Raw genomic sequence first — 144179 nt, 5'->3', positions numbered from 1 at the left:
GGGATCTTTTTGTAAAGCGGACCTATTATGCTTTTTTCCCTCCTGAATTTCTGTCAAATATATACTGAGGTGGATGCATATAAGAAACATGGCTAAAATTTCAAAACACGAGGTTAGTGTATGTACATGTAATCCTGGTCACTTTATAATTCAGGCTCTAAACACTCAGTTTCTGACACTTCTTCTGTTTGCGATAGGCAGCCAATCAGAAGAAAGATGACTTAAAGGGAGAACGGCCATAAAATGGCTCATTTCAGACAGAAAGAATTGGAGGGCTGCATCAAGGCCCAGTCTGAGAAAAAATGTGAATTATTTTGAACTATCATGCAAAGCAACTCTAGCAAAGTAAAACATAAAAATACTGAACTAGAAATTAGCATAATAGGTCCCCTTTAAAATATATAAGTGCTATGTAAGGATCTGCTGCAGACTATAGATTGTACATATCCTATAAGTACAGTAGAACACATTGGCCTGTTAACTGTAACGGCCTAATGAAGAGAACCAGCTGGTTGAAAAATAATGAAATATATGTCTTCCATAAAACATTTACAATTATAAACATCATTTTGGGCATAAAATTACCTTTGGTTTGTCTGTGCTTCTGTACTGTCAAGTACTCGCTGCACATAAAGAGAATCCACCAAAAAACAAACTCATTTTGATATATTATCATTACAATGTCTGGTTGTTCAATTTAGGAACATGAAATCCCTGCGCACTTTAATGTATTTATGAAATTCATTTTGAAATATGGCAAATGGGAAATAATATACAATGTTCAATAGTATGACTGGAAACCAGACCACACAGATTTATTAAACATCTCTTGATCAGAAACAAAGATTTCTGCTTTTCAGTGGATTCTCACTTAAAAAAAAAAGTTTAAGAAATGATGCGCAATTTTTTTTAATACCATATGTCAAACTCTTGCATGTACTATGTCTAAGGATTGCACGTGTGTACTATTACAGTTCTTTACAGTATATAACATTTAACATTCTAGTATAAAATATAATCATAGGCCTGTCAATAGATTTTTTTTATATACATTCGGGGTAAAATGTAGGCTGGATCTTGTATGAAAGCAACATTTAAATACAGTCAAACACTGAGTTTCTGCTGCTGGTTGACGCGCTGACAGGTTAACTGGTTGTGTCTACACAGCAAAATATTCTCCTTTCTCTGAGTTAAAGTCAGCTTCAATTTAAGCTGACAAAAAACCCCAAAACAAAAACAACAAATGCACAAGCGCACAGAAATGTCTCTACTGGCATTCTGTCCACATCTAACGCAGGTTTGTTTAGATGTTTTACTGGAGATTTAAAAGAAAAAAGAAAGAAAGAAAAATCTGTGCATCAGGACACAGACTCAGTCATGAAGCAATTAAAAAAAAAAAATCTGCTGAAGGTACATTACATCATCACTGTCAGTGTCATGTCAGTTATAAGCTGTAAATTTAACTTGTAGAAGCAGAAAATATTTCATTTGATGAAGCATTGGTAAATAATATGGCATTTTCTCCCAAGACAATTAACTCAACTTTTCAACAATAAAAAGAACAGCTGTGGCTGCTGTTTAGATATACTTTGACATACATGTAAATATATATATATATGTGTATATGTAGTATATATATTTGTGCTTTTTCCTGCACAAAGCTGAGTGTATGCTGACAACACTGGGAAGCGGCTATTGTCTAAGAGTTTGAGAACTCTAATCACTCATCTATCAGGTCTCCTAACAAATCATCACTGACACAAATTAAACTGATGTCAATTGCTTTGACTAAAGTATTTGTCTTTATCTCCAAGGTGCCAATCAGTACCACGTATTGTAGCTAAACCGTAACTAATTTATGCTCAAAGCGTCCTTTGGCATGTTTGCTGTGACACACTGGGTTATTGTATAAATGAGCCATCAATCGCTTGCAACGCATCATTTGTCAAGGAGCAGGGTTCACTAACCTTAACCAAGTAGTCTTTAGTGCCTAAACCTAACCAGTGAGTGGATCTGAGAGCATAAACCGAGGTAAAAAAAAACAAAAACAAAGAATAAAACACACAGCTATGAATGGGGTACAAATCAGGGTCTCTTGGCAGTCAAGCCAGTAAAATGTGCCATCATCACCTCTACATCCTCACTAGGCCTTTGCACTCCTGTTAAAAGTTGCTGTTACGCCTCAGCAGCCAATGTAGCGCAGCTATAGTGCCAAAGCACCAACACTAAAGGATATCTTGTGCTTAATGGGAAGATCCAGGAAGCACCTGACAAAGCTGCATTGTATGTGTTCAGATAGGAATACTATAATCTATATCCATCTGCTAACGTGAAAGCGATGCTTGTTTCAAGTAACAGAACTAATTACCAACTCTTAAGCAGTAGCCGCTGTCCAGCTTGTGAGTCTTCCTGAATATGTGATTCCACCATCGCATGATTAGGGATATGTATACGCTGTATGTCTGGTTGTGGTGGTGATATTCCATTAGTATCTCTGCTGTTTTCTGGACTGAAAATTTAAAATGGCATTAAACTGTTTTACAGCATTGCTGCAAGTGAGCGCGCAATGCACAGAATGCATTGGGAAATTTAATTTCACAAGCTCACTATACAGTGGCAAAAATCAGCAGTTGCTCAGAGAAAAAACAAGTGATGTGTGTGGGCAGTCTTTGCTGCCATCATCAGATCTCTGATTAGGCCTAATAGTTTTGAATTCATTGCAATGTGACAAGCAGTTTAACTTGCTTAGTGGATGTTTTGAGATTTGTAGGTTGTTGCATTGCTTCTCTTCTGGGACTCTTAGCTGTTCGGGGGAGACGTCTGTTCTGATCTGGGATACGATTCTGGGACAGAAAACAAACACGTGAAAATATAGTTAATATCAGCTGCAAGCATATCGATCATACCATGGTTGGGATTATGGATATTACTGTTAAAACACTTGTAGAATACAACAGGAGAGCATCTCTTGTTGTATTTTAACCCCATTTTGTGTCCCACTTTATATCAATAACAAAAACACCAAACATCAGTGCTTTTTATAAATTTTCTTCACAAAGGTCAGATGCCTGTAGACCTGCCTGTTGCTGTGCTGGGTCCATGCTGCCACTGAAACCACCATCACGTCTCTCTCTCTTTCTTGACAGTGACATCTCCACTCCCACTCCCTGCTCCGGCTCCAGCTGCTCCTGCTGCTGTTCCACTTCCAGGCCCTGATGAAGCTGCAGCTCCAGGACCAGTACTGGCTCCAGATGTAGGAGCTGATGCAGGAGCTGAAGCAGACCCTGCTCCGCTCGATCCTGAACTGGCAGCACCATTTCCCAAAATGGTGGTTATCTCCCCCTGCATGAAGGCCCATGGGGGACTGTTGGGAGAGGTATCCAATGGACAGCGCTCTCCGCTGGGGCAGTACACTTCCCCATCACCATGCCTACTCTGGATATACCCTCTTGTGCACGGGAAGCAGAACCTATATTTGGCGGAGGAAGAGTATTACAGTGGACATAATTATTTTGGACGCTAACAACTGCAGGATATATATTTATAACCAGTTTAACAAATACGTGCTTTTGTATGCAAGACATATTTAAATACCTAACCTGGCTAAAAGCTAAAAACAAACAATGTTATAGGATATTTATATAACAATAAATAAATGACAAACATACAAACCTGTGGCCTGGCACTGATGGACATTGAACAAAGTGGGTGTCTTCCAGTCTCTCATGACACAAGGTGCAGGACAGACTGTTTCCAGCCGAATGGCTGTTATTGGCAGATGCAGATGCCAGCTCAGAGGCACCACTGTGGGGTAACGCGGCAGCGGCAGTAGCTGCCTCCGCTGAGGTGCTGGATCCTAGGGGCTCTCCTCCTGACCTTGCAGTTAGGGGGCGTGACTGCCTGGCTGGAGATGATGCAGGTTTAGGACTAGTCTGGCTTACACCTCCAGCCATGGAGAACGATGAAGAAGCCAAGCTTGTACTCTTGCTGGTACTGCTGCCAGCCACAACTGTGTGGGTCTGCGTCTTGGGCTGGTTCTGGGAGGAACTCAGCTCTCGCTCCAGCTCTGGCGCGATAAAAGGGGTGATCCCCATGCTTATTCCCAGCTGTCTGCGGCTCATCTCTGCCAGCACAGGGGCAGGGAAAATCATAGGGCTGCTCATAGGGGCTGTCCGGGCCGTCAGACCCGCGGGCATCCCTGCAAGTATCCCAGGGGGAATACCGGGAATACCTGCAATACTCTGAGTCACTAGATTAGGAGGGATGGCTGCGCTAATCATGGATCTCCGGCTGCCACTGGGGCTCTGACGGTTAACTTCTTGAGGCGGCTGCCCGTCACGATGCAGCCCGTTTGGCGGTACACGAATAGTTGAAGCGGTAATTTCTCCTCTTCCTCCCCTCTCGAAACGGTCCCCGTGCGGCCTGCCTCCGTCTGCCGCCACCTCTCCCCGGGCTGATGTGCCGTGTTTATTGGGAGAGGGACCAGGTGACCTCACGTTACCGTCCTGCATGCCGTGAGTTCGCTTCAACTGGCGGGCGCTTGCGATCAGGAATTCAATCTGGTTGGCTCCCTCGTAGTTCACGCATCCACGGCAGACCACCTCGCTGAAGTCCCACACCACGGTCCATGGCATCTTTGGCAGGTCGCACAGGTAGCACCACTGGCGCCTGGAGGAGGAAGGGGACGACATGGCTGGCCGAGCTAACCTGAGCGTGTTCAGCGAACCTCCTAACGTGCTAGCACAGGTTAGCTGCGTTAACCTACTTAGCGTGGACAGGTGCACGCCCTCTTTGCTACTGACTTCGTCCCCTAACGGACCTCACACAGCTTTAAAATAATGTTACGCATTCTACATATATGAAATTAGCTCAAATACTTTGGTTGTTTGCAACTAATTTTGATATATTTGTTGTGTTTACCGACTTCGGCCTACTCTTCCCCGCTGTCAACGGCTTCCCAGACTGGCTCTGGAACGTTACGTAACCACGTGAGGTGAATTGTGGGTATTTGAGTTTGCTTACTCGCCGAAGTCAATAGAGGGCTTCATCGTGGAACTACAGTGAGAACTGGCACGGAAGTGAAATACTTAAAGGTCACGGTTCAGTTTTTGTCAACACGTGTGCCTCCCACACAAGCCATGCGATTGGAGACAGAAACTTTTAATTTCAGAAATTTGATCGTATTTTAAAATAAAAAAATGCCGAAAGACATATCCTCATCGAGCGAAGATGAAGCGGACACCACTGGTGTGGAATCGGCGCCCAAACCGACAGAATCCGGTAAGTTAACACGCAGACGTTGCACGAAGTTGGTGTAATAATGGAGGTGATATGCTAGTAGTTACTTACGTTAGAGCAGATTCATTAAGGCTTAGAAGTAGCCAGAGGACGGCAAACGGTATAGGAGGCTAGCGGTAACGATTGTGTTTACATTAAATATGTGGTTTAGATAAAGCAACAGAAGAAAGTTAATATCCACACTAAAACGTGTTCCAGTTTCTGTGCTTCTGACTCGATGGTTTTGTTTTTTAATCCACAGATAAGACTACAAGGTACCAGTGTCCTCCTGACTTTGTCTCTTTCTGCCATGAGCCTTGCAGCAGCACTCTCGCACAAAACCTCAAGAAGAACAAGAATGAGTTATGGCTCATTAAAGCTCCTGCCAGCTTTGATCCCAAATGGTGGGTACAGTCTGCCTTTACCTTTATCCCACACAGCAAACATTTTTTTTCTAACATAATAACAATTTTTTAGCCTTTTTTCTTTTTTGCAATGGTGATTTGTTTTAGTTTTTTTGTCCTTCCTCTCCACGCAATCATATAAACAGTTTAAACCACAAACAAGTTTCAGATGCAAATGCCACAGTAATAATACTTTCATAAAGAAGCCAAAAGCTGAAGATCTCTCTGATATCATCAGTAAACATTCACACAGACATCAGCCCTCGCATATCTCCGGTTACTGAAGCGAAATCTCCCAGATATCCTCTGAGGTTTTGGTTAAATTGAAACGATGGAGTCACTGCTCACCCCATCTCATTCTGGAATTCAGTTTAAGATTACAAATCTTATTTGTTTACAGCTCCCAGGTCTCTCTGAACCATTGGCAAACTTCTCTTATATGTCTGAATATCATGTCTTAAACAAAAAGTGTCAGAACCTTTAAAGATGCTCCTCTACGGTTGTAGAATCAGTTACCACTTGACATAAAAAAGAGCGATTAGTGTGTCTGCTTATTGTTGAACGCCTCTTAATTCTGTATCATATGTGTTCACTTTTTGTTTTGTTTGTTTTTTTACCGTAATAATTTGCCTGTGTGTGTGTAGTTGTAGATACTGTGTGCAGCACTTTGGTCAGTGAATGCTGAGATTAAATCTACTTAGGTAATTTCCAAAAGGAGTACACCTCTAGTCTCATTTTTGTTGCCGTGTTGCACAGTTTCCACAGTGGAACTTTGAGTTAACTGCATTTAACAGCAACAACCTCTCCGTGGCATTTGTTAAAAACTAGTCATGCAGTCGTCAGGTCATTGAAATGACTGTAAAATCTGTTAGTATCTTTTTAAAATCTACAAATGGTAACTGACCCATTATGACAAGTATCGCTAAGGTGAGTAAAGGTGTTGGTTGCTGGTAATGAATTCAACATCCCATTGTGAGAATTATGTTGCTTTTGTACTAAAATTACATTAAATATCAAGTAACAAAGTAACAGCATGAGGGTGTAAGCAGAAACAGTATGTTTAAACTTTTAAGTGATGCATACTTACCTTTTCTCATTCCATCCAGCTTCAGTGGCATCAAGGTGCCCCTCTCTGGTCTCCAGACCCTGAAGGTTCCTACTGCTGCTCAAGCTGGAGCCAAGACTGGGAGCAGGCAGCAGATCTATAGCATCCTGGCATCCAACCACAGTACCTCAGAACTCCGCCTGCTCACCAGTGACAAGAAGCCGTCAAATGGCATGGTTGTTGGTCCTGCTTTTTCAGGCTTGCTTAATGTGTGCGAGACCTACGGAGACAGCAGCAACAATCAGGCCCCTCAGGTCATCCCCGCTGCTCCAGCCCCCTCCATACCGCCTGGACTCAAACAGCGATTCCAGCCTTTTGGCAGCAAGACCCCCACTCTTACCTGCGTGGCAGAGAATGAGTTGGATGGAGTGGCCTTTGGGCCCTCTTCCACAACTCTCCGACCTCTGGTAGTCAAGCGATTCATAGAAGAAGCAGGTCAAGAAGAAGAAGATGAGGAAGAGGAAGGGAGGAAAAAGAAGAAAAAGAAGGAAAAACGGATAAAAAAAGAGCGACTAGAGGAAGTGGTGAATGTGAAAGAGGAACCTGTAGATGAATTTCGGGAAGAAGTAATGATGGAGCTCCCCTTCCAGGAGGGTGATTATTCTGTGGAGAAGAGGAAGAAGAAGAAGAAAAAGAAGGACAGAGAGCGAGAGGAGGTGGAGGAGGGACTGGAGCCCAGTGTCAAAGTCAAGGTGGAAGAGGTGCCTGTGAAATGTGAACCCATGGACACATTCTTTGGTGAAGAAGTGGAGGTCTCAGGAAAGAAGAAGAAGAAGAAAAAGAAACTCAGAAGTGATGGTGACTAGTCTGGTGTCATTTTGGAGTTTTTTAGTTTTGTTTGTTTCCTTTTGACCATGTGAGCACGTCAGAGACAGTTTACTGCTTAATTACTTCGCTATTGTTGTTGCCAAGACGTTGGCATGGTGTTGCTCAACAAAAGGGCACGTTGTGAATACAATGAGTAGTGAGGTGAATTATAAAGACGATTCACTCTAGCATCTTTAAGACAAATGTTCATTTCAGTTTGGCCAGATGGAGACAGATTCACACACAATGTGTGCAGCTGGAGGCATCAGCGACTACAAAACTGATAAGAGTGCACATGATAATGGTGTCAGGAACCACAACAGATTTGAGCAATGCCACAGCATCTCATTAGATTTAGCATTTGTTTTAGTGTTTTTGTAAACAGTGTGAGTCCAGTACTGGAGACCTTTTTTGTTTCATGAAAACAAATGTCATGAAGTCCAAAAGCGATTAAAGGAAATTAAAAATGAGAAAAACTTGTTTTGTTTTTGTCCTGCTGTTGGCAAACGCAAGTTACCAGCAACATTTTCCTCTTGTGCCTTTTCAGAGCAGTGACTTCATCTACAAGGAATGAAAGTTGAATTTGTGTGTGAACTCCACACTGTGGATTTGAAATTGTGCAACAGTTTGACTGTACCCAGTTTACAGAGGTGTAGTTTTGTAATGATGTTCGTGATGTCAGGCAAAAAAATCCAAACCATCTGTTCTGTGAAATATGATTTTTATGAATGATCTTCCAGTTTTTTCAGATGGCCCAAAGACTAACATGAAATAAAATGGTTTAGTTTAATAAGCCTTGTGTTCTTTTTTTTCTTCAAATTGGCAGATTTTTTATTCGCATGTAATAATATGGTTATAGAAAATGTGATTTCTCGACACATGAACTGCGGTTATTCAGGTAAATTTTCGTGCTCATAAGAAGTTGCGACAGGGAGAGGGCGCCACAGTCCAGCTAGTTGTCTGCGTGGAACGGCTGCCTGCAGCCTTTGAACAACCCCTGAGCTTCTAACCTACATGCTACTATTTCTTTTAACTAATTTAACACAGATCTGCTGTAGCCGTCTGAATGCACAAAGAGGCGATTCATAATTTTTGACATTTTCTGATGGCAGCGACTCTTCAGAGCTCTGTGACACTCAGGTGAAAAACCTCAGTCCATGCTCTGCATCCTCCCCTCCTCCTCCCTCTCCTCTGCCTGCTCTGCACCGGAGTATGGTCCTGTTTCTTAATGAGCTCAGGCACCTCTGGTGCTATCACACTCACCATCTGTAGTAACCCCCTGCACATGCTGCAAGCCTTATTGATCCACCCTCATGATGCATTAACATTTTTTAGCCTTTTCAAAAGGCCTGTCAAACTCGAAATGCTAAACACCATGCTAGAGGTGTAAAATGTAGCCTTAACACAACAAGGAACATTTTTTGCGTTCTTTCTACTGAGTGTATTTGACATGACTTGGCATCAAGTCATCTATTTTTATTTTTATTTTTTTGGTGTAGCAGGCAGTCATTAAAGCCGAGAGCCACAGATGTCAGATGCTGGCTAAAATGTTTTTCTGAGAGTCGCAGATAATGCCAGATTTCTGTGTATCCTCACAGGTATGTCGAATGTGTGTGCGAGCTCCTGCGCCTCAGACCTTTCAGGCTTGAGTGCCTGAGTGCATATGGCTGTGTTGCTGAGAGAGGGTGTGTGCAGCTGTCTGAGCTTAAGGTCAATGAAACGAAAAATAATTTTTACTGTGTTGGCTAAAATATACAAAATTCATTCGTGCTTTCTTGTATCTTGAGCACTTACCTTTTAAACTAAGAGAAAAAAAACATTTGTTTCCATATATGATCTCCTATTGTTTATAGTATAAAATAAAAATGTGTAAAGACCAGACGCGATAAATTAAAAAAAGAAAAAGCACTGTCTTTCAGAAAATCCAAATATATACAAACCAATGGCAAGTGTCGATTGCTATCCCTGAGTCCAGCAGCCGGCTAAAATCCAAGCCAAGTCGATATTTCCCAAAATGCTTGTCTTTAAGAAATTTTGCCTCGGGATTGTAAGATGTCTGTTGTTATTTTTACACACTTGATTTGGAGCCCTGCTTCAAGTGACTATTAAAGAAACCTTGGCCTTAAGATGTGCTCAGAATTGTGGTAAAAGCTATTTTAGACTTGTGATATTTGCATGATCTGTTCCAGTTTAACAGTTTTAACATTTCTGTGTTTGTTCAAGGCAACCAGCATACTGCACCAAACGGGTGTTTTGTCTGACGTTTGTTAGCCACTACTGATTGTGACTGATTTCTAGAGCTAACCTGAGTCTTCCAGATGACTCTTCATTTTTGGAATTTTTATCCCTACGCAAAAATGGCCAAACAGTTGGAGCTGTGTAAACGGTAAATAAAACCAGAAAGAAATGATTTGTAAATTATTAAAGCCTATAATTAACAGAAAAAAAGCACAGGGAAGCGTATACTAAATGCAAAGTTTTATTTAATTCCAGCTACGCATTTCAATTTGCCTCAATTCTTCTACTTACATCTAGTCAACTACGGGAACTGAGATCATTTGCTGTAGTTTTGAGACTAAATGTTTTCCTATCCTGTCTTGAGATACCATTTCAAATTCTCAATAGTTTTCGACTGATTTTGGCATATTTTTTTCCCTATTACTCAAAATATTTTAAATAGGGGGCAGACCACTCTTTTATTACAGAGATGTGGTCTTGTAATCTGCTCAGAATCTGGTTTGGTAATATTTTGCTGAAAGAAACAAGAAGAAAACATTATCTGGGTGGGAACGCATGTTACACCAAAACCTGTTTATGGTGTTCAGCAGTAGTGATGGGTCGGTCGCGAACGAAATGGCTCTTAGAGCTAGAACATTTTATGTGGAGTGAATAAATGAAGCGCCTTGAGGCGACTTTTGTTGTGATTTGGCGCTATATAAATAAATTGAATTGAATTGAATTGAATAAATAAAAGTATATTTACGGTGGCCCCTACAGACAAAGCACATACAAACTTCAAATCACGTACAAACTCTGAAGCACGTACAAACTCCAAAACACATAAAAACACGTAAAAACTCAGAAGCACATAAAAACTCCAGGATGCTGGGCGCAGTGTTGAGCTTTTGTTACCTAGTGGCTACACAAGCCAGCAAGTACCAACGACCGGATTTGGTGTGTGGTAATAACAGGTAAATTAACTGTTTTTTAAAATTATTTGACTACATATGAATGCTTGTGTATAAATACACAAACAATACACATATGGTTTCATGCTTTCAATTGTGTAATTTAGGTGATCTAGGTAGCTCTGTTTTGGAAGTTCAGTTCATCCTAGAAATGTGTTTTGGAGTTTGTATTTGCTTTTTGGAGTTTGTACATGTTTTGTCTCTAGGGGCCACCGCATATATTTATATATAAACATATATAAATAAAACCACTTTTTTTTTTACATTAGTAATTCCTTTTGTGCATAATTTTATAATATTGTTAATAAATTAATTAAAGCAACAAAACAACCTGAAGAGCCGGTTCGGAGCCGAAAGAGCCGGCTCTTTTTAGTGAGCCGAACCAAAAGAGCCGGTTCTCTAAAAAGAGCCGGAAATCCCATCACTATTCAGCAGTGATGTAGCTGTGCATGTGTACGAATCCACACTCACCATGTGCTGATAAAAAGTTTGATGATCTCTCTCCTCTGTAGACTTTACAGGTTGTTGCCAAAGATTTGAAATTTTGATTCGTCAGAGAATGTGATTTCACTCTCTTGAATTTCAAAATAAAATACCTCAGCTATAGTTTGTCATTTGAGGCCAGGTTTGCACACACACACACACACACACACACACACACACACACACACACACACACACACACACACACACACACACACACACACACACACACACACACACACACACAAAAATAAAACAAATAAAAAAATCCTCCTATTCTGTATCTATGCTCAGTCTTTTCAGCCAACCTCCAACTTATTTAGTAGCAACAAGCCCACAAGTTATTATTCACATTCTTCCCAAACCTTCCACCTATTTAGCCCCGTAGTTAAATTGTAACTACCAGCTTGATTGCACAAGCATATATGTGGTTTTGTTTATGCGTTATTTAAGTGTTCAGTTATACATATGTGAGGCAAAGAAAAATATCCTGGCTTCAGCTGCTTTTGAATTGAAACATAAAACAGTGGTTGGTGATGACATCGGGGAGCATTAACGCATTAGCAAGCTTTATATTTCTACCCCCCTGTATGCTTTCATGAATCATTAAGGAAACAGCTAAAGGCGTGATCTCTGACCCTTTCTGACGTGCATCTTTTTAATACTGCTGAGGAACAGGTTTTTATAAACAGTCATCTCCCAGGAACTATGTAATAGCTTTTATGGTGCATGTGAAGCACTACACAGGCTGATTCAAGGAAGCTGGTTTCAAGGTAGAATACCATTTATGTATCTTGTTATGCTTTTTATAATGTTTTTTTCTGAATCTTTCATCCTGGTTGCGTCATAAGAAATCTGTGTGTGTGTCTGTGCACGTACCAGTGTGGTCAAGACAAAGCGTTATAGTCTCACCTAATTTCCATTATATGTAGAGTTCACTATCTGTGATATTTTATGTGAAATACACAGGCAGATGAAGTCTAAGAGTTGAAATCTCCATGATATTCACTCTTACAGTCATTACTGGCCTTCCCCGAGTGTTATGCTGCACACAGGAACTGTCACTGGGCATCATTTATACCATCTACACTACATTTGTTTCCAAGGAAGGAAAAAATAATTGGGTTCCTTTCAGAGAAACGGGTTCGTAGATTCATATTGATACACCTGCTGGGATGCGAGTAATGGTTTCTGCTTCCTTGACAACCTCACTTCTCTGAAAGAATACAGTTATATTCTGTGTCCTGCACGTCTGAATGCTTTCGCCAGTTTTAAGCAGTGAAAAGCAGCACAACATATTTGCTAATTGCTCACACAAATGAAGGATTAGAAAGGAGATTTTGACTACGGGTGTAGTTCCTCTGGACCCGAGTCATCCTTTTAAAACATGCCCTGAATTAGATGACGAGTGTAGCAGGAGAGGTGGTGGGAGACATTTCAGCCAGATTATGTAAGGTGAATCATTGTGGCCCTGCACCAGACCTGCCCCAGCAGTGTGTAAACCAACAGGGAAACTTCTCTTTGTAAACTGGAAGCAAACACACCAAGACATGTTGTTGTTTTTGTTTGTTTGTTTGTTTTTACCCAGCTTTCATGCAGATAGATGAAAAAAGTTAGGGTTTTTTTACACTTTAAATGTATTCATGTGCATACATTTTCAGTCACATAGAAGTTAGAGGTAGATGAACCTACTATGTGGATCAGCAATATCTTACTTTATCTTATCTTAAAGGCACACTGTATAAAATCTCACCACTAGGTGTCAGTAGATCACAGATTGCGGTCAACTGAATCCAGTTTTCTTCTCTCTACCAGTTCAAGTGCGCAATCCTATCTGTGGTGGCTGTTGCAGGACAAACAACTCTGGCCACAGTTCACCTGCAGTGTTTTAGGCTGCCAGTCCGCTGTTTACCACACTGTTTGTCCACGTCTGTTTGCTCTGGAGGAGCCTGCGAAACTTGGCGATGAGACTTCTGTCCAATAACAGTGATGCTGATGTTGAGTATATCCTGTTAGCCAGCAGTAGTGAAACTTTATTTAGTGAATAAACTCATCCAATGTGATGATATAATCAAGCTGTTAATCAGCATTATGTTAGCTTATAAGCAGCTGTTGCTGTTGTTTAGCCGGCTTGTTGTCAGCTGTGAGAGTTGCATTCTGCTGACAGTAAATAATTGTGACAAAATCTGGAATTAATAAGCTTGTTTATGCATACTTTGTTCTTTTCTGACTTTTTAAAAACACGATTTACAACCTGAATAGGTGATAAAGCGATAGATCTTTCAGCCCAATTCTACTTTTTCTGCATAATCCATCATACAAAATGTAATCAAATGGAAAACTCTCTTTTTAAAACTTGTTTTATTAGTTTTAATCTTTTAACTTTATGCATCAAGCAAAGATTTAATTATATGCAACATTCTCTGACTGGAAGAAATTTGTTTAAGATTTAAACCTATTTTCTGCACATTCCAGCACATAAAATAAAATATTTTTTTGTGTTTACACTCAGTCTTTCAAATAGATGCAAGTAAAACACAGCAGAAAATAAATAAAAACAAAGACTAGCGGTCCTGTTGCTCTATTTTCACCTGTAAAGCAGGAGTGGGGTAGGCGGAGGTTTACCCTGGTGCAGGTGTGCCGCGGTCAGTTGAAGAATCCGCGAGTTTCTCTGTGAATTTCACATTAGGTCATAGCGCACTCGGTGCTTGCTCGGAAGTTTAGGGTTTTTTTTCGCTGTAAAAAGAAGTTTTCTTCCCACGCACAACAGACACTAATGTTTTTGTCACTTTTTATGGAATCAAACTCAAAGTAAGGTCAGTACTTCCACGCTTTAAACACTGCACGCTCATACTCTCTCCCGCACTCGATATATGATCCATTGTTGATCTGCACACAGCTGTTGCCACTAACGGTGCACTTGCTTATGTCACTGTCATGAGACATTCTCGCAAAAAAATCACGGTTTTAGTAACGCAGCATTCCTACGGGAAAGTAACTAATTACCGTTTTTGCAACAGTAATCCCTTACTTTACTCGTTACTTGAAAAAAGTAATCGGATTACAGTAACGCGTTACAAGTAACACGTTACTGCCCATCTCTGATATTTAATGTATCTAAGTGCTTCTTTATACTTGTGTCAAATAGTTATCATGTACAGCTACACATCTGAGACAAAGATAAACATCCTGGGCTCTGTTGCTTCTGAGGTGAAACATAAAACTGTGGTTATGCATTCTGGGAATAATCTTGGGCAGCATTAACATATGAGCAAGGTTTATATTTCTATCCTCTTGTATGCCTTCATGACTCATTAAGGAAACTACTAAAGGCTTTATTTCTGACCCTTTATGGCCTGTAATCATTATACTGGATGCATCCTTCGGAGATAAAGAGTAGAACAACAACACAGAACTGCAGGTGAAGTGATGTTACTTCTCTCAGGGGAAGCTTTCGACTGAGTAGTTAACTGTTGATTAGAGGTCTGAAGCACATCTAAATGGTACGCAGCCATCAAGGCTAAAATTGGTTTAAATCTGGTTCAAATGTAAATGTTTAGCATGTGTAAAATAAGTACACAAATGCAAACATTTATGCATGTTTGTTTGTTTTTTTCCAGCATTTTTTAGTTATGAAATTGTTGCAGTTGTGATTAGTAAGCCACACAACCTCCACTGCAAGTCATAAATTGGTATTAATGGATGGCTTGTTTTACTCCGGTAACTTGACAGTCTGAACCAGGCATGTCCAAACCATTCTATATGGAGGGTCACGTGCAGCCCACTCTGATCTTAAGTGGGCTGAATGAGTGAAACCCCACTTTCTTTCAGTGTAACAATGTCTTAATATAAGATAAAGAACTACAATTTCAACAGCACATCTTAGTTTTTCTACATGATAAATGTGTAGAATTACAGAAAACATCTGGTAGCTCGCTGCCCAGTCTATCCCACATTTATAAAACATAACATTTTTGTTGATTGATGAAACTTTTTTCTGTTTTTTAACCAAAATTTCTTTAGTAGAGAGTGAAAAACAGGAACTTTTCTGTCATTTGATTGTTTATCCACTGCTTAACTACTTTGGTGTAATGTCATTGTAATGTTAGGTCATAGCAGGAAAATCTATAAAACTCGTGAAAATACAGTTAAAAAATACAGTTTTCCAAAGCTGTCCACTTGGCCGGATTGGAGTCTTTGCCAGGACAATTCTAGCGCCTGCACCTTATGTTTGACACCCTGAATCATAACCATTGCTATAATCTGCTTTGACTGCCTACAGTGGTAAGTAGTGTCGCCTCACAGCAAGAAGGGCCTTCTAGTAGCAGTTCTGTCACCTTGGCAGCCATCTATCTAAATAAATGGCTATAACAGTATTTTATGGGGTCAGTGGGACATAAAAACCAGTCAAATCCAAAATTTTGCCCCCCTAAAATGCTTGTACTTCTACTATGCATGGCCAGAGATTCACTGTTTTGTAATTGCAACATTATTATAGGCTCTGAGGTATTAACAGCACCTCTGCAGCCAATAAAAACCAAACAACAGTAACAAAAAAAAGTACACTCACCTACATCCTTACTATGATAACAAGTAGAGAGACAGCACTGCCGCTGGCTACACATCAGCACAACAACATGGCTGGACACATGTTTCTGCTGTCGACTGGTTCTTTGGGCGCAGAGCTGGGACAGCTATCCTGCCATCTTAGTGTTTCAGACTTTTACATTATTTCATTTATTTATTTAAAATTTTAGATTCTTTGCTATGTCTCTTCTTTATTTATCTGTGGTTTGATGATCTGGCCATCTGAGGTGTATGCAGAGGTGAAGAGCAGTTGGCCTTTCTCTTTTCTTCAAAATTCAGACGTAACGACAACTTTTCACCCTTTACTCTTTCACCATGTCTCAACTTTGCTGACATGGCTTTTCAACAAACCTTTTTACTAAGTGGGATATGATTAAACAATGGTTCTCATTATTTAATAACTGTGAGGACAGTTAGATGTGCAGCTTCAACAGTCTTTGCATTTTTTTTATGTTTTATTTTATTATTTTTTGAGATGTTAGGGACGTAAAAAGAGAAACTAAAAGAGGGGCGGGGTTCTTGATGTTCTTGTTGCGATGTCCATGGTGGGATTCAGCCTGTATCTTAGCAACCCTGCCTCAATGTGTTCACCTGCTTGAATGCACCACTGTCCCTGCTCAGCTTAGCAGCTGAGGGGTCAAGAGGTCAGAGCTCAGGCAGTGAGGCAGGTTCGACTTGTGCTGGAGTAGGACAGACTGACATTTCACCACCAAAACAAACAAACAAAAAAACTTTTTTTAAAAAACCCAAAAGAAAAACACATGTAGTACTATGTGTGAACATCTGGTTATATGGTGCCATTTAGCTATGTGCGTGATGAGCACATCTGTGACATCTGCATTATTGTTCTACATACCTGCTTGTTAACTTTGTATCCTATATCCACTAGAGGGCAGATGACGGCCTAATTATCCCTGAAAACTGAAAGTCTTGCTTGTGAAGACAACATAAACGAATACTAATCATGTAATACAAACGGTTACGGGCCATAGGGATTCCTTTTCTGTGAACTGGACCGATCAATGGCCTTACCAGCACAAGACTCTGAGCGCATGGGAATATACAGTATTGAGTATTGATGAGGAGGAATATAACTTTGGAAAGTTCTTCTAGAAAAAAATAAGCACTCATGTCTCTGCTTTGAAGACGACAAACTCTGACACCTTCTGATCCTGACAGTCAGGAAGAACATTTGAAAAAAACCTCACCTCACTTCTGTGTCAGTGGAAGTGGAAGGTTACAGGGGTTAAACGTGAGCTGATGCAGTGAGGCGTCTTCAGTTCCAGTGAGTCACTGTAACCTCCATCTACAGACAGTAATCTTACACCTGCCTGTGCCTCTACTGTATTGCATTATACCATCTAAAGGTAATAGAATGATGCAATATATCACTGTGTGCAATACTAATTGTGTGTTCCTGCTGTCTGAGCTCAGTACAGGTCCTGAGGTGTGTGTGTGTGAGTGTGAGTGTGTAGCTGGGTGTTAGGCTGCGGTGCTGTCTGCGATGGAGGAGGAGGAGGATGAATAATAAATGCAGTCTGAAGTTTGGATCCAACGTGTTCAGACTACTGAGCAGAGTAGAGGCCCTTCTACTGCCCAGCCGTGGCGATGCCAATGATAAGATTGTTGGGGGGGTTGGGTTGAGGTTTTTTTTTTTTCTTTGGGGGGGGGGGGTAATGAATTGAATTGGAGGACCAATTCTCGCCTGCTCTCCCCTCCCTCTGCAGTGATCTCTCTCTCCCTCTCGCTCCCGCTCCTCTCATGCTTTCTTTTTCAACCAGCGCGCCTCGCTTGAGCCAGCCTGCGGCAATGTGAGCGTTGCCATGGTAACGAGGACCTGCCAAGGACCATGGCGATGGAGAGAGAGAGAGGGAGAGCGAGAAAGGAGGGGTGCAGCTCGTCAATGTCTTAGAGTCCCCCGTCCCTCCCCCACCCAAACATGCGCACACAAACACACACTCACGCACAAAGAGAGGCACACACACACTCTTCAGGCATGCTGCTGAAAGCACAAATATCACAAAGGAAATCTGTGGCAGGGAAACTGAAACACGGTTTTCAATTTTCATCTATCTATCTATCTATCTATCTATCTATCTATCTATCTATCTATCTATCTATCTATCTATCTATCTATCTATCTATCATTCCTTTACATGACTTCACTGGTTTCATTTTCTTCCCATATTTTTTTAATTAAAAAATAAAGGATACAATCTACAGTAAGAGAATACTGAGTTGTTGTTTTTTTTTAACTATCCACTTTTCTACTATTTCTGTTTTCTGCCGTTTGTGTGTGTGCTTACGTGCATGTGTGCATGCAGCTCTGGCTCATTTCCAGCTCCAACCCTCTAATAAGCCCCTCTGCTGAAACTGAAAGGGTGACATGGATCAATAACTGGATATATGAAGCTCTTCTGCACAAACTGACATGGAAATGGCAATCCTTTTCTTGTACCTCTATTTTCTCACAGACAATGGTGGGAGTTGTTGTGCCGGTTGATTGTGTAGTGTGTACTGCGCGTTTGTGTGACACTGCGGTGCAGCTTTGAAAAGGCTGCGGCAGCCGTCGACAGACGACAGTCCTCACCGCACCAACAACTTGATTGCATACTAATGTTTTGGTATGACGCATCTCTCTTTCTCTTCCTCCCTCCTAATCAACTTCTCTCCCTGTTTTCCACTTCCAGGCAGCTCTCCCCCTCCTCATCTCAATTATTTTCATACGTCTCCCTCTTTCTTTCTTCCCTTCCTTCTTTCTTCCAACCCTCCTGCTCTTCACATTGTGTGGCAGTGATATGGCACTGAGCTGCTGCTGGTACAACCCACCCACCACCTCTGCAATGAAATATAGGAATTCAACCAGATGGGACATAAAGATATAAAGGCGCTGAACACAGCAGCAGTATGCATTTTACAGGCAGAACCTTTACCAGGGCTGGAGCTAACAATTATTTTCATAATTCATCAGTAGTTTACATTTCAGTTGAGTCTTTCAGCCATAACACAGTAAAGAGTCCCTATGCTGTGCTCCCACAACCCAGGGTGTCTTCTCTAACAGTTTCAGGTTTCAGCAATCTAACACGTTAATGTTGCAGATATTTACAGTGACGCAGTGTAAAACAGAGAGAGAGGCTGCAAATCTTCACATCAGGTCAGTGTTTGGCAGTCAGGAAAATTGACTGAACAATTAAAAGTGATGCTGATGGTGAAAGCATCGCTCGCTCTGAGCCGTTTAATCTTCTGTAGTTAAAGAAAGAGCGAAGACAGCAAAAGGAAGGGTTGTTAAGCCTTGTGAGAACTAAGAAGCTTGTTCCTCAGTATGAGGACATTGGCGATCATATTTTGGTGCTCAGTGAATGTTGAACGTTTGCTTTTCTGAGGGAGAGATTAGCTGTTATGGATTTTAGGATTTGAAGCTCCATTGCCTTTTCTTTCTTTCTCTTTCGCTGCTGTGAAAACCTTTAAAAGAACAAACTGAGATAAAAAAAAAAGACAACATGATGTTTTTGCGCAAACAATCTCTGCCTCTTCTAATGGGGGTAGTTTTCTTCTGACTTAATCATCTCAGACCTCTGACAGCAAAGTCAAATGTTAGACCAGTGAACGCTCTGCAAGACAGCGTGATAGGCTGCACACAGAATCTGTTGCTAGGCTCACTGTGAACAAACCAGTCAAGTCTGACATATGTTTTCAAAGCAGCCCTCTTAGCAGCTTGCAGCAGTTGCCATGGAAACCCCAATGCCATTTCCCCCCATTGTTTGGACCGCTCGATATCCTGAAAGCTTTTTCAGAGTCCTGGTATATTAAAACCTGGAAGCCCAACAGTAAGGGTTGGTTTTGTTAGTATGCATGTGTGAATATTTGTAAAAAAAATTATGTGTGTAGTTTTGTGTAAATGCGGAAGTATTTGTGGTTGTGGCTGCCTGTAAGTGTGTGTGTGAGACTGTGAGCAGGGTCATCTTCAGTCAGAAGCACCGATAAAAGAAGACGTCCTCTGCTTGACCTTCACGGGACACGCAGACATGGACTGCTCTCTGTTAACAAAGCCGAGGTGTGCTCAGGTTGAGAATCACAGATATGAAATATTTTAAAAAGTTATTGTCAGAGGAGCGCTTTTATTCTCAAAATTTAATCATATTAAACTCTACCATGAAAATGTTTCCCTTATGATTCAGATTAGATTAGAGATGCATAAAACTCTGCTGATGCTTTATGCATTATAAGCTGCTCTGCCTTTACATTTGAGTGTGGTTAATGTCATCGTGGCGCTGAGCTTGAATAATTACTGAACTTTCTATTAATAAAACTATAATAAATACTCCCATTTGATGTTTCCATGTGAACAGCTTTTTAACGATAAAAAATGTTGCTTTGGGCAGTTTGTGCAAAGCAAATTCAATTATTTCTGTCGTGAATTGGTGACGCTCTTCTTCACAGACGTCGCTTTTCCAAACAGGCAGCTCCCAAAAGAAGATTTAATATAGAATCAAATATATTAAAAATAGAATTACCTTAAAGAAAAACTGCTGGAAAGTAATTTATATCAACAGTGCAAATCAATTACCGTGTCTAACTTCTTGAAGTAAACAATTATTGTCAGTATTGCGTCATGGGTAGCTCCTCATCAACCAGACAGAGACCTCATTCTTTCTGCTTTTTCCCAAAGACCAGGACTACAGGTGAGGTTTAGATACAGATCGACCGCTAAATGAATGGATTTGCCTTCAGGCTTTGGTCAGGAATCCAATACAGCAGCCTCACTATCGCTGACGCTGCAATAATATGACTGCAGATCTTTCTTGCTCTGACTAATTAACAAGACAAAACACATTAACTCTTTTTTAAGAGAAATTCTCTCCAGTCCCCTACCATTTTCCTACTGCTTATCTTGCAAACTTATCTTGCAAACAATCATCAACACACAACAGTGAATCCAGAAAAACAACAGAGATGTAGCAACAGCTTTCAACAAAGTGTATCTCAAATAACTGTATATATATATATATATATATATATATATATATATATATATATATATATATATATAAAAACACCCAGCACGCCCATGCGGGCGGTTTATCCTTCAAGCTCGGGTCCTCTACCAGAGGCCTGGGAGCTTGAGGGTCCTGCGCAGTATCTTAGCTGTTCCCAGGACTGCGCTCTTCTGGACAGAGATCTCCGATGTTATTCCCGGGATCTGCTGGAGCCACTCGCCTAGCTTGAGAGTCACCGCACCTAGTGCTCCGATTACCACGGGGACCACCGTTACCTTCACCCTCCACATCCTCTCGAGCTCTTCTCTGAGCCCTTGGTATTTCTCCAGCTTCTCGTGTTCCTTCTTCCTGATATTGCTGTCATTCGGAACCGCTACATCGATCACTACGGCCGTCTTCTTCTGTTTGTCTACCACCACTATGTCCGGTTGGTTAGCCACCACCATTTTGTCCGTCTGTATCTGGAAGTCCCACAGGATCTTAGCTCGGTCATTCTCCACCACCCTTGGGGGCATCTCCCATTTTGACCTCAGGACTTCCAGGTTATACTCGGCACAGATGTTCCTGTACACTATGCCGGCCACTTGGTTATGGCGTTCCATGTATGCCTTGCCTGCTAGCATCTTGCACCCTGCTGTTATGTGCTGGATAGTCTCTGGGGCATCTTTACACAGCCTGCACCTGGGGTCTTGCCTGGTGTGATAGACCCCAGCCTCTATGGATCTTGTGCTCAGAGCTTGTTCTTGTGCTGCCATGATTAGTGCCTCTGTGCTGTCTTTCAGTCCAGCTTTGTCCAGCCACTGGTAGGATTTCTGGATATCAGCCACCTCCTCTATCTGCCGGTGGTACATACCGTGCAGGGGCCTGTCCTTCCATGATGGTTCCTCGTCTCCCTCCTCTTTCTTGGGTTTCTGCTGCCTGAGGTATTCACTGAGCACTCGGTCAGTTGGGGCCATCTTCCCAATGTATTCTTGGATGTTCGTTGTCTCATCCTGGACTGTGGTGCTGACACTCACCAGTCCCCGGCCCCCTTCCTTCCGCTTAGCGTACAGCCTCAGGGTGCTGGACTTGGGGTGAAACCCTCCATGCATGGTAAGGAGCTTTCTTGTCTTTATGTCAGTGGCTTCTATCTCCTCCTTTGGCCAGCCTATTACCCCAGCAGGGTACCTGATCACGGGCAGGGCGTACGTGTTGATGGCCCGGATCTTGTTCTTACCATTCAGCTGACTCCTCAGGACTTGCCTGACCCTCTGCAGGTACTTGGTGGTTGCAGCTTTTCTAGCGGCCTCTTCATGGTTCCCATTTGCCTGCGGGATCCCCAGGTACTTGTAACTGTCCTCTATGTCTGCAATGTTGCCTTCTGGTAGTTCAATCCCCTCAGTTCTGACTACCTTCCCTCTCTTTGTTACCATCCGACTACACTTCTCCAGTCCGAACGACATTCCAATGTCATTGCTGTATAGCCTGGTAGTGTGGATCAGTGAATCGATGTCTCGTTCACTCTTGGCATACAGCTTGATGTCATCCATGTACAGGAGGTGGCTGACAACTGCTCCGTTCCGTAGTCGGTATCCGTAGCCAGTCTTGTTAATGATCTCACTGAGGGGGTTCAGGCCTATGCAGAACAGCAGTGGGGACAGAGCATCTCCTTGGTAGATCCCGCACTTGATGGTGACTTGTGCTATGGGCTTGGAGTTGGCCTCTAGTGTTGTACGCCACATCCCCATTGAGTTCCTGATGAAGGCTCTTAGGGTCCCATTGATCTTGTACAATTCTAGGCATTCCAGTATCCAGCTGTGGGGCATTGAGTCATAGGCCTTCTTGTAATCAATCCAGGCAGTGCACAGGTTGGTCAGTCTGGTCTTGCAGTCTCGGCTGATTGTTCTGTCTACCAGTAGCTGGTGTTTTGCGCCTCTGGTATTCTTGCCAATTCCTTTCTGTGTCCCGCTCATGTATTGACCCATGTGCCTGTTCATCTTAGCCGATATGATGCCTGACAGGAGCTTCCATGTAGTACTGAGGCAGGTTATTGGTCGGTAGTTGGAGGGGACCGGTCCCTTCTTGGGGTCCTTGGGGATCAGGACCGTCCGGCCTTCAGTTAGCCATTCCGGGTGTCTCTCGTTAACTAGCAGCTGGTTCAGGGAGGTCGCTGTGGTCTGCCCTCAGATCCTCTAGCCACTGAGCATTGCCGTTATGGGTTGCATCCTTCTCCCATATGCTCTTCCAGTATTGCTCCGTCTCCAGCCTTGGTGGTGCTGTTCTCTTATTGTTCCCTTGCCACTGAGAGTACACCTTTGCTGCTTCTGTGGAGAACAGCTGGTTTATTCTCCTGCCTTCTATCTCTCTGGTGTACCTCCTCAAGCGGCTGGCCAAGGCTGTGAGTCTTTACTTGGCAGTTTCCAAGGCCTCAGGTATGGACAGCTTGCTGTATTTCTTAGGCACCTTATTTGTCGCACCTTTCTGCAACTCCGTTAGTTGGCTAACCTCCCTCCGTGCTACTTTGATCTTGCCCTCTAGCCTCTAGCCACTTTGCAATCGTGCGAACTGTGTATAGAGAGCGACAGCACTGATCTGTGAGTGATGATAATTTGTGCACCAATTCCTCTGACATCGTCTTATTAATCGTTAGCTTACTATGCAAACATGACAAGTGAAATCTCCCGCAGCAAGCTTAAACATGTGAGAGATTGATCGCGCAGAGAATCGCTGAGCTTATGTGAGTGCGTGTGTAAAAGCATTTCAGTTCTGCTGAGCCAAATAAGACAGGTCGGGGTGAAGAAGTGACAGCCAAAGAAAAGCTTACCACAAAACGGAGAAGTTATGACAAATCAGACTATAAGGCAAAAAGAAAGTGCAGCTTTATGGTTTCATGGACAAAAGAATTTCTGTGGCTGCAATATGATGAGCTAAATAACCAGGGCTGCAGGGCTGCACATAAGTGGTCCGCAGGTGCGCATTCGCTGTCAAAATAAAAAACACGCACAAGGGTTAGGGTTAAATTTAAAAACTGTACTTTTGAGTTAAAATATATATTTATAATTTTAATAAATGACAAATTAAAAATGCATGAACATTTTTTGTATCGAAAAAATATCGAACCGTGACACCAAAGTATCGAACTGAACCGAACCGAACCGTGAATTTTGTGTATCGTTGCACCCCTAATATATATATATATATATATATATATATATATATATATATATATATATATCTCAGAAAGAAAATTTCACAAAATTAGAAATCCAATACTTGTAACAAGGACTTCATTCATGAGGCACATGCTCGTCACATTTTAAGATCCCCCTTTTTCCTTTTCACTACAAAACTACATACAGGACGTTTGCCACATTTCAAAATAAAACTCCCATGACAGGATTGAGTTTATTTTTCACAATACCAGAGTTATAAAAGTTTGGGATCTACGTTTTTAAACATTTTTCCGTTTGTATTCAGAATTAGCTTTAGTGGGAAAAATAAAAATAAAAAGTATATGCTTTTCCTAAAACATAATTTAAATTATTTTTTTAGTGATTTCATTTCACATGTAGTTGTAGAATTTATTATAGCTCAAAATAAAGTCTTTCTTCTGCACTCAGCCATTTCTATCTAATGCCAGTATCTATTGTCCTCCAACTGGCAGCTGTGTAAGAACTCTGTTGATCAAAGGTATCAGCGTGGGACCCATCCAATCCGTGTTGCTAAAAGTGATCTTACTTCTTGTTGTACAAGTGACTAATTTTCACTGGCATCCAATCCTCTCTCGTCCTACGCTGGTGGATCCAGAAATCAGTTTGCCACAGACTTAAATTTCACATTTGTATTAATAATTAAATTACTAATTGCGAGTGAGCAGCAGGTGTCAAGTATTGCAGAAACAAGTTTGGACAAAACCAATCAACATTTTTTCAGTTTGAGATTTCAATGTAAATTTTGGTTAAATATTTGTTAAACAAATCTCGACTGTGTTATTTAAGCTTCTGGTTATCAAATTATGGTCAAGGTTTGATTACATAGGTCTGCAAAAAAATAGTTTTTTTCAGCTGTGTGGGATATTTGATTGGTAAATTTGATGCTTTTTAGGGTGCTGAATCCAAATTGATCTCCATTTTCCTCCATCACATACAGTTGTTGTTGTTTTTTTGCAAAACATGAGGAGTTTATATTTAAAAAAGCACAACAGTGATGAAAACAAAAATATTTTATTACAATTATTTATGCATAATGTTTCTGAGATTCCTTACCTTTTGCGATGAACAAAATAAAGCTGTTGGGACATGATCATCTGAGCTCCTCACACCGCCAAACCCACCTCCCCCTCCTAATGACCCCCATCAATTCATCGCATTTTCTTTTTGTATTTCTCTTGAGTCTCACTCTTAGACATATTAAATTTATGTAAGAAATCATTATTGGATATGGTTCTTTGACTCAAGTATAGTTTACCAGATTTCAGTTTAAAAATGGAAATTGCAAGAAAACCTGATGAGATGGAGTTTTTAAAAATATTTTCCTGGTTTCAGTGAGTAAAAATCCCTAAGAAACAGTCAAAAAATCCTATGCAGTTTTTTGGTTGCAGACCTGTGTTATAAGCCTTTGCACATCAAAATAAACAATGGTAACTATACTTCATTTAATTTGCCTTACTGACAATTTAAACCTTCCATTACAGGTAGACACTTAAAACAAAACTTTAGTTGAGGCTGTAGTGATGGCGAGGTGATGATTTCCTCATTGAGGATTCTTCTTCTTCTTGGGTCGTAACAGTTTACTGGGCAGTAAAGGTGCCATGTGTTTTTGCAGTCTGGGCCTTTACTCATTCATCTCTTCATGACTTACATCATCTTTCCAGAGAGCCTTGTGTGTGTAGGCCCTCATTTAAACTTAGGTCAGAGTTCAGGCTGCTGGATAAGAGATGAATTGGATGTCGGAGACGAGCTGCTGCTCGCTCCGAAGTCCTGCTGGGCAGCCATCTGCACGCGGGAGAAGGCAGACGAACCATTCTGATCAGACTCTTCAAGACTGGGAGTTTGGTAAAGTAGGACTGCCCATTTGAAACTGTTACGACAGCAAAAGTGGATTAACGTGTCATTCTCCTCATGTAGTCTTACTGTACCAATGAATTTCAGACAATTGAAAGTTAAGTCAGCCTTTTAGCTCTGGAGTGTTGAGGGGTCCACTTTGTTCTGTCTGTGTTTTCTTGTTGAATTGTTGTTTGTTTTTAGTTGATGTGCAGCAGTTTTGGTAAAGACTCGGTGATATTGTGCACTTTAAGATCTAAAACAATATTTCTTGTGATTTTCTTATTGTGGAAACCAAATATTATTCTGCCGGGGAGAGGAATTGCTCTCCTTTAAGTTGCTGATCTGCTTTATTCTCCATTAGTTAGCATCCTCCTTTATGTTATGATTAAATATTCATGATTGAGTACTTTAATCATTGAATTGGCCATTACTTAATCCACTGTACACACTTGTTTACTTTTGTTCAGGCTGCAACAATCAATATTTTAAAGTTAACAATGGCTCAAATAACTATGTGTCATGTGAAAGGTGTTGTTTGTTGGCTCAAATACAAGCAATTATTGCCTGAGTGCCCTTAGATGTGGGTAAGCTAAGAGCGCATCAGTCTGACTGATGAGCTCCACTATGATGTGATGTCTGCAGTCCAACCCTGCAAGGTTTTGTGGTTCAGGTTACGTTAGATAGCTTAAAAGCGATGCTTTGCCTTGTAAAACAAAGCGTTTTTGTGGGCTGGATATGACAGATGAAATGCAAACCCTCATTTTCCTGCAAATCTGCAGTGTGACAATCAAACACTAAAACCTCACTGCTCAGCGCACACTGTTAAATGTACTGCAGCATTTTATTTTTACAATATGTCAGTATAACACTGTAACATACAGCATGTTAAAACATAGCTTTTTTTTTTATTGTACTCCAAAAGGTCTAGTCAGTTTTGCGATGTAAAATACAGCAAGAGCTGGATAATAAGTTACTCGCAATTTGACAATAAACATTTTGCAGTGTAACATCAAGCATAGGAAAAAACCATGACATTTAAAATTTTGCTCTAAAATTTCACAACTTCTTCATAAAAAGCCAGATTGTGGCGTTAGTAGCAAAGAAATGTTTTATCAGTCTGGTGGTCAGGATCCCCATAATGACCCCAGACATAAAGATAAAAAAATGAAATATACGAACGCATCTTAATCATCTATTAAAACTAAAAGCACTCAAGAATCAATAGTGAATATGAGTTTTTCCTGAAAAATAAACCCTTTCACTATAATTTATCTCACTAATGATAAATCTATATTCCCAACATCCTGAGTACAATAGAAAGATACATGCATCAAGGGAAAAAGTGCAATAAATTCCTCTAATGTGAGAAAAAAGGAGACTCAGTGAGACTTGCAGAACCATGACACTGTACAGTTACCAGCTCGCTTTTACTACATTACAAAATGAGCAATGTGAAATGAAAGTCTGAGGTATACCAACTTCACACACTTATAATATAAAAATCCTGCTGTTCACAGTCCTCCAAAAGGGGACTGTGCTCTATATGTTATATAACTCACAGAAATAGGTCAGTGCAATAGTAATGGAGTTGCTTCCATAGTGTTGTTCCCCCTCTCCCGTTGTGTCGAGTTTCAACATGACATAATGTGATATAATTTTAAAATATGTTTCCGTTAAAATTTAATATGGTTGACTTTAATAACAGATTCTGTTGTCAGACACGTGGCAGTGAATTATTGTACTGACAGTTTACTCCGACTGAACCTTTCCTGTTTTCAGACAGTCTGTTGCTCCATAAGCTGACTTATGTAAAGGAGATTTAGCTGGCACTGAGTGTGTTGCATAAATAGTCCCTTTGTATTCCAAATGTCCATCCAGAAAACTGCCTCCACTTTCACAGAGCAAAGTACATCCACTTCACCCCTAACCTCAGCAACAAGTGACTCAGTCTGAATTTACATGATTTCATTTTCCTTGAGCCCAATGTCCATGTTCCAGGACTCTGCAAGGGGTATTTTTACCAGACAGAAGCTCAAAACGAGACAAAGGAGGCACTGGAAGTCTTAAGATTAAGATTAAAGAAGTGGGCTGTAATAAACATCGGACACAGAGGTAAAGACAGCATTGATTGCATGCACAAGCTGCCAAAAAGCAGTTTGTGTGTTTCATTTGGGGGCTCAAATGCAAAGGCTGTGGTAAAATAATAAAGGAGAGTTTGGAAAAAATAGAAAATAGTAAACTTGCTCATCTATTTCTGCTCTCCATTGTGATTGCTGCAGCAACAGGCTGTGCTGGCTAGTTAAACGTAGAAATGCACATTCAAGACAGTTTTTAATTGTGGTTAAGAATGAGGTGACTGAAACCATGACAACTGTACAAGAAACTCACTTAAAGCTATAACAATACAAGCATTATTTGTTGTCTTATAAATATTGACACTTACTGATATGTTTCTCCAGTTGCACTGACTTCTTACATCTTGGCATCCTATATAAGGTCACCTGCCTCTGTTTAGGATGTAACTAGGTGTGATCATAGAGTGTATATAAAGAATAAACCTACCCAACATGACATTTGTCCAACACTGTGTGGATTATTCTGGAGCCACCTGCAGCATATTTGGACAAGAAGATGGAGAGTGAATACTGGGTAGCTCGGTTAGGAATCTGCACCCAGACTATAAGCTTAGCTGCCACACAGAGATAGATACCCCCTAATTAGTGCTAAGTACAAATAGCACTGTTGGTTAGCACTGTTGCCTCACAGCAAGAAGGTCCTGAGTTCAGTTCTTTCTGTGTGGAGCATGCTCTCCCTGTGTTTGCATGGGTTCTCTCTGGGTACTCCAGCTTCCTCCCACAGTCCAAAGACATGCAGTTAGTGGGGATAGTTTAATTGAAAACTCTAAATGGCCAGTAGGTGTGAATGTGGGAGTGAATTTGAGGACAAATGGCTGTCTGTGTCTATGTGTTAGCCCTGTGACAGACTGGCGGCCTGTCCAGGGTGAACCCTGTCTCTCACCCTAAGACAGCTGGGATAGGCTTCAGCAGAAGTGAATGGATGAAGGGGCAAATAAAAGGGAATTTCCCTCACCAAAACTGCAGCACAACCTTCTTGGATGGTCTGCTAGTACAATGAACCATGCAATGATTTCAGGCGTGCACTACCTCCACCAAAACTAACTAACCCAAATTTTTTTGGGTGGCATTTTCTCTAAGCCTTGGGGAACATAGCACCTAAGTTGGCGTAGCATTGGACTTTGACCTTTCTTGTTTTTTTCAAGGTCAAGATCTTATTGTGTGATATGTCACATAAAAAGGCACAGATGTCCCATGATGACGCAAAGATGCCATAACAGGCTGACGTTCTCTGAGGGCTCGTGTTTAGCCACTGCGTTCTACAGTTTTTTCCTTAAGGTGGAAAGTTTAACACTGCTGAATAACTTTGATTTTTTTGCTGTTTAAATATATCCTATAGATAGATTTTTATTTCTTGTTCTAACATCAATGATTTTTCCAATGAAATCTGCTTCATTGCATTTTGGATTGAAACCTTGGGATCTCATCCGTCTGACTGGAGGAATAAAGAAAGCTTCATTTCATCCTCTTTATTTCCGAGCACTTAGCCTGATCAGATTATCATTCAGTTATTAAATGACCCGCAACAGTAATAACTTAAAAGCAGAGCAGAGGAATGCAAAGACTGAAGGTTAGTTCAAGTTCACCAATCCGCTAAGTCTGTCTTGAATCTCACTTAGTCCTGACATTTATTTTTTTCCGACTGCTGTCTTCCAATGTCTCTTGTTCAAATGAGGAAAGAGGAAGGGATGGAGAAAAGCAGGGATGGAAAGCCCGAGGCAAAGAAGACTGAAGGGAGGAAACAAGTAAAAGGGGTTAAGGAGTGAGGCTACACTGAAACAGATAGAAAAGGCAAGGAAAGGCTGGAGTAGGAGTGTTTATGTATTTTTAAAGGTGGAGAAAAGCAAAAGCCTTTTATGGAGAGTAGTAGGCAGAACCCTGAAGTCGTGTCAGCGTTTGCTTCAGCTGCCTCAATCATCTTTAGTTATCACTGACTCATTCATCAGCTTCTTGATTACCAGCTGACTAATAATAATCAAACAATGTCTCAAAGTAGAAATAATACATGTCTCAGATATTAATTCATATTTAAAACTGCCTTTCACCACAGCCCTGATCATATCGAGGTATTTGGCATCCCAATTTTAACGTCAAACTTCTCACTGTTGCTTTTCTGATACACTCTCAAGCCGTGTTATCAGTCTCCTCCCTGTGCGCTGTGCTCTCTGGCACACATACAGACTTTTCCCTAAGATAATGTTCATGTATTGTCATATAGAGGCTCAGATTCTTAGAAAGAATGTCCAAACAGCAAATATTTTGCTGCTATATATAAACCTTATAAGTCATTGAGGACTTATGTTTGTCATTCCCTATTTTAATGCATTTTATTGGGACCGATGTGATGGGTTTTGACAGAATATTCACCAACGATTTACATTTTTACAAGATTACAAGAACATACAGCTCTCTTTGTTAAAATTTGATTTGGCGTGTGACTCAGTTATGCAGTAGTGACCACTGGGTCGGTAAAGAGATGTTACCTGTAACGGACAGACAGGTAAATGATCATGCGTGATACCTGCAGATCATAAAATAAAGCAAAAACAACCACGAGAGAACGAAGGAGCTTACATTGTGTGTTTTTGTTGCTCCGCTGTGACTGTAATGTGTAGCAGCCTCAGGCAGTCAGAGCAGCCTGATGTGGTTTCAGCGCTCTCTGGCTCACTTCCATACATCACGGAAAGTCTAATGTCTCCCGACAGGGTTCGCGTGATGGTTTGGGGGTCTCAAAGACAGGTGGATAGTCGAACCCGCTGGGCAGAGCCAAACGTGTCAAGAGGCTGCTACACTGTGATTAAAAATGACTCTGTAAGATACCTGCAGGCGGCTCTTCTGGTTTCCAGAGGAATACTTTGGCCAAAAAAACAGGAGTGTCTTTGTTTTTCACAGATTTGATCACAGTCTTGTAATTAATGAATGTCACATGTGGGTACACTAATGAAGTATGGCTTTATTGCTTATATTTTCATACATGATATTGGTAAGTCTAACCCTCCTAAAGTCTTTTCCTGCACCATCTAAGAGAAGGAATTTCCTGTTTGGCTTCCTTACAGATATTCCCACCCCCTGCGTGGCATGTATTTTAATACAAAGGTGGCGTATTAGTGACGTAATAGTGGGAATTAGGAGCCACCAACGTTAAACTGTTATGGTCTTGGTCACGACCAAAGCACCATTTTGGACCTTTGAAGAACTGTCTTGTTTTCAGAGTGCAGTCTGAGTGCAGAGGGCTGCTGGCTTCTCATAAACTGTGGAAAGACTAATGTGTCCTTGTGGGTTTGTGTGATTTGCAGGGCCGGGAGGCGAGGGAACGTTATTACAGTAAAAATAGAACAACAACGGCAGTAATAAGCTCTGTTTCTATGCATGTCTTCAAACTTCAAAAAATAGAGTCAAATTTGGACTATGGCTGTATTATGTTGCAACACTGGATGTGTTACATTTTTCTGATTGGAACAACCAAATGTGTAACACGTGTATTATGTCTGTGTTAAAACAACAGCACAATCCTGTAAATGTAGCCAACACTTGACAACACTCTGTATATCCAGTCAGGTCTTTTGCACGGTAGACACACAACAGATAAAAAAAACTTATTTTAATCCTGCTCCTTTAAAAAATAATGCAAATAAAATAATGCAATAGCCTTTATCAGTTAATTATACAATACGCTGCATTACATATACTTAATGTAATACACGCATGTTAAGCCATGCTTTTCTGTCTGTGCTGTAAGAGCTTTGTTGGCATGACTGCATGTTTCACACATCCTATTAGAGGAGAGCTTACACTGTCTAACCCTGCTCAAGATTTCACTATTTTTACTTCCAAGCATTGCTGCCGAATCTATTCTTGATCCCTCATAATGCAAAAAGATAAATTGTATATTTCTACCCAAAAAATTGCTAAAATCCAGTAAAAAAAATCACCTTTTGGCAATTAATTTCTCTAATCATGCCATTTTAATGGGGTAATGCAATAAAAATGAGCATAACTGTTAGCCAGGCGGTGGCTCTTTGACTACTCTTGTACTTAGCTGCACTTGCAGGCTCACAAATTTAGCCTTAATTACATATTTCTTTCATTGCATGTCTTGGTCTTTCTCTGAAATGAGCTAAATATAAATCTGAAAACATGCATTGCCTGAATAGCATTTAATGTTTAATAATTAGTTTGAGGTGAAAACCTTTAAGGTGACTATTTCCCAGCAACATATAATTTCTTATTCATTTCCTAATAAAGTAATGAAGACATGTCGCCTTTTATAATCTATCCATTTGTTTATTCATTTTTATTTATTTCTTTGGTTTATTGTCATTTATAAAGTGTAAATCTGTATTATGGAACATAAACTGCGTAAAGGCCCACCACTCTAAAAATGCCGCCTCTCTCTCACACGCATCGACACCGTCTCTCGCTGCTGCCTCCTAAAGATGCTCACACAAATTTAGACTCCATTGCTGATTCCTCTTTGTCATCTTCCTCATGCATACTTGCGAACACACTGTTCACACTTTTTGTTATGTTTAGAAGATTACCCAAAGATTCTGCCTATATCCTCATTATGCTAATCTGTCCTCGTCAGCCCACGCAGCAGCTCTGGATGCTTCTGTGCTTCAGCCGCAGCTCAACACAATTTCTTAGTCTTATTCAAATCAGAGTTCACCCTGCACAGCTGCTCCGGAGGATTTGGTGAATTCAGGTCAAAGTAAAACAAAAATCTGCATGCTGGAAAGAGTGGGCTGAAAACATGCCCTGACCTGACACTTGCAGAGCTAATGGAATAAAGCATTAGCTCACTGTGTTGGAACATAATAACAAATATATATCATGCTGCACTTTCCTAAACGTTCCTCGTAATAGTCTCTTTAATTATACTGCAGGCCTATATAGTAGCAAAACGACTTTGGCACCATGGATAGCTTGAAATGCTGGGATATGATTCCTGCTGGCTGAGTTGTGGAGCTTTTTGATGAAAACAGCTGCCTGCTACAGCTGGAAATGAGCACTAAGACGTTCTGCAGAGCTGACGGGAAGTGCAGCATCAGGTGATAATTCTCTGCAAACCTTTTAGATGCCACATGCAATCCTTTATTATACTGCAAACGGAGATTAGAGCAATGTAGAGCATTAACAGCCGTCCAGATGTGTCTTACCTTCAACGCAACAAGTTCCATTTGCTTGCCTGAAAATGTTCCAAGGAGAAATAAATCCAAGAAGAAAAGAAGTAGAGCAGTAAAATAGTGCTTTATGTACTAAAAGAAGAGGCAGAGAGCATTTGGGCAAATTGCATTTTTATGTTGTTCACAAATGAAAAAAATAAACACCAGGGAGAGAAGGGAGCAGGACTTCTTTGCGTTCTGGTTCTGCCGCCACCCACAGCAACATCGGCTAGACACATCAAGCACTGCGTAGGTTTCCCTTTTGTGCCGTAGAAAAATGTATTTATTAAAGCATCGACTCCAGAACAAAAACAAAAGAAAACGAACAACAGCTGCAGGATTGCAGAACATATTAGGTACCATAAAATTGATAAAGCAATCACTGTACATACTACAGTGTTCTTTTTTTTAAGTCACAGCTTTTGTAATGCAGTTATGGTTGATGTAAATATTTTTTACACATATTATACATTCAATAAAACTGAAATATGTTTGAGAAAGAAATGTACATCTGAATTATAGCACTTATGATGGTGCTGTAGGAAAATAATATGGATTAAAGATGGTGACGAGCAATTTAAATTGATAAGCACTCTTTTTAACACAAAACTATAAATATATATTAATATCATTAGTGCAACAAGTTGAATTACTTATGTTAGACATATGTTAGGTGTGTGTGTGTGAGGTCACTTGAAACACTTGATGAAGGCAGGAGAATGTGTTGTTCGGCTTACAGCTGCTGTAAGATTAGTTGCTTTTAGATGAAAGAGCAGACGGACTATCAGCTCATTTTCACTCCTAAATATTCTCCTTATGGTTCAGTGACTTTATGTGAGACAAATCTGCTGTATGTGGTTAAGATACTTTCATAATGCGAGATTTGAAGCTTTCCGTGTAAGTACAAAGCATTTTAGGTTCCAAAATTATTCAAGTTAATTTAAAATGAAGTCAGATTAGAAATCATATCTTTAATTATTAAACTTTTTATTACACTCTAAATTTCATATAAAATAGGTTGTATCAAAAACCTGCAAAGGGACTGCGCTGTTGTCTTCTTTATATCACTTAAAGGGTTTCCTTTCAAAAAGGTAAATGCTGATTTTTTAAATCTGTTATCTCTGAATCTGCTGGTAGTTGATATATTTTCATTTCTTATCAAAAGAAGAAAAAATTCTATAGTGAAACACATCCCAAGGAAGGAAAAGTGAGAAGATAAAATTTGAGAGCACTGACAGATGAATCATTTCATGTTTCTGCTCCATCTTCAGCATTTCATTCGGGGGCGAAGCACATACACTGCCTCAAAGCCGCAATTTAGATTTAAGGTGATATTATTAAAGATCCAATAATGCCCGCAATTTTACCTACTGAATTACATTTTTCAGATCTGTTTTTTAATTTGCTTCATCCCCTCGAATTAAATATAGCCCTATGGAATGAAACCCTTTGAGCCAACCTCCCTCCTCACTGTGGATCCAGTTAAACGGTGTTGCTCAGAATGTGAATTGCAAAGGATTAAGTGATTGTGTATCTTTTAGATTCAAAACATCTGCTGCTTAGTTTGGCAAAGGCTCACATGCCCTCAGACTGGGATGGAAAGCAGGCAGCTGGAGGGAGTGGTGATTATTATTTGGTTGTTTGCTGTAATTTATTTTTAAGGTAGACAGTCATTGCTTCTCTGTAGGAACAGTGGTGCGGTCATCTCCATCTTCACCATGAAAAAGTAGAAGATTATAGGTTTAGTCCAAAAACCTTCTTTTCCCTAACCTGTGCTAATAAAAACAAAAATGCTGTATATTCACCCCCTTTAGGAACCATGGAAACTCTTTGGGATCGATTGCCTTACTTATTTATAACAGCTACTAAAAGTTAACAGTTTCAGTGGGGTGTGGATATGTCACAGCTTAATGCCTATGGTTGTATGTAAACATGGTCAGGTCAGGGAGAAAGAGCACAGAGAGGCATCCAGTACCGAATCCAACACTATAAATAATTTGCTGTAATACTCTAAATATTTGCATGGCCCTTTATGCCTTCCTGAATTGTGAAACTAAAGGATGCATCTGTGGGTTGTTTTTTTTATTAATGCTGTGAAGATGCACTGCCAGCACCGGGGCAGTGTAGTGTGATTCTGCTTGTTGCTTACTTTGGTTTAGTTCAGATATCTACATCTGCAGATGGACAACTTAGACATTTGGCACAGACCTACTTACAAAATGTGATCATATGAACCTCCATCTAATCCTCAGAGATAAGGCAAAAACAAAAAACAAGAGCTGCAACCCAAGGCTCGTAAAAGCTGAGCATTGTTGCAGAAATATACACTCCATGAGGAAAGAAATGTTGCAGTAAGCGAGCACATGCGATTTATCTTCATCCCTACTTCCACCAAACCTCACTGGAACAAGTTGGACATTCCTGTGAAAACTCCTTTGGGGTTCAGTGGGATCTATTCTTAGAGTTCAGATGAATGAGGGAGCGTGTAAAGCAGTGAAAGGAACACATGAAGAAGGAGGAAAATCAATATGCAGCTTCTAAGAGGAAAGGTGAGCTAATAGCAATCGTAGGTGCTTTGTTAAAACTGACAAAGATGGATGGCAAGCTAGCACTGGCTACAATTAGATAAAGAGTTACAATTAAGAATCAGAGGAATTTCCTGGGAAAGATGCTTCATTTCATAGTTTATTAAATTACTTTTAAGGTCTGTGGTGGTATTTAAACTCTGGATTTTCAACTTATTTATAATTGCTTGACTGGTTGACAGAAAATCGCAGCTGCATGAACAACACCTGAGCAGCCTCATTTCAATGAAGTCGGTGATCTATGTGTTAGCACCAGGCTTAGTTTATTAACCTAGCTTCATCGCAAGGTCCTCTATAGAAAAGCAGGGCAGTGGTGACTGAAACACTGAAAAATGACATGACATATAAAAGCAACTACACTTCCAGTTTGGATTAGTTTAAAAATGTCTTTCATAATAATGTTGTTTATGTATTATGTGGCTAAAATAATCGTCAGAAGACATTTCTCAAGCTTTCAAATGAAATGCTTAACTGACAGCATGAAGTTTCAACAGAAACGAGTTTTTAACTGTATATTTTAATGCAGGTTGTAGCAGTGATGTGAGGGGATTTATTGCTTTCTTTGTCTTTATTCTTCTACAGAGCTGTGACTTTGAAAATGTACTGTCTCTGCAGAGGAAGAACCAAGCTTTAATCACTCCCTGCACAATGCACAGGACCTTGGAAAAATGAAACTACTATATATATTTATAAACCATGTGTTCCTAGCTATACACAGGTAGAGAGTTTGCATTCATCTTCTTACACAAAATTATCCTTTAACCTCTCTCAAGCCACTAATCCACTTACCTTCTGTCTCCTCAAAGCACTCTGTGGTTCTGACACAACCTACAGCACCTTTGGGAGCTGATCTAAGGCACAGTGTAATTCATCTTAAAACTGGAGTACATCCCAGTGGTCAATTTTCAAGCCATTGTACAGATGAGGAGAAAGGACGAGAACACATTCAAAGTAACTGTCAGAAAGATGTTGTTTTGTTTCTAAAAGCATCTGAGTGAATATGTTTTGTCACAAAAATGTTTATTGGAGGAAGAAGTGCCCTGGAGCCAGAAATAATCCTTTCTGTTAAGTAAGAGAAGCCAAACAGTGGAGGCTATTTCGTGTTAACTAAGAAGCCAAATGCCACCTTTTATTGATATATTGTCAATATATTATAAATGACAACAGCATGGAAAGATATTGGGGGTGGTAACTATTTGAATCAACATTTAGCTCATTGAGCCATAATCAAACAAGTTTTGCTTTGAAGTAAAAGCAAAAACCTTACCTGATTAAAATTTGGCCTCTTCCACTAGTATGAGATTATTATCCTGAGAGCTGGCACCATTTGCATTGCTGCATTCAAAAGTCCCAACAGCAAGGCAAAGCATCCCTGTATATACTGTCTTGGGTTCATATGTTGGATTTTCATGCTGCTGTTCAGCACAAAAAAATAGACTTGTGTGAGTATTTGTTCTTAATGGCTCAACAAGGTTTCACTGCAAAATGCCAAAGGGTTGTTCAGTGACAGTGGTAATTCAATTCAAACCCCAATCACAGAGGCCTAGAGACCAGTTAACATGGGGAAAATGTATATCTGCTAATGGGTTGGCAAAGCGATGAAGGGCCCAAGACTGACAGGCACACTACAAATCAGTGAAACCTGGTATTCTCCCCCAAGACCCTTGAAGTCTGCAGACCAAATGCGCTTGGTTGTCCCAAGGTCCAGATTAATACACAGAAGAGACCGGGCCATGACTGCTCCTAAATTATGGAACACATTGCCCCTGCATATGAGGATCTTTCCAACACTGGATACTTTTAAAACCCGTCTAAAGACCCACTTTTATTCTCTGGCCTTTAAATCAAAATGTGTCTGTTACTATTGTTCTTTCTGTGATTCTATTTTCTCTTAATTTACATTCTATGTTATTTGATAAGTCTTCTGATTTGACTATTTTATTGCAGAGTACTTTGGTCAACAGTTGTTGTTTTTAAAAGTGCTATATAAATAAACTTGAAATAAACTTAAACTTGAAACAGTTAATTAGTCTTTTTTTTTAAATGAAAATAATGAACCTATCACCATAAAATAATGTTTACTTAACAGGTACTTTTAGCTCCTAGTTGACACTGAGCGGTACAGATGTAAGACGATGGGGTGGTTAAAATCAAAGTCTGGGTCTCAAACCAGAAAAGAGGGACAGCTGGAAATTAAACTCATAGTGAATTCAGAATTAAAGATGCTGCTTGCCTCTCCAAGTGTAACCAAGTGTTGGTTAGCGCACTTCATTTCTAAGAGACAATAATGTGTTTGTGGTTTTTGGTTTAGCCAACATGAAATCTCTACAGGCAGACCATCTGTACATATACCGACCTGCTGACAGACCAAACACACCTGGATCAGGCCAACCCCACCTCCCCATACCCACACTCCTAACACTGAACCTGCCACCCTGATATCTGAAGAAGCAGGTCGGTTCTCGCATGTCTGATTACAGGATGCCTGCTGGGAAATGTATTTTTTCCTACATACTATTTATCTTGTAATAATAATACATTATCATTATAACCCAAATAAAACCCAAATGAAAAGAGCATTTTGAAGAAGTGCGTATTGCTCTGGACAGAGAGCTATGTTAGTTGGCTATACTTTGAAAATTAATATGCAAGAGAGTATTTAAGTTATATTTGTCAATACTTTATATTATAAATCAAATGTTTAAGCACATTTACATACAAAAAGCATTTGCATGTGGTGTATCAATGTAAAATAAATAAAGAACACTATCATTAAAACTATTAATTTTTGAAACAATGGCTTCCACTTTGGGGGCACAAAGTGATATATTATTTTCCTGGGCCCTAAATCCCTGGATCCACCCCTGCTGGTAATCACTGTAAAATAAATTGCTCATGCCCCGTTCATTTAGGCTTTAAATCTGATCATTGACACCCCGTCACCTGCTGGTTGCTAGGGAAATTCATGTATTCCAAGACTGACTTGTAAGTGGTTCGTAATGTGAAAGATGGTAGTTGGAAACAGGTTGCAAATACGGATACGATACTGCACCAGAACCTCCTAGCAGTTGCTTTGGTTGCTGGCAGGTTGCTGCGGTCACCAGAGGTTCGCATGGAAGTTGTCTGCAAACAACAGCAAACTACTCATCAAGTGGTAGTGAAACATTGTAATGTGTGATGAAAACCAGAAATAGAGATTTTTCAAAGTAAAGGTTTCAGCCTTTGAAAACGGTTCGTTCCAGCAATAAGGCTTTTACTTTGAAAGCAAACCATCACCATTTCTGGTGTGCGACTCAATTTTTCAAGTTTCACTGCAGGCATACTGCAGGTATTTGCAGGCAAGTCAGCGTCTTTCATACAAACTACAAGCAAACGTGGCACTCAGTCTGCCCGCAACCAAAAGAATCACATTACGGTTTTTCCTGCACGCTGTTTGTGACCAGTTATACCTGGTGACAGGGAGGTGGTGTCTAGGTCTCTGTGACTGATGCTTTTGTCAGTAAGTTCAGTTTGAACTGATTTGTCGGAGAGCCTGGCACGCATATTTGTGATATTTGGTCATAATAGTCAGAAATAATGTTATAATATAGTGATCAATTTGGTTGAGTTGCATCATTTAGAATTAATTAAGTCAAATGTATTTTTTATATGTCACATCCTGCGCAGGAAATGCCGTTAAGAAGATGCTGTTAGCTGTACAGACAGTTAAGTCATGTACTTCTAAAGGAGTTTTGACTTGTTTGTATCTACAGCTTCATTTTAGAGCCACATCAGGTCAGGTCGAGTTCTATAGTAGTGCAACAGTGTGATTGGACCCTAAAGTTAATAGTTTAAACCCTGAATATCGGTTGTAATTTTTTATATGACCGGTAAATCACTGTACTTGAGGTATAGTTTCTGAAATGTGCCCTATTATTTTGAGCCTGTGACTGAACTTTTTTGCCAACCCCACTGTTTTTCAGCGTTTCCACGTTTGAGGTTAAAGTCTACCAATAAAGTAGTTGCTGCTCCAACAGCACTTCTAGCTTCATAAACAACAAAAAAAGTAAAGTTTCACATAGCATTTATAGTGCAAAGTGTAGCGATGAACATCTCAGTGGTTAGATCTTAATACTGAATGTATTATGTAAGAATTGACTGTAAAAAGTCACTTTTACCCATTTTTTCCATATTGTATTTTTAGCTGCCCGGAAAGCCCGTATATGTTCTTGTTTGTGGCGACCTAACCCATCAGGAACAAAATGGCATGACCTTCTCGCTGGAAGCCGGAGGAACTTCTTTAGTGGCGTATGGAGAAAGGTGTGTGGGAGGAGAGTGACAAGAGGTTGGTCAGACCATGCTGTGAATTGTTTGTGACTCCATTTCCCAGGAGGCTTTGCAACAACAGCTCAAAAAGCCACTAGCCACTTAGCCGATGGCATGGAGAGGGCTGAGACGATTTGGCCAGAGGTCACAGGAGCTGACATGGTGGATGCGGGGGTGCAGGTGTTTGTTGATCGGATGACTCTGGTGCACAGGAGGATTGTGGGTAGATGGATATGTCAGAGAGTTGAAGCTCACCCCTTCTTGATTGTGATGCCTGTCGTAGGGAGGATGGTGATGTGTGGAAGTGGATCGAACCCTGATTTTCTTTCGTTCTTGACCCTCTCTAACACTTTGACACAACTACATCGAGCCCTCCGAGTGTTTGAATGGAAGCACATCACCAGCTTTAACTGTTGAAACTTACCTCGACTGCATTATCCAAAGTACCTTTCTCGGCACTGACTTTACAAATAAACGTGTGAGGGCTTACTCCTTAAGACTAAAGATGTTAATTTGCTTCAATGGTTTATTTTACCCATAACCATGTACAAATAAACAAAACCTTTACAGCTTTGTATGGTCACACATTTAGCATTCATTGGTCCATAAGCACTCCTCACGGCGACATGAAAACACTTAGTAGACACCGGCTGACTTCTAGCGTCGGTGTCTGAACGTTGCACTGACGTCACAAATGTACCATCCATTCTAACAGTTTCATTGCAAATAAAAATAGTCACATGCAATGACTGAAAAAAATTACATTACCTCATGTCACATAGAAAGTAAGCGAAAAGTTCCATCATTTAGAAATAAGTACTCTTCAGAGATTTGTCTCTCTTTTTTTCTTTTTTTTCCCTTTTTTTTTAAGTCCTAGACATTCTTTCAACAGCGTTGTTGGTCTCATTTGGGTTGTAAACATTAGTTACAGTGCTGAGCTCCTTTCAGCTCAAGCTCTCAAGAGAATTGGTCAATCAATACTATCAATCAACTGATGGAGAGGAATTAGTCAGTAGTCAATCAAACAAGGACTTTATCAGAGGAGGACATGATCGTCTTTGGGCTCAGTTAGGGGCAACAGGACACCAGTGAGAGACTGGAGAACAGACTAAACAGTAGATCTATATAAGACACCCTGAGAATCACAACTACATCTCTTTCATCTGTCATCCCTTCTTCCTATCCTCTCTCTTCCTCTATCTCTTCTTCTACGGAGCGATCATAGTCAGGTGGGCGTGGCCTCATCAGTTGAGAAAGATGGCTGGTTGGTAGGTTGTTTTGTTGTGGCGGAAGCCGGTTGCCATGCAACTGGCTCCTCTGTGGTTGGCATGGAGACAGGTTAAGGTGGATTCTGACCTGGTAAGGTAGTATGCAGCACGTACAGTAGTATGAACAGTAGAAATGTAATATGCAGTTCTGGGGAAAACAAACTAAATTTCATTAAATGACGCTGAAGAAATTAAACAGAACAAGTCCACCTCAGGCTGATTAACGGGTCAGTTCATCCAAGCTATCCAAGAAATAGTTTCTTACTTAGAGGTACAGTTCTTCTCAAAATCAAATTGACATTTTGGGCCATAGAGTTATTTATCCATCTCGATTTATTTGGTGTAAGCTGCCCAATTTTGGAGATACCAGCTTTTCGGTGTAATAAAACTATGCGGGACCCGGGCTGTGGTGATCAAGGAACCAAAAAACATGATTGGATGACACCACAGCAGTAACTACTGAAGCCTGTTTAAGTTGCTGATTTATTTATTTTTGTAAGGCTGGGTTATCATCTCAACATTTCAAGTTATGTACCTCAAAATTTCAATGTTATAAATCCAAATTTGTACTTGTCGAGTGCTATTTTCTTAGAGTTTGAAAAGATTACTAAAAAACAAACAAAAAATTATCTTTATTATCTTTGATGTAATTTTTATTTCGCTTCTATGGAACTATATCTGCCACTTAAAGGAAACATGTAGCTAACCATCATCACAGCTCAGCTGTCTTGTCACAGGTAGATGCACGTTTCCTTCCACAGTTAGCAGGTGTAGTTTGGCAGAGAGAAAATACTTTCTACATAAAATTATTCACAAGGAGTTTCTTATATAACAGAGAAGGGCATTGCTGTTATTTGGTAAATGTAGCCTATCTCCTTCATTATTATTTAAGAGAAATCTGACTTCTGTACAGCTAAAATCTCCCAAACTGTTCAAGTCACATTCAAATTTTTTTAGATGGTTAGACAGCACCTGTCTTTTTGACTCACGTGGTGTTTTGACTTATCAGTCCCAGAAACTACAGCAAAGCTGTTTGCAGCGAGGGCTGTGGTTTCCTCAGAAATATATGCACACAAATGTGAATTAAATTTACATATGCATTTTTAATGCTGTGAGCACCACCACGGACTTAACTCCATTCACCTCCAGCGTTTTGGAGCATAAATTATTGACAGATATTGCACTTGTTGGGAAAACATTAAATATGGGTGAACTGATCCTTTAAAAGTCAAACAACCTGAGGGACACTTGCCTTGATTTAAGGAGCGCTTAGTAATAATCTCAAAGGTGAAAACACCTCGAATGAACGAAAGCAAGCGTATTTATCCCCAGATCTGTCAGCATGTAACAGTAGATTGTGACAGTAGTATGTTATCAATGGAGAACATCACATGGGGCTGACGTGGTGTGCAGCAAAGGATGGCGCAGGGGGAAGGCGGTAGTGGTGGACAGTGATTGGTTGATTTGGTTGGTCAGGTGACTGAAGGGGTTATGGACAGTCGAGTTGAGTCAGATCACATGATGAGGGTTTGCAGCTATAACGTCAGGAGGTTCCATCAGGAAGTATGGAAGCCTGACAAGTTTTAGCTTTTGGTGGACACTGGACACAACACCCACCCCGAACCCCCCCCTCACAGACCCAACAATCGCACACACACACACATCCACGCAGACGCACGCAGATTCGCACGTGTGAGCAGACAGACACGCAAGATACAAGCACATGTGCACCATATTTTGCATAGACACACAAATAAACACAGGTTCGTTAACTAACACACATTCACGACACACGCTGCTCACACACACCCTCGCGCGCGCACCTCGATTCGCCCAAACACACATTCGGTCCCCACCCTCAGACTTGCGATGTGTTACTGTGATGATGCAGAGTGTGGTGGAAGGTGAAGAATAAGACAACGGAAGACAGGTGATGCTAAAATGAACATTTATAATGACTGCTGTTGCTGTCGCAAAATAAGAATCCTTAAAAAAAGACCTCATATATATTAGCACTAGATTGCCCACTTCACTGGTAATCCACAAGTCAAGAAACACAACTCACTAGGTTTTTTTCTCTTTACAAACACAATGCTACAATTACATTAAATATTCAGTAATCTTTAAGTCAGTTAATGAATGTTGTTAAAAGCAACCACTAAATACTAAAAATAAAAACAAAACAATTATAATATTAATTCACCTTTTTCCAGTCGTTCCCTTTTTCTCGTTGTGTTGTTATTTATTAATAGTATAATAATAGTCTGAGAAATAAATAGCTCATGTGGTGTTCTCAAGGCAATGGGGCAGGCAGCATAAATCAAGAGTGGAGCTCAGAGCAATGCAATGAAATGGTGGAGTCTAATCTCACACAGTCACTTTAATAGTTTCAACATGTCTTTGATGTGGAGGCGAAATATGGAGATATGATACAAGTTTGGTTCTGCAGGCAGCGGAGTGGTTGAGCGGCACCTGCAGAGGTTAATCATCTCTAAACTATCCTTCTATGTTATGTAAACTAGGACTGTATTGCACAAAAGTTAGCAGCTCATCTTCCTCATTTTGTAGCCCGGGAGAAGCTTAATTTCTTCTTCTTTTGTTTTTCAATTTTCCGCCTCCGCCTCCCTGTTTTTGTTTTTCTTTCTCCGACTTGGAGGAGCTGAGTCGAGCCGTCTTCCACGATGATATGTCTCTAACATGACCAAGCGTTTTCAATCACTATGGCTTGATGATTAAAAAGATACTAGTGCCACTACAACTCACTGTTAAGAAACATCAACAAATGTACAAAAGCAAGCCTACGTTGAGAATGGCTCGGACTATTTCTCAAGATTAGTATTATTATTTGATGAGCACACTTATCTAAAAAGTTGGCTAGCCGACATGAACGCTAAACAGCGAATACAGTAGGTAAATCAACACTAATAACAACAGCACAGGTTAACACAGTAGAACTAGCATAGCCGATTATACAGGCAGACCTAAGTATCGGATACAGAGGATGAAAAGTGTTACGATCGTCTACCGCGTCCACTAGTTTCTCTTTATGCTGCCCGCCCCTTTCTGCTCAACACTTCTCTCTTTACACCTCGGCAAAAAATCTGACAAAAATATTTACAATGAGAGAGAAAAAAAATGAAATTGTGGAGAAACAATTGTTTAGTGTTTTATCCTTTTTTTGTTTGTCTGCATTTTTTAAAATATTTTTTTCTTCCTTTCATATGTTTTTTTTTGTTCTTTTTTGACTTATAGCTCCGAGAACTGTCCCCAATGGTGAGCAACAAACAAACAAACAAAAAAATCCAATCATATCAGCTAGCATTGCACAGTCTCAGAGAGGTTTTGGGGATGGAATGGAGAGTTATCGTCCAAACAGTTGGATGAACACAGAAGGGGGGTAGGAGGAGGAGGAAGAAGGTCAATAAAGTTCATGAGGGGGTGAAAGTTCAAAAAGTTCAAGAAGACAGAGGATGGCTGCGCAGCTGACGGTGCGTAAACACTCCCCACACCACTGCACTGGGGGCGGTGCATGTGTCGGCGTGCGTGGTTTGGATGTTAAACAACAACAAAAAAAATCATCATTAGAAAATGGAGGTTTTTTTTTAATCTTTCCCATCGAGAAAAATCAAATGGAGCGAGAGCGAGAGGGGTTATAGAGAGAGAGAGAGAGAAAGGTGGGGTGGGGGTATAGAAAGAAGGGGGAGGTGAGGAGAGTGAAAGGTGCCCCCAACACTATGGCACACAATCAATGAAGTCCCACAGGCTGAAGAAATGACAGAATTAGGAAAGCAGCTGGCATGAGCGGTAGGGCTTTTTTTTTAAGGTAGGTTGAGAGGCAGGACAGTAGGTAGGTAGCCAACCTGCAGAAGGGTTAATCCTTGTCGGGTTTAGCTCTGTGGGGGTGGTGAGGAGGAGGAGGAGGAGGAGGAGGAGGTGGTGGTGGTGGGGGGCAAGGTGCTGTTCAGTTGAGGCGTCATGAGCGACATCATGTTATGAGGGCGGAGCATGCTGGCTTCATGGGTGCTTCCAGGATGGATGTCCGACACACAAGAACAACTCAAAGAAACGCTTGGAATGGTAGTAGTAGTTGTTGTTGTTGTCTTTTTTTTTGTTTTGTTTTGCTTTTTTTCCCTCTCTGTTCTATTTTGGCACTCGAGAGAAGAGACTCGTGGGAGGCGGAGGAGGAAAGTGTGTGTATGTTTGGGCGAGGAGGAGGAGTGGGCAGTGAAAGTGCAAAAAAAGAGGGCATGGAGGATATTGTGTTTGTGTGTGTGTGTGTGTGTGTGTGTGTGTGTGTGTGTGTGTGTAGGGGGGGTGGGGGGTGGAGTAGGGTAAACAGGCTACATACAGAAAATGGCATTTTGTTAAAACTGGTTTGGGTTAGAGCATACAGTACAAATCAAAACCAGGAAAAAAATAAACAGAGAAACGAGAGAAGGAACAGAAAAACAGTGATATGACAAATGCAGTCTACCGTTGCTGGTGCTTCGATGGGGCCCGAGTTGGGGGAGGAAGAAGGGTGGAAAAGGGGGTGGGGAGCGGGGTCCCAAAAGATGTCTTAGATGTTGTTTTGAAAAGGTGGTGGGTGTGGGTGAGAGTGGGTTTGTGGAGGTAGGCGTGGCGGTGGAGGGTAGGCGGGGGGCAGAGAACAAGAGCTGGGGACTATGTCGGAGAGCCACACACCCACTGAGAAGCAATGAGGTCACCTGGCGAGCAGGTTAGAATTGAGTTTGCATTCCTCTACACGTTACAGTAAAAACAAAAGCCAACAAAAATAAGACATGAATAAAACATGGCTAGCCAGCTACGCCGCAACACAGACACCACGGAGCGGGCCTAAAGCAGACAAACTCAGAGGGCGGGAGAGAGAGAGGAGCATGCACATCTAAATACAATGCTGAATGAACACCTACAGTAAGGCTACCATCTACAGTAGTCTCGCACACTGACCCCCACCTCAGCTCGGCGTGCCGTGCACTGTAACAGCAGAAGGTTTAGTGCAAACGTGTCACTGAGGAGCAATAATGGAAATCCCGATCGTTTCCCCATCTCAGTTAGTTTTGTGAACAGCGGGCCACTTCCCATGACAACATCTGTCAGTATACGAAGCATGACCGCACTGCAAATCCGGAGAGAGACTTTGGCAAAAAAACAAAAAAATTTGACACCGAAGCCAATAGCATCTAATTAAACTGAACTGGGAAACTTAGGACAGAGAGAGACAGAGAGAGAGGGGAGGAGGGGGATCAGGATTCAAAACCCACACTGGCAATGTTCAGTGCTGTTTTTTCTCTCTCTCCCCGAGATCAGAGCCTTGGATTGCATGTTAAGGGAGTGAAAACACAATCTGTCCCAAATTCTGCAGCGAGTCACCCAAGGGAGGCAGGCGGTGCAGCACACAGCATAGTGTGTCTGTGCGTTATTTTGGATTTAAAAGTAAGGGAGGGGATCTTTCACCTCTTTCTCACACACTGTCTCTCTTTACGAGTCACTTGTGACCACGAGGGGCGGGACCAGAGATGCTCCATGTCATATTTGAGGTCAATAAGGTGCAATTCAATGACAAGACAAGCCAGAGCTCAGAGCGTGGGGGCTCAAAGGACAGACAACATATTAATACTGAGAGCCTGACAGAGTGCGTCGAGGGGTTAGTAAGGTTAGATTACAGAGACACACTAAAACACATGTAAGCCTCTACTGCACGCCAGTGGTCAGAAGAGTGATATGCAAACTTATGGAGAGGTGAGTACATTCATGGACAATCTCAGTCTATTATTTGAAAATAAATCCAGATTTTTTTTTTCTTCAAAAAATTGTTCGAAAGTTAAGTAGGAACTGAGAAGCGTTTAGTCCAAGCTCGCTCAACAAGTAGCAAAATAGTCTTAGGTTTGTTCGAGAGTTTTGTTCGTATCCCTCTGAGGAAGGTTAGACAGCTTAGCGACAAAATACTCACTCGGTCGTGACATCGAAATCAAACATCGTCTTCACCTGCAGCAGGTGGACCGGGACTTGACACGACTGCATCGAAAAACAACGAACATCTGAACGCGTGTAAAACAATACCAAAATGCTCTACCCTTATCGGCATGCAAAGATTTGTCTCCGAAAAATGAACAACACACACTTCCTAAATGGTTTTTCTTTTTTTTGTTTCTTTGATTTTTTTTTTTTGTCCACGCTTCACTTTGATATCATGCAATATAGACGTGCAAAAAAGATAACATCTATTTCCACAAAATACATCTTCATCGTAACTATAAAAGGCTGTGTTTAAGAATGCTATCTAGTCACATTTTTTTTTAGCATTATTATGCTAACCTATCACTATATTGAAACTCTAGCCCCAGAGTCATAGTGCTGTTGCATCCTGGGAAGAGTAGTTCCCAGAGGACAGGCTAACACTTGGCTAACATGGCGGTCCCTCGTCTTGTGGCAGGAGTGAAGAGGGATTGAACAAACTGCTATACTGAAGCGCTTTGTCTGTTAGTGTACCTAGTTCTCAAAAACTGACCCCCTATGTATTGATTTATAAATATGGTTCATTTGGCACTTTTCACATTTTCTTAATATAAAAGTATGTCTCCTCTTACCTAATGTGATTTAAATCAACACATTTACAGTTCTGTTTTGGCACAGGTTTTACTTGTTCAGGTTAAAATTATGCTCTTATTAACTTATTGTCAGCTTATAACAGAGCGTGTATTACACTGCTTGCAACTAGCCTCTCCAGCTAAAGGACAGATTTCGATATGTTTTTACCTTGTATTTTTTTTCTTGTTATTATTATTAAATAGCAGCATCTTCCACAAATTGAAAATAAAAATTACTCGTGTAAACCTATCCAACATCTACGGGTAAATCCAAAAGCTCCTACGGCACACAGAGGATAAGGGACGGGACAACACAACATGTATTGCTTCTAGTACTTGTCACATTTTATCTCAATCCCCTAACGTTATGATAACTAAAGAGATTAGCTGCTGTGTAAAAGACAGTCATCCTAAGGTTTAATTAATAAGATAAAAAAGAATTAAAGTATTAAATCAAATGGCACCTATATAAGAAATTTCAGTGCAGTTTTGCCACTGTAAACATACTGTGCTGCATGCACGCTTTCCAAAGCAGGGGGAGGAAACACGGCCACATGACTTTCAATTAATTAGCATTCAAAATCTTTAAATTACCTGAGTAATTATTGTTTCCGCTAAACAACTACATGTGACAAATTGCTTGTTTTGTCTGACCAACAAACCTAAAATTATTTTCCAAAATTGCTCAATAGATATTAAGTCCATAAATGAGTCTACCTGCAGAAAAAAGGCAAATCTTACTCTAAATGAAATGGAAATCAGCCTACTGAATGCATTCAGCACAGTATATTTCCATAGCAGAGCAAAAGCACACTGGCTTCCTGTGATCTTTTATGAGGTTTTGCAATAAAATCCAGTCAAACCCTATCAAAGAGAAATTATTCCCTCGAAATATGTGTGTGTTTGTGCAATGTTTTCCAAGCTAGTAATGTATCTCGTCACTGTTATGAAGTACAAACTACAAATAAGAGTGTTTATGCACTGTGCCCTGCCAGCTATGACTTCCTCTTCGGGCGTGGTTATTTTCTGATAGTGTCGCATTTGGTGGCCCGAGCCTCAGCTGCCCGAGGAGGCAAAGAGAGAAGAGGCTCAATCTGTGGCATTTGTCGGGGCAAGCAGCAGACATGCATTGATCGTAACACCAGACATAGTCACCCATGGAGCGATGTGGTAGGAGGAGAGGGGGTGTCAGGATGGGAGTGCACTGGAAAACTGAGGACGGGTGGGAGGGTGAGGAGAGTGTGGATGGTGTTAGATGGGAGTAAAGAAGCCTCCTTACCAAGCTGTGGAGATAAACCCTCACTGGCGCTCCAACAGAGAGTGACACATTCAAAAGCACAGTGGAGGATTTTGGGTCGGATTGGTTTCAAAAGAATCAAAAGGTCTGTTTGTTTAGTCTTAGAGGTGTTCCCTCCCCTCACCAGGCTTTTAGGTCAATAAATCAAATGCACCCCCTCCTCATTTTTGGCCTTTTACATTCCGTCATACTTCAGCTACTGTTAGAATTAAATCTCTGTCCAGGGACTTGCCTGTTGGATGTGCAGTACGTGAGAAAGACACAGCTGCGATAGGATATTGAATTTAGAATTTGTTCCAGTCTCTTTAATCTACTACTGGACACCTAACACTCCCCAACATCCTGCCCCCTAATTACGAAACACTTTTCCAAGATAACAGGTAAGTAGGATCTAATTGACCTCAATTGATTGATCCTCTTCATCGACCTAGTCTCTTTCACCTCCGTCAATATTCAGATATGATGTGCATTTCCGGTGAAGTTCTTCATATGCATTCTACATATATTTCATATATGTGTGTTTTTTTCCCTGCCATACAAAAAACCATCCAGTCAACGATGCCATCTATAGCACACATCCCTGACCTCATAGGTCGAGAGAAACTCTCCCTCGCTTCACAGTGCATTAAGACAAAAAAAATTCAGTGTACTCCGATTGTTAAAAAAAACAGACAAAAATAACACGACACAAACAAAAAAAACTCAACAACAGAAGAAACAACAGCATCTTCAGCAGCCTCCTGGGTCTACAGTGGGCAGTAAATCCGTTTCCGAGGGAGACCTACAGCTTGCCAGAGGCAGAAATGAGCTCAGCTCCCAGGACATATGTTAAAAATCTCTCATCTGCCCTTCATCTCATTGGCAGTTGGACGGATGCGTGATAAGAGCAAAGGTCAGTGAGCCTATTTATCTCCATTACTGATATGCACGCTGCCGTAAAAAAGCAAATCTACTAGCGAGGCTTGCAGATTCAGCAGTGGACCCCAGATAAACGACGTTCCTTTGTCACGTTTCAGTGTTACCTCCGACTAAATGTTTGCATTTCTCAGTAGTATCTTGTTAGTCTTAATTGCTCTCACTCTATCTAGTCTGTGGTTTGGGTTAATCCGAAGGGTTCGGGTGTCCACAGGCCGAGCAGCAGTTTATCCGAGAATTAGTTTCAGTTCAACTGGATTATTCATTTTAGTTACAACTTTACAATGCAGGCAAACTGCAACAGGGCATATAAACAGCAGTGATCTTTTGCAGCATGAGCTAGGAGCTAAGCATGATAACCAGGTAGGTTAATTCAGCTGCACTGCAGCCTGTGGTACGAGAGGTTTAGAGCTTTTCTTGCTAATCTAGAAGTCTTACTGCAGTCTGCATCATAGATATGGTGATTTCCCTTTTCTAGCACCAAATATGGCATCATAATGTTCTGTTTCAGTGTGAAAACGTGTGCGTGTCTGTGTGTGTTCCCTGTTCTTTTCTTTGACTGGATATATAAGGTGATCCTTCACTGTAATGATCCTAATGCCTGGGGTGGCTTTCTTACTGGACTTAAATAAGACATATATTACACTATGTGACATTACTATTCATCTTCAATCCACTTAAATTAAAACAAAAGAATCAAATCAAAAATAGTCTCATTTACATTCATGTCAACCTGAATTCACAGATTTAAAAAAAAACACAACTGAGCCTTATATGGGTGAACTCATTAATAAATAATGACGAAGGTAATGATTCCTATATCGACAATATAGTTAATAGAATTATCACAGCAGACTGCAAAAAATGCCATAGATCCTGTGTGTTTGCCGCAGCCTGCGCTGTATCGCTCTTGTCGTTTATGGGTTTTTCACTATGTGAGGTCATCGGCGTGCGCTTCGCCTTTCTATCTGAGACGTTAGAGCCACACGTGGGGGTGGGCGTCACATGCTGTAACACCCCTGCAGCGCTGCACTGCTTGTGGGATACATCACAGGTATGGGAAGGTGTGCAAAAGAAAAAAAAGTGCCCGGTTGATTCTCTTTCCCCGCACCTCTGCCCAATTTCACCTCACCCTTCATCTCCCAGACGAGGGGACGAGGAGGGAGGTACGATCATATGCGGGTGAAGTAATAGAAGGTGTCGGCGGTGGGGGAGGAGTCAAGGGCATTTCTTCTCTCGCACACCAGGCTGAGGTTTGCAGTCTTGTTTGTTATAAAACCCTTGTAAAAGGGAGAGGGGCGGGTCAGGGGAGCAAAAAGTGAGAGGGGCATTCAAGGGAGGTGGGGCGAGGGGTTTGGGGTAAATCTCCTAGAAGAAAAAACAAAAACCCTACTGGAGGGTGATGGGTGTGGCCTGCAGGGGGAAGGAGGGCTAAGGGTTGTTTCCGTATTGGGTTCGGGGGCGGTGGAGGGCTGAACCCTGCAAAACCCCAACCCTCCGCCTTGCCGCACCCATGCCCTTCCCTCCATCCCCCCACTTCCTGTAGCCTCTCAGGCAGTCGGCCTGTCTACATGGCATTCAGCTCTGTCCACACAATACACAAACAAACAGACAGCTTAATTTACTAAACGAAACAAAACAATAAAACAATAAACAAAACAATAAAAAATCCCAAAAGGTCAAGACGTTAAGTAATAAAACCTTATTTACATTTTGCACATTTTTTTCTTGGTTTTTCAGCGTAATAACTCGCTCCTCTCCCTCCTCGTCTTCTCAGCACATTTTTGCTTTGCGTCAAAAAAATTTTTTTTAATAGAGAATACTGAAAACACGCAGAAGAAAACGGTGCGAACGATTCCTTCCGACATTCTTGCTCTCCTCTCCTTTTTCCATTCTCACTTTTTTTTATACTCCTCCCCCAAGCCCCCACTCTTTTTTTTTCCTCTTTTCCTCCTCGTTTCTCATCGGCTGTCAGGTTTAGCCCACCTTCTGTGGGTTGGTGGCGCGTACCCCCTGCTCGTAGGTGATTCGCTGGCTGATCAGGTACTGTGCAGCCTGTGTGGCGGCCTGGGAACCTGTGATGGTCACCTTCCTGTTCCGAGTTCCAGGAATGAACTCGCCCTTCTTGGAGATCTGGATCCTGGCGCCGGTCAGCTCCTGGTACTCCACTAGCGTCTTCCCTCCTTTCCCCAGAATGGCTCCCACTAGGTTTTCTGGCACAGCGATCTCAACCACTTCCTTTGCTCCTTCTGCTAGCTTCTCTGTGGCCAGTAGAGATGATGCCACAAGTGGTGAAGCAGCGCTTAAGTAACCATTGGTGGCCCCTGTAGCAGCAGCTAGGGATCCCAGAGAGAAGCCTCCAAGACTGGCTGCAGGGTGAGCAGCGCTGGTGGATGCATCGCTGGCATAGGATGCTAACAAATTAGCTGCAGCAGCTGCTGCTGGATTTGCATTAGCCGCTACTGCGGCTAGAACCCCTGAAGCAGCAGCAGGGTTGAGCCCCAGGCCCAGAGAGTTGGTGTTGTAACCATAGCTGGCCAGAGTGTTGAGGGCAGAAGTGATGGCGAGCAAGTCGTTGCCTGATAGGCTGGACATAGTGGTTGGGAAGGCTCCAACCCCAGCCAGGCCTGCCTGGCCGAGCAGAGAAGAAGCCGTAGCCGCGGCAGCGGCTGCGGCAGCTGGCATGACCTCGGTTGAGTTGGCGTACGGTGAGCCGGTGGGGTTGGAGTTGGCGACTGGCCCTGTGATGTTGGAGTAGGAGATGTTGAGGCACGAGGAGCTCTGCGGGTCCTCCTGGATCTTCTGGACAATGATCTCCACTGCTTTCCGGTTCTGTTCGGGCTCGCCGCTGATGGTGACCACACGCTCCTGCAGGTTGATACCTTCTGGCTTCTGGGATAGCTGGACCCACGCCCCAGACTGTTCCATCACTGCCTTGACTGTAGCTCCGCCTTTACCAATGATCAATCCTGCTGTACTGTTGGGGACGATCAGCTTGGCCTGGTGGGAGGTTGGGCAAAAAAAGAGATAGGTTATTACTTAGTTATCGACGTTTTAAAGTACATTTACCCAGCAGAAATATAAGTGATAGATTTGTTTCTTTATTGATCAGGCAATTAATTCCACTACAATCCCAAAGAGAAGTATAAAGTCAGTCTTTCTACACAAATGTGTTTATCAGTGTTACAGAGAGATGTTCCTGATGTTTTACACTGTTCATGTTCAGCAGAGAGGGAAACGAGGCGATGTCTCACCTGTGAAGTTACGATTACACATGCATGATAACATCCCATCTTGAATTCAGTGGAATTATAAAATGAAGACGACATTATACAACGGACGATGAAGGCTCCTGTTTGCGAGATGCAAAACAGTGGGAGCTGTCTTTAGAGGTGTCCTTATAAAGGACGGGAGACAAAGAGATCCAAAGAAGAGATGAACTGAGACTGAACGATGTCTGAATACAGAGAGGAAGAAGGAGAGTTTCTGATGCGCTGTGTTTGTGCGTGAATGTGTGTCAACAGTGTAAAGATGTCCTGAAAGGAGAAAGAGCTGACACAGCCACTGAATAAAATGGACTGTGCAGGAGCAGATAATGAGTAAAGAGTGTTTTTTTCTTTATTACTTTGGTACACAATAGCAAAAGAAGAGAGAGACGCAATGCGAGTTGGTGAGAGAACAGGAGATGAAGAGTGGGAGGGAAGGATGGATGAGAGAGAGGGAGAGAGAGAGAGGGATTGCAAAGAGGCTACTTGTGTGGAAAAAAAATAACATTGACTCCCAGGGGTCAGCGTTGCCATGGAAACACAGCTCCAGCATTCAAAGGGTAGTGAAAGGGAGTGAGACACACATATGTACACACTCTCCTCACACCCAAACACGGCGCAGCATATTTAACTTATATGCATACAGAAATGAACAGAACAGTAATGCTCGCCAGTCGATGAATGAACTTAACGCACTTCATTTAGCCTTTCACAGTTAAAAGAGAATTGATTCACAGTGCATTTCTTAACAGCTGGAGACCATTTCAGCCAGGACCACTATAGCCAAAAGATGATTGATTATTTTCATCTGCAGTACTTCATATCTGGCATTACGGCTTTGCTCTGGGACCTCCCTGTGTGTCCACAATCATAAAAAGAGAGCCAGAGGAGGAAAAAGCAGCAGCAAACCCCTTACTCACAGGCTGGAGCAGGAGTTAGTGATGACAGACACCACACTGAAGTGGGTTTCAAAGCAGCATGCAGGGTGCAATAACTGTAGGCTAACTAAAGTAATTTAATAGCCGCCTTGCATGTGAGAGTTGCAAACTGGAAGCAAAATATCAGCTGAAGCCACCAGCTGATATGGGCCATCATTGAGATCTGTTGATCTGCTGGAATTGCATCTTCCCTCTTCTTCATGTTTTGCTGAATGAACAGATTAAAATAGTCGTAGGTGTTAATGTGAAATTTACGGGAGGCGCAGTCGTGGCAATTGCTCCACCCCTTCCACAAAAAACATTTAACTATGTGGCTGAAAGTTAGAACTGGTGGCAATTCTAACACCTATTCTTTATCTTCGTAAACATGTAGCTAATTGTATCTGATTTGGAATGGAACTTGTTCAAGTGCTCTGCTGGGAGGAGCCAGAGACGCTGAACATGTGGACAGTGCAGACTGAGCCACTAATGAAGCCGTTAATGCCTTATAGAGTTGAACAGCTGTAATAGGAGTCTAGCTTGCTGGGAGAAATCTGTTTTTAAATGTTATTTTGAGACAAAAGCAACACATTCTTTTTTTTAAGTTTCTATCTGCTGATTCGCTGCATAGTTTTTTTTTCTAGCTTTTTTATGCCGCTCTCTTGATATTACAGGTATGACCTTTTAAGTTGGACATAGAGATTTAGTCTTGTAAACCTAAAATAACTCTCTTATGGTGTTACAGAGAAGCTTGCCAAGTAGTCAGACTAAAAGTGAACACATTTCACTGAATTTGCCCTCTGTGATTTCTCTGGGTTTGCTCTAAGGTTAAATTCTGTTTATGGCAAGGACATTATGCAGTTAGCTATAAAGTTTGCCGTTTCCACTTTTCAGGGACAGGTGATTGAAGTGATTCATGTTCATTTTGTAAAACAAGCTTACTTGTTCTGCTTTATATACACTGTTGGTTGTTCATATCGGTGGTAAGTGCAAAATGACATTAACCCTCAAAAAGATAAAATTATCAATTTGTTTTTGCCCTCAGTTTACTGGTGGATAATCTACAATAACCCTTTTGTATGAAAAGGTTTACACGAGGGCTGTCTGCCACAAACAGATCTGATGTCTGCAGGGAGCTAAAGTCTGAATGAACTGCGTATATGAAGGGTTCACTGCTGCTCCACTGACGCAGGCAGTGAGTGACGCATCCCACTCTGCCGCAGCGCTGACCTCCGTGCACAATAAAAGCGTCACTTTGCTGACTGAGAACAGACCAGAGGAAAGTGTGAGACTCGTGCCAGCATTCAACAGCAATAATGGAAAAAGCCCTCTGCTGCAACTTGTTGCAATATGTGATCCTTTTCTCTTTTTGTGCACACAAGACAACAGAAATAGAAACAAACAACCTGCAGCAGATGTTGTGGACTTCTGCTGCACATCAGCCACCTAGCAAATAAATGAATGCCCTGCCTGGACTGCTATCTGTGGTCTGTCTGAGTGAGAAAAATGCTTATTAAGTGCAGAAAGAGAGACGTTAGGTCGGAGAAATGGGAGGACAGCGAGCGGAAAACATCACTGAGTTGGCATTGATGAAGACAGGGGAGTAAAATAGGAGAAAGAGATGGTGGTAGGGGATTATTGATTCAACAATCTGAGATAAAACATGAGCAGAGCCACAATTTTTTTGTTTTCTGGCTTTCCATGTAGAGCACGATGGGAAAAAAAGAGCAGGAAGACAAGGTAAAGAAGAATGTAAAGGCCATTTCATTATTTTCCCTGTCTGACACTTCTCCTTTAACCCCCAGCCCCCATTTGCTGCAGTTTTAAGCCGTGCAACATTGTGTGGAGGCAGCCTCGATTACAGAGGCTTGCTGCCACGCCGAATCCCGTGTGCTCTGCACTGCAGCTTTCTGTCAGGCGGGAGATGAATTTACATAGAAATAGAAAATTAGTGAGAAGCATGAAGGAGGGAGCGGATAACAAGAGCAAATTCAAACCTGCAGACGGCGTCACATTTTTGCTTCTCACTGCTTCAACTTGAATATTAGCAAATTATCTTTTGCCTGACCGTGTTTGTTTGTGAGACGTTTCTTTGGGATTAACAGGTTTTTTTTTTTCTTTTGTCGGTTCGTCATTCCTCTCAGACAGAATGGAAATTTGTAGCTAGTTTCTATTGATTAGCAAGCTGTTACGGCGAGGCACAACACAGCGATGCTCCTTCAACATGTCTCTTAGCGTCCTGCTGCTAACGGAGGCTTCGCTACAATCTGCCGTCCTGTGTAGATTCAGGAGAAGAGCAAAGTGCTAACAAAGTGTGAACACTGCTGAGGCAGAGCGATTTTAAGGATTCCTTCCTAACACAATATAGTTTTAATACTATAAAGCACTGAAAGAGAATGGGGGTGAAATCATTCATGAAATATTTTCCTTTATTGATTTGAATAATATTACAGTGAAGTCACAATAAATGTGCTGTGCTAACATAGCGTTTTATGTGCTTTATGTTGTTGTTGCATCATCCACCCACTCACACCCACATCACTGGTGACTGAGCTGCAATATAAGGTGCTGGCCTGCCATTTGGAGCGTCAGCGTCTTCCCTGTGGACACTTCAACATGTGGCGCGTCTGGGGACAGAACTGCCACATTTAGTAGAAAACCTGCTCTACCACCTGAGCCACAGCAGCCCGTGATATAAAATAATCAACCTGATCTGTAGTACAGCGCACCCAACTGTTCTACATTTAATAACTCACGCACCTCATTCATTTGGAGAGAAGTTAAGTGCTTTGGTTATGTCACAACAGATAATCTACAAACTCTCAGAGGTCACACAAATGTGTGCAATTTTCAGTATTTGTTATTTTTTAATGACTGAAAGTGTTTTGAAATTATAATGTGTCATAATTCAGTCCAGATGTGTGTGTGATGGGAAATGATGAAAGTTTGAAAATCATTAGAAAGACTAAACATGCAGGGATACTGTGCACAACTCATGAAGACCTCACAAATCTTGAACATGAATTTGAATCTTTTTTTGTTTTGTTTTTGTTTACCAATAACTGATTGTAATTGACTATCAAGGCCTTTCTAAATGTCTCTTAAATGAGCCCTTGGGCAATCTTTTCACATGCGTTTAGACATTATGTTTAACAGTATTTACTTGGCTGCCGTTTGGTCAAACTGTTTATGGTAACCTTGATTTAAAATGTTCCTTTAGTCTAATCCAGGGATGTCAAACTCATTTTAGTTCATTAACCACATCCGGCCCAATTTGATATAAAAGGGAGCTCGACAAAATGCAAACCATAACATAATAAGCTATTGCAAGTACATTCTGAGCATGAAAGAAGAAAGTTTAAGGAATCACCCATTTACGAAACTGATGATTCACAGCCTGCAAAATCTTGAGAAAAACAAGCACAATTTTAACAATATGCCTAAGTTTTTCCACACTGACTCAGTTCACTGTCATTACACAGAAATGCTACTGTTGTAAATCAAAGAAGCACCCTGGCGCTGCGCCTTGGCTACGCCATCCTCCTTCGGTGTGGTATGGCAGGGTAATGTCTTTTTCAGTAAGACGGCTGTTAGAGATGATTCTGCAGCCTCTGGTTAGGGTGAGATTAGCAAACGCACTCGTGATCTGATCCTTTCTTAACACGATGCAGGAAAAATCTTCATGGTGTAAAATACTGTCAAAACTCTGCAAACACTCATTCTAATCTGAACAGATGATTATGCTAATATCTACTGCTAATAAGTTAAGTAACAGTCAAATTTTGGATGTAAACATTTGTACAGATATCCTCTAAGCTGCCAGATTTGTGAAAAATTTGAAAAAATAAAATAAGATACCACTATTTGGCACTGCCTTAGATTTCATACAGCGGTCTAACCGTACATCCAAAATTCTGTTCAGGGGCAACGTTCTCCGGATGGTTGCTTTGCAGTGTGCAGATGAACCGGGTGGGGGTGAAAGTAAAGATGAGGGATAAAATAATGAAGCGACAACCAGCAGGAGAACTGCAGAGAGGAAGGAGCTGAAAAGATTTTACTCATGAGCCCTTTCATCCTCTGCACTCTGCACTGTAACATTCACACACACATCCACAGAGTGTCGGTGTAGAAGTGGGAGGATAAACAGTGGTGTACAGTGATTTCTGCATCCCTCCTGGTGCTACCGATCACATCTACCATCTTTATAGCCGACTGATTCTCTGCTAATGAGGTTCTAGATTTGTCTCCACTCCTCCTCCGCTTGCTTCACTTTCTTTTCTCGCATTTATTTCTTTCCATATTGTTGATGCTTTTTCCTTTTTAAGGTTTCATAAACGTTAAAACATCTGTCAGTCCCTTAAAGCTGTGTAGCTGTGTACTCTTTGCGTCTTTCCTTATGCTGTGCTGTACTGTTGTAATTTTCCACTGTTCATTTCTTTCAATTTTCTGTGTTCAGTAAAGCAAAGCTCTTCTTGCAAGGTCAAACACAACTCACTCCCACTCCCACACACACACACAAACACACACAGTTTTAATATGAAATCATCAACTTCATCCTGCTTTTATTTAGCTGACGCTGTTGCTTTGACTCGCTCCAATGACCGACTCAGCCAGGCAGCTCCTACCTACCCACAATCCCATGCTCCCAGCACCTTTCTGCAGAGCTGCCACAAAGAAGATTATGTGACAGTTGGCAGCACGCAGGCAATCTCTCCTACAGTGACAACTCTTTCATTATTTCCCCCCGTTAGCTGCTCAGGTTTAAAGCTTTTTGTTAAGGTTTCAGTTTTTTCTACGTTTTCTGATCTCAGGTGTCTCCTGTTTTCATTTGATTTTTTTCCCCTTCTCTTTGAAGAGTTTTATATCTGCTGGGAGAAACTTTCTTCCACAGAGCAGAGGAAGGTCTGGCTTCTATCCAGCTGCTGACAAGAACGCCCTACGGCTGCAGCTGCTGAGCTGAGGTCAAAGGTCAAAACCAATCTCCTGCTCGTGAATACACTCATGCAAATAGTTTGAAGGAGCAGGGATGTGAAGTGTTGACTTCAGCAGGGATGCCAGCTTAACAGATAAGTCCAAATCGATATTGGGATGATTGGATTCAGGAACAACTTGGAGCGTGTTCAGGGTCTGACTGTTGGGACTCTCAAATAAAAAGTTCAATTACCACAGTTCAAAACAACAACACGAGAGATGTTTGGGTATTTTTCTGGAACTGATTAGTTCGTCACACTGGGTCAAATCCTAACTCGACAAGTCATAGACATTAATTGCTCTCATTAATCTCCTTCCACCAGTTCATGCTTTTAAGCAATAAACTCCAATAAACCTTATACATTACTCACTGGATGTTCAATGGATATCTGTTACAGGAAATAAGTCTCCAACCTAATGTACAAATAACCAAATAACTGTACAATTAAAAATAAATTATAAAGTAGAAGACATAGAAGAAAACACTAAACTGAATCCTTCAGTATTTTGTATCTGCTGATGGTGCTGCAGAAAACATCAGCGGTGAATGACACTGAATGAAGAGCTCGCAAACATTTGCCATTTAATATATGGACAAATAATTACTAAGATCTGTCATAAAACATATTATATTACTGTGATCCAGAAGGAACCTTTGTAGCTACTAGGTGCTTTAATAAATTTGTTAAAATGTAGAAGATTAATGAAACGTTGACAGACTATAATTAAACGCCCTAAAAAGATGTTCTTGCTTGCTGCGATATGGTCCACTTGTCTCCACGTCCTTGTGTTTAAGCAGGCAGGCTGAAGGAGACAAACGCTTTGCTCTGCTTCATCAATCAAAATGTGTCACTTCACTTTGTGTATCAACAAATGTGTGTACGTATTTGTTTTTTGTCTCGCATAGACAAGTCAAAGTGATAAGCTAACAGGGGTGCCGGGATCACCGAAGCGTAACGATCCAAGAGAGCGATGCTTCATTTCACGAGCAACCTTAACGACTAGCGCAGACACATGTACGCTCACAGACACTGCACGTTGCAGTAGCTTGTTAGGGCTTGACCTTGATGTGCAGACATATTAACACGCAGCTTTTACGGCCAGCTGCCTTTCTCGAGTCATTCCCTCCTGTGTGTGTTCAAATTTCATGAAACACCAAATCTGCAAAATGGTTTCTCTGGAATCTCCTGAGGTGTAAGAGGCTCCTGTTCCCATTCTGATTAGCCGAAAACAAAGTCTGTGCACGTTTATTTAGAAAAATCAGGGTTGTATTGTTTATTTGAGACTTTTACTTGAGCACCAACACAACTCGGGGAACAAAAAAATCAACTGAGGATTAAGAAACATCTAATAGCACGCCTGCTTTTCACATATACATTTATCCAAATCCCTGCAAGAATTCACTTGCATTTATCCTTTCTGTTTACTTCTGACTGAAAATATCCAAATGGCATTTATGAATGCAACACAACCTCTACCTGATTTTAGCACGCTGTTCCTTATTAAAATTTAGGATTGTCATGATGTAATGATGACATTGTGTTACAAACGTTGTGTTGCAATCCATCCAGGTCACAAGGCCATTTGTCAGTGTCATCAGTGGATGCTAACATGAACACACACACACACACGGCTGCTCACACACATCATCATGCACCGATTCACAGTTTCATCCATATCCATGTGAGAAAAACAAGGACAGGCAAGCACACACAAACAAAACAAAACACGCATGTTCTCGGCGATCTCCCATGAGCGCACGCGCACAAACATGCAATGTGAGCGGACGGCGAACAACTGTTGAGGCTGCTGCAGTTTGAACTTTGAAGTCTTAAGCAGGGGACTTTAGTTTAATCTGCCTCCTACTGATCCACAGGCTTAGTCACCTCTCTCTCCCTGTGTCATCCCTCTTTTTCCACCGCTCTCACCGGCTTTCTTCTTTCATTCTCTGGCTCGCCCAGAAGCACAGAAACCCCCTTAGAGGTTAAAAATACCAGAATGACAGAAGAGCTGGGCTACAATGACCAACAGCAAGAGAACATGATGTTAACTTGGACGCATATACAGAACAGACTCCTATACATACCCACGCACATGAATTTATAGCTCGTATACCACATCATCTAACTTTCAAAGACCTCAGGTCTTGTTCTTGCTCCATGATGAGGGTTTCTCTCCCGAGAAACTGCCGTCACAAGTGCAAGCGCAGAGGGAATATGTGCGCAACGTAAAATTACATTACATTTTCTTGCTTTTAGAAAAATAAAGCTGCTTCAAGGACATTAAGCGTTTTTGGGGGTTAGTTTTAAGCATCATTTTTTCTTTATTCGCCTAAACCCCCTGCATGTTAGGTCACCAAATTGAAAATATTTCCATTTGCTTACATTTAAATGCAACGCGTTAAAAAACGTAGATACAAAATGTACAGATGTGGTCTTTTTAATTTGTTTTTAAGCTTTTCGGGTGGGTGTCATGACAAGGGAGCTTTTGACTTATTTCAGGGGATTTAAAGGGAGTGTCTGAGCAGCAGGAGGATTATTCCTGGCTGTCATCCTGTCCTTCAAAACAGGTATAATGCAGAATTACTGATGTGCAGTTTTTCATATATTTCAAAATGTTTTATTTAATTCTAGCACATGAGTTTGCAATATGCTCTCCACCTGTGTTATTTTTTCCAAGAGTATGATATTTCTAAAGTTCATGTTGGAGAATTAAAGCCTCTTGTTTACATTTTGCATGCGTCTTGATCACAGATGAACAATAAAAACACCAACCTGATCATAATAAAGAGTTGGCAGCAGTCATCTATCGCTGAACAGAAAGTGAGCTAAACCTAACTGAACAGAATCTGAATAAGATGGTGTTATGCATTCAGGAATCATTAGACATGAGGAATGGTAAGTTTGCAAATATTCATTAAATCCCCCTCAGAAGCATTACAAGACCATACCCAGAGATAGGTTTTTTCTTCCTCCACACCAGCTTCAGTCTGCTGTTATATGAACCGCTTCTTGGCTGGGGGAATATTAACTCAGAAGCATATACACTCAGAGACGCCGTTAGCTTGCTACACTGGAGATGAAGACGAAGGATTAACTGCAACTACTTACAGATAATGTAGAAAATGAAAAACATTGTTTTAAATGGGGAGAAACCATAAGTCTGTTTGTGTGCGGACCAATCAGATGGCAAAACATGAGACGGGGAGATCAAACTCATTACGAAGCCTCCTTCTCTTCTTTTCTCCATGTGTGAGATATTTCCTTTGCAAGCACATCACACCTATTAAAAAGCTTCATCTTTCTTTTTTTAATCAATTCACACACATATGTCTGAGGAATGAATGAGATCACACCCTAACTTGATAATTCTCTGCGTGTGTGCGTGGTCTACACCCTGAAGTACAATGTGAATTTCGGGCTGAGATAATAAAACGCAGACAATCATCTGTCTTTGGAGCAGATAAGCGAGACAGAAAAATAGAGAGTGCGCCTGTAATCGCGCTGACTCGGCAGCGAGGCAGACGTTGCAGATTACAGGACTGACGGGAGAAAAAAAATGGATAAAATGTTATGTAAGAAAGCAAATCGCAGAGTGTAAAATCCTGCGTAAAACATCTGCACCTTGAATTTTGACTGAATTTAGCCCTAAACTAAAGCAATGACAGATATTTTTTATATATTAACAGCCTACATGAATACATCGACTGCCTCTTATCTGGAACACCTACATCGATCCCGATCTTACTGCAGTGGAGGGTTTTGGGAGCCTGGATTTAAACATCTCTGAAATGAAACCTAGGAACCAACTCACCTCGCCAAGTGGTTTGTTCCTGACATCTGAAGTAACCGATGAAAAAGTCTGTTTAACACGAGCAACTTTTAACCATAAATCTTGAATTTGCTTCTCTTTGTTTTCTCTTTTTGTCTTTGTTTAAGCACAAAGTCATAGTTTGGTTAAAAATAGAACCTTTTACAATGTTAAACACATCTAAATGTAATGGAAGCAGCACATATTTATATGCACTTATTCACACAGCCACTACAGGCTGCTTAACTTTGAAATGCACCTATAAACAGTAACAGCAGCTTGCACAAATTATTTTCAGGGGTGGGGCAGTTACTGATAACCATGAGGAAAAGGCTGATGAGGTAAATCACGTCCTCCAAGGTACAAAATACTGGGTTGGGTTCCACCAACTGGTCGAGTTGAGCTAAACAATTCCTGTAGAAGTACACAAAAAGGAAACCATTTGGTTTGTTACCAGAGGAATTAACAATAGATTCAGGCAAAACCTTAAGGGCTAAAAATGAATCTTATAAAAAGTTAATTGATAAAATAAGAATGTGATCTTGTGGAGCAGGAGTCTGTTTACACCACTTTATGATCACAATGCTTTTGTCATTCATGGTAGCCAACAGAGGTCAGCTTTTTGTGATGAAATGATCAGCCGATCCTATAATGCCAAAATCCCGGGTGCATTCATTCACTGATCAGCAGCAACAACACAGAACTTTTCCTAACTGTTGGTGTGTTTGACTCATCGTTTGGCTGAAGCTGACTTATTCCTTTCTTGCCAACTAAGCTGCGAGTCTTACACTCCACCTCTATCATCTGACTCAAAGTGAGCCAGGGGCCTTCCATGTTTTCCTCGCATTCACGGCACACTTCCTGTGCAGGCCTGCAATAACAGGAAGTAGGAAACAGGTGTTTGCAAAGGAGGTGAGAGATCACAGGAAATGACCAAACAAAGTGGCTGCTTGGAAATACTGGAGCTGATGCGAGTAGAGGCATGTGCGTGTGTGTCTGTTCACTCTTTAGCGCTGCTGTTATTACAGCATAACAATGTTAAAAGGCTACTGCTGTTTTCAGTCTGAATAAAGGCCAGCTTGGTCTGAAAATAGCCCCAGAAAAATACCACAACAAAACCACAGACCATTTGCAGATGATCTCACAGGGGACACAGCTCCGAAACGGCTGCTTATATCTAAACAGCATAATGCAACAGTAACAGGGGAGAGGGCATGCTTTACTGGCCATATGAAGTAGGTGGTGCTTTACTACATCGCCCACAAACGCAGTCTGGGGAGTCTCCAGGGTGCTTTGCCTTTAAACAATCACTGATGTTTACATTCGTCTGCATAGGAAGGCTTTTGTGTGAAGAGTGAATCAATAATGCACATAAAAAGAGGAGGTAACTGCTGGTAATCTAAAACGTCATCTCCCACAAGTTATAATTTTAGCAAAACGACAGAATGTGAGAGACTGTTAGAACCACATAGTGAGAGGAGCAAATAGCACAAAAACACCCGAGCTGTGTTGCCACCTTCACAAATCTACCTGCCTAAAAGTGACCAACATGTGTAAGTGGGGATGGCAATAGTGATTCTTTTAAATGGGTCATAAATAAAGTATTTATCATGGCTTGCTTCAACTCTTAACTGGATATGTGATTAAGAAAATGGATGGATGGGTGGGTGGATGGGTAAATTCTAATCCCTTGCAGACTCCACAGACCTGTAGTTGTTATGATATTACTTTCTACTCTGCTTGGAGGGCACATTACATAAATGCTCAGTGGATCTCAGCGTTTATATAATGCTTGGATCGTATTTTCCTTCTGGGCAATATCCCTCCACAGATTATCACACACTGTCCTTATGATCTTTCACAGATGAACTGTCCTTGTAGCAGCGAGAGGACACATGCATATGGCCTTTCATTTAGATCACTGTGATCTAAGCCCATCCATCTTACAGCTGTAAGTCTAACACTAAAGTTACAGTTGCATAAAACAGAAGATTATGCATTTCGATACAAAAGAATGATTAAATTAATCAAGTGGATAAATTAAGCTACCTAACCAGTACTGTGTCTCAGTTCAGATACTTCAATTAATACTCTTCCATGTGGTAGACTATATACAATATACCTACTTGGTAGTGTGGTGGGTGAATTTTGACAGAGTAATGATGTTTTAAATCTAAGACAGTAAGCTGTGTTTACTAGTAATGACCACTGCAGCATTCGACTGTAGCTGTGATGCTAGCTAGCTACTTTAGTTTCACAACATGACAACTTGTCGAGCGTCTGAGCAATTCATCTTCATTCAAAATATAAACATGAACACCAAACAGTCCTTCAACACTCTTACAGTAGATTTAATCCCTGATGTAATTCTGCCATCGTCACCAACGCGTGTCTAGCAGTGACAGAATGCTAGCTAAAAGCATGGCTTCCTCCTACTAGCTTAAAAACTGATTGATGCTAACCCCCCTTCTGCACAGAAACCACACAGGGTGAGAAGTGTATAATTCACAAACACTTAACTGTTTGGGAATTATGTGCACACACATCTGGATGCACTTCATGTAGCTATACTTTTCACAGTTAGTGCACTTTATGCAATGAAAATAGCAAGTGGAAGTGTGGAAGTGTGATTGGAGATACAGCACATTAAGGCAGAGGAGCTAATCTCCTAACTGTGTTGTACTGGGAGGAAATAGTTGCTTATAACTTAAACTTTTGCTTTTAAAATAGGAGAAACTTCCTTTATTTTACTTAATGGATCAACGTAATCTATGTAATCTATGAAACTCCAACTTTATCTAATGAGATACATTTTCTAATGTAGGTTAAAGTTAAAGAAAAAAAAACTTGTTTAATATTTGTGCATCAACATATATGAGTGAATTTTGAGAGCACTCACAATCTATGACTATTTAAAGATGGATCAACACTGTCCATCGTAACATTAGCACGTGCCACAGTGTGAAGAGGGGCATGGTGGTGTTTTACAAGAGTGCAGTTGGAGGTGTAAACAAAGGCAAGCAATGAATAATAAAGGTAATGAAATCCTTCAATAAATTCTCTTCATCTGTACATCACTTCAGACCTCATTAAAAGAATTCACCCAGCTCATAAATCACTTCCTCCCCGGTCTGTTGTCCCGTTATGCGGCCTTGAAGTGCGGCGTGCTGTCTGTTGGTGTTCTTGTTGCTGTTTTTCTTTCTATCAGCAGCTGCTTATTCCACTGAAGCTCTCTGCCACTCTGCAGCTGTCGGCTAACAAGAGTTCAGATCTGCTTCCAGCTTTCAGTCACCCACTCGGCCAGTCAGGCTAGCACTTTTGGCTCTGTTTGTCTTCTCCCTTTCTCGATCTATCTTTATGTCATCTCCTTTCACACTTTTTTGTTTTCCCTCTTTGACCCAGTCTTTTGTTCCGACATTTTTCCTCCTTTCCTCCCACAGACACCCTTCGGATATCTCAAATTCTCACGCTGCTCCCCTCTTTTTTCTGTGCCAGCTAGTCCTATGGGGTCAAACACTAAATGCCAACAGCAAATGCTACAACAGCCGCGGCCTCGACAAGAAGAAGGAGGAGAGGACATTTTATCCAAAACCAGAATAGTCGACACAATCGGCAGCCGCACTACACGGGGCGCCAAGTCATCCTTCAGAGGCACATGTGTATGAGTGTGTTTGTAAATGAGATCCATTCAGCAGGTCAAAGTGAGTTTGTCTACAATGGGTCGGACAAGCATTTGCACAATGACAGCCACGCTTTTAAAATGCTGTGAGGATCTACCAAGAGTTCTCATCTTACTAAGGACAACATTGCATTTGTGTGTATTTATGTATGGCTGTGTATTGTAGTGTGTTTGGTTACTCATCGCTGACAAACTATCTTCCATGTTACATTTATGAGTATTTTTCTTTGATTTTTTCAGTTTTAAAGACAGAAACTAAGATACACTGTTCAACTTTTGTTTGATGATTTTTACACCACATGTAATCCTCCCAATTATCTGGACTTAAGTGATACTACACTAGCTTGTGATCGTACCTGGAAGTCACGAAGTAGAACAAGAAACCTTTTGCTTGTTAGACAAATGTTTTTACGCTTACATTATAGAAACACATAATGTTTTAGATGACCTTGTGTGTCCTCTTCATTTTTATTATAGTGTTATAGGATAGCAACAAAAACATACCAGATATCCCTGAGGGGTTAATGTGAAAAATGTGCAAAATTACAATAGCGTAGGAGTTAGCGTGTTTGCCTAACACACAAAAGATCTCCAGTTTGCAGACAGGAGGAAACACAAACCCCAACATTGTGCCGTGGGGATCACAAGCTAGTGTAATCCCACTGCTGCTGCCAATCCTGGGTAAATGGGAGATTTGTGTCAGGAAGGGAGTCTGGTGAAAAAGGACTGTGCCAAAACAAAAGTTTTATTAACCTCACAGAAATATCGTAATTAGTTGAACAAGAAAATTGTAATTACCAGAACTAAATCGTAGCGCAAACAAAAGCAAAAGTTGAGAAAACTGAAACAGCCAATCAACCAAGTTGCTTACAAGTTATGAGTTTTCTCAACTTTTTCTTTATTTACAGTGAGTATCCGGCATGGCCGAAGAGGCTATTTTAGTGAGGGTGTTCTCCTTCTATGTGTGAGAACATGTCTTTTATCTGTGCATTGTCAAATGCTGCCCAAGTCCATTTGACTGCCTCTCTAACATGGTATAAATAGCCTAAAGAGCAACAGGGGATTCATCATCTATTATAAGTATCTAAATATCAACAGCTATTAGCCTGCCTGTCTCCCTTTGGCTGCTCGTATCATCCAAAATAGCATTATCCAGCTGTCGGTCAGCCTCCGGCTCAGGCTCATGATGCACAAGCGGCAAATTGGACATATACACTAACTGTATACGGAGGGAAAGAAGGACACTTGAGTTAAATAAATAATTCAGATTGGAAACTGGAAACAGCTAACCTTGGTCAGTCCAATAGTAACAAAACCGCCTACAATCTGTGCAAAAACTGAAGTGGAGAAATTATAATTTGCCATTTCTCACCCAATAACTTCCCTGGAGCCTGCAATGGTTGCCTGGCCACGGAAACCTGAGTTTGGTGTGGAAAAACTTAACAGGCCGTAAGACCATCTGTCAGTTTCCTGAACTGCTGCACCGACTACAAGCCAAGTCTTATCGGCCAGCTTCAGTGGCTCACTCACTTATGCTCTCCTAACTGAATGGGATGGAAGGAGATAGGTACCATGACCCATGGGTGTCGCATACTTTTCGACATATAATATGCCTTTCCAGTACTACATATATTAAAATGATGAAATTAACTTTTCAGACACAGGGAAACAAAACACCAGATGTGCTAATGCGCTTCAGCATCGTTATCTGCATGCAGCAGCTTTTAAAACGCAGCAGCCTTTTTGAACAATTTGCCCGTTTGAGTTCAACTCTGCTGGGTATGTGTGGGCTCGAGAATTCTCTGTATGAGTGTGTGTGTACCCAGAATTGATTAATTATGCATAAAACTCTCTTTATAACGGCACCTCAGAATTGTGCACTCTGCGAAAACACCGTCTCTGAGGGCTTTGTTGTGTGTCTGTGTGTATAAAAGTCTGATAACTGTAATTATTCAAAACTATAAAGGCGTAGCGCTCCTTCCCCTCCCCAGCCCCCAAATTCTGCTCATGACAGAGGATGAGAAATCGCAAACAACGAGGGAAAATGTACGCAACTCTAATGCAACACCCGGACTGAGAGCAGAAGAAGAAGAAAAATAGAAAATTCTGGCATAAAAATAGTTTTTCACTCTGCAGCACACATAATACATTTAGATTATTTTTTTAAATGTGTGGTTGCTTTAACAGCCTTTTAAGTATAGTTTACACTTTTTAGTGTCTAGTGCATTGTGTGTGTGTGTGTGTGTGTGTGTGAGTGCCAACAGGCATGGCTGAATGCACTGTCTGGCAAGCCTGAAGAGTCAATAGATGGAAACAATGCCAGACTTGACTAATCAATGAGACCAATCATGAAGAGAGAATGATGATAATCACTTAAACAGATTGGGATCATAATCAATGTGGCCACCCTAATTGTCCTCCATTACACAGCTGGTATTGGCACTCACATTTAGTTGTGCGATCAGCAGTGGACTGAGTCTGTGCGAAGCACTGAACTCAGAGTTTCTGGGCAAACAACAACTTAGTGAAATGGTGACACTTGTGCTGCTTCTGACTTTTGAGTGCTGCTCCAGACAATATAGTGTGGGGCGATAACAGCGGTGTATGTGCTAAAACCACAGTCCTGCTTTTAATGCACTAACCTAATAATCAGCCGCAATGTGTTTGATGAACACTGATGCACTGTGATCAAAAGTTATATTAGAAATGTCTTCTCATATCTGGATCTCGGTGGATGGACAGTTTCTTCCTAATGTCACAAATTAAGTTAAAGCCTTTGATGCATTCCTGTACCACCGAATGCAATATTTCTACCACTACCAAAGTCCAGGGGTTTAAAATCTGTATGGACAGAAACAGTGAGCTACCTACGCATTACACCTAGAGAAGCTGCTTGGTCATGGAAACCCACGAAGCTCCTGGCGCACAGTTTTTGTGCTGATGTTAATGCCAGAGGAGATTTGGAGCTCTGAGGTTGCAGATTCAGCAGAGCGCTGGTGACGTTTCTGCACTTGGTCAATCCACTCTGTAACCTTAAGTGGTTTACCACTTTGTGGCCGAGTTGCTGTGGCTCATATATGCTTCCACTTTGCAGTAACACCACATACAATAATCACAGAATATTTAGGTGGGAAGGAATTTCACACTGATTTCACACTGATTGCTTCAAGGTGGCTTCCTTTTAAATTGCCTGTTGTAAATTCAGTGAGCTCATTAGAATGACCCATTCTTTCACACATGTTCCTAAATGTAGAATGCATAGCTAGGTGCTTGGTTGTATATACCTGTGTCAAACTGGGAACATCTAGATTTAAAGATTGCACCCACTACTTTTTTTTCTTTTGCCAATTAATATTATGAAAATATAACAACACACACAGTTAGAGATAAGAACCCGAAATAACTCAGTAAGATTAGCTATAAGTCATGCCCACACTGTGTGTGTGTGTGTGTGTGTGTGTGTGTGAGTGTGAGTGTGAGTGAGAGAGAGAGAGAGAGAGAGAGAGAGAGAGAGAGAGAGAGAGAGAGAGATCTGGACACTTGCTCACACTTCCTCCCTTAGTGGGAAGTCATTTCCTGTTGGGATGATTATTTAGGGATTTGGCACAGTCAGCATGTGTGTGTGTGTGTGTGTGTGTGCGTGGTGGGCAGGCCTGCAGTTGATGTCACGTGTTCGTGTTCATGTCCCATAAACTGCAGCCTGTTTTATGTTCGCATATTACAACGAATCTCATCTAATTCACTCTCTTTTTGATCTTTCCACCTTTTTATAAATATTTCCTTCTAATATTACTTTCTCTACTCCCTCGCTCTCTCTCGTCCTCCCTTGTGTGTGTACATATCTGTTTTGCCATCATTGTTTTCCCTCATGTTGTGCCTCATTCAACTTTACTCAGGCAGAAAATCATAGCCCATACACAGAAACAAGCACACACACAGTTCGCCATTCCAGAGAAAACCAAGGAAACCAGTTCATCTCCTCCCTACCTTACACACCCAGCCGCCTCTCACACAAACACAGCTAATAAACAGTTATTTAAAAGAAAACAAGAATTCATGAACATTAGTATTTTATTGGCTTTCCTTGCATCCTATAATGAGACTGACCTGTTTGACTCGGTCCGGGTTGACGGTGGTCTGCGGCTGCAGGATGCTCACCGGCTCTGTCTTCTGGGTGCTCTGAGGCATCTCCCTCACCTTCTCAGCGATGAAGTCATGGACACCATTCAGTGCCTCCACAGTCCCCTGGATCAGACACACACGCTCTGTTGTGCCTACACAAACACACACAAACACACACACGGATGGGTCAGTGTGTGAGCTTAAACTGGTGGCTAGTGGTATCGTGATCATCATTTCAAGCAAAGATAAATAATAATCATCACTTGTCACGATATGAAACCATTCAGATGAGTACTTTTAATCTCTTGAGTACTTTTATGAATCAGCGTGCTGTGCAAGCCTGTAAAGCAGGGTGGCAGCAGCACACCACAGCTGAGCGCTACTGCAAGAAACATGCAGAAGAAGACGGCAATCCTTATAATTTAGTCAGCAGTTATTTCTATCAATGTGATTCCTATATTTACAAGATCTTTTTGAAATTATGACTGACTGTATCCCAGCTTTTTTCTCAGCATTTCAGAGAGGTTTCTGCAGCTTGGTGGGAAAGCACAGAGAGCAGGTAGAGGTTTGATGTAACGCAGCTCTCTCAGTTTAACTTGAACGTTCAGAATTTTCTGTTTTCATCTTCTTTATGCTGCTGAATAGAAATAAAACCAGCCATGGCACATGCTTCTATTCAAAAAATAACAACTGTGAGATAAGAAAAGATCGCAGGAAACTGTAATGATCCCCACTGGGAAATAACACTGCAGCAGCGGGAAATAGCAACAAAGAGAGAGAGGGGGTGAAAACACCAACTATCAAGAAATAGAACAAAAGATCGAAGTGGAGAAAAATGAACTTTGTATAGGTGCTGTTAAAAAACACAACAGAAAACCTAATTACAAACTTGTAATTACACAAATAACAAATGAAAGTATTGATTTAATACATCGTGCGTTTGTATATTTGCCAGGGAGAGAGAAAGCTGTTCGGAGTCAAAGCTAATTAGCCGCAGTGTCCACGAAAGCTAGTAAAACATGATATTCTTCACCTCACAGAAAACATCAGGGTTCATATTTCCTCTCTCCTTCTTCTGAACATATCGGCATCGCTCAGTTTATGTCTGTTTCCAGGATTTCGTCCAATCAGGAAATTAATCCCCAGGGCACAAGAAAAAAAATCAAACATGCTGTAATAATTTCCAAGCTTCTGCTTCAGTGTGTACACCACATGTGTGTGTGTGCATTAAAACTGAGCATCGGCTCCAAATAAGCTGGACAAAGTACATCACGCAGAGCTGTGGATGCACGGGGGATTCGCCCTCCACTACTTCAGCAGGAGAAGAAAATCAAAATGCAGCTTTTAGCTTCAGTTTAATGACGTTTGCATCTGCTAAAGATTAGCTGCAGAAATTGTAATAATATACAAAAAAACCCACTTATATGGCTTTTGACAGAACCGCAAAGCACATCAGTTCAGGATTAATGTCATGGACATTATTACCGTAATGCAATTTTAAAGTGTAAATTAAATTGAAAAGCCTGTACTGAATTACCTCTTCACTGTATTGTTTCTTGATGTAATAAAAGAGGAGTCAATGCGTAAGATTATGATGATTAATAAGACCGGACAAAAAACACAAATTCTATATGACTTTTTCTTCTTTTTTGTAATGAAATCTGATAAAATAATGCAAGCAAAAACTTTTATTAAACTGGAACTCAAGCTCCACGGGGCACAAGATGACCTCATAGCAATGTGCTGGAGGAGCAGAACAATGAAAATCAGATAGGTTTCTGCCTAATGAAAATGCATACAATTGCTATAATACACGCTGTATGCAGAGAGAAGGGCAGACAGACACAGAGGAGAATCTAGGCCAATGCAAAGCCTCTCAGACCGGCTGCACTTTAACAACGCACTGAAACTAAATCTCTTTCTTTCTATCATTTACTATCACTCTCTCCTCTTTTTTCTACTTTTTTTGTCCTCACACACACTTTCTTCCTCACTCTCTTCCTCCATCCCTCACTATATCTCCCTTTCTCTATCCCTATTTCTTCACCCTCTCTCATCTCTCTCTTTCCCCCTCCCCCTTGAGTCCAGTACTTAGTAGGATCTGCTCTTATCTCGGCCCAGCAGCGTGTCATTTAGCTCTTCCTGTCCCTTGCCTCTCCCTGCATTGTTGGACCGTCTCGGTTTGGCCCAGCTTGGCCCTGTGTGGCAGCACTGGAGAGGAGGGATTGTGGGTTTTAAACTGCTATATTTGTGCAAGGGTGTTGGGAACTGATGACATATTGCAGAAGCCGAACAAGAGCTTCTTTAGCCAAGAGAGACTGTTTCAGTGCTTTTAGGATTTTGTTTGTAAAATTCTGCACAAGGAAACATTTCTAAAGGGTGAATATGTTAATTAGTGGACAGCCCTCAGATGAAGAGCTGCACATGCAGAATGAAGAGGTTGTGACAACTGACACTAAAAATAAAACACACAGCACATTACGCATTTGCAGAATTTGGCTACCTGGCCTTGCCGAACCTTTGCAATGCCTGTTAGCTTTACAGCGGTATTACTTCCCATTCCTATTTTTACAGTTTGGTGACAGCAGTGACAAACAGCCTCTGATGACAGCAGCTGAACGCTTCAGTTTGAGCGTGACGACAGGCCAACAAATCAAGCTAAACATTGGCAGTTCTCAGTTGTAGCCTCGCGCTACCGTTGTGTTGGTGAACATTTCTTTCTGCTTTTTAGTGAGTATCAGTGAGCGGAGCGGCATGACCATCGGAGTGTGTGTCTGTGTGTGTACGTGTGTGACGATACTGAGGAAACTGGGCCTCGTCTCTCCCTGACAGCTGGTGCCCTCTGGGTAATCTGGACCCGTCCAATCAGAAGCAAGGATTAGCAGGCCATTGTCTTGGCATGAGTGTGCGAGTGTGGGTTTGTCTTTATGTGTAGATTGTAAATATGGGTACATGCATGTGTGTGTGTGAGACTGTAGCAGAAAAGGCCATTCTGTCACTGGAGATCATATTGAAGCTGCCGTACAGCTGTGCTGCACCAACAAAGACCTGCTTAGTCCCATTACAAAAATATTCACACAGAGATCAGTGAATATGCATTTAATAAAAAACACATTGTGCTTTTCATTGCAGGCCAAGCGGATCCCAAAGCACTGCTATAATTTCTTGCACACCTTTTTTTCCCAGACTGGAATCAAGAAATAGTCCCTGAGTCATTTTTGTGTTAGCAAAATAAACTTTTTGGTTTTTGTGAGTAATTTCACATAATCAAGTGTGGCACTCTAATGTGTAACAGCACTCTAATCACCATCTTTCCTCACTTTCTAGCATATTGGATTTTAAGAAAAGGATATACGGATTTTTGACTTTTGAAGCAGTGAATCGAGCTGTGAAGCAAACAGGAAGTAGGCTCATATCTCAGCAACTGTTTCACGCATTGACATTAAACTTGGTGCATAATTTGAAGCAATGGGGTTCATTATCACTGTGACACATTACCACTCATGTAAAGTTATTAAATGTATGCATCCAACAGATATGGAAAAATTAGAGCATCCATTTGGAGTTGTGTTATTTGAACAGTTTTTAGTTTTCTTTCTCTTTGGTCTTCAGCTCCTGAGATAAATTTATGTCTTTGTCTTCTGGTTGTTCCACGTTCTTCTCCCAGCCAGTTAATAAATTAGACTGTCAGCAGGTAGTTTGTCTGATGATAGACTGAGGAGAAACCAAAAGCCGTTCCCACACACTGCTACAGCCCTGAACCACTCTAGACATCACCAAGCAGACGCACATGAAGAAAGCGTACGTCCGACTCGATCAGATCAGAAATTTACCTGCCAGCTCCCTGCTACAAAGTCTGTATGCTATCCGATTAAGCGTGTGTGAGAATCAGCAGGTAATTGTCTGGTGAATTCACAGTGAGGGAACAGGCATCCTGCGTCCTGGCTCCAGCATGCGCTGCTCGGGCAGCTCCCTCGCCTAAACCAAATTGAGTATCTCCAATAGTGACAGTGTGTGAGAAGTGAACTGGCTCTCGCCTGCTGTGTGCTACATATGAACAAAGAACAAACATAAGAACAGAAAAGATGATAGAAAGATGATATCCTGACCTTATTTCTCCCAACATTAACCAAAGTTCATGTGCAGACTTTGTGTAATCTAAACTTATGGAGCTTTAAACTTTAAACTGTACACACAGATTTTACCATCTTATCTGGAAGTTGTTATCTCACAAAGCAGGAAGACTGAAAAAAAAAAAAAAATTTAAAAAAATTTAATTTAGCTGCTAAATGAAGAGACACACGAAAAGGCTGCTGATTATGTTCATGTTTTAAGGGGCCGTTTGTGTTTTAATTATCATGCTCATTCTCGTGTCTCAATGTCTTATTTCCCTGCAGGAAAAGCGTAGACAGTGAGCAACATACAAATGCCAAAACAGCACCAACATAATAGAATTTATGCATCCCTCAGAGAGCGAGCTCTGTTGGCAGTCAGTTCTACGCCGGTGCAAAAACATCACTATGTGTTTGTGTGTGTGTCTTTGTATATGACTTGAGCATTTCCCCTTGTAAAACGAACTTCATCATTTGACATTTTAACGGCTGGAAGCTTTTTCCAGACTTGACATGCTGCAGCTGCTGAAGTAATATCTGTTCAATGTTGTTAAACCTTCTGTGTTTACATAATGTTTTAAGGGCATTTCTTAGACACAGAACACAGGGCAGGAAGAAAGACAATAAAGTCCTTATTTATAGCATTGCTATTCACGAGTGTGGACATAGTGAAGTTGTGCTTTCTTACTATGGTTTAAAAACTGCAGGTGCTTTCATGCGGTGTTGTCAGGCCTTGCTGGTAACGTTTTTCACATTGCTGCACGGATAATTGAAACAAGAGCAGTAAAAAGAAACACCAGTTACACTTACAGCAACAACAGCTAGGCAGCACCACTGAAATGCATTTCATAATGAGATAATGTCCCCAAGTTTTGGAAAACGTGAGTGCAAAGATGACAAAAATCAAACATTTATGATTTATGAACAGAGCACAAATAAATAGACTGGAGCAAACCACAAAGGAGCAAGCATTACAGCCTACGAAACACATCAGAGACACAAAGAACTAAGCTCCAAAGTTTCAGGTCAGGAGGTTGGTCAGTTCCTATCATGAAACACATGCAACAGTGCCAGCAACAGCTGAATGATGCCACCGAGTTCGAAATAGCAATGAAATCTATCCACTCGTGCTGCTGTGGGGCATTTCTATTAACTAACTGGCAATTGTTTTTCTGGATGCAATTTACTGCACAGGTTGCAGCTACTAGTCTGGTGTCGCACAGCACAAACCGGCAGCCATAAAACACAAAACCCCGACAAGGGTCATCCCCCGGAGCATTAACTTCTGGAAGAGGGTGACGGTGATTGGAAATGAAAAGAGGCTGTGAAATTCATAACAGACGTGAACTTCAGCTCGCAATTTCCACAGTGACCAAGTGACCCAACAGCATTTCGTTCAACACCAGAACACTCATCATCATCATCATCATCATGATCCAGGCTGTGGACTCTGGCAGTTGTTTTTATTAAAGTCTAACTAACATGACTCACTCCTTCCTCCACTGCTCTCTTCCTCCTCCTCCACCTCCTCCTCCTCCTCTCCCTGATGACCAGAGCGGCACCGTAGGAAGCAGACTGAAAGCACAGAGAGCTGCTTCTCCTCTGATTTCTGACTCACAGCAACATATGTATGCTCAGTATGGTGATGCATACTAAACTGTAAGATGACTGACACAAGAATGTCCCTCTGTGCTAAAAAAAAGAGAACAATAACAGCCACATTAACACGACAGAGATCAAAGAAACTATCCTGCAGTGGGAGGGGACACGCATGTCCTCTGCTACTGGAATACTGAAAACGGAAGAAGGAAGACGCTTAACGTTTGCTTTGTTTACAGTGAGAATACTTTGAACGAGGGTAATGAATATGAGATGAGGATAACCGTGCAGTAAGTATTGTGGGCTTGCACTGAGTACACTGATGTATTTGCAGTGCGTCCACTTAACAAAGATGTCTCTCTGTCTGTTAATTGAAACAGAGCGGTCAACCTACAACCGGCAGCCATGATTCATTCTGTCCAGTCTTGTCCAGCTGGGGGTGGAGACACGGCCACTTTGGGGCTGCTGTAGCTGAAAGCACTTTGCACGGTGACTGAAATGTCACACTTGCTCCTGTGGCTTTAAAAGTCAAAGATGTTGAAAATGTGCTACCTCGGTAACATTAAAGCGAGAAAAATGACATTATCCTCTCTCCGATCCTATTAACTTGCATTCTCAGAAATGAGCTAATTTGATCTTAACGATGTAGTAAAGGCTGGGGTAGTTTTGCTATTTTTATTGTTTTGTAAAATGCCTCCTGCAAACTTCCAAATGTACAAAAACAGTAAAAATCTGGAGGCCAAGCAATTCATTTGCTCATTTTGGTGAATTTTCATTTTTTTTTTAGTATTTTTAGTATTTATTTATTTATTGTCATTGTCAAGAACAATGAAATTGCGTTTGGGGCTTCCATACAACCCCAAAAAAAGAAGAAAATAATAAATACCCCTTAAAACCCAAGTGTACATATTTAACCCAGTGTGACTCCAATGCAATAAGACAATCCTTAGCAATAATGTTCGTAGAAATTCAGACAAAGACATGAGAAACATGACAAAATACAACAATGCAACCCATTCAATATTATTGTACTGTGAGATATGATATCAGATATGATAGTTATCTATTTAAGAAAGAGGGGGGGGGGCAGGAGGGGGAAGAGAATAAAGATATGATGCACCAATGCAGACCAGTTCATTGCTATTAAGAAGTTGGATATGGTTATTGTCCGTGAGAGGGGGGCAGAGAGTTCAGGAGCCTCACAGCCTGTGGATACAGGCTGTTGGCCAGTCTGGATGTTCTGGCCTGTATAGACCTGTACCTTCTCCCTGAGGGCAGCAGATGGAAAAGGTGGCGCGCAGGGTGATGTTGGTCCCACAGGATACTGTGCACCCTCCTCAGACAGCGAGTGGGGAAGATATTACTGATCTCTGGCAGACTTGTTCCAATAATTCTGCCAGCTTCTTTCACCACCCGCTGGAGTGCTTGCTGATCGGCCTTGGTGCAGCTGGGGAACCACACTAGAAATCCATACGTCAGAACGCTGCTGATGGCACAGTTGTAGAAGTTCAACATCAGAGATCTGGGAATGTGTGCGCTCCGCAGTCTCCTCAGGTATTAGAGGCGCTGTTGGGCCTTCCGTGCAACTGAGGTGATATGGTTGCCCCAGGACAGGTCCTCGGTCACAGTTACCCCCAAGAATTTAAAACTGCTCACCCTCTCCACCGCCTCACTGCCAATGAAGAGAGGCAGATGGTTGTTATGACCCCTCTTCCGGAAATCTACAATGATCTCCTTGGTCTTTTTGGTGTTTAAGACCAAGTTATTGTCGTGGCACCATGACTCTAGTTGTTGCACCTCTGTCCTATAGTTTGTCTCATCATTGTTGGATATAATTCATATACAAATGTGTGGCTTTGTCTGCAACATTTTAATGTGGAGATGGTTTTATATAAACCAAAGTGCTAAAGTCAGGCACCCACTGGCAATTTAAACTATAATGGAACATAATGCAAGTCTTTCAAGCAATCTGCATTACGTTTGAATATTTGTTCCTCTAGTAGATCGATTTTTGTCATTTAACATTCCTCCTGCGTTGGCATGAAAACCGACATCCTTTCCTCTTTGTTTGGTAAAGTAAGCTCTTTAAATGTGCAGCTGTTCACTTCATCAATAAATATGTTCAGTTTCTAACAGTGGCCTTCAATTTATTTTTCAGTTAATTTATAACTCTTGACTGTATCAGTTCATTTCATTTTCAACAAATAACAAAAGTAGGCATTAAGTTAGCCAACTTGTAAACAAGAACAAGTCTTATGAGCAGGACCTATGCCCTGCATTTCCCTCAAAATCTAGGCCTATACAATTTAACTATAATTCTGTTCTGAATCTCTAATGAATAAAACAACAAATTAATAAATGATAAATGATAAGCAAAGCCTTAGTAAATCCGTATGAACTCAGTCAGTCCTCAGTGGATAAAATGTCCTGATCTAGTGAAGCAAATGTTAAATTAAGGCAGAGATTGGAGGAAGGTTTGACAAGATGAAGCTGCAAACTGTGTCTCTCAGGAATACTTTCTGTTAATAAATGTACAGATCATAATGTGAAAATTCTCCTTAAAAAGTGAGACAGCTGCCATGACCTGAAAAAACGTATTTCTTCTTGGTTTATTAATGTTGTTTTCCAGCTCTAGCAACCACTAAAGGCGTAAACAGTCTGGTTTCCACCACAGCTCGGCTGAAAACCGGCAGCAAGTGCGGTGAACGTGCGAAACAACTTGTCAAATATATTCTGGTAATTTCCTGCAAAGTGACTCATTTGAAAAAAAAAATCCCCCGAGAGCTCTCTAGATCCCCGAAGTTCCCTGTTTGGAGAAAGTTTTCAAACTTAAAAAAAAAATTTTAAAAAAAATATTTGGGAAACATCAGAAAGGAATAACAGAGACGAGATGTGACAGAAACGCCAGAGGTCCTGTGTTCACAGGTACACGATGTTCATCGCCTGCTGTGCCAAGATGTACAGCTTCTTTACTTCCAGCACCCCTCTGATGGAAAAAACATCAGTGGCAGAGAGAACGACAAATGATAGAAAGAAATACAGAGGTTCACACGACTTCTGTCACATCTAAAAAACATCAAGCGAAGAGGAGGGAGACGCAAAGGCAGAGAAATGGACAGAAACGCAGAGAGGGGGAGGCAGATCAGCACAGAGTCACGATGCCGATGTCAAAATGGAGTGACAACAGAGAAAGAGGGGGACAAACAGAGACGAGGAGGGAGAGAGACAGCCTGGGATGCAGAGAGGGAAACCTTTGTGAGACCTGTCATAACAAAGTAATGTCAGAAAAACAGAGACTAGGAGAGACCAAAGAAGCAGAGATTCTGCAAGATGTGCAGAGAAATGTTGGCTTTTGCTTTGAGCGTGACCTACATACGATTTATAATTTACCTGAACATCACTCGTTAAGTTTGTATTATCAGTTGATTAATAAAAAAACAAATATCTCTTGTGGTTACTTATTTGCCTTTTCTCTCCTTTTGTCTTTTCTTATTTTGTTGCTGATTTCTTTCATTCCTCTACAAAGACAAATTCACGCCACAAGCTAAAACTGAGAGGGAGACAGTTAGAGAGACACAGACAGGTGCAAAATGACCGAAAGCAGGTATAAAGAGACAAAAACTGAGGCGAGAAGACGGCCACAGTCTGAGCGGGAGAGAGAAAGTGAGTCTCCATCTCTTAATATAAATAACCTCTAAGGCTTCATTGGAGCCGATTGGAAGCACAGTGAGACGTGGCGCTGGTTTAATGTAAGCTCATTAAACGGATCTCCTTAGGCTGCGGATAAGCTCAGGTTAACTGGCTACCTTTGATCAGATCTGCTGGATTAGCCGTCTGTTAGGGGTGCAGTTTAACACCTTGTTGTTTTAGGGGTTTAAAGAGTATATAAAGTAGCTTAGGAAACTACAGTAGCCAATATAGAACAGCAGACAGGGAGAAGTTTGATGGGAAAAAGAATAAAGTTAAAGACATGAAGGTCACAAATTTAAAATTGAAGTTTGGTGCAGGAGGTGGTATCTGACCTCTAACTGGCCTCCTGGATTCAATCTTTCATCGAAGCTACTCTGACATTACAAGTGAATATCTGACCAAGTCTCATTCAAATGCGGTTATTACATTTCTTTAGCACACCTTATTATGTGCCTGCTATTATTAAATCAATATCAGTCCATTATTAAAATCCAAAGATTCAAAGCAGCAGGAGTTTGGTGAGATACGTTTCAACTCTGTGAGCTTTGTTAACGTTTCAGCGCTCAGTGCTCATGTTTAGTCGTGCATATTGTCACATGTGTCTTAAAAGTATTGCTTTAAACTTTTAAACTTTGCAAACATACAGCTGAAGAGGCAGGCACTGGATTTTTCAGTAATTTACAACGTTTTTCAGTTTTGATTAGTACAAATTCGGCATTTCTTCTAGCAATACAATTAAACTCCTTATCTTTATGATTTATTCAACATTTTACCCATTGATCTGTTTTTTAATAGTCAATCTTTCCAGTGTTATAAAGCAATAGAGTAACAGAGTAGCCTTCTTAATGTTGCCCAACAAGCCTGTTAACTGACTCTAATAGTTTTTCTTAAAATTAATGAACTGATAATTTATGTATGTATGTCTAATTTCCTCCTGTCCCACAGTAAGACCAGCACTTTGAAGGGATAAAAGGGCTGAAGCTGACCAGTAGGCCTCTGTCACAAGAGATGGATGGATTCATTGACTGAAACCTTAATAAGCCAATAGAAACGACTGCACTGACTTCCATATTGAGTTACAAAAGGTGTATGGGCCAAACAGCTGTTCCAGCTGTGGGGGCAAAAGCAGAGGCGTGGGACCATGCAGAGGAATAGAGGGATGGAGCGAGATAGAAGACTAGAAACTGTTGCAAAGTGTTGCATAACTCCTCGAAGTTTTGTTCGAGTTGGTCTTCACTGTTTGACTGATCCTGCTCTGTTACCTAGGCAACTAACAGTATCACCCCTCTGACACACACAGAAACGCACACTGTTGTGCACATACACCAAACACACACTCTTTTATGCAGCTGGGCAGCTGCTGGTGATGTCATGAGTTGTTTTTCCAAAAAGAGAGTGTGTGTGTGTGTGTGTGTGTGTGTGTGTGTGTGTGTGTGTGTGTGTGTGTGTGTGAGTGAGAGAGAGAGAGAGAGAGAGAGAGAGAGAGAGCATGACTGCATGTGCTGATGTAATCAGGGGCAGTAAGGAAACTTGGACCTGTTCTCTGCTGCAGCCAACCAAGTCTTCATTAAAATGAAGAGAGGACAGAAAGACAAGAAGAAGAGAGAGAAGAAAATGGAAGGAAGGAAGGAAGGAATTATGTAAAGAAGGAAAAAAGGAAAGAAGAGCTGACATATGGAATAAGAAAAGACAAGGAGAAGAAACCAAAGAGAAGGAAAAAGGTTCAAGGGGGAGTCGCAGAAAGAAAGCAAAAGAAATCAAAGATGAAAGGAAACCAGAAAAACAAAAAGTTCTAGAGAAACATTAAAGAAAAGACAAAAATGAAAAGTGCGTCCCAGCACTGTAGCTTACGTGGATGAAAATGTGATGGTTGCTTTGTAACAAGCTGGCACAGAATCATCTGGTCTCCCCGAGTGCCCACGGGCCTGTAACACACACTCTCCCAACAGCCCCCGCATTATTTACACCAGACAAAATCATGGTCAATTAGGAAAAACATATTAAATCCCGGAGTTACCGTGGACAACTAGCCTGGGGGCAAAGCTTCACTGGTCTTTATTGAGTTTTACTGGCTTTAAAACAGCAAAACAGGAAAAACTAAAGTTTTCATCAGGCTGAGGTGTGAATAGTCTCGACATAAAATGTTCTCTTTCCAGATTACGGCGTCCACTCGACCTGAATGCTAGTTTTTAATAATAAAATCCTTTTGTTCTCAGGCGTGCTCGCTGTGAATACTACCAATCAGCACTAACAAGCACCCAGCAGAACAAAGCACGACTAGAGGTACCACCTTAAGTACAATATCCAAAAACACACACAATAAGAGCAATCCAACAAGAATCTGAAGAGGTATTGTACAAAATCATTTAGAACCGAGAAAGACAGGATCATAAAAAACTATAAAAGCATCAGATGCTGCAGAGGAGAGAATGCAAGCAAATTAATCCATAAAAGGCCAACTTACACAATGATCTCAGTTTTATAAGTAGTTACTCAAATTATTGCACCTAATAATTATTCAGCATTACTATTTTTTTCATAATAAACTCTGGCTTGTGCAGCTCTCTTCTTTGTTGGAGGACCTACTCAGAGAGTTGTGCCGATCCTTTCATCCACGTTCTTTGTTTTTAAAGCAGCCCAAGGTACTGTAAAAACATGGTTTCCTGTCATCCTCTCTCCCCTTCTCTCCCTCACTGTTTCTGCTCACTCATTCTCCCCCATCTCCTTCCTCCCCCATCACCTCTGCCCTCCCCCCATCTTTTATCTGTCTAGAGGTCCGGCAGTGACAGAGCACTCGGCGAGAAGACTAAGGCAACTCTTTCTAAAGAGTAACAAAAGAAGCTGGAAGAAAAGGCAGGAATTCCTCTGCTCTGATGTAAGGCTTTTCACTTGGAGAGACCTGCTGCTCTCCGTCCAATCTCCACCTCCGTGTCCTTCACGCCTCCAGTCCACAAAGTCCCTTTCCGGTTATCTGCTGACTTCACGAACACTTCTTCCATCCATATTTTCAAGCAGCACAGCTCAGAGCTCTTTGAAAACATGGCTTTTAAAGTATTTCTAAAAATCTGTGATAAATGGGCAGCGGTACATTACTAACAGTAAGATAAATGAGGTTGCCACTGCTTGTTAAAAAATCCTTTAATAATAGAAAACCTTCAAAAGTTGTGATAACAGGAGCAGCCAGATGTTCGCTGCAGCAGGAATTTGAACTTTTGTGACCTTTATTTTTGCAGGAAACACTGTCACATTGCTCCAGCCTTTCTGTGCATATGCAGGCACCATTTACAACATAACTATAAGTTTAACTTAATTACAGGTAAAAACATGTTTTGTAGATTTTCAAATGGTTAATACTTACATTAACTAAATAAGTCTGTACATTTCTCAAGTTTCTTTTACTTATATTCACTTCTCTTTCATTTCTTTACTGTATTCTTATCACTCTCTTTTAAACCACAAAGTTTACACTGTTCTTGAATGAACCTTCATTAGCTCAAATCAAGACTTTTATTTTGAAGGCATCCTCCTCTCAGAACTGTCTGATATACTTCTGGTCTGTGAACCTTCCTCTTTATTTATTCTCAAGTTGATCAAATTCTAGCTCCTAAATTCTAAACCATCTGAATCATTGATGCTGTGCAGGATTCTTTTTTCCCCCAACTCATTAAATCAAAGCGGGAACATTCAGTTTGTTCTCACAAAAACAGAAACAGCTTTTGCTCACAGTTTGTTTTCAGCATCCACCCGTTCTACCTCTCCTCCCATTTCCAGTCATCCTACCCTCCTTTCCTCTCTCCCTCTCTTCTCTTGTCTTCCTTTCTTTGGCAGCGGTATCGGTGTTGCCCAAGTGACCCAGGCCAGGCCAAGCAAACAGCTGAAAACATGCCATGACTGCCTCCCTTCCCAAATTTTTCTCTCTTTTCTTTTTCCTCCTTTCGACCCGCTTTGCTTTTCTTTAGCCTTCGGCTATTCGCCCTTTTCTTTTTCTCTCCTCCTTTTCATTGCTGCCTCTTTCTATCCCCACTTTTGCTCCTCTCTCTCTGTCTCTCCATCACTTTGTTGTACCTGCTGTCACATTCATCTAAGAGCTGCCAGCGTGCTCTGAGCAACAAGTAGAAAACAGAGAGGAAAACACTGTTCGAATTAAACTGTGGTCTTCCAGGGAGGAGAGGTCTCTCTTCATGTACCAGTGTATGGGTTGGGCATAGCAAACATACAAAGTACAAACAGCAAATGTGTCCTTTTATTAAAATTTCTTTCACCTGTCTGACAGAGAAGAGAAGAGACAGTGTCTCTTTTAGTTGTCACCAAATATTACAAGGAAAAATAAATAAGATCACCTTGAGATTTACGCCCGTTTCTTGTTTTGTTGCAAAAAGTGTTTTGCAACTACTTTCACTGGACAAAAATCAATCTCTGTGTCACACATCCTTCAGCCTATTACAAAAACATGTACTGTATCTGAAATAACGGGGAAACCTGCTTCACTACATGATAACACAGAAAAGCAGGGAGGATCTCAGGTTTCATTAATGACAGAAATTAGAAGACAGAGAGTATGAACTCAATTGGATCAGCAGGAGGTGCAATCGTGCAGTTAACACTACATGGACCAGTTGATGAAAATGTGATTACACCCAGGTGAACAGGTCTGAAAAGTGAAGCCTGTGTGCAAGTGCATTGGCACAGAAATGTAATGGCCAGCAGAGGGTGACTCCTCTGGCTGCAGAAAGAGCTGCAGCTGACTCTTGGTTTCCATGATGTCTTACCTTGGGACTTCATTTTTCAGGTTAAGGTCACCATTAGAGTCGAAAAGTAGCACACGAGCACTGTTTCTCGGCCAGATCAGCTCCTTGCTTGTCACATCTGGATACATTAATCTAAGATTTTGATGGTCAAAACTTCCAGGCAAGACTTCACTAACTAACGTGTGATTTCATGAAATGAACACCACCATTATTACACCTTTGTCACTTAATAATTTAACGTGACATTTTCGCAGCAGGGACGTGTCAGCATGAAAGTCCAGCGGCTGTTCACTGACATAAAGACGATCCTGAAGAAAGATTAAAAAAGCGAATGCATTACATGATAAACTTTACGGAGGATACAGGGATACTTGATCTGAGGACACAAAAATAATGTGGACTGATGTTGTAAAGTAGGGAGAAAAGGTAGTCAGGCACGCCCACTAAGGTTCATGTGACTCAGGAAAATTCCTTTGCTGTTTGGTGGAGATGTAAGAAAATAAAACTGCATCACGTAGCTGTTTTCTGGCTGTATGGTCAGCGATTTGCCTCCAACGGGTGAATGTAGAAATTCTATTAATGTCTTTCGATGAGCAGGTGAAACTAAATATCAAACAGGATACAGATCACACAGGAAGTGATGGCACTGGCATCGACGCAAGCAGCGGGACAGCTGTAGAAATGTGTTCCACTGGGTCTTCCCCATAGACCAAACAGACTCACGTATTCTTGTCCCTTGTCATTAAATAGTGACATTGCAGGAACCCTTCCGCACACTTACACACTTGTGGAAAGAACGCAGATACACACACACACTATATACAGTTAGCTCAGCTATCCAGCTCTCTAGAAAGTCACACCTCTCACTATGTAACCACAGACAACTATATATACACACCTAATCACTCGCATACTCATCTGTCTTTCACACACACACAGCTCGTTTGTGTCCTCGGAGGGCCTGCGCGGTAACTGGACCTCGTGTGAATTCTTGGTCCACCCAAACGAGTTCAACACTGTTCTGATTTTACTCACACCTCACACACACATGCACACACACACAGATGCAGACGCATAAGCAGAAATGCAGACATCTTTCTCAAACACACACACTAAGTGACCGTTGTTATAATGAAGTGTCATAACGAGAGAGCGAGAGGAGATTTTCCTTTCTCTCATTCTGAGCCTTTCGCTCTGAGTCAGTACGTTTTCTTTCTCTTGTCCTCTTCTTCTTTCATTCTTTGAGTCTGCTTTCTTCCTCTGTGTTGACCACATCAGGAGCTTAAACCTTTTGGGTTTTTTTTACCACATTTGCACCACAGATCCATTTTTGACATGTGAAAACACGTCACTCGCTGTGTTGATATCTTATCTGATCTGCTGTAACTAAACGACTTACCAAATCAAGTTGCTGAGAATGGAACAGTAGACATAAATGCAAAGTTCACGAGTTCCTAAAGATTTTTGATTTTTGATGACAATTCTCAGTAAAAAGAATATATGAATTTTTAAAAATCAACCTGCAATCAAGCTGATGCCTTGCTCATCAGCATGGATTTGTGTCGGCGTGAGTGGAGACGAAATCATTGCTCACCAGTTAACACACTGACCCTATGCACAGCTTGATGTTGATGTTTGCCCCTTTTTCTGGCATCATATTCATGATCTCTCTCTGCCTCTCTTTCCTCTCAAGCACACAGAGAGTTACACAGATGCACACTTCGCCTCTCTTTCTCCAACTTGTTGAGTGTTATCTCCACTGTTGGTATCTGGTGTCGCACAACTGCCTTGATAGAGCCACACCTGTCTCCCTTCCCAAAACACACACCCACACCCTCCTTCCACTCTTTTACCCATGCTGCCTTGTGTCCCAAGACCTCAAAGTTAACTAAACAGTCGACTGTAGCCTCTGCTCAAGTGTGCACGTGCTGGTGTGGCTGTTTGTTGTGTGTATGTGCACAGTGCATGTGTGTTTTCTTAATGTTTGGAGCCAGGCAGCATGCTCATTTTTTACTGTCATTATTTTGAGTGTGTGTGTGTGCATCTATCTGTGATGTGGACAGTGTCAGCTGGCCTAAGCCTCCTTGTCCCCACCCTTTTATAGCCTCAAATCCCCCCAAATCCATCTCTACTCCCCATGTGACTACAACTGCCCCGTTACTTCGTCAGCTGCCCCAACTCTGCTGTCAACCTCTTTTTCTCCCTCTCTTTCTCACACACACACCCACACACACACACACACACACACACACTATCTCTCTCTCTGAGACCTCTCGCACACTAGAAGGATGATTTACAGATTCAACTATAGATCCTAAAAGCATTCCTCAGAGGCAAAATGAAACATGCTGGCAACGTTCTTAGTGCATACTGTACTAATTTCAAAAGTACTTTGAGCATTACCTTTGAAAAAAACCTGGAAGATCTTAAAGTCACAGCTTAAAAACAGAAGTAGACTGGTGATCCCATATCACCCCTTATCTCCTCTACACTGCACTATATTTACTGTCCCTTTTACTTGAGTGTCCCAATCCTTGGAGGGTAAACTTAAACATAATGTGGTCAGAAAAGCTCTTATTGGAAGAAAAAAAAACAGACGTCTATGACGTGTAATAATCTCACGATGCACTAACATAATATTTTATGAAATATCTAAAAATATTTTTCTCATCATGCCTTCATTCAGTCATTTGTTATCTTTAAAGACACAGCAGTAACTCAAAGTGAAACACAACCACTTTTTGATGTATATTTTTTACAGCTCTTGCTATATGAATCCAGCATATATACACTGTATTCCTCTCTCCTTTTCCCCTACATTCCTAATACTTCCTCTCATTTCCTTCCACTCTCTCTCAGTTGAACACACCCTTTGTCTTCTGACTCATGCTCCTTGGAAACACACACACATATGCACAGATAAAGTAGATGTCACTCAGAGTATCTTTGGAGCCAAGCTGAGACAAGCATTATGAGAATACTTGTCTCACTTTATCAGCATTTTCACAACTTTGCAGAGAATCAGGTGTTTGAATTCGAGCCTTCATACAATCCGCTCTCTCTTTAGCACCAAAGACCGATGTCTTGACATCACATTTGCCATGCAGTCAGCTAATGTAGCTCTGTAATGTTAGTGCCCTGCTCTGCTTATTAAGTTTTACCAAACGTTATAGTAATACTGAAAGAAAACTTTTTACTCTGGTGGCTAGACCTAAGAAACAAAATGATGAGTGGCACAATTTCCATACTTTATAAACACTATAATGCAGTTTTAGTCTTTAAGATATACCAAAAAGGTTTTAAGTATCTAAAAGGATCAATAAGTGAAAGACAGTGGATTTAACAAAAGCACATTGTTTTGTAGCAACAGCGCAAATTTGTAACAGTCTGATATGTTTCACCTTACATGACATGATGGCCACAAAAACATATTCGTCAAAAGATGGAATTTGGTTTGTGGACTCACATTTTTAGACTCACACAGATCCCTGATAATTAGTGCCATATAACTTAATGTAGAATTTCAATGACCAAAACAGAACCGGAGCCTTTTTGACCTCTGTTTAGTACAATTAACCTCATAGCAAACCATTATTCTTCAGGTAACAGCATTAAAAATTCTTTAAAAAAAACACAAACATGGTTGAGAAGTTCATATAAGTGACTCAAGTTAGCTGAGATTGTGGTAGTACAGTCCTAGAGCTACTCCCTGCCCGATTTCTCTTAATGCAAACTTTGGAATTTAAAAAAACTCAGTTGCCTTATAAACAAAATGAATCTTTGTACAGTTACTGTGAAGGAGTACAAACAAAATTAACAAGACCAAAGCTGTTTTTTAACAAGGTTGTAAAAATTTTTATTTTTTGTGTAAAGGCCTATGAGTTTTACTAAAGGTTGCCTCAAGTGGCCATTTGAGGAACTGCAGTTTTGGCACTCAGGTATTGGCTTCATTTCTCAGCCCTGGAGGCTGCTGCTCAAGCCCATCATGAAAAGAGCAGAGGAAAGTTTTTTTGTTCAGAAGTGAAAAACACAAATCAAACGAGCTTCATTACGTAATCATCTTTGTGAAACATAAACAAGCATTAGCAAACACGAAATGAACAAATAGGTACAGTGAAGTAAACCTATTCTGTCAACCCACACATGCATGTTTCTGATTGACTGCAGCACCACATGATGAATCCTATAGGGAAACGACGAGAGCCGTTTAATAGCTCATGGCACGTGGACCAGGGTTTGACCCCCCCCCCCCCCACACACACACACACACACACACTGAACATTTACTCAACAAAGCTCGTCAACCATGGAGACCAGCATGCCTGGTCTTTTACATCATCATCATCATACACAATCTGGTCCCCATTTGTTACAGCTGGGACTTCAGGGTGTGAGAGCATGCGTGCATGCTTCTAAGTATGTCTTTGTGCGTCTGACATCATGTATGCCCGTGCATGAGTGTTTGTGAATGTGCGAGCTGGGACTTGGCTCTACACTGTGGACACGTAGCCTGAGAAAGTGAAAACTGTGCAAAAGTCTCACACACTAAAACATCCTCAACTATGCTTGAACTCTCTGCTCCAGCTCGTCCCTGCATGCACTGCTACTCAAACTGACGAGATTTTGCACTCAAATGCACGCTCCCCTTCCAACATGACATAAATCCACATTGGAAAAACAAATAAAACTCTCTGGCTCGGGAGGAGGGCTCGTACTGTAACTCTAACCCAGCTTTTACGCTTTGAGAAATTTGATCAACGTCTGAGCAGAAGTCAGGTTGCTTCCTTTGAGTGAGCAGAAGAAACGGAGCCAAAGTGTGGACCATCAGTGAGAGCGCTGGCCAAGAAAAATTGTTTCTTGACTTCTATCCCATGTCATCTCATATCACCAAGAATAGTGTTGATTGGCAAAAACACAATGGACTCCAGCCACTGAAAGCTCCTGCTAATTTAAGCTCCTTTCAATTTCAGTTTCTTCTGGTTTAATGAGGAGAAATAGAGAATAATAAGCGCTGTCACCTTTTCACGATGTCTGTCCAAAACAGTTATTGAGAACAGTTGGGAATAAGATTTTATCATGTCAGTAAGAGGAATTTTGCCTCATGTAGGGCAAACCATAAGGTTTTAGGCTGATGCAGATATGTAACACACGTAATATGTGATTATATGAACACTGGTTCAAATCTCCACTGGTCTGTACTGGTGCTTATTCATGTAGATGGCTTAAGAGAGATCTTCTGTAAAAATGTCACCCTTCTCTCAATTAAACTACACATTACCCATGATCCATAAGCAAAATCTATAATGTGAATACATACCAAACTTAGCACCACATGCTGTAAAGACAGATGTGTCATCGGTGGTTAGTATGACAAATGACATCTGGAGTCCTGACGCGTGTCAAGCTAATGTATTATTAGCATCTTAGTTGATTGTTGGAAGAAAAAGATGGAATAAGACTGGAACTGGTATCGGCAGACACACAGTATCAGTATCAGACATGGAAAAAGTGCTACAGAGCCATCCCTGTTGGACAGAGTTACAGTTAACCATAAACTTTTATGGGAATTAATGAGGTGAATAATTCTGAAACCTTGTTTCAGCTAAAAGTTTCAACTTAAAAGAAGAGGAGAGAAACGAGGGCGTACTCGATGAAGATAGGATGGACACGAGCAATTAGAAGTAAATGAACAAGTTTCTGATAGTAGCAGAAGTAAAAAAAAAACATCCCTCTGCTTCCTCTCTCTTCTTCTCCTTCACCGCGTTGTTCCTAAGTAGGCGGAAGAAAGTGGCAATTAGCAATCAGCTAAAACACTAATTAACTCCCTCTCTCCAGCTTTATAGGCCACCCTCTCTGCAGAGTATCGATGTGGCTGCGAGTGGCTGCGCACCCGTGAGCGTGCGTGCGAGTGTAACGAAATGTTGTTTGAGCTTCAGTGTGCGTGTGAGCGTGGAGGGTGAGGTCTGACTGGAAGTGTGACCTCATCTTTATTAATGACAACCATATGGAACACGGTTGTATGATTTACAACAACAGACGGCTAGAGGCTGGAGGCAGATGAAAGTAGGAGTTTTATAGAACGCAGCTCAAGTTTATTGATGAGAGGACACACGTGAAAGATTTGATAATTGCTGGGAAACACCGAGGCTGCGAATAAATACCATGATTGAAGGTAACAATTGTGCAGAAAAGAGGTCAAATTATTCTCTTTTGTTGCGCTCTTGTCATCAGTTGTGTTAAAATAATAAGCAACTGCTTGCCAAAGTACAGTTTGTTGTGCAATTGTTTTATCTTTTTTTCATTAACTGTCGAAAGAAACAAAGGTTGCATTCGAAGCAGCTTATTAGTTGACATTCATGTCAAAAAAGATGGCGAATTAAAAGGCAGAAACAAAAAAACAAAACAGAAAATATGTAAGAGACCATCAGATGGTGGACGGGGTAATCATCAACCTGTCGTCACTGCTGGGTCAAAGTTCATCAACCCCATCAACCAGTCACGTGCACACCACTGAACCCTGGTTGGTACGCGCTGGTTACTGGAGAGGCCTCATGTACCCGCACCATAATCAGGCTCAGGGGTTCGTAATTAAAGTGAGAGTCCAGCCAGTGTGTCAGAGAGACGATATGACAGCTGACGACTTTGTGAGACCTCAGAATGGGAGAGAGGGGTGGGGGGCTGTCGTGCGGGGCGAAGAGGGTGACGGTGGTGATGGGGGGTATATGTGTGTCGTGTGAAAGCGAGGGGGTGGGGCTCGGGCGTTGGGAAAGGGGAAGAAATTGGGGGAGCTTTCACTGGGGGATTAAAAATAATGGAAGTGGGGAGGGATGGGGGACTCGAGGCAGCTGTGGAGCCAGCTCTTTTGTGAAGGAGAGGTGTGTGTGTGTGTGTGTGTGTGTGTGCATGTGTGTGTGTGAGGGGTTAAGGGGTCCCAGAGGGCTACCTTTGTCCCTCTGCCAGAGATTGTAGGTCTGTAAAGAAAAAAAAAGCGATTTCACAACTGGTTCACTCTCTTACTCTCTCTGTCATCAATGAGGCTCTTTGTTTGCCACGCTCACCTTCCTCCTCCTTAAAGAAAATGCCACTCCTACACAAAACAACACTATAGTGAAGGAACCTGCTCCTTTAAGTGCACACACACACACACACACACATCTATGCACAGACACACACACATCTGTGTTGGTGAGAGTGCATGCGAGAGGTACTCAGAGACATTAGCAGATTTAGACCTTTTAGATCTGACCCCTTTGTGCAACTAGAGGGATGTTGCTATGGCTACCACCAACGCTAAGTGTCATTGTTGTGTAGAGCCAATCAGGAGAGAGAGAATTTGTCGCTGCGTGTTTTGTGAATATGTTTGATCTGCACGGCCTTTGAAATATTTCACTTACCGAATCAAAATGACATTTTTGGCGACTTTTTTTGTTTTCACCGTACGATCTCCGGATTGTCTCGTAGTTCTCTTAAATAAAAACATCTCACGAGGCCCCGTGAGCAGGTCGTCCAGAAAAGCTTTAGTCAATGTTCCGCCGCATACACAATTTATGATGTTATTAAAAGCTGACACACAAATTACACCCTGAACTTCCTACCGGCGAGCGCTGCTTATTTCAGCGACTCTCAAGGACAGAAGGCGAGAGGATCTGGAAGGCGACCAAGACGGGAAGAAAGACATCTCTCTGTCTCTCTCACTCTTACACCTGCTGGAGGAGCAGAGAGGGAGCGCGTGAAGGAGGGGTGCAGGAGGAGGAGGGGGTACTCCTCCTCTAGGAGAGCTGTCACTTTGATTCTCATCACCAAGGCAACGGGTGTGCAGACCCACAATCCTCTGCTTTGTCCAATGGGGGTGGGGGTGGGAGTGTGCGTGTGTGTGTGTGTGTGTGTGGTAGCTGGTGTGCTGCACCTCTGCAAACCTGCATCAAACAGACACACACCGAGGCCTGGTGCTATGCGTACAAACAGCGAAACACCATGGTGACACAGAGACAAATCTAGCTATGTCTGCTATTTATGGGAATAGAGAGAGTGAAAGAGGAGGCAATATTCTGCAGCCAAACGAGCTGAAATTGCAACGTGTTTGTGTGCATGCTGTCTCCCCACATGATAAAGATGTTTTATGAAGAGGCCCAAGTCATGTTGCTGAGCCAAGCTCCTCACACAGAAGGGTTTTTTCATAAGAACTGACAGACATGAGAAGCTGGGTGACAGGAAAGAGAAACACAGAGACATCCATCAGTTGAAGTCTGCTGACTTAAACTCAGCCGGAGGCTTTGTTTTTCAAAGTCTGGGTCACAAACCCACCAGAGGGTCATGGAATATTCTGAAGGGTTGTTATGGGTCACGTTAAAACCACTTAAACAACATCTGCCTGTCTTCCTTTCGGTTAAAAGAAAACAATTTCCCTCATGTAGCTTGAAAAGATAAGCGCAGCTGCTATTTTATTACAAGTCGTCATGGTATAATGCAGTAAAATAGTAATGACACTGTACTGTTAATCACAGTTAAAAACATATTTATGGAGTTATGCTGCAAATATGATGAGAAAAAGTCACAGTTTCTTACTGGAAAAATATACAACTAGTTTCCATCGTACTGTCATTTTAGTGTTCCTACAGTAATGTCCGTAAACAGTTTACTACTGTTAATTATAACAGCATGGGCTCACCCTGAATACAAGTTCCTCTTTTTTATTTTTTAACTATGACAAGACATCAACTTCTTTCATATTTTCCCTGCTCATTGCACCACAGAGTTCTGGGAATGCTGCTGTATTCATCATTTTACCCTGAAGACGAATGCTCTGCACTGGTTACACAAGCTCCAGAAACCACATCACAGATTCACAAGAATCAACGTCTAAATTTGAACTGTTTATCCAGTGTGGGGTCGCACAAAGGCTGGAGTATATCTCAACTGAGCATGTGCAAGCAGCTTTCATTAAATAAATAACTTAAAATTCAATATTTACATTCCTATGTTTATATGTCCATGCTAAAAAGAAAACGAAAAAAATACTGCATTAATCTGTAAAAACGTATAGCACAACAAAACTCAAGCTGACACTTCGTCTGTAACGTAGATGCATTCGCTTTCTGAAACACTGAAATGCAGAGAAGTGCCCAAAGACATGAAGAGAAATATGTAAATGCGCTACTCAAGCATACGCAGTTTTGTCCACACAGCGCAGAGTACAGATGTACACACTCTCTCCTCTGAGACAGATGGGGACACCCTCCCTCCTCCTCCTCACACTGTCGTCCACCCCCCCTGCGAGCTTGACCGGGGTCAAAGAGCCTATTGTCATACAGAGCGCCTTGCCTCCAACTATTGTCTGCGACAGTTGGAAACCCTCGGAGCTCATACAAACCTCTGCACACTGAACTGTTCCTCCTCCTTCTGCCCTCTCCTTTCTCTTTTTTAATTTCACTCTCTCTTTTGCCTCCACACCCCCTCTCACAGCCCCTTTCTCTTTGTGCGCTGACTGGGCTCTACAGTGTGTTGCACACACTGACACAGCTGGACCAGTGCAGACACACACGGGAAGGAAAGGAAAAATAAAAAAAACTACATAAGAAGTAGTGCTTCACATTCTTTCCCAAACAGATGCACATTTCTTACTGACGCCGCGTTCATTTAGTCTGATCATTAGATCGGATCACATCAATCATTGTTGTGAAATAAGAATTAGCCATTAAAGATAAGCTAGAAAAAGCTGCTCATGTTAAACCAAGTATGAAGATATTTATAAACAGGCTGAACTTAAATTTTTCACAAATATTTATTGTTTTCATTTAAACTATAGTCTGTCTATAATCAAATAAAATAGCAGTGATAATCTACAACAACAAGGAAATCCCTGTAAGAAACCTTTTATGACCTAAATATTTAGCTGTAATCAGATTATAGTTATTCTGATTATTAAACAACTGTAAGTAATTGCAATTTTACTGGTAAAAGTCCCTGCTAAACCAGATTAAGATTGACCTGCTGAAACAATATGTATGGAAAAATCTCTTTGAACTAGCTGTCAGGAGCCACTTTCTCCACATCTTAAACATACCTGGATGCGGATCAAGTGCATCACTGTAAAATGAATTTAACAGCTTCGACCAGAAGTCCTGCTGTCTACGGCCTCAGTGGAGCCTCAGAGCGGCGGTGGCTCCCTCACCCGGAGAGATGCACCTCAGCTGGGCACGACAGAAGCAGGAAGAGCCTTGAACAATGACGCTGCAGTTTGAGCGGCTGCAGGGCGCCATGATGCCGTGAGTAGCAGGTGGAATCGCTTTAACTCGTGCACATGCGCACAATGCTCAAGTCTCACTTCAGCCCTGCACAGGATATCTTCACATCCCCTCCCATTCCTCCTCCTCCTCCTCCTCTCCATTTCATAAGCAAAAAAAAAGTCATTTCACACTCCAAATTGCTGCACATCAGATCGTCGTCATATCACTTCAAGGTGTCTCCAGAACACAATCCCTGATGTTTCAGGCATTAGCATTCATGCCAAGCATTCCGAACAACACAAATCTAACAAACATTGTAATAATAATATCAGAAAAACTGATATTGTTTTGCTTGCAAAACTGGTGATTTGGGAATTCTTCATTTATTGTAAGTGAGGCCGTGAACAGCTGCCAAATACGAAAACAAACAAACAAACCCTTTAGTCCAGTGAAGTGTGAGCTTTTTTTGTCACATGAGGACAAAATAAAATTAGTTCCCCATTTTATTTAGGATTGTCTTGAAGAAAATAAATGATTGTTACTGTTTGGTTGCGAGCATGTGCCCTGAAGGTAGCCCAGAGCCCGTCTCTGTGTATCTAATATTAAAGTATGAGGCTTATAAATGTGAATCCAAGTGAATCCCATTCATCACAATGGCTCTCAAACAGAGGAGGGTGGGGGTGGGTGGGGGGGTGGACTATGATTTATGGAGCGAGATGAAGAAATAGAGCCAATAAATTTGCTGGGTTTAATACAGCTAGAAGGAAAATACAATAAAAACATTTTAGAGTATAATTTGTAAGAAAAATTAACTATTTAGTAGCAGGACAAGTGCAACTTTTTTTCTAATAGTGCTCTGTTTGCCTGAAGAAGCTTTTGTAGCACGTGCCAGCACGGCAAATATCTTTAGCTTTTCAGATGCTTAAATCTGATTTCCTGCAGGTGGAAACTTGTCAATAACCATCTCAGCCCAACCTCCGCTTCTCATGAATTTCATCTCTTTATTCCAAATAAAATGGAGCTACAAAACTGTTACATCTAACTATGGATTAAACGTTTAAAAGTTATCATGACTGAGAAGGTAACTTTGCAAACCCTTTAAGTAGGGCTGTTCGATATAACAATATATATCGGATGACGATATAAAAACGTCTATGTTTCATTTTCGTGGTGTCGCAAAATAAACTGTTTACGGCAATATTTTTTCATCGTTCTGATGGTCACTGTAGTGGCTATATTAATTTCTTAAAGTTCTCTCTTTCTCTTATATTTAGTATAACCACACTACTGACAGACAAGCACCTGTTTTATGTGTTGTCGTTAGCAACAACGACGGTAACAGCATCGCGTGTCCGCTTGTTTATGTTCCACATAAACCTTTCACAATAAAGCTCAAGATCCTGTTGAGACTTTTCAAAATAAACTGAATCACGTGAAAGAGCAGATTATTTACGGATGAGAATTAAAAAAAGAGCCGCCAGGTGCTAAAAAAAATAAACCTTAGACTCAAATGTTAGAACAGGCTTTTCCCCACAGCACGCCGTGTAATAAACACTCACAAAGAAAACAGCGGCTGTTACAACTTATGTCTAAAAATGTATAGTTTCATGCATCGGTTAAAACACTCGACTCCAGCTACATGACGCGCAGCTGGAAACACTTCACGCAAGTGGAGCTGCCCGAGATTCACAGAATTTACAGAAAATGTTGCATTTTTGTGATTTATATCGTTATCGGGACGATAAAATTCTTATATCGGGATATGAGATTTTGGCCATATCGCACAGCCCTACCTTTAAGAGAATTTTGGTTAGCTGATACTCAAGGCATGTCTCTGCACTGACCGTGTAAAGATAAATGAAATGAGATTCAGGCAAGTAAACACACACACACACACACACACACACACAGATCTGCAGTGGTGATCAATGGTGATTATCCCAAAGGCGGGTGTGTGCTTGTGAGTGTGTGTTCACTGTGCAGTGAAGTGAGGCATTGAAAGTGTTTGAGGGGGTTTACGACAGTCATATTTCACTGACAGAATGCATTATCCCATCGCTTCCCAAGGACGCACGCTCTCTCACTCCTCGTCACGCACGCACCGGTTGAAGAGCAGTCCCCACACTTACAGACAGTGTTGAGAGCTGAGAATCGTGCAGATACACATGCAAACACATGCACTCCCACTGCAGCATTGATCTGCGGGTAAAGCCGGCCATATTCCTGCTGTTCTATTTACAGTTGGCCTCGCTGGGACCCTCAACACTCCCTTATTAAAAGTCTAAACACAAAGACAGCAAATGGAGAGACGGAGAAAGCGCCGAGGTGAGGAAAAACCAATATCGATCAGCAGCTTCTTCATTTCTAATGATCAGTCACACTGATTTGAATCCTGCGAGCTATCACAGGCGGAGACAGAAATACAGAAAAGATAGGAAAGGAAAGGGAAAACAAATCTGAGAACAAAACAGGTCCACTGCAGGTGAGTTTACTCCGACACCCTGCCTCAGCCCTGTATGTGGCTGATGTGGTGCGCAGATTGATTAGCCATGCCTGTCTGCAGGCAGCAGTGTACTGACTGATGTGACTGCAGAGCTGCAGAGGTGCAGAGTCATTGGGTGAAGGAGGAGGGCTGTCAGTATGATTCAGGGTAACCGTACTCCATGTGACAATCACTCTACATGCTACAGTACGCCTGTCCTGTCTCATCTGTGTGTTACTGGGTCACATGTAAACATTTCAGGTCTCCTATCCATGACATTAGATTTACTCCCCGAAAGTCAAAGTCACGGGAAACGGGAAGAGAAACCTTCACCTTGAAAAATTATTATTAATGCTTCCTTCCTTTCTGGTTAATCACCAAGCCGCGTTGGACATAACATACGAAACAAGCGACATATGGAGGCGAAAACGCGGCCGCTGGCTTGATGTGGCTGACAGAGTGAGGTATTAGCGCCGCTCAGGTTTGACAGGTCGCATTCTGCATGACTTCATGTTCATTCTGCCAGAGTTCAGGGTTCAGCTCCCAGCAGAGCCTCCGAACACAGAAACACACTCAGAAAGGCACTTTGGAGAAGAGCAACAAGCTCCCACCACTTTTAATTTGACCCTTTCAACTGCGCAGCGTCTCAACTCCAAAGTATAGTAGAGAAATGGAATTCATCGAAATTCATTCATATTTCTAAAATGTAGCAGATAATCAAAAAATATACATAAATAGTTACTTAAAGGTTTTAGTGACATGCAGCAAGGTCAAAATTGACTCTACAAATCATTTCTCATTCATAAAAGTAAAAAATTAAATTAAGTTGCATGACGTGCAAAAAAGGAACAGACTGTAACTGTAAAAGATCATAAGACTAACATTATAGTAAGCTGATGGTTCAGTCACTGCATTTAAAGCAGATTATTATCTTGTTTTTTTACCTTCAAACATGCCTAAATAAGAAGTTAGTACCTACACTAAACTTAAATATCTCTGCCACTTATGGAAGTCAAACTTTCTGCGAGTTCTCCAATATGATCACGTGTCCGTCTGCCTGCACGGCACTGACTGGTACAGAAGCGTTACTCAGCCTGTGTGCCAGCTGACTGACGTCACGCACAAACAAACATGAAAAAAAAAAAAGAAACGGTGCCGTCAGCTTTTTTACTTCATTCAATTCTTTATCACTATCCTCAGCTACAACTGAGCAGGATTCTTAATTATTTTTATTGCTTTGTCATGTTCTGCACCAACAAATTACTGTAAATATGTATTTATTCATATCTATTTATTGACATTTACAGATTAATACAATATGCAATACAATTCTGCAGGACTCATATTTTTTGAGTACTTGCTACTTTTCTACTTTGCACTTTTTTGAAAAGAAGTGGAAACTTTCAGCACGTGGCATCAGGGAGCTCTTCAAACTAAACCATAATTAAATTAAACAGAATACTGAACCAATACAAGCAGCCTGTAGCAATAACTCATTTAGCTAATGGTGAGATTATCTCCAATAACTGGTGTGATTATGATGTAAAAGTGCCAGTTCTTTTCTCCCAAATGGGTAGTTTTTGTCTGCAGTCGCTAGGTCTAGGATGTAAGTCCAGAAAGTAAAAAGCTGCTGTTATTTCTGAATGAAGACAGAACACAGACAGGTTTAAATTTAGGGCTGATTGGCTGCGAAGCTCGAGCTCAGACAGCCTGCAGACGCTTTAACTGGCGTCAATTTTCCTCAGTAATTTGACAAATTCTGATGGAACCAAAGTAGGAATCTAATTTGGTGGAAATCATCTCGTTATAACTGATAAGCAGAAGACATTTCTAATGAATAAGTCGCTTAATTAAGAAGGGAAATAGCCGACAAACAGGAAAATCAGTCATGTGCGTGTGTGTTTGTGTGTGTGATTTGTAATATTGCAGTTTTCCATCTCTCAGTCTGAGAGCTTAGAGCTGCATAAGAGGCTTTGAGTGCTGAAATCAGTAATGTTGATAAAGGCTGGATGCACCGTGTGTGTCAGTGTGTGTCTGTGTTAGGTGTTGTGTTAGCTCGTGTGGCCTTTTGCGACAGATGTGCGCCGGTTTTGTGTGAGTGTGCATGTTTGAGAGGGATATTAAATGCTGAAAATCACAATCTTACTGTGGGATTAAAGACGGCACTCTAAAATGGTGGCACGCTGAGGCAGAGGACAGACAGAGGAGACAGACAGTGGCAGAGACAGACTGCAGGGGGCAAAGGACCGAGAGAAAATGAGCAAGAAGGGCCACCGAGTTCGATGGATTGACAGTGACTGAAGACAAGTTTGAGATAAATCCAGATTTAGACATAAATCCAATTATTTGTTATGCTTTCCATTCTCACTCTGACAGAATATTCTGGAGTGTCAACATACTTGTGGCCGTAGCGTATAATCAGCTGGGGATCAGGGTCTATTCATTTTTACATGTGACATAATGTCGCTGCAGTGTTGTCTCAGCGCCTAATGAGAAACTAATCGGCTCGGTCGTCTCCTCTGCAGTTGTGTGAACGTGAGTCAAATCTAAACATGTGGTCCCCGTCCTTCGGGGCGTCTCATTAACAATCAGATTCGGTTTAGATCAGGCTCATTGAAGTGGGTTATACGTGGTAATGAAGTCACCACAGCAGGAATGTGTTCTGCTGTGGGAGGGGTACCACGCAAACAGATACGCAGTCAACAAACACACACAAACAGAAAAAAGGTCCACTTCCCTCTCGAAGTGGAAGTGTGTTTACACTCTCGAAGTCGCATTTCTCTGGTATAAATCAAAACTTTTGAAGCGTTTCTGTATCTGTTCTGATTAAATAGGTTCATGTTTCTACACTCAAAAAAGTCAACTAAGGCAGTTGTTTGATTAATTCAATAGACATTTGTCTATTTAACATGAACATATTGAGTTTAGGTTTTTAAATCATTATCAGTTGTTGGTTTAACATAAAATAACAAAAAGTTTAATGAACTAGATTTGCATTCTTCAGTTCAATTAAATGTAATTATTTTAAATCAACAACTCTAAAACCGATGCCTAGTGCGCATGCTCAAACTTCCCAGAAGTGAAAAGGCACCGATGCCTAGTGCGCATGCTCAAACTTCCCAGAAGTGAAAAGGCGGGAACGCGGAGAAAGTTATGTGTTCAGTGAACTGCCATTTCCCCCTGCGGAATCTTCCACAATACAGGTAAGTAATAAATAACTCAAAATATCTTAGTCAAACGAAGTTGTTCTGTCCGTTAATTGTTTAACAATGTTTTTAATTCCAAATGTGTAAGTTGTCATTAGACAGCGGGAGTGGAGCAAATGCAGTGAAAATCTGGTATTAGACGGTGCCAATCGGTACCGTCTAATACCTGATTTCTAATCCGCTCTGGGTATATTTATACTATTATTAGCATTTCCACTTCATTGTTTTTCTTTTTTTTTTTTTTTTACCTGTTTTTGCAGTTAGTCTTATAGTGTTTTTAGCGGTTATTGATATGTTTAATTCAATATTTAACACGTTTGTAATTCACTTTCAAAGTAAATGAAGTTAGCTAAAGCTAGTATGGTTGTCTCATTGAACTTTTACCTAGCTCTGTTAGCATTCACTTTGGTTTTAAATGACGGTTATTGCAAGACATGGTCTTTGTTCACTTTTTTTATTATTATTTGCATTTTTTCTTTCTTTCTTTCTCCTTTTATTTTAAGCATTCGGCCTCTCACAGTAATGCAAGTTAAACTAGCATGCGCGAGTTGCTAAATATTAGCTGTGTCCAAATTCAGGGGCTGCATCCTTCGAATTGACTTGATCGCTAGTGCATGGGAAAAAGAGCATAAACACGAGGTCAGAGGAAAAGGCAATGGCGGATAGTTATGAAAATTGCCTGTCGGACCTTTACCGCAACTACCAGCATCTTTATTGCATAGTGTGAAACACTGCTATTACATTTGGCAACAGATTGGATATTTATCTGTGAATTTTATATTGCAAGAGGTATTTATATGTATTTGTATTTTTTTTTATACATTTGCAACAAAGTAAAAAAAAATCCACTGGAATTTTTATAAAATAATTGTCTGTTTTCTTTACCATAGTAACACCACAAAGAAAGCTGACCCCTTTTTCTGATTGTTTGTGCCTCCTCTTTAATACATGGTAAGCCTTTTACCATCATATATTTATTATGATAGTTTTATGATTTAATCAAAGTGGAAAAAAAGGTGCCAATAAAACCATCCTTAAAACTGCTTTTCTTTTTTTCTTTCAGTGACTTGTATGTGGCAGTGCAAGCGTTGTTCCATCAGGGAGAGTAGTAGGTACAAATTATTGAAACGCTGTACAGGGCTCGCAAAATCGCTAGCCCGACGTCCCGGGGCTAGCGATTTTTCCAGTCGGGCTACCAAAATCTATCTCTGCCCTGCCCGTCCGGCTTTTGTAGGAAGGAAAAATATATGTCAATGCTTTTTGCATTCTTTCGGAAATGTAGCTGGGTAATTATATCATTGGCATCGGTGAGCCACTGTCAATATGTGACATATTGAAATCGCATTTGAATTTGCGCTTGTTTTTTGCTTTCACTTTGCAATCGTGCGAACTGTGTATAGAGAGCGACAGGACTGATCTGTGAGTGAGGATAATTTGCGCACCAATTCCTCTGACATCGTCTTATCAATCGTTAGCTTACTATGCAAGCATGACAAGTGAAATCTCCCGCAGCTTAAACATGTGAGAGGTTGATCGCGCAGAGAATCGCTGAGCTTATGTGAGTGCGTGTGTAAAAGCAGGAAGATATATATTTCAGTTCTGCTGAGCCAAATAAGACAGGTCAGGGTGAAGAAGTGACAGCCAAAGAAAAGCTTACCACAAAACGGAGAAGTTATGACAAATCAGACTATAAGGCAAAAAGAAAGTGCAGCTTTATGGTTTCATGGACAAAAGGATTTCTGTGGCTGCAATATGACGAGCTAAATAACCAGGGCTGCACATAAGTGGTCCGCAGGTGCGCATTCGCTGTCAAAATAAAAAAACACGCACAAGAGAAGAAGTTGCAACGCGTGCTTGCGTACATAAGATTTTCAGGAGGAGGACAGACATTTGTTTAGAACTCTTAAAGATGTCAAGAAGCATGTCAAGAAGCTCCTTTAAGCAATTACTTTGGTGTTCCTCCACCTCCAAAGAAATGTCAGAAGGAGTCCGAACCACAAAAGAAGCGCGTATTCTCAGAAAAGTGGTTGAAGGAGGTGAGCTGGCTTCAAACAAATGATGAACGCACAGATGTGGTGCAGAATGTGCCGTGAAAATCCCACTCTAGCGGACAAAAACAGTGCTTTTTATATGGATGCAAACGCGCGTTGCAACTTCTTATCTGGTGCGCGTCTTTTATTTTGACAGCGAATGCGCACATGCGGACCACTTATGTGCACCCGTGTAAATAACATAATGTTCTGCCGGGTGTGTTGTTGGTTTTCCCTCGATTCCTGAGTCGACAAGCGCCTTTGTTACTGGGACCAGTAATTTTAAGAAAGGCCCCCATTAGAAATGGATTATTGCTCAGTCTGCAATATCTTTCCCAGAACAAACACCAATTGCAAATAATATACTAAAAATAAACCTGAAAAATCTGTTTAGAACAGCATACTATGTTGCAAAGAGTGAACTACCACTGGTGCAATTTAGCAGTCTTTGCAAACTTCAAAAAGCAAATGGCCCAGATCTTGGTTCCACTTGCCTCTTACTTGTGACTTTAGTGGAAATTTCAAATTCAGGATCTGACACAGACTGATTCATGTTCTACACAGACAGCACTGATGTCTGCATGGTCTTCTAAAAGCAGCTTTAGTCAGCTTAGATGTGAAGTGAGTGAAATATACAGTTGAGTTTTTAATCAATGTATTTGTTCTCTATTGCAGATTGACAAGGAGTTTCTGCGAATCACCACAAAGCCTCTGCTATCTACTTTCTTTGCCGAGCTTGACCAATACGCGCCACGCTTAATGGAAATCTTTCTGACCAAAGGAGGGACACGTGGAAAGAAAATAAGAGGTCTCATGCTTGCCATCTCCAAGGTTTGTATTAGGATTGAGTAGACTTTGTCATAGGCAGCAAAAATAACTTTTATTTGGAGATGAAGTTGTCAATTTTGTTTCAGCTTAACAAATGGTACATGCCAGGTTCTAACCTAAAGAATAATTATGCAAGTTAACTGATTACCATAGCTTTAAGAAAAACAGCCTGGTTTTGGCTCATATTATCTCCTCCTCCTCTCCAGCATGACAACATCCATACCAGACGAGCATGCATCTTGAAGTCTTTGTGCATCTACCTAAACGAAGACTATGAGAAGTTAATAAAGGAGTACTTGGTGAGTCACTGTGACAGCATGTTGACCGTAACATTCTCATACAAATTGTGACGTTGCCTCAAATGCAAATCGTTAAAATTAAAATTTTGAGATTAGCAACAAGACACCTGGTATTGGGGAAAGGATGTCTTGAATACCAAACAGTATTAAGCGTTGCAATAAAGAATTTCTGGGATTTGGTATTGGAAGGAAAGAAATTTATGCCTACTTAAACTTGATACACAAACATACAATGCATTTAACATGCATCAAGACAATATTGCTTTTGAATATGTACTTGGATTAAAACAAGTCCTGTTGTTTTTTCATTGCTATGGTCATCAGTATTTGTAAATAGAAATGTCTATGAACTTTGAGCTGTTTAGTACTAACACTTCTATACCTGTTTTATTTTAGCAGCTGAGTTAGCCTTTTCTCGAGTCCTGTCCCCCTAAGTTACTCTTGCTACGTCCGACAAACAAATGGTTTCCTCTGCGCACCAATGGGTACCCGAATGTGCAAGCAGACATGCTTCATAATGTTCGGTACAGTTACCTGGGAATGGGGCCATACACACTGTTTAATCCATTCACGTTGTTTTTGACTTTGTGAATGGAAAGAACACAACTCCTCCAGACACAATCTCTCGGCGTATCGGTGGGCACACCGCTTCTCCATCTTGCTTGAGGTTAATGTTTGTCAGACACAGTAACGGTTGCTATAATGTGTAATTGGACAATGGCCCTTTCGGGGGAGGGGCCGGTGAGAGGTCAATTATGCCACCTCTTTTGACATGAGAGGTGTATTTTATAATTTATGTATTGGAGTAATTACTAACAACTACTTTAGTGGTGTAATTTTCTGTTTATTACTTTAACTACAGTACTTGGATTTTATGAACAGCATAGAAACAGTTGTTTAAACAATCTCTTAAATTTTACTTTGTTGTCTTATATTTTTTCATGTAGGATACGGACAGCGAGGCAAAAAGCTGCATGGAGCAAACTGTGATGGGGGTGTACGTCATCCAGAAGGAGGGTGCTGAACCTGAAGATGACCCAGAGGACGTTGGTGTCCTGATTGAGGGTGTGGAGGCTAACACTGATTTGGGTAACATTGCACAAGCATGTGCTCTGTTGTTTGGACTCGTATACTGTTTGAACCTGAGCTACCCACCAGAACTTAAATGCACCTTTGAAGTCCTCCAGAAGATACTTTTAAATCTTGATGGACAAAAGCTGTCTTCAAAGGCACAGTTTCTGAAAAACAAGCTTATGGGGTGAGGGCACTTGAAAATGACTGATAGGTCTTGAATGGTTCATTGGTGCAATGGTGATTTCCAATATATAATGGTAATATTTGAGTTGTTTATATTTTTTCTTTCATTTAAAATTTTTTTTTTAAGTTTTTGGATTCTCTCTGTTGGGCAATTCACCTTTTATACAGCACTGCAGATGATTTTTGTTTGTCCTTATATAGATGGCTCAAAATGGATCAGAAGTACTGACAGAAGTACTATGTTGTGTTTATGTGTCAAGGTCCTGTAAAGTTTAAGACCACTGCCACCTGTTAAGTTCACTGTATTATTGTTTCCATTTTGCTTGCTAGCATGTTTTAAAACACAGCAAAACTATATTGCTAGCTGTGGAGGACTGCAACCAAAATTAAAAAAATAAATACAGAAATGTAAAAATTGGTCAAACTAATAATTATTTCAATGAGATACACCAAACAAATATAGATTTTCATCACCTATGGATTGTTTTGTTGTTGTACTGCCCCCAAATTATTTCTAATTATTTTATTTTTCCAAATTCACACAATAGTAATTCTATTTTGTCACATGTTTTAACTTGCCAAGTGGGAGATGTATTTTTTATCTTTTAGTTTAATTTTTTTAAAATGCAGTCGATATATTGAGCAAATTTTGCATCTGTTTTTAGTTGTGGAAGCTTTGGTTCCAACATATTACCTATGTAAATAAGTATTCTAACGTTTTACCTTTTGAAGTGGCATAATGCTTGCAGGTGTACAAAAATGGTAAGCTTTTATATTGTCCACTAAATCCAGTTAATAAAGATAATGTTATCATAATCTGATTGTGACTTTTTTTGTAAAGTAGTGGGTTTCTAAATGTGTAACAAATGTAAACAAATCTAATTGAAATAATTTGGTTGAAATGAGTGAAATCATTGACTTGATTAACAAAGTAGTTGTTGAAACAACAAGATTTAATTCTGTTTTCCTAAACTTTTTAAATTGTGTAGAATGAATTAAAACAAATTTCACTCTACATACTTAAATAAATCACTTCAAATCAATGTAAGTATAGTATGTTGATCCAACGTAATCTGATTACATTAAACCACCAAATGCTAAATGTGTTGGTTTGACATGATCGAAAAGGGTTTATTGTACTTGGTTAAATTGTGTGCAAAAAGGGTGCCATGATTAAATTGTGTTCATCCAACAACAGATTTTTTTGAGTGTAGTAAGACGTGAAATCTGAAAAGACAAATGAGCTCAGAACGGACACGTTTACTGGATGCTTTGGTGGTTTGTCATACACTGAGGTCAGCGACTTTGGCAGTCGAATCGTAAAACAAATGTGGTTCCAGTTCCCTTTAGCTCGGAAAGAACTGCATTAATAAGGCTCAGTCCTCTGTAGAAAAATCAAATCAAATTTGTTTAAAGTTAGTTTCATGTGCATGCAAAAAATATATTATCAATATTACTGAATCTTTTAAAACAAGCCTTGACGAACGGTTTGGCTCGCTTGAAAAAGGTTATTTATTGGTTAACTGTTCCAGATCATGTTCTCATTTTTTACCCTTCCAGCTCAGGCCAGTTCTGCAAGACACACAAACGTTGCAGAATATGATGCTCCAACAATCATTAAAAAAACCTCTGGTTAATGTTCACATCGTGACTTCATCCTGTTGTAACACTGCGAGATGCTCAGACTGAAGGCTGTAAAACTGAACTACAGCACTAACACCGCAAAAGGACACAGGGATGCTTTGGATGCATCAATACTAACTCATTTCAACCTTTAAGTTTGTCTTCATAGCTTTGTCTCTGCGTCTGACCAGTCAATAGCTCAGTGCAGAGCAGAGAAGAAGGAACGAAGCGGGTCGATTCTAATTATAAAACAGGTGTTGTGAATGAATATTTTATGTAAAGCGGCCGCAGCTTTGTTTGTTCTCTGGACAAACCGATCCACCAACCAGCGGATGCTGCTGATGAACAAGTTTTATCTAAGGACCGACAGCACTTAGCAGTAGCAATGAAAGTTCCTCGTGCATCCACAACGCTGATATGTAACTAAACGATTATTAATGGGCTCGGTAACCCATCGTACAGTCTGCCAACATAACCACTGGTGTAGAAGACAGGGACCAAGATTCCCATTCCTATCTGCCAGTAACTGTTAACTAACACAGGAAAAAGTTCCTGCTCTACAACTGCTCCAGCTCTGGTATCAAAAGTCTTGTCTCTTTCCTACAGAATCTACAGCATATGAATCCACTTTTTTCTAAATGTTGAAAGCTGCTGCATATCATCTCTGTGAAATAAATTTCATCCTAGTTTCATGAAAGTCATTTTGAGTCCTCGTATAGATTTAAAGGTCTAGTAGAAGCACAAAGTCTTACTAAAACATATGTAAATGGAAAGAGCTGTTTTAAATCGCTCTCTTGCTGATTGCACTTGTGCAGATGCACAGTTAAATATTAAACAGTGTTGTGTCCTTCCGTTTTCAGTTAACTCAGGAAATAGAAAGAGAGAGAGGGTAACAAATAAAAAGAGCGAGCAAGACTGAGAGGAGCTATATTTGGAAGCGGCACTGCCTTGTACTGTATGGGTATGTAATAAATCTGTTGTGCCATCATAGTGAATGGTGTGTCGCATAGAGCTGTGTGTGTGTGTGTGTGCGGGTGTGTGTGCGAGGATGAATGGTGGCCTGTCTCGTCCTCCGGTACTGCTACTCCTCGCTAATTGGTCATCGGCTTAAGTGCTGCTGCTGCATTATTCTCCAGATGGGATGAAGGGAGGGACGGAGGGAAGGAAGGGAAGAGGAAGGAGGGAGAGGAAGCAAAGAAAGCGAGATAGAGGGGAAGGGAGAAATGACTGATGGGTGAGATAAAGCTGGATCGAAGGATGCATGAATCAAAAGGGGGAATGGAGGGAGAGAAGGAGCTGGAGGACAGAAGGTGTAGGAATGTAGGCTGAGGAAAGGAGAGCAGAGTAAGATAAGGTCATGTGTTTTCTAATCTGAATGTTCTTAAGAAAATATACTTGAAGGAAGCTACATGTGCTTCAGTGCTTCCCCTAATTTGACCCACCTTTAATATAATTAAATAATATTGGAGTCACTCAGTTTTCTGCTTGCTTCATAAAAAGGCACACTATGGAGTGAAGAGGCAATCTGTGCAAAGTCTAACAACTACTTGTTTACTTCCTGTTAGGTTGATTTTTATTGTCACTGCTCATCGTGAGGTTTTCTATTTTTAGCCCAGTGCTGTTTTTTTCTTTTGAGTCTCAGTGCTGCATCTTCTCTTGTCACATTAGCTTTGGTGCCACAAATTCTGAATTTACCCCAAGGGGCAAATACGGCGTTTATTTAAAAAAAATTTACCCATTTACTGTGAAAATCGAATTTAGTTTTAAAGTTTTTATCTTAACTGCATCTTTCAGCAGTTCTAATCTGCACGGCCCTGCTTGAGATGTCTCCCAGTGCTCTCTGTAGTGCACAGGCTGCCAAACACTGTTATGGCTTTGCGATAAAAAAAAAGAGCCTGAGGTAATTTATTTTAGTTCAAATTGATGATTTCATTTGGGAAAGAAACTCACATTTGTTTGTGTCTGCAGTTTTCTCGTTTCTGGATCAAATCTTGTTCTGCAGCTTTTATTCCTATAGAGACCCGGGCAGAATTCTTAACATTACTTTAACTGTGCTGTTATTATTTTCTTTTACTGTCAGTGCACATGGATACACCCAGGAATAGCTTTTATTTTGAAAATATTACAAATGTTAAAATTTGGGTGGCACAAGAAAGTTTAAACTTGTCTGTATGGCTCTTTCATTGTTTTTCCAGGACAATGAGATGAAGTTCCCCAGTGACCCCTAACAGGTTTTCCATGCGGGACGTACTATATGAGTGTGCATATGTGGGGGGGAGGAGAGCTGCTAATGTCTTCTGAAGAGTGAGAAGAGAGGAATGAGATGCTTTGGCCAAGACACAGCAGTAACTCTCAACTCTGTTCATTAGACAGGCTGCGTTATTCCCAACACACACACACACACACACACACACACACACACACACACACACACACACACACACACACACACACACAGACGGGCCCTTGCAGCAGGTGGGCCTTTTGATTTGTCACCCAGGAAGAACCGTGTCTCATTTGCATACAGATGCCCCCTTCAGAGCAGAGGAAGGGTGTGTGCGCGTGCACACATCCACACATGTCCTCCTCTCCTCCCCTTCTGACCAAAGCTCATACAACCCTCTCTTTCTTTCTTTTTCTGTCTTTCACTTGTCTCCCTTCCTCCCCTCTTTCTATCCCGTTCTTGTTGGCTTTCTCCCAGGAGATTAGAAGGCATGTCTGTGTGTATATCTGCGAGTGTGTGCATGGCTATAAATATTTTTCTTGATTTTTCATGCACATCCTGTGTACAAGGGTGCAAATATTCTTAGGATTTATCTACTCATTTTTTTTACAGCATGCCAAGCGCATGCATTGTGTATTAGTGCATGTGAATTCACGCGTGTGCATCTGCGTGTGTGCATAAATCTCGGAGACTCCTGCACCTTGCATCTGTTCGAGCTGGCAGAGCTTTCAGGAGTCTCGTGTGCCGATGTCAAACAACGGTGGCTTGTTTGCAGACCCCTGAAACACTGAACTGATACACACATTCAAACACTCCTAAACGCACACATCAAGACAACAAGAATGAGAGCTGAATTTCAAACCAAATAAATACTTGGAGACCACAGTGGAGCTTAAAGAGTGGGGGGAAAAAAACGAGCGTTAATGCAGCTGGGCTGGACAGAGCACAGGATGATGTGAAATTAAGCTTTACAAGGACAACTATTCACGGCGTAGATGACTGTTATTTCCATAATGCATCACACTGAAAGCCACAGTCAAAAACCTTTTCATTTATTTCAAAGTAAAAAACAAGGCTCCACAGCTTCATTTAAGCTTTTATTTGTTTTCTTCTGTTGTTAATCAGCGTTTTCAAGAATGAAAAACCAATGAAAGCTTAGAACATGAAATTTTTGTTTGGGAATTTATATTTTTATTTTAAGCTTTATTGATTTGAAAACGTTCTTTTCTCTAAATTAAAGAGAGTCCTGGTCAAAACCGCCGCGCAGAACACACACCACTAAAAAAAGTAAAGAAAGTTGTGCATCTGGTGCCTTCTTTGTACAAATGTTTACTTCATATTCTTTCTTAAATGGTTATTTTCTTTGCAGCAGACAGTTTAAATACCACTTCCCATTGAAACCAACAGGAATATTGCAGTGGAGCTCTGTAAAGCACTCAAATGCAACATATTGTGCGCCCGACAAGTCTGAAGAGAAACTTCATGCTGTGATTGGCTTTCAGTTAGAGATTACATCAGAAACTCCACGGGTGCAACCACAACACTGGGAGGTTGCTGGGAGTGTTTAGTGTCACTGCTAATGCCTTGCTTGACTGTACGGACATTTTATCATTAGTTGTAATTTTACTTCTTCCAGGATCCCAGACTGTTAATATTATTTTAGGCAGATAAATATACATTGTCGTAATAAATCTGGGTCATAAAAATATATTTCATCCGTTCTTATACCTGCGAACCTGCCACTGGGTACTCAAAACTCAAACGGACACATATGAAAGCACTTAAATTTTGACCCAGCACTGTTTTTCCACGTGCTCTGAGGTTATGCAAAGCGGAGGCAGCAAAGGAGTGAAACCACAGAAAGACACATGCATGTTATATTTCACTGAATATTCATCATCATCAGCTAAATGTATGTTGAAAATGTGCAACTTGTAAACCTCTAACTGTCACTTAATGTCATTTAATGTTTTTCACCAATGCAATCTTGCAACTAAAGCACAAGTAATGTTTTATGATTGGATTTCGGCTGCTCTGACGACTTGTTTGGGGTTATAGAACGTTTGTGGCCTTGGCTGAGTAATTTAGAGCATTAGATGGGACGCCCTGGATTTTTCTGTGTTTAACTGAGCCAACATTTTCCCCGAAAACGCAGCCAAAGTTCTAGTAGCATAACTCTTAATCATCTCGTACATTCTTCTTATTACTTCTGTGTAATACAATAATTTTGTGTCCCAGTTCAAGTATTTAGTATGGAGAACATGAATGCTGCAATCCACTTTGTGATTTCACCAGCTCAAAACAACAACAACACCTCACAGCGGGCAGACACACAAACATATAGACACGCACACATGCGCACACAGATCGCAGCGTCCTCCCCCTCCTCCTCACTGCTCGGGCCACATGTCACGTCAGGGCAGCATTAAGAGTTTAGACAAATACAATTTCACCCCTGATCCTGTAATCCTGATCTCTGGTGGGTTGTGTGCGCGTTTGCGTGCGTTTGTGCATGTGCGTTGTGTGTGTTGTTGATGGGGGATGGAAAGTAAACCCAGTCAAGGCCCCACTGTCCCTGAGGACTTAAAAACACAGACAAGATCTGTTAACACATGAGGGAGAATGACATTTTTTATGAATTATCTATTTCACAACATTGAGACTGTCAGTTTCAATGGCTCAGATGTCACAAAGCAAAAAGACTCAGCTTTAAATATCGTGTATGTGTTTAAACATGATGAAAACATTAAAGATAATAAAATGGTTTCTTAATGGTTCACAACACTTTCTACTGATGCATCTAAATAGATACAAATTTCTTTTGTCACATACACAGTATAGTGAAACGCGTGTGTCTGCGCTGCAGGCGTAGCCACGCCATTCCAGGGCTTGGTTTTAGAACAGCCCTTACTGGATAACGGGAGGGAATCAAACCTGCAACTCCCCCTCCAAAGGTGTGTAGCCTTACCACTACACTATCCAGCTATTCTGTCAGACACACTTCATTTCTAAATGGATGAGTAAATAGATCCATCCATTCATCCATGTTTCATTTTCTGGTTTACATGCCTCCATTTGTGTATCATTAATCAATCGCTTCTCAAGCATAACAGCACACACTTGTAATGCTTAACCAACCAGTAGAATTCAAGAAAAAATAGCTACGAAACATACTAAACATAAACATTTGAATACATTTTAACCATGATCTTTTCTTTTTCTTTTTCTTTTTATATCTATATATATGTATCTTTATCTTTATCTATCCACCTTTAAAAAAAAAAAAAAAATATATATATATATATATATATATATATATATATATATATATAGTAGGGTTGCAACGATACACAAAATTCACGGTTCGGTTCGGTTCAATACTTTGGTGTCAAACGTACAGTTTTTAAATTTAATGTTCCTGAAACAACAAAATAATAACAAATAAATAAATCTATCTGATCGAGGAATCACTCATCTTTGGAAAAGAGAGTTTATTACAGAGAAATGACTCTTTCCAAAATAAAAGCTATACTATACGCTTCTTCTGGGCTATATTCTCAGCAGCATATTAAACATATCAGGTCCCCATAAGGAGAATCCTGTGCTAACGGCTGTCTAAATGACTCGGCTAAAGTTTGTAGCATGCGTGCTTGTTGTTTTTGTCTGCTTCCACTTGTCTTTGCACTAGGATGATGTCGGCGTAAATGTGCAGTCATATTCGTTGTGTTCCCACTAGTGCTGTCAGCGTTAATCTGAAATGACGTTAACGCCACAACACGGCAAATCTCCGTTAACGAGCTACCGCGGATCGCCCCGTGCATGGGGCTGGACGGCGTCAACACGTTAACGAGCAAACTGCGCTAACGCAGTAGTTCCCACCCATGTAATTGAGCATTGCGTGGCACATCCGACATACTGTTTTACTTTTGTCCATGACGCGCTTACCTTCAGGGTCATACTTCACATGAAAACCAAAATAGTTCCAAAGGCCAGATCTGAATGAGGGTGGGGGAGGTTCAATTTGCCATGTTGCAACGAGCTTAGCTTCTGTCTTGCTAGCTTGCGCTGCGCTCAGTGGATCTGCGCTCGACAGTGCAGCCTAGGCGGAGTAGTCGAACGCAGATCCACTGAGCTCTCAACACAGACAGCATCGTCAGAAGAAAAGTTAATAAAATAAATTTAAAATTTTGTATTGTTCGATACATATGCGTACCGAACCGAAAGCACTGTATCGAACGGTTCAATATCGATACGAGTATCGTTGCACCCCTAATATATATATATATATATATATATATATATATATATATATATATATATATATATACATACATATTTATTCATTGACCAGCATATTAACAAAGGGGTTTTTTTCTCTGAGTTATATCTCAGTGAACTGCACTGAAAATAAATACGATACCTTAAACAGAAAAATAAAATGTAAGCTGTAAACGAATGCTTGTCTGCCGGTTTAAAAATAAACTTAAGGTAAGTCCCCTCAAAAGTTCATTTCAGACAATCCTGCAAACAGTGGTATATTTTGTGTCATTATTTCAGATGATTTACTTTGAAGTTTTCCCATCATGTAAATTCTTATTGATGACATTTTCCTTTATTTTCCTCCATCATTCATCCGTATATAGCAGAGGTCGTGGTGTCTTACCGGGGTAGAAGTCTTTGGATTTGGACAGTTTGATGGTGGCGCCAGTTTCTTTCTGGAGCTGGACGATGGTCTGACCTCCCTTCCCGATGATTGAACCCGCCGCATAGCTGGGAATCAAAACCTTCAGGAAGTACTCGCCTTCCTCTGCAGCAGGAAACAGGAAACAGGAAAGAAAAGTCAGAGACAGCTACTGCAGCTCATGTTGTTTTAATACAAAGCTGTAAAAGAAGAACATTACAAAAAGCTACAGTATGCATTTAGCCTTTTTAAACCTTTGCCCTCATGCGTGCCTTTTGATTGTATATTTTTCTTGCAGGCCAAATCGTTACTTCAGACATCGTTATGTGCCCAGGATTTCACAATCAGTGCATCACTTGTGTAAACTGTGAAGTGGAAGGAAAGTGTTTGTCAGTAATCACAGTCTGACAGAACAGATGCGAGCTGGTGCCGCATCGCTACGCCAAAGCAGAATTCTTTGTCTTTCATCTTTCCTCCTCAGCTCCTTCCTAAGCGACCATCCAAGGCTCCCAAAGCTGCATAAATCCACCCAATCACATCAAATGATGACTGTTATCCATGACAACTAATTATTTCTATAATCTGATGAGTCCGTGCCAGTGTTATCTCTCCCCATTCTCTGTTTGTCCGATTGCACGAGCCTCTAAACACTCTCCCCAGATTGGTCTGATCTAATTTCAGCGTTGGGCCCGAGGAATCTGGTCCTCGTCACCCTCTTGGCACGAGGAGAGGGGAGAGCCGTGGAATACGCTGCACGTCGGTTTTGTTATTCAAGCTAAACAGATTCAAACGATGGGCAGCCCTGTGGATGCATAGCACCACATGGCTGCCATGACAGTCACACAAATGCGCTGATTAACATGTGCAAATAAGCTCACGTAAACAAACACAAAGCGGGCCAGCGCAGATCCAGATATTATTTATAAATTTTCCCCTGCTTACACTGAGCTGCACCTGCTTCAAGGGATACAGTGTGAACCGTGGATATGAAAAGAAGATGTCGTCTCTTTCATCTTTATTTTCTTCACTGATTAATGGAAATAATCATTCATAAACTGTTAGAGTTCTACACATAGTTATTCCTAGTTTTAATATCTTTGCCTTGGCTCCTCCCCCCGTGTTTTTATATTTGACATGTAATTTATTTAAAAACATCGGCATGTTGATCTAACCTTCTGTAAGCCGAATGGCTGCCTCTAACACTTAACATCTGGCTAAATGTGCCAATAATGATGATAAATGATTGTTTCTTGAGAGGCACTGTTTCCTTTTAACAGATCAAATCTGCAGAGCAACTCTGAGAAACAGCATCCACTAATAATTTCTGGCTCTTTAATAAATATTTGATAAGCACCATCATTAGTCAAGAGTGCAACTGGATTTTAACATCTAGGTGAGCATACACGAACACGTTCGGCTCTGTGCAATTTATTGAAAGAAAGCGAGGCACGAAACCAAAATGTACTTCACCCAAAGCCTCCACAGTGGCGGTCTGTTGTCACAGAAATGTTATATTTGCATGTGAATCGAAAACAACCTCAGCTCCAGGTGTGTTGAATTGACTTAATAAGGTCTGACATTTTCAAGTTAATGTTTTGGGTTTGTGAAAAATCACAAAGTAAAGGAGAAAGGGAATAAACCAAAAGGTCAAAGCACACCTTAATCGATTTGTGTTCATTCAGAGCAGGGATACGTTCACTGACACGTTGACCTGAACCTTCAACCTTTTCCATGCAGCCTGCAGCTTCTTTGACAATGAAATGAGAGAGAAAAAGCAAGAGCAAGCCATTGCTCCTCTGCGAAACACGGGCCTTTGCTTTTCAGTAGTATCTACATGCTGTAGGTCAACTAAAGAGTAGCACTACCTCACACTTGATTCTTTATTGCTTTGTGTAGAGACAAGAGATTTGTGTTAAATAGCAGAAAATATTAGCCCTCAAAAGAATTAAGATCCAGCAAAATTCTTAAATCACAATTTGTCTTTTTAAATATATTTTTCAACATTTTGGGCAGCAAAAACAGATTTATATATATAAAAAATAATACTGTCATATAAATTATCTTTAATAGCTACTTAATGAAGATACGTCATATTAAAGAGCTGCAGATCACAGCATATTCTCATACTTGTTTCCTTATTCTTTCCTGTTAGGACATTAATGTCATTTTTGTACAGTAACACTGAACATGCTTCCAAAAACATATATAAACAAATATAATTAAACGCATCTTTCTGAGTCATGTCTCAGAGTGTGAGAACTTGCTCAGGGACATCAGTTGGCTTAGAGGTTAGGAAACATACCACATGGGTATGAATAGCATCAGTAGGGAGTCCCTGGCTTCTTTCTTAACTGGATACAAACCAAATGTCATTCCCCAGCTTTCTTTTTGGTCTCTCCGTACTATCTGCACTGTGCCTATTTAATAAAAGCTGAATGCAACACAGTTATTCTGTGAAGAGAACCTCTTTGTTCCCTTTGGTTTTGTACATTTTTACACAGTAATGTTTCCTAGTTCTAAAATATAAAAGTGCTAATCTAAACTGTTCAGAGAGTTTTTGGAAGCTTTTAGAAAACAAATAAATTTATATTCGCATGTTTGTTATTGGAGTACCATCAATCATCTCAAAGCTCGTCCCAGCTGCCTCCAGTAGGAATAAAGGTATTTTTGGTTTCATGTGACATGTCAAACCAACTCAATAAATCAATGACTCTTAGGAATAACTGTCAGTAATTATAAACTGATTGTATCACCAAAATAAATAAAATTGCCGATGATTTAAGCCAAGAGTTCTAGATTTAGGAGCAATACACTCACCAGATTATATAATCCTATTTTTTCAGTCTTTAATATCGATTTTATGAGACTGCGAATCCATAGCAACTGTTCTATCATCTCTCTCTTTAAATTACCTCATTCAGTGTGTCTGTGCTCCCTCCCTAGCAGCATTCTTCATATTTGGTAATCCAGGACAGATATCCTCCAGAGACAGATTAAAATAGGATTACTGTTAGGGGCGCACTTTCTCACAAGGGCACGGCACCTTGTAACTGCACTTTACTTTGTCTTTCATCCACAAGTGGAGACGCCGAAGTACAAACACGGACATGCATATAAAACATTACAATGCCTGCTCTGACTATGAGGCATAAAGATGAGAGCTATCTGGACGGAAGATTTATTCCATGCAGTCACGCTGACTCAAATGAAGTGCCTTTTAATAGTTCTAATTCCTACGAAATCCCTGTAACACAAAACAGCAGTGGAAAGGAGGCGTTTGCGACACCTAACTATAAATAAATGTAATTAGTAAAGTGCCCTGCAGACCCCCACAGGTGTTTGCAGTTTATATGGCTGATCAGGTCCCTGCTCAGTTTGATTAAGTGCGGTCGTTGAGGAGAAACACACTGCAAGTTTGCTGAGGTTTCAAGAGTCTGCACAGCAAAAACAGCAAAGAAGTTTCCGTTCTCTAAACAGGTGCAATAAAAATCACATCAAGAAAGCGATAGGAATACTAATCGCACCAGATGGATTCTGGTTTTGACTCAAACTTTCCTTTAAGATTTCAGGTGAGGTTATATAATCTCAAACTAATGATTTTAACACCCATGTTTCATCCACACGTGTTTTCACTTACTTTGGACAATTACATTAGACTTCTCCTCTCAACTGTGCTGGATGCACAAGCTGGACACACTTAGGTCAAACAGCAGGGGTGGAAATATTCACAACTCTGAGCGGCTGGGCCCGGCTCAGTGACATTTAAAAAGACAGATAAATTGGTCTAATTATAACAAACGACTGACTTTTTCAGGCACTCTGTGTTAGTAAGTCTCAAGTCAGAAATAATTCAGAAAAGAATTATGATTTATATGTTGGCTTTGGCATAATGGTAATTACTATAACTCGATACTACATAAATGTGGAATAAATGCAGCTCTGATCCATTTGCAGACTACTCTGTAATTTAATTCTTCACTGTAAAGACAGCAAATTTGACTATGTGTTAACACTGATGTAGTCAAAAAACATACACTGTGAATGAGGTGAAGCTGAGATCAGGAGTGAGAAAATTCCCTGTCAAGTTAATTAATAAAAGTGTGCTTACTCTAACAACGAAGAATGGTTTCTTACTATAAGAAAATACAGTACAGCGCTGTATAGAATACAAGCTGACAGCATACTGTTATTTTAGTGTTTAGTAATCTCTGAGTGATATATTATTCTAGGATGCATCTGCATATCGTCTCCATGAACGCAGTTTCTCATGAGTTATGATGAAACATCAGCTTTGCTGCCGTCCTCCTTCCACACACACGGTTATGGAAACGCAGCATTCAACATTTTAACAGCGTTCTGTGTTGTGCTGTATCCACCAAAATGTCACAATACTTTAAGATGCTTTACTGAATTTTTATGTAAATCTGTCACATCATACATTCATTAATTTTAATTACCAGAAATTTCTAAGAGCCTGATTTACAATTAATCCTTTGCTGTTTTTGTTAAACAGTGAGAAACGATTACCGTATTTCCCGGACTACAAAGCGCACCTGAATATTAGCCGCACAAGCTAAAATCAGGGGAAAATCCTGTTTTGTACATACATTAGCCGCACCTGACTAAAAGCCGCAGGTGTTTCAATGTTGACTTATCATATGTAAGAGAATATGCACAAAGGGAATTGTCAGGAAAGAGATGGCTGTTTGGAGACACACCCCTTTTATTAATATTTTGAAAAACAAGTTATGGGTACATATTTGCACATGTAGTACATACAGTAACCTACAGCACACCAGGAAAATAGATTCGGACTACCTTTTAGGCTCAGGTGCAGTGACACGGCTTTAACAAGAAGAAAAGTCAGTCATTCACCATCTTTCTCTTCTTCCTGCGCTCTAAAACCACCAAAGTCCTCTTCTCCAATGTCGGAAACGAACAGGCTCAGGATGGCTTCGTCATCCACTCTCCGCTTCTCTCCTTCGTTGTCACTTTCAAAACCAAAGAAATCCTCGTTGTCAGTGTCAGAGTCGAACACCCTCAGAAGGGCCGTGGCGGTGTCCTCCTCTCCATCATGCAGCAGTCCAGCCCTTCAAAATCCGTTGGTGATCGTGGATGTTTTCGCACTTTTCCACGCTGTCAGAATCCACCGGTGGAGTTGGGCATAACTTGCTTTTCGCAAGTTTATCGCCGCTCGTCATCCACGCCTCCCGCTGAATGCGTAGCGCTACTTTGAAGTTTGTTTTTCGCGCTACTTCGTACGGCACTACGTTGCCTGGCGGACGGACATGTGACTAACATACCACTCTTGAACCCCGATCCTTCGGCCAGGCAACGTAGTGCCGTACAACAGCGGAACAAACAAAACAAATCGTCTTACGATATCACAAAAATCATGGAAAATCCATAGAAAAGCCGCACCTGACTAAAAGCCGCAGGGTTCAAAGCTTGTGCAAAAAGTAGCGGCTTATAGCCCGACAATTACGGTACTTGACACCCTAAAGTTCCCCTAAAGTTTTGCAGTTACTATTTTTTCCAGAGTGGGTGTTCTTTCTTTGATACTAAAAATGTTATCTCTTTGTTTGGTTTTGGTTTTTTCAATCATTTGTCCTGTGCTTCAACCCATGTGAGTTTGCAAAATGATTGTAGTGTTACTGGGTGGGCTCTGTTCTCATCTCTGTGTTCAGCCAAGTCAAAGCATGAGCACACAGACAGGAAACCTGAAACTCCCCTGCCCTTCCTCAGCTCTGCTGGTGATGAAATACAAACTGCAGACAGCTCACACATGGATCCAGAGGAGAGCAAAACCAACCTTACCTCAGTTTACCCACTTTTGGGTTTGGTTACTAACAACCAAATAAATAAGATGAATGAGGTTTCACCTCTTCATTTGAAATCCTGTGCCATCTGAATTCCATGTTGTGCATTAGCAAGGCAACATTTTTGGTGTTTATTAAAGGATCTTCTACTCAGAACCACTGGTTACTAAAGTCCAACACGAAGACACCTGCTAGTAATGGTCTACCTATCTCTCACTAATCATCCTCACTTCTATATCAGTCTCTTTAGCTTGTACTGTCCTACTTTACATTTATCTGTATATAATCTGCTTGTACCATCTCTCCTTTACGTTCTTGCATCTCCTAAGCTCTTAAAGTTTTAGAAATATTTATTAGAAGCAGAGCTACCTCACACAAAATTACCTGATCAGTTATAAATCTAAATAGGTCAGGTTTAACACGGCAAACAAACCAAAAAAAGTGGGTCTGGCTATAGTTTAGTACTGTTTGGTTGAAAGGTCAGACCCGAACCAGCTAATGAAACAGTAATAATTAATCTCCGTAACACTAACTTCTTCTGCAACCTTCTGATTTCTGCACATTAACTGAACAGAGTCATACTGTAGTTGTACATTTAAGGAGTTTTAGAAAAACATGCTTGCGGTAATTTATGTTCAGCATCTTCTGCCAGTGAAAGTGGCTTTATTACTGCAGCACTCATTGCACTGTCTGCAGCACATGTGGAACAGAAGCATTTTCGCTGATCAGAGTCAAATGTTGCATTCATGGTGGCATATGTAGATTATATGTTCATATATCCATAAAAAAATATTTATTTTTTAAATATTAATACATTAAAATAATCTACATATCAGCCCAAATGTTTCCTTTTAAACTTACATTCCCTATTTTTAATCAGACTACGTGCTTCACCACAGGATTCTTACAACAGAAAGATGTTTCATAACACAAATTTCAAACATGAGCTTGTCGCATAACTTTGTCTTGTCTGTCTTAATATTTTCCTTTTAGTAACAACCGTATCTTGAGAATCTCATGCAAGCTGCGTATCAGTAATTAGCTGCAAATAGCAACAACAATGATGTAACATTTATTCTCGCCATCTTCAGCTCGAGAAAATGTCACATGGTCGTGTCCTAAAACTGTCTTTCGGTTCCTCCTCTTCGCTTTTTTGTTTATCCCTCCTCCCCTCCAGTGATCTTTTCTTTTCCTTCTTCCCCTCATCATTTCCTTCCTCCTGTATCTTCTCAGCTTGCCTCTTTCACAATCCCAGTCCTCCCCTCTCCTCTCCGTGCTGCAGTGACCCACTTTGACTACGAAGCCTTGAACTGACCTGCTTTAGATAGAGCCTGGCTAATTATAACCAGCTCGTATTAATAAGGCAGGGGAATTGGTAAATACACACACACACACACACACACGCACACACAACGCCTTACACACACAAACAACAAAGGATCACAAAGCAGACAGAAGCACACACTCAGAATCACCTCCTCCGCAAACAGATCGTTTCCGACGTCCCATAAACAAGCCTACACACCTTGGCAACGTGACTCATCACGTATAAGAGGACGTAATAAGAGTGACTCACGTTCATCATTTGTATCTGTTGCAGGTAACACTTGTACCTGTTACCATGGCAAGAGTTAGAAAAAAATTATTTATATATGCATAGAACAAGATCGCCAACAAAAAAATAAAAATTAGACTGTCATCATCATTTATTATCACACAGATATGTTTTATATCTACTAAATGGCAGCTTTCCACACTAGCAATCTGTTTTTAAAAAATATAAACCCAATGCACATGTTTACAAAACCTGCCCACTAAGTTGATGACATATTGTTGAACTCAGCTGTATCATTAAAAGAACTGCAGAGCTGGTGTTGATTGGTAAACAGGGTTATATAACACGGATTGGATCGCACTTCTGGAAAAATCTTTTATCAGGTTTGACAACTGCTGTTACTAAATTTTCAAAAATATGAACTTCTAGACATGAAAAAAGAAGCTTGAAATCTGTGCAGAGCTACCTGCCTCCTCCTCCCACGCTGCACCACAGTTTACAGGAAAAGTTTTAGGAACATTCCTCAAGTTTTACCTGCTTTTTTAAAGCACATAAACATCGACAAAAACTTGAGAAGCTGTGCATCTTTCGCTGTCTTTCTTTCAGCCTTTCAAAGCCGTAGCTCTTAATGCACGGCATAAAGAGAACCTTCCACATCCGAGACACATTAGTCTCTAAACTCTGCTCTGTACTTAAGGATGTGATGTTTTGACTCAGTACGCACTTACGAAGCTCTTTCATACGAGACTTCACAAAATCGTTTTGACAGTTTAAATATAATTCCCTGGTAAAAACTAAAAGCAAACCACAAATGCACGATAACCCTGATTCAAAACAAATCACACTATTTATTTAGTTATCTCATGGTACTGGTGTTTTCCCCACCATTGCGTGACCCTGCCCACAGAGATCAGTTTGGTTATAGTCTTAGTACAGTACAATAGTACAACACTGGCTTCAGTGTCACTCTGCATCCCAAAGATACAGGTGAAAATCCTGTGTACTCATCTACTCAACCATAACAAGCAGCTGGAGGCTCTCCTGGCCATATCTGACCTACCGGTGTCGACCTCATACTCCAGCAGAGGTCACGCAATGCTCACGCGTTACAACCTCTCAAAGCTCAGTGAATTAAAAAGCGGTGGTAAAACACTACTAGTGGGTGTTTTGTTTATTCGCCGGAAAAAAAGGTAACAGAAATGCTAAAAGAAAAATGTTTGGTTTTCTAGAAATCACTAAAATCTCACTGGGTTTGCTGATGATGCTAAAGGAGCGTTACATGGCAGAGTCAGGCCAAAAAACACGCCAATCAAACCAGAGTCACCTGCTGAGGTTAATGGCGACTCACGGCAGCGTCGGGATGCTTTAAAAACCCGATGTCTCGGCATGATGTCAGACTCATTGTTCTCTGCTACTATTTTGTGCAATTTTTGAAATAAAGAATCATCAGAGATACAGAGTCCCGGCCCCCTTCATGTGCAGCGCCTCTTTCATGCTGACAACATAATGAGCATGTAAACTTTCAGTCCAAATAAGAACAAGATAAACACCGTAATTACAGCAGTGGTGATTGTTACTGATTAGTTCTTACTGTTTTATCTATCAGAAAGTACGGCGGGGGGTGTTCTGTGGCGTTCCTAAAAGGCTGCACTTCAGGATACCGTAACGACCTTAATGTCATCGAGGGAGAGCTGCAAGCGATTAAACAAGACGTTTATAAGTTTAAACTTTATTTGAACACAGCTTGAGTTTGGCAGTCAAACAGCAGTGTTATGCGGCAGCTGCCCAGGTGTGCAGAGGTCTGAATTTGGGGAAGGTGAACATTTCACTCAGTGCTCCTGTTTCTCATTTGTCAACAACAATCATGAGCAAGACAGCGAATAGGAGCGCGAGTCAAGAACTTGTTCTGGTTGAGAATCAGCTCCAGGTTGCAAAACTCCATCAAAACCGTATGTCTCAGTACTCGGCAATTCAATTCATCAACTTACTCTGTTACACATTGCGCAACAATGACTTCAAAGTCATGGCAGTGACGCTTTGGCACCAGAACCACATGCAAGTATTTTTATTACACTTTTTCTTTACCTGCAGTTCAGTTAATAATACAGCTTTAAATCTGAAAATAAATTCTATCAATCTTTCTTTTTTTTTCATAACAAAAATGTTCAGTGGTCACAAAGGGAATTAGTAACAAATTGGGACTTTGAGCAGAATCCTTTTCGGTATAGGTATCAATAAAATCCCTCGTAATGTATGCCTTAATTTCCATTTCTACAATTTAGTGAGTCATTATTTAATGCTTACTCTTACAGGATATCTTGTATGCTTTTCTTATGATAAAAGTATGTTGGTGGTTCACATAAAACATGACCAAATGCTCAGTTTCACACAGTTCTTTTCACTCTTGGATTTTCATGACGTAAATAAGACACAATCCCTGATATTTCAATTGAATTTAATTCAATTTTATTTATATTGCACCAAATCACAACATCAGTCACCTCAAGGAGCTTCATAGTGTAAGATCAAGACCATAAAATAATGCACAGAGAATCCCAACATTAGACGCCGCTCTGTGAGCAAGCACTTGGCGACAGTGGGAAGGAAAAACTTCCTTTTGACAAGAAGAAATCTCCAGGTGAACCAGGGAGGGGCAATCATCTGCCATGATGGGGGGTTGTGGGTAAGAAATAGTCATCTCAGGCTACGTCTACACTAATCCAGATAAATTTGAAATTAGCATTTTCGTCTAAAAACGCTCCATGTCCACACTATCTTTTTCAATCATTTTCTTCCCCATTGAAAACGCTACGTTCCTGTGCTGTGCATGCGTGAAACGTAAGATGATTTGACTTGCATCATTTCCGTCTGCCGTTTATTTACTTTCCGGCTCCTTGAAATGTCGCGGCAAAATGTCTTCTATCTGGAGCTATCTGGAGCATTTACAAACTAATATTAATCTTTAATAAGGCTGTCAAAATTGAGAGCAAAGAAAACAACTGCTGTACAATGCCGTCGGCCATCTTAGTTGAATTGGTCACATGACTGCATCATATGACTAAAATGCGTCATTGTTTTCAAAGCCTCCGTTTTCGCATTCCACACTGCGACGTTAAAAGATCCATCTTCCTTGACCAAAAACTAGCGACACAGCTATGTTAGCATAACTTTAGCACAGTGAAGCTGGAGGATGAACGTCAACTTTTTTTCCACTCGATAAAAGTGAACGTGAGGGATTCTGGTGGTCAGGGTCAAATGCAATCGCATAGCAGGATGCTATACACGGGCCAAACTTCAGTCAGGAGAACAACTGAGATTATTCATCCACAATACGAGGTTAGTTATTAATATACTGCAACAACATGGGAATAGAGCAGCTGCGAGAGAATTCAACATTAATGAATCAATGTTACGGAAGCGCAGTTTTTGGCTTTCCCCAAAAGTGCTTCATCTCTTTGCTATGACTGTCGGCATAATTTGCAGATGATGATCGGTTGTAGCTGCTGCGATGCTTTCAACCAAAACAGGCGCAGCTTGATGACATCATCAACATGCGCTATCGCCGTAGAGCGGTATAGTCAAAATCTCTATCGTTGGCCAAATTTATATCGTTCCTATCGTATATCGTTTATATCGCCCACCCCTAGTCTCCACCATTTTTATGGTGTTCTAAGTGGACTGTCATTAAGTCACATGACATTTTAGTTAGAGTTGACTTATTAACTGATACAAGTAGCCACAGTTTGACTGAACAGAGCAGTTTGTATAAATGAGCACATGCTCAGTTGCTGCTCAGTTGCTGCTCAGTTTGCTTACTTACAATCCAGCATTTCTATAATGGGCTGATATGGCAAATACTGGCCGCGGAAGATTAAATATCTACCAGTCATGCTTCCTTTACAGAGATATACAATCAAAACAGGAGAGCGTCATTTCAGCTTTAGACAGAGTAAGCCATTTAAAACAATTTCTTTTCCCCCCCACAGATACCTCTAACCCCACAGCCGCAGAGATCCACTTAGTTTATGTAAGGCTACGAAGACCTTAAAGTTATTTTTACAAAAGTGTAAACTCTCATGTGCGTATTTTTCCTCCGATGCCCTGATTCACACTGATAACTCATTCCCGTTCAGCTGTTGTGTTATGCAAACTGTACATAACACAACAGCTGAATAGGAAGGAGTTAAAAACACGCCTTAAAATGGCAGCTAATAATCCGTTTAATCTTTTGTATTATTAGTTTAGTATTTCTGCTTTATTGTGTACTTAGTTTTTTTCCCCCAGATGATGTAAACTTGCAAGCTTCCAGTGCTCATGAACCCACAGGATTCCCTCAACACAAACCACAAACCACAAACACACACAGTTTTAAAAAGGAAATTAAATCATTTGGGCTAGAAAATGGAGGGATTAAAACTTTAAACCACTGGCTACTAAAGAACAAAGTAGGTAATGGTGAGTGTGTGTCTGTGTGTGTGTGTTTGTGTAGATGTGCAGCTGAGTAACTACAGGGTTCCCTACTGGTTGCTGTGATGAGGGTCTTTGTTTTCACTCTGCAGTTTAGTTACAACACACACAGGAAGTACACACACTTTCTTTTACGAGCCAAAAGGATTTTTTGATGAAAGACTTGCATCTTTTTTCTGTGTGACTGTGTGATATAATAAAAATGTGGATAACCCACGACACCCCTAAAGTTTGTCATCATTAAAGGAACCAGCAGGCCTGACACTAAGGTTACATGTGGCCGAACTACACGGCTGTACTCCAGTGTCCATTTCTATAATAGTACCATGTTTTTTGTTTTTTTAAAAAGATATGTTTAGGCACGAGCGGCCACAGAAAAACTAGGGCTGATTAAATTGTGCAAAATCTCTGCATATGCTCTGCAGGTCAAGAAAGGCCAATCTCAACATGTATAAATAATAAATCCTTCATCACCATGGCATATCTGGATGAGTAAACAGTCCAATCTGTTGCTAAGGCCCCTGCAGACCCGCCAGGCCCAGAATAGGCTCTCCATGCTGAGGGATTGGGGGCTCAAATCCCAGGATCTGGTGTCCACAGGCCTGCACAGGCAGGGTAGGAAGGTTGAAGATCACAAAGCCTTTCTCGTATTCTGTTACTTTTCCTCAAACGCTTCACTCAAACAAGCACACTTAAAGTCACCACTTAACTGAAGTTTTAGTTTGTAAATTACATGTCCAGTCATTTCATTATTTTGTAAGTGTTTGGTAGCTCTTTTCTTCTGGCACTTGTGCTCTACTCCCCTGATACTTGGTCATATTCTGCTATGAATATTATGCAAAAACCTGATTTTTTGGAAGTATGTAGAGAGCTCCTGACCAAAGGCTTTGGAAATTCAGAAAATGCACACTAGTGCCTGTTATGATTCAGAATTAAGAGGTTTGTTGTTACAGAAATGACATGATTGGAGTATACTCTATCTGAAGAATCACAGTTATGAATGTTACACTGTTGAATGACATTTGTCAGTAAAATGTCTCTTAAGCGAGGTTTTCTGATATAACCAACACGAAAACAATAGAAATATTTCAAGTATATAGATGTATCTGTTATAGTCTTCAACTGTAGGATCAATGTTCATTTATTTAAAAGAAAAATATTTTCTCTCAATCATTTTCAACACGTTTTGATGTTTTTGCTTTGCTGTAATTCAGTTTCAGAAACCTGAATTTCTATTTATCAGTATTAGTAGATTTTAAAAAGTAAATTGAAAATGTTAATTCCTTAACCAATTCTTGGATTTAAACATTAAAAAGATCAAATGTAAATTAGATTATTTAAGTGTGTCATATTTCATACATTAGTTTTTGTGAGTTTTTGACATTTCTGCGTCATCAGTTTGATTTTTTCCTCCCTAAAAAAAATAAATAAATCACACAACATTTGTAATGGAATAAACTGAATGTTGCAAATTTGATACAAATTAAAAGTCACATTTATTTTGTTTTTAATTTCATCTGGAGGTTCACTAAACACTCACTTAAAAAAAAAAAGCATTTTCTGGCACTTATTTCAATGGTTAAAATATGTCTATAATTTAGGAGCCACAACTTTTTGATATACCTTTATGTGAAGGGTTTAATCAGAATTAAGTCAAGCATAAAAATAGGGGTTAATCTGGATTCCAGCAACTAATTTTCCAGTACAACAATGGCCTCAATCCCCCTTTAGATATTTTTTCCACTCTGACGAGATTAAATATCTAGGGGAACTTCTGAAAATCCAACGATAATGACAGATATCAGTACCAAATACCCCAATCTGTCTTTAGAAAATAATATGGGTCAAATGTAAATATGAAACCCACATGAGGGGGAAACATCTTAAGTGTAGCAGTGTGAACACAGCCTTGGATGAGGGAAAGGGGGGCTCTGGTATGGAGGTTCACAGCTCTGGGGACTTGGAAAATATTCATCTCCTCTAAGCAGGGACAGTTAAGGGGGGCAGGCTTTGTCTAACACAACCCCTCCAGTCCTCTTCTCTTTTGTTGGAAAGAAGCATTCACACACACACACACAGACAGACACACACACACACACACACAGACGTAAAGCACTCCAGCAGTGAGGCTCTGACCAGCTGTCTTCATTCTGAGAGATAGCCATCGTCGCTCATAAACACAGAGAACTCACAGAGGAAGGCGAGCAGGAGGAAATGTCTCTGCTTCACCTTTTCTTTAATTTCACTCCAGCATCTGCGTCCTTCATTTTAGCTGACACCTCCGCAGCACAGAAGGAGCATTCATTTTTTTAATTGCTTGCTTTAGAACATATTAATGTCTCATAAAGTTTTTACATCTAAAGTTTGAAGTCAATATCCAAAAAATCGCACACGAACATCCCTAAAGGCATCGAGACGATTCAAACGCCAGCAGCATGCAGATACTCTCATTTGTTTTTGTGCCAGCAACCGCGTAGAAGTTTGCAGAGAAGCAACATCTCAATTTAAAAATGATGCCGGAGGGGCTCGGGTTACATGCAAACAATTTCGCAACAAAAATGAGAATAAATTACAAAATTATAAAACTTAAAAGACGCCTGCGTTAGAGCAACACCTGCAGGAGGCAAATAATTATAGAAAGAGAATGGGTTCCTCCACCGATTTATCACGTGCCTGAAAGAGCTTATCTGAGATAAGACAAACATCGTGCGGCAGAATTTCAGTTTGAATAGCGATTTGGGGAGAACCAATCAAATGCCTGCATACTGCCTCCATATGTGCTGTGATCAGGGCGTCTGCGTAGAAATCGAAGCAGACACGGCGGCGACGCTAACAAAGATAGCCGAAGCCGCCTGCTTTCTCTCTCTTCAGAGTGTGTGTGAAAAGTGGTGTGTATTGTTCATAGACCGAGGCTATTTCAGAGCAGGGGGGCCCTTCCAGTTGTCCTCCTTACATCGGCCCTTTCATCGCTCCCTCATCCATATTTATCGCCGCTCAGCTCTCCTCACCTATCAGCGACCAGCTAGCTGTGACCGATGTCTCGCTAAACCAATCACATGCTTCCCTTTGTGGGAACATTAGCACCTCTCAGTGCCTTCACCCCACCCTGTACAATGGCTTCTTTGCTTTTTTTTTTTTTTGACGCAGTGGCTTAAAAAAAAGAAGAAGAAGAAGAAGAGGAGAGAATAGAGGAGAAGGAGAACTGCAGCTACCGGTGGCAGATTCAAGTCGATGGCGGCTCCAAATCGATTGACAGCCTCGGAAACAGTTGCCGAGTGAGCGTCGTCAATAGCACCCAGCAATTGATGAGCGGGTGGGGGATGAAATGATGGGAGGACGAGGGTGAAGGAGGACAGGAGGAGGAGGAGAGTGGAGTCATGATGGTCTGAATAGAGCATGATTAGTATGGATGAAGAGGAGAGGAAGATGGAACGAATGAACCTAGGAGAGAGGAAAGGGAGCGGGCGAGGAACGCTTACGAGTGAACAAAACAGGCGTGTCGCAGAGGAGAACGCTGTGTTCTGATTCTCGCGCTAAAGGACGAGCGGGAGCGCTATCAGTCGTTATATTTACCAAAAATATCAGCTTGAGTTTAACGGCAGGAAAAAATACAACCGTGCATATTTTGTAAGATAGCATCAACAGTTGTAACGTGTTGATATTTAATTTAAGATATGAGCTTATTTTCTTCAATCTGGCTCAGACTGAAGCAGTTTTAGCTGAATTTAAGAGTGAAACTCGGTCCGGGTGGTGTCGGGGTTTCTTCCTCCTCGACCAGACGGACGATCAATGTGAGGAAGACTGTCCTCCTTTGTATGGATGGCCCAAAAAAGGATGCACAGCTCAGCTCCAGGAGCAACAGAAAACACTCAGATCAATACCATCAAAGGCCTTGTCTCACATAGTCAAGGCTCAAGTCACAGTCTGACTCTGGGTCTGCTACTGTAAGTGTGTGCATGCAGCGCCACATATCATTTACACACCACCTCATCTTTTTCGTTAAACTTCATCTTTGCTTTTTGTACCCGAAGTCGAACATATAACACACACACACACGGAAAGCTTTGAGTGTACTGCTAGTCTAGTCCCCTAATGTCACTTGGCAAGGGCATTTCAAGCCCCTCCTTCTTCTTCCCAGCACTTGCTTGCCAGTCCATCCATTTACTAAATGAATGTATTATATCTTAAAGGCAGCAGAGAAGACAAGGAGGGAAAAAAGAGGGGAAAGAAGAAAAAAAAACATTAAAGGCTTATAATTAAAGAACTGAGAATCTCTGTACACCAAGGTCAGCAAAGTTATCCAAGCTGATAAACCTGCACACCTCCCACACAGTCACATGTTGGTTTCCTGATCACCTACATGAAAATCAAAAAAACAAAACAAAAAAACCCACTCCAGTTTATTTGGTTGGTGCTTACGTAAGGCTTCTTAATGGCTTATACAAGCAGGTTTTTCCCCTGAAAGCTGCATTTGTTTTCAGTGGACTGAATCACAGTAATTTCTTTTAGACTGAAAGGCTGTTTCTGGGTATTTGTATGTACTGGTTCTTTGCATTTGCCCAAACAAATCAATCCGGTGCTTTAACCTATGGTGCTGGATGCTACATCTTACTTGGATTAAAGTGAATGAAAAACATGGAACTTCCAGGACGCTTTGATAAAATATTATAATGCAAAAAACATTCTCTACATGAAGCACTGGTTATAAAAAGCTTTTTAGTGAGTTATGGATCTATTTTCAAGTGGCTACAGTTCACTGCACATAACACAAATACTTCAAATTAATAACAGTATACTTCTTTTAAAGCTAAGCTGAAAAAATTAAATGTAAAGCTGTACATCACACATAGCTATGTGTATATATATATATATATATATATATATATATATATATATATATATATATATATATATATATATATATATATATATATATATATATATATATATATATATATATATATACACATACAATTAAATGATAGGAAAAGACCAAAGCACATTAACACATTAAAATATTGAACCCTGAGTGGCACCAAATGTATAAATCATGAAACTACTGGAGGATATTTATCCTTTGAATTCATCATGATCAAGCCCGTCTTTGTAAATAATCTATTTAAACATAGGAAACCGGATTAAGCATGAATGAGCTCATTAAACGTCTCTGATCATATATGTACACGATAAAAGGGAACTCTGAGATTCTTTAATATCTAGAAGAACCCTGCTGGACGCAGTGAGGGGAGCGGGAGGCGCAGAGATAAGAATGGGCTCGGGCTGGTGGATTAAAGCCGTGGTGGGGGTGGGAGCTTGTGAACAGCAGCGACTGCAGGTCCTCATTGATCTTTCCGTCTTTAAGACCTTCAGCTTTTTTATAAGGCATAGCTGTGATTTATGACCTGCAGGGCTATAGCTGTCCCATGTTGTCCTATCTACAGTCTGACAGCAGACCAGCTCCTTCTTCCTGTCGCTTGCCTTTTTCTTCACTCCCTCTCACACACAAACACGCACACACAGATATTTGGATAAACCCTGGACACTGGAAAAATCCAGGTCCATCTTTTCTCATCATTTTTGACCCGAACGCATTCTCTCGCTTCTAATGAACGCAGCAGATCTGATTGATACGAATGGAAATGCCCTGGCATTAAAATCTGCATCTGGACATATTTATAAGTTGCAGCTGTTGGAGGAAAAAAAAGACTTCAAAATATTTTAAAACTCTGATAAAGATAAATTTCTTTGATTTAAAAAGTTTTTTTCCTTCTTTTTTAGGTCTACTCAATAAAGCTTCAGTCTTCCTGTTATGCATCTCTTACCCAGCAGCAGCTGCACGGTGCACGCTGCAGCACAATTTAACCACAGTGAACAGTGAATGAACATTTCAACAATACATCAGCGGTCGTAAACCCAAATGCTTTGATGGCATGGCTAGCATGAGGTCAAAGGTCATCATCTGAGCAGCAATGTTGAGTATCATGACAAAAGAAACACTGGATTTGTATAAAAAGCATGACAATGAATGTTATGGAACTGGTAACATACAATATAAAAAACATCAGCATGCATTATCCTGAATCATGAGCAGGATATGAGGGTGTTAAATGTTGCTTTAAATCCTATTTAAATATCAGGCCCTGCAGCAGTCAGATCACCTCATTAAAGGCCCTATATCTTTTCTTTACTCCAGGATTTTGCACATTAAGTCTGTGTTGTGAATCAGAATTTCACAGTAAAGATTATAAAACAGGTAGAAGATCAAAATCAAAGTCTCTCTTACCATGAGTCTCAGTTTCTTGGTGAGGGAATACAATGCCTTCAGTTTCAAATAGGGGCTGCAGGAAGGCCACTACAGAGAGAGGAAGCACAGGGGTGGGGAGTGTGTGGTGTAAACTAATCATACATAAAAACAACCATTATTATGATCTCTTAGCACCACTTTGATTTCTAAATTTACAACTGCAGCGTGGGTGCAGCTTAAAAATATCAAATACAAAAGCATGTTCTCTGTGAAAAAATATAGCTTCTGCTTGGCTAAAATCAGCCGTTACATGGTGAATGTTTTCTCTCCATCAAGAGTCAGGCATACAAACACTTTGCGTATCTCAATCCAAGTAAAAATCTAGGTTAGGCTCAACGCTGTTATCCAGAGAATTCTAGCTTTAAATCACCAAGACCAAATACTCTGATTAAAATTCAAACAAAAATGCATTTTCAGAACAGAGTAGAGTTTACTGTCAGTGCAAAATTTGTCACAATAGACCCACAACCAAGCTCTGATTCCTCTTTGTTGCTGTAGTTTTGCATGTGTGTGTGTGTGTGTGTGTGTGTGTGTGTGTGTGTAGGAGCTACTTGTTCATTTTCAACCAAATGCTATCGGATCATCGGCCTGATGTTGCTGGCTGACCTGGCAGCACTGCAGCCGTCCCCTCTGCCTGAGTCTGTTTAGCTGTCTCATCATCATCATCATCATCATCGTTCCAACCTTTTCATTTGTCTAAATAGACAAGCGGCCTGAGTGTTACGCAGGCAGGAAGAAAGTCCCCAGAGGGGCCGCCTGGGCTTTTTACATACAGTGAGGAGGAGCCTTTAGTGCTCTGAGTGCTGCATCGATCTGGAGTTAAACACTGCTGGCGAACCTGCAGCTCACACCTCCTCAGTCGGACTCTCCTCGCTCGCTGTCTAATTATTACTCCTGAGGATGGCTGTCATGTTTCCTGGTGGGACCTGAAGAATCTGTTATAAATGGCCGTCCTGATTTTTTTTTCACCGGGGCCAAGTCATGCAAAAATCTACCAGAACATGAATTTCAGTAATCCAGAGGAGTCTGTCGCTTAGCTCGCACTAAACACAAGTTTGTTTTCAAATTTCACATTATGCCACCTGTCATTGTCATCCAAAAGGAACAGGGCACTTAAGCCCTATGGATCTGCGAGAGTTTATGTTTAGATCGTATTACAGCAGCCATAACAGTTGCACTAACTGAGCGAAGCCAAATCTTCTGACCATTTCAAATCAAGACTGAGAAATTAGGCCAACAATCACAGCTCAGTCATGCTCACCCTCTCTAATACGATGGAGGTTCCTCTTTAATATACGGGCAGAATTACCTGCAATGAAAATTACATTCCCTGGGGCGTTTTTTTGTTTTGTTCTGTTTGTTCAGGGAATTCAGTTTAACACTGAAGACATTTCAGAGTTTAAAGCTAAAATTTTAAATGCTGTTTTGCAATCTTTAAGGCCCTGGTGAGAATGACAGTTGGGACTAAACTCTAACAAACTCCACATTAGAGAACACGTTAGGTATCTTAACCTTAAGCATATAACTATAGTCTTCAAATCAGTTTAACTGGCATTACAAATATTCAGTCTTCACAATCATAGTCAGATTGAACTCTCTGCACTAAAAGATCAGGTCCCATTAAAACCTATAGAATCTAACTATTTAAGCACACTCCCAGAATCTCCAGCAGCATTTTAAAAAGTCTCCTAAACCTTTATCATCTTTTTGCTGAGTATAAATAGCACATTTAAAGGTGTATTGTATGTCCAAATGTCCATGATAGGGTGCATGGCCAGGATAGGCTACTGATGGTTGTAATGATGGGAATGCTTGGCGCATGACAGCATGTAAACAAAAAACCAAATATGGTGATTACCATGGTGACATATCCATATTTCATCAAACCAGAGAATAATGAAGAAATCATTCATCGAAGAAATTAGTGGAAAAGAAATCAGCTTTCCCTTCCAGCCGCAGAATATTAAAATCAGGACAACAATGAATGATAAAAATATCCTCTCCCTGACACACTGCATTAACACAGACTGTCGCATTCTAAACTGCTCTGGATTCCCCCTGTTTTCCCTAGCTCGCCACAGGGCTGCTGTTAATATGAGTCCGCTTGTTTATCCGCTTGTGTAATTGTACACAAAGCGGCGATGGTGGCTGATGTGTGAGATTATCACAAGGTCATCCGTCGACGGGATGAGACCCTGCGATCACGCACTAGTCTGATCTGGCTTTCACTTGTTTACATCCTCATTTTGGCTCCAGCATGGCCGCTGTGGCTGCGCGTAAATCTTAAGACGCAATAAAAACACCCAATTCGGCTGATGTAAAGAGGCTAAATCATCCAGGATGTGCAAGAGGGGAAGCGACGGCTTCCCTCCAAATAACACCCCCCACCCCCAAGTCCCTCTCATTGTTTCCTTTCCATCAAATGCGGCGACCCATGATTATTTTAATACTGATGGAAAATGACTGTCGCTTATGACGAAGCGAATAATAAAAAAAAGACGGTCTCCCTAAAATTTGCCCTGTATCATTTTATTTTATTTCCCTAAATGTGTGAATTTGCCCTTCCACCACGCCACGGTGCACATCAAGAATCAGATCAACCTGCTCTCCTTTCTCTCTGCCTGCCTCAAGACGAAGCAACATTCACCGAAACCCGAACAGCTCCCGCATCCCCGCTCTTACCTCCCGTGTTTGTACGTTTGGTGCTGCTGGCTTCCGTTGGGGTCTCCAGGGGTCTTTTACGTGAGTCCGGGGGATCGGACTCCATGTGTGGTTGTTGATTGTGATGGTGAGGATTTGAGAAAATGCCGTTTTGTTGTACTGCTCCGCCGGCCATCATTTTCGAGCTTGCTCTTGGATGCTTAGGCTGCGTTTGCGTTTAAATCCCCCCTTTCCGTTTTTTTACGCAGCGTAGCCGTGCAGATGAGTCCTTGGAGAGGGTAAAAGCGATTTAGGAATTGCAAAATACGCCTGTTTCCTACGAACGGGGTAGGTTAGCTGCGCGTTTCTCCGTGGTGCGCCGTGCGTACAGAGAGATGCTGCGCAGGGGCAGAAAGAAAGAAACGCTGGAGCGGCTCAGAGAGGGAGAAAACGGGAGACCTCTGCAGATGGAGCGACTTCTAGGCTACTAAAAACGTGCCAGTGGAGCGTCACAGTTCCATCAACCTTCAGATAAGCGGGCTAGGATATGTGTATCATTCCGCTGCAACCAGTACTCATGTCAGGCGGTACAGGATGGTGGCGCTCCTCTGCAATAACCAGCGAAACGGAACAATAACCAAAACAAAACAAAAACACAACGCAAAGCGCAAAGAGGCGAAATCAGCCGAAGAGAGAAGAAAGGAAAGGGTGATCGGTGAAGCAATTATAACAATAATAGAAAAAAAATCCGATTCTTAGGCTATTAGAATTTCGTTCTTCTTATCCTTTCCTGGCTCCAGTCGCGAAGACACCCAGGGGTGACGGGTGGGTGAGAAGGGTCCGGAGATTCGGAGCTGGAGGAAGACAGAGAAAGAGACGTTTTTTCCTGCTCGTTCTCTCGGTGAAGATGCTGCAGTCTTGCGTTCAGAGCATCCCTTCGCTGACTGGCTGCTGGAGGAAGCGCAGGGGAGCGGCTGACGTCACAGGGCCTCGTGATACCTTTCTCGTTTTCTGCACCCTCGGATTTCCGACGTTTTACCAAAAATAATTGTTGCTTTTTACTTTGTTCAGTTCCCCATTTCACTGGAGAAATGTCTCACTTTGCAAAATCTGCACGTTATTTAAAAAAAACAAACCTTTTTATATTAATTATGAATAATCAGCCGCGCTGTGTTACAACACTTTTCACCATCTCGTGATCCAAGACTCAAATTTAGTTGCACCGAATGAGGTTAAATGAAATACAGCAAGCAAACGCTTTAGCCGAAGCTAAACAGGCCAAAGAGAAACGATGCGTAATGCGCTCAAGCAAACCGACAAAATTGAGTGCGCGCGAAGCTCAGAATCACTGATTTTCGACAGAAACTGAAAGCATCACGAAAGAAAGCGAAAAACTGAGAGAGGGAGTGAGAGAGGGGGAGAGAGAGACGCCTCCGCCGAGACGCGATTGGCCGAAGCTGGAGGCTGCGTTAGTCCAGAAAAACGGAAAGGACTCGGATATGTTCTGCCGGCGGAGTCACGTGACGGAGAGCGAAGGATGCGGCGGCGGCGGGTTTTTACTCCGTTACAGCGGCAAATGCAATTATGGCTGAACGGGAGCTTGAAGGTCCCGCTGCGGCTGTTTGAAGGTCTGTAAAGGCCGAGGCAGGCCGCCTCGGACACACGTGGAAACCTGCAGCTGATTTCTGCCTTAAATTTCAATCAGCGAGTGGAATTCAACTGGCAAGAGCATGAAGGGTGTTTTTTTTCTACTTAAGAAGGAATGACATGAATAAGAAGGGTTTTTATAAAAACTGTTTTGTTCATATTTGTTATTGTTTGCCAGATTTTTGTGTCCAGAGAGCTTGGACCAATCCAGATGACCCTGGCCAGACTGTAGGCCTGTTCAGCCTACTTGTATTAAAAAAAAAAAGAAGAAGAAGTCTCCTCCCCCCTTATTTTCACATTTTTGTCAGTCTTGCAACAATTTTATGCAATAATAATAATTAAAAACATGGCTGACAGCATAGGAATTACATAACCTGAGCTAGGCCCACCTGTCCCCTCAGCTGCTCTGTATGACCCACCTGTGTGTGCTGCGCCTGACATCTCTGCGTCGCTGTGCCTGGGTCTGAAGAGGGATCCTCCAGCACTGTGAGCTGTGTGAGAGAGCTATACCCGCCTCACTGTTTCTCCCTCTCTCACGCACACACACACTCACACGTTTGGCAAATTCTCACACACACACTCAGAGAGACACGTAAATATCTTCAACCCCCGCTCTCCTTCTCCGTCCAGAGCTCTACAGATGCCGATCGTCCTCGGTGCCTCCTGTAGATTGTAGTCAAGGTGACATTGTCCTGCTTGTTCACACGCACGAGCATACGCGCACAGAGCAGCCACTCACACTATTTCACATCAACGTGAGAAGCACACCGGTGAGCCAGACTCCTGCTCTGGAAATACGTGGCAAATCCAAGGCAGATGGATCCCAAGCTGCAGTCTGAAACAGATTCCGCACCACAAATAGCAGGAACTGCTCAGAGGTACAAAAGGCCTGGATGCTGCAGGCACCTAACTGTATGAGCTGCAGCAAGCATCTGAACTGTAGCACAGTTTCAGCTCGACACGGACATTTATATATTTGGAGCAGAGGCAACATTCGCTGGAAGCAGAATTTTGAGGGTCCTGCACAGCCAGATCGCCCATGCTGCTGCTGCTGCATATGGAAAAAGTGAAGTAACCCCATAAGCAATAAAGCACACAGACTAACAGCATTCTTGAGTTTTTATTAGGTTAGGTCTATGAGCAGATGTTAAGGAAACGGTTTTTAGAGATTTGGTTCTGCAAACTCCTCTACAGCTTTGGGTACTGACCAAACACTTCAAGCAGTTGCCACAAACTTTCCCGAGCAACACATGCAATGTGGAAGGACAAGATTCCTGCAATATCCCAGATTTCCCTCTGCGTCCTAATCTAAATGCAAAAGCTTCATTTTAGCCAACAACAAATCTTATTTGGACTCCCACATGCAGTTTTCTTATGGAAAAAGTTACCACTAAGATTTTTTTCTTCATTTTGGAACCAAAGCCTGGAATTCCCTGTTGTCCAAGATGTTATGTAGTCACTTAAGGACAAGAGGCAAGAACAGCTCAGACACAAGTCAGCTGAATAGTCCACTAAGAATGTTTAAAAGGTCTTAAATTTGATATAAATATTTAATCCTGTAATTCTATAATCAGTCTCCTAATTTAAAAAGCCTGTTTTTCCTCTGTCACTTGAAATAGACACAGTTTTCTTTTCTTTTTTTTTTAAAGAGTAAATCATTCAAAGCAGGTGTTGCTGGCGCACACCTGCTTTCCATGCAGGGTCTGGTAGTGTACATACAGTAGGCTGTTCTGGCTCTTACTCTAACACTGGTTAAAAGGTTGACTGCAGCTAAATGGATCATCAGGCTGTAAAAAGCCGCTCTGGTGCCTCAAGTGGCGGAACATTGGTGCCACCTTATGGTAGCATGACGAAGAGCAGGAGTGTTGCCGCTCCTCAGTAAACATGTTCTCGTGGATTTCATGGATTCCACAGACTATTTCTTATGCGTGCGTTTTTGGCCCTGTTAGTCGTACATGGGTTAATAAAACACTGAGTGGCAAAGTGTCCTAACTAGTGGTTTATTTTTGCATGTACATAATGATAATAAGCATAATTTAACATGTGCTTGCTATGGCTCATAAACACAGTAAACTATGTATTTGTACAATGGATTTTTGCACTTTTTTTTGAAAGTTTAAAATATAGTGTACATTCAAAAATTCATAATAATGAATTTTAAAGAGCATAGTTCATTTAATGTTGACAGTTTCTTTCTTTCTTTCTTTCTTTCTTTCTTTCTTTCTTTCTTTCTTTCTTTCTTTCTTTCTTCGATTAAGGAAAGATAAGTTTAACATCACTTGGGATGAAATGGCCTGTATGAAGAGGAAAGCCAGCCAATTAACTCTTGACACTATGTATATATGTCATTTTATATTTAGTTTTATGGTGAACTAAAAGTATAACGTGAATCATAACTGTTAAGAACAAATCTAATATTTAATCATCTTAAATCTCATTGTCAGGCTTCAGCTTCAAAAATTAAAGCTGGAATTTAACCATCACCATCCGATTGAAGTGTTAACTTCTAAAACCTTTAAAAAGACCTCCTAGAAGAAGTCGTCCTATGCAGAGTTCTGCAAACCCAGTAGCACTAAGAGTGTATGTGTAAGACTTCTTCCGAAAGCTCAGTCAGTCTCCTCCCACTCCCACTTATGCATAATTGTCCTCCCACCCGGTATTCATTCAATTTCATCGCAAAAATCAATAGGACAGTCGATGCAGAGCAGGAGGCTCAACCACTCTGTGAGATTGAAAGGAGACAGATGTGATGTGTTCCTCTTTATTTTTCTAGTGGCTGCCCTGACTCATGCCATCATACTGAAGATTTATGAGTGAAACTAACACGACCTGAGTGCATCAGAGGAAAGTGAATTGTAGTGATATGTTTAAAGACTTAATTACTCTTTCAAATCAGTGCCTGTTTATTTTTAGAAGCTGCAGCATGGAAGCACAGTGCCAGCGTTACTCATTTTTTTACTTCAGATATTTTCAAATGAGGGTGGAAACTCATGATTGTTCATGATTCAACTTCTCAATAGGAGAAATTGCTCATTTTATAATGGCCAGTTTATCTAAAATACAATGCAATAAAAATGAGTAAAGTGGTTAATAAAAAATCTCTTTTTTTTACTGATCCCTGGACTGAACTGCATACAAAAAAAGAAATAAAGAGAAAAACATCCAAACAGGGAGCCTGGAAGGAGAGATTGCAGTTTAAATCTGAAGGTGCGTGCTTTCTGGTAATTCCTGACAGATGGTGGGGGGTCGGCTGGGTGCACACCCATCATTTCACCACGTCTGGAGGAGGTTTATGAGCTTCTATATAAATCTACATTATTCTCTGCACGCTGTGCTTAAAATGCTGCTATGTGTGGTGTGTGTGTGTGTGTGTGTGTGTGTGTGTGTGTGTGTGTGTGTGTGTGTGTGTGTGTGTGTGTGTGTGTGTGTGTGTGGCTGCACATATTTGAGAGGGGCGTTCTCCACTTTGTGTTTTTCTGCCACGATCATTCTTGAGATTCCAGATTTGTACATTATCCTCTGACCTTCAAACTGCTAATGTGTTCATAATCACTCATGTGATGCTCACTGCTGCTGTTTTGTTGCACATGCATTGCATTTCCACGTGCTGCCACTTTGGATAATTTTCTGCTAGTTCACTGAAACAATGTTGCACCGCTTAAGTTTGTGCTAGAAAATAAGAGAGAGCAAAGCGAGTCAGTAAAAGAGGGAGAACGAGAATAAATCATCGTCGCCTTCTTTGAGATTTGAACCTCCGAAAATGAATTACCTTCTCATTGTGTCCAGTTATTACAAATGAAAATATAGAGAGCAGTGAACTGTGACAAGTATTTGGGCTGTTTCACATGATTAATTATTATAGGAAGTCAAGAGGCAAGCGAAACAGCCATTATTTCACAATGAGACTGGAAAAATAGAACACATTTCCATATTGAAAAAATATGTCTTTTCACCTTCTCGGTGATGGAAAAGGGAGAATTCAATGGCAAGCCGCCATTACGGTTATTGTTCTGCTGCAGACTGATGAGCGCACACACATCTGGTCAACTGGGAATTTTTTTCCCCTCTTTCTAATATTATTTTCCTTTGTGTGGTGAAACTAACATCAGGTCTGCTCCATTAGACATCAATATCAGGGCTGATTTCAGCAATTTTGATAGAAGCCTCTTTATAGTTACATCACAAATCTCTCAGATCATACAGCTGTCTATTATCTTGGAAAATCCATTTGGGGATTGGCTATGGACAATTCAGAGTCAATCCCATATATATGTGGCTGAAATGGCAAAAAGATGTTTGATTGAGATGGAAAATGACAGATTTACAGTATGGAGCTTTTGTTTTTGTTTTTTTTGCATTAGCAGCAGTAACTACTGCCAAGAATATACAGCATGTCCTGCATGTGCTTCATACTGATAATAGGTGTGAAAGTACTATAATACAAAAACTGTAATCTTTCATTGTTATTAGCTAATCCCATCTACTGTACTGTGTTATAAAATATTTCTAATTAAGATTTAACTAGAAACCTCGAATGGGGTTTAAAGAGGCAACACTTTAAATCAGTACAGATTCATACCGACATACAGTGTATAGTAATATCTCTAGATTTGTATGTTATTAATTTTTTTATTTAAATTTAGCTGGTCAGCTTCAAGGGGAACCGCAGCATTTTGAAGCACTATACCCTTTAAAATCTAAAGTGCACATGATTACAGAATTTTAATTATTGTTACATAAACCATTACTACTGTCACTACTGCCACTGTGGCACCATCGCAAAACAACTGCTGATACTTCTGCCACAACCACAGTCTCAAATACATCTGGAGTGACTGTTCTGTGGAAGTTTTAATCAAAGTCAAGTGGTCATTTTGCTTTGCACACACTAGATGGCGTATTTGTATTGGTATAAAAATACTAAACAGACCAGAGTTCAGCATGCATGAATTAAAATTGAGGGATTATTGATTTAGCAGGCAATCATTAAGCTCCTAATAAACGTCCTTTTGGTGTAATGTAAACTTAGCAAATGTAAAAGCATGATGATGATGATGATGATGATGATTATTATTGAATAGAAAGTCTTCCTTCGGCCAGATCCACTGTATTACAAGCATATTTTCCATATTCTCTGTCAATAGAGTTTATATTTCATTCCGACAGTGCTATATTTATAGATACTTTGATGGGGATACTGTTATGTTAAGCAGTATAGAAAACAAAAACTGTTAAAGAAAATAAATAAATGGAAAATTATCCACAAAATACAATAAGCATAATCAATATAATCGGTCAATTTGTCGGTATTTAAAATAATGCACACACTTGTTTATTTGTTTTGGCAATTTTGGGGTTCATTTTTAAACAGTTTAAAATTAAATAAATATAATTGTATTAAACCTGCAGGCCTTGAATAAAGTCTTGCTAATTGTCAGGTGACTCGTCTCACGTCTGAGGATAAAGGGTGCAACTTGCCCATTGCTCGGGGCGAGATCCCTGAGGTAGTTTAACAAGTCCTTGATGGCAGGGGCGCTGGGGTGGATGACAATCCCTGGAGCTCCTGAATGGCTCTGGGGCTGTTTTGGTTGACACACCCCTGAAACATTGCTTGGATGCCTGTGAATTGGCAGATTAGGGTGATGGGGACAGGAGTAGTGTGTTTCAGGTTGAGAGGAGGGTCCATCTGCTGGTTAAACATCCGATTCAGGAGGAACTAAGCGTGTGCAGGAGTCTCCCCGACAGGTCAATATGTGTTTTGTGGACTGGTATGCCTTAAGATGTCGTGTTGGGGGTGCTTTGAGAGGGTATTGGGCCCATTGTTACAAGCTATTTGGTTTCGTTTCATATGACACATAAATTAATAACAATGATGATTAATTTCAATCTTAACTTAATAGCCACAAAACAGTCAGGAAATGCAATGATCTGAGGATTTCCTGGACATCCTGCATGTTCATATCCTTACATTGTAAACAACAAAAATAACTATAGCTTCTTAATTTGCATCAACTTAAAAAAAGCTATACTGCAATGCCATTTTCATCTTATAAATAACAGTAAATAATTTTAGAAAGGGAAAAAGGCTGAATCACTAATGCCCATTCTCACTCAGGCTAACAGGAAGTGTGGGACTGAGCTTCTCAGAATAAGAGAACGAGGAAGACAAATGTACCCCTGTAAATATCCCATTGCCAGAAACAGCCTTCCCATTCAGAAACATCAGACTTTAAAGCATCAGAAGCCAAATAAATATAATTATCTCACTTGCTGAAAAAACGGCTGGTTATTGATTTAGCGATTAGATCATTCTGCACTGAAAACAAACCAAAGCTAATTCAACGGTCTGCAAATAGCTGGAGCCAGGCTGAACAGAAATAGGAGGAGAAAAGGGAAATTTTGTTTGTAAATAGTGAACTGGAGAAGCTTTTTGCCCAGCTCACTTACAGATGATATAAGCTGTTTGTTTTCTGAAGCTGAGGCTGTTTACTTTGGACGTTCTCCTCTGTGCCTACTGCTTTACATTGTTTCAGTCTGAGGATATCCCTGATGAACCCTGTGCTCCCAGGCAAAGATTGGAGTTCTGCAGAGGTAATAAAATTAAGACTCTTAAGCCCTGAAAATAGAAAGTGCTGCACAGATCAAGGTATAATTCTCCAAAGATTTGCTTTCCCCCCCCAACACTCGCTCTTTAAGCTTATCACTTTAAATGCCCATTGTCTCCTGATTGGCTGGCTCTAGCCTTGTTTGAGAACCAGAGACACATTCAATCACAGAACAGCATGCATTGTTTTTTTTGTATTGAACAGCGTGTTTCCTGGTTGCTCTGCAGGGCTCTGCAGCACCTCTCATTTGCTGGGTGTGTCAGAAGTGTTACCCATTCAACAGCAACAAGTACATAAACATCAGTGCATTAAAAAAGTAGAGCACACAATGACAGAGTGACCTTAGGGCCAATACCTAACATACCAGGGAGTTCAATGCACCACTGTTTCAATTTAAAGAAAAAAGCTTTTTAAAAAGGGAGAATTTTAAAGCAATTCTTAAACACTGTCATCTTGTAGTACAGGCTTAGCCGGAAACCTAGCTTCAGCTGCATTCTGTTAACAGTTCCTCTGGCATGAACCAATACTTGGCTTTAAAGTCCGTTGTTTCGAAAGAATAAAAAGCATCTAATGCTGTCTCGTGTTGCCTTTCCTGGAAAATCTAAACATAACCCTTGTTCCATTTGTATAGACACAATTTTTATGATTAACCTCTGAAAATTTCAAGAGAACTGCTAAGTAGAAGTTGGAAACCCTTTCTGAGAGGGTTGGGGAGGGTGGGATGGTGTGCTCAGTGTCCATGTAAGGCCATGTAAGAAATCCCTGCACAGTGATTTTAACCAGGCCAAAAGCACAACAAATATTTGAAATTCAGAGATATTCAGAGTTGGTTGAAGCTTAAGCCTGTACCTCATGTATGTTGTTTCAATAAGCACTAGCTGTATCGCTGTGACAGATTTTATATGATAACATAAAATATGAAAACACATTATATTGTAACTTTAAATAAATAAATTAATCTTCTTATAGAAAAATACCAAAAACAGTCTGAGTGGTCTGAAACTCTGGCAAGGTAACTGCATTTAACCCCCCCATTTAAATCTTCTGTTCTGAATGAATCACATCCAGAATCCAGCTCCACAATTAATGCAAAGAAGTGATTTACAGGACAAGTTTGTTTTTCCAACTCTGACACAGAACAGTGCACAAGTTGGCTGTCCTGTTTGAGTGGCGCTAGCCAAATAAGGTGGAACCACTTGGTGCTAGTGGACAGTATATCCTTGGTTTAACATGAAACTCT

The 144179-nt window shown here is 40.9% G+C and overlaps 3 protein-coding genes across 5 annotated transcripts in view; 1 reads left to right on the top strand and 2 right to left on the bottom strand.

The window, feature by feature from the left end:
- Window positions 1–4996, bottom strand: part of irf2bp1 (interferon regulatory factor 2 binding protein 1) — a 5382-nt gene extending 386 nt beyond the window's left edge. The window contains exons 1-3 of the mRNA XM_086262310.1: window positions 3673–4996; window positions 3081–3469; window positions 1–2843 (exon numbers count right to left, since the gene is read on the bottom strand). The exon at window positions 1–2843 is cut by the window's left edge and continues 386 nt beyond it. Coding sequence (XP_086118436.1) covers window positions 3121–3469; window positions 3673–4691 — 1368 coding nt within the window. The 5' untranslated portion in view covers window positions 4692–4996 and the 3' untranslated portion in view covers window positions 1–2843; window positions 3081–3120. The remainder of the gene's footprint in view (window positions 2844–3080; window positions 3470–3672) is intronic.
- polr1g (RNA polymerase I subunit G) lies at window positions 4259–8390 on the top strand. 2 transcript variants are annotated; one of them, XM_086262312.1, is made up of 4 exons: window positions 4259–4746; window positions 4962–5280; window positions 5540–5681; window positions 6788–8390. In XM_086262312.1, exons 2-4 carry the CDS (start codon window positions 5199–5201, stop codon window positions 7590–7592), a joined length of 1029 nt encoding a protein of 342 aa, XP_086118438.1. In that variant the 5' UTR covers window positions 4259–4746; window positions 4962–5198; the 3' UTR covers window positions 7593–8390. The 2 variants fall into 2 exon arrangements, with proteins under 2 accessions (XP_086118438.1, XP_086118437.1); XM_086262311.1 differs by having other exon boundaries at window positions 4259–5280.
- A 34871-nt stretch (window positions 8391–43261) lies between these two features.
- nova2 (NOVA alternative splicing regulator 2) lies at window positions 43262–136046 on the bottom strand. Of its 2 annotated transcripts, XM_086262308.1 has the most exons (5): window positions 134730–136045; window positions 132027–132095; window positions 113885–114028; window positions 70883–71049; window positions 43262–53132 (listed from the first exon to the last, which is right to left on the bottom strand). In XM_086262308.1, exons 1-5 carry the CDS (start codon window positions 134884–134886, stop codon window positions 52110–52112), a joined length of 1560 nt encoding a protein of 519 aa, XP_086118434.1. In that variant the 5' UTR covers window positions 134887–136045; the 3' UTR covers window positions 43262–52109. The 2 variants fall into 2 exon arrangements, with proteins under 2 accessions (XP_086118434.1, XP_086118435.1); XM_086262309.1 differs by lacking the exon at window positions 132027–132095 and having other exon boundaries at window positions 134730–136046.
- Between the last annotated feature and the right edge of the window lie 8133 nt (window positions 136047–144179).

This window comes from Aulonocara sp. 'chitande type north' Nkhata Bay, linkage group LG14, assembly GCF_057382095.1.
Source record: "Aulonocara sp. 'chitande type north' Nkhata Bay isolate Kocher_YH1m ecotype deep benthic linkage group LG14, A_spYH_male_GT1.1, whole genome shotgun sequence".
Lineage (NCBI taxonomy): Eukaryota > Metazoa > Chordata > Actinopteri > Cichliformes > Cichlidae > Aulonocara > Aulonocara sp. 'chitande type north' Nkhata Bay.
The sequence above is the reverse complement of the archived record's forward strand: the minus strand, read 5'-3'. Positions and strand labels throughout refer to the sequence as shown.

Bases quoted from the DNA above. Each gene is read 5' to 3' on its own strand.
- nova2 (XM_086262308.1), bottom strand. From the start codon at position 134,886: ATGATGGCCGGCGGAGCAGTACAACAAAACGGCATTTTCTCAAATCCT. The intron at 132,096-134,729 runs GTAAGAGCGGGG...CTCTCTCTGTAG, and splicing joins CAAACGTACAAACACGGGAG to TGGCCTTCCTGCAGCCCCTA. The intron at 53,133-70,882 runs GTCAGTCTCATT...ACCTCCCACCAG, and splicing joins ACCCGGACCGAGTCAAACAG to GCCAAGCTGATCGTCCCCAA.
- polr1g (XM_086262312.1), top strand. From the start codon at position 5,199: ATGCCGAAAGACATATCCTCATCGAGCGAAGATGAAGCGGACACCACT. The intron at 5,281-5,539 runs GTAAGTTAACAC...TTTAATCCACAG, and splicing joins GCCCAAACCGACAGAATCCG to ATAAGACTACAAGGTACCAG. The intron at 5,682-6,787 runs GTGGGTACAGTC...CATTCCATCCAG, and splicing joins GCCAGCTTTGATCCCAAATG to CTTCAGTGGCATCAAGGTGC.